At 25.0% G+C, this 144,179-nt stretch overlaps 15 protein-coding genes across 17 annotated transcripts in view; 4 read left to right on the top strand and 11 right to left on the bottom strand.

The window, feature by feature from the left end:
• Positions 1 to 2,070, bottom strand: part of Bm4938 (Uncharacterized protein) — a gene marked incomplete at both ends in the record, with an annotated part of 2,321 nt that extends 251 nt beyond the window's left edge. Inside the window, 4 exons of the mRNA XM_043082478.1 lie at positions 1 to 26; positions 388 to 542; positions 792 to 990; positions 1,718 to 2,070. The exon at positions 1 to 26 is cut by the window's left edge and continues 251 nt beyond it. Of these exons, the coding sequence (XP_042938412.1) occupies positions 1 to 26; positions 388 to 542; positions 792 to 990; positions 1,718 to 2,070 (733 nt within the window). The remainder of the gene's footprint in view (positions 27 to 387; positions 543 to 791; positions 991 to 1,717) is intronic.
• Positions 2,071 to 7,474: 5,404 nt separating this feature from the next.
• Positions 7,475 to 11,999, bottom strand: Bma-cdc-48.3 (ATPase, AAA family protein; the record flags this gene model as incomplete). Of its 2 annotated transcripts, XM_001894695.2 has the most annotated exons (12): positions 7,475 to 7,568; positions 7,729 to 7,911; positions 8,101 to 8,233; positions 8,335 to 8,449; positions 8,673 to 8,903; positions 9,116 to 9,335; positions 9,457 to 9,663; positions 9,841 to 10,062; positions 10,435 to 10,740; positions 11,019 to 11,176; positions 11,409 to 11,708; positions 11,919 to 11,999. In XM_001894695.2, the coding sequence occupies 12 exons, from the start codon at positions 11,997 to 11,999 to the stop codon at positions 7,475 to 7,477; spliced, it is 2,250 nt and encodes a 749-aa protein (XP_001894730.2). The 2 variants fall into 2 exon arrangements, with proteins under 2 accessions (XP_001894730.2, XP_042938411.1); XM_043082477.1 differs by lacking the exons at positions 10,435 to 10,740; positions 11,019 to 11,176; positions 11,409 to 11,708; positions 11,919 to 11,999 and having other exon boundaries at positions 9,841 to 9,899.
• Positions 12,000 to 13,314: 1,315 nt separating this feature from the next.
• Bm9474 (Uncharacterized protein) lies at positions 13,315 to 18,548 on the bottom strand (the record flags this gene model as incomplete). Its single annotated transcript, XM_043082476.1, has 12 exons — positions 13,315 to 13,442; positions 13,823 to 13,977; positions 14,141 to 14,649; positions 14,894 to 14,955; positions 15,076 to 15,269; positions 15,352 to 15,400; positions 15,644 to 15,804; positions 15,905 to 16,008; positions 16,298 to 16,466; positions 16,684 to 16,767; positions 17,680 to 17,749; positions 18,524 to 18,548. 12 exons carry the CDS (start codon positions 18,546 to 18,548, stop codon positions 13,315 to 13,317), a joined length of 1,710 nt encoding a protein of 569 aa, XP_042938410.1.
• A 4,642-nt stretch (positions 18,549 to 23,190) lies between these two features.
• Positions 23,191 to 28,630, bottom strand: Bma-trm-1 (N(2),N(2)-dimethylguanosine tRNA methyltransferase, putative; the record flags this gene model as incomplete). Its single annotated transcript, XM_001894693.2, has 12 exons — positions 23,191 to 23,365; positions 23,698 to 23,774; positions 24,275 to 24,469; positions 25,133 to 25,208; positions 25,293 to 25,523; positions 25,714 to 25,862; positions 26,251 to 26,363; positions 27,015 to 27,130; positions 27,685 to 27,806; positions 27,898 to 27,966; positions 28,119 to 28,242; positions 28,455 to 28,630. The coding sequence occupies 12 exons, from the start codon at positions 28,628 to 28,630 to the stop codon at positions 23,191 to 23,193; spliced, it is 1,623 nt and encodes a 540-aa protein (XP_001894728.1).
• Positions 28,631 to 30,279: 1,649 nt separating this feature from the next.
• On the bottom strand, positions 30,280 to 34,055 carry Bm9473 (Uncharacterized protein; the record flags this gene model as incomplete). The annotated part of the gene is made up of 11 exons (XM_043082475.1): positions 30,280 to 30,406; positions 30,575 to 30,715; positions 30,899 to 31,044; positions 31,261 to 31,364; positions 31,460 to 31,538; positions 31,876 to 31,961; positions 32,120 to 32,171; positions 32,290 to 32,391; positions 32,563 to 32,920; positions 33,266 to 33,517; positions 33,808 to 34,055. The coding sequence occupies 11 exons, from the start codon at positions 34,053 to 34,055 to the stop codon at positions 30,280 to 30,282; spliced, it is 1,695 nt and encodes a 564-aa protein (XP_042938409.1).
• An 832-nt stretch (positions 34,056 to 34,887) lies between these two features.
• Positions 34,888 to 38,925, bottom strand: Bm9472 (Uncharacterized protein; the record flags this gene model as incomplete). The annotated part of the gene is made up of 11 exons (XM_001894691.1): positions 34,888 to 35,011; positions 35,149 to 35,304; positions 35,812 to 35,963; positions 36,427 to 36,545; positions 36,804 to 36,888; positions 37,040 to 37,137; positions 37,308 to 37,347; positions 37,567 to 37,764; positions 37,935 to 38,008; positions 38,396 to 38,568; positions 38,828 to 38,925. 11 exons carry the CDS (start codon positions 38,923 to 38,925, stop codon positions 34,888 to 34,890), a joined length of 1,317 nt encoding a protein of 438 aa, XP_001894726.1.
• A 3,522-nt stretch (positions 38,926 to 42,447) lies between these two features.
• On the top strand, positions 42,448 to 43,252 carry Bm2570 (MSP domain protein; the record flags this gene model as incomplete). Its single annotated transcript, XM_001894690.1, has 2 exons — positions 42,448 to 42,684; positions 43,166 to 43,252. The coding sequence occupies 2 exons, from the start codon at positions 42,448 to 42,450 to the stop codon at positions 43,250 to 43,252; spliced, it is 324 nt and encodes a 107-aa protein (XP_001894725.1).
• Positions 43,253 to 44,393: 1,141 nt separating this feature from the next.
• On the bottom strand, positions 44,394 to 48,929 carry Bm6848 (G-patch domain containing protein; the record flags this gene model as incomplete). The annotated part of the gene is made up of 10 exons (XM_043082474.1): positions 44,394 to 44,564; positions 44,680 to 44,822; positions 44,924 to 45,041; positions 45,338 to 45,495; positions 46,040 to 46,217; positions 46,654 to 46,799; positions 47,173 to 47,319; positions 47,580 to 47,724; positions 48,317 to 48,451; positions 48,807 to 48,929. 10 exons carry the CDS (start codon positions 48,927 to 48,929, stop codon positions 44,394 to 44,396), a joined length of 1,464 nt encoding a protein of 487 aa, XP_042938408.1.
• Positions 48,930 to 51,417: 2,488 nt separating this feature from the next.
• On the bottom strand, positions 51,418 to 53,132 carry Bm9471 (Hsp20/alpha crystallin family protein; the record flags this gene model as incomplete). Its single annotated transcript, XM_001894687.2, has 2 exons — positions 51,418 to 52,005; positions 52,644 to 53,132. The coding sequence occupies 2 exons, from the start codon at positions 53,130 to 53,132 to the stop codon at positions 51,418 to 51,420; spliced, it is 1,077 nt and encodes a 358-aa protein (XP_001894722.2).
• A 6,679-nt stretch (positions 53,133 to 59,811) lies between these two features.
• Bm6718 (Uncharacterized protein) lies at positions 59,812 to 64,531 on the top strand (the record flags this gene model as incomplete). Its single annotated transcript, XM_043082473.1, has 11 exons — positions 59,812 to 60,055; positions 60,189 to 60,337; positions 60,702 to 60,821; positions 61,213 to 61,334; positions 61,579 to 61,758; positions 62,434 to 62,578; positions 62,991 to 63,088; positions 63,358 to 63,453; positions 63,678 to 63,808; positions 64,078 to 64,271; positions 64,355 to 64,531. 11 exons carry the CDS (start codon positions 59,812 to 59,814, stop codon positions 64,529 to 64,531), a joined length of 1,656 nt encoding a protein of 551 aa, XP_042938407.1.
• An 8,896-nt stretch (positions 64,532 to 73,427) lies between these two features.
• Positions 73,428 to 86,730, bottom strand: Bm3605 (RNA-directed RNA polymerase 1, putative; the record flags this gene model as incomplete). The annotated part of the gene is made up of 34 exons (XM_043082472.1): positions 73,428 to 73,585; positions 73,903 to 74,044; positions 74,156 to 74,260; positions 74,549 to 74,743; positions 74,894 to 75,054; positions 75,285 to 75,399; positions 75,520 to 75,668; positions 76,232 to 76,392; positions 76,586 to 76,743; positions 76,914 to 77,067; positions 77,254 to 77,459; positions 77,731 to 77,838; positions 78,003 to 78,130; positions 78,216 to 78,362; positions 78,465 to 78,635; positions 78,704 to 78,834; positions 79,037 to 79,146; positions 79,802 to 79,903; positions 80,121 to 80,267; positions 80,457 to 80,636; positions 80,828 to 81,006; positions 81,437 to 81,647; positions 81,884 to 82,054; positions 82,272 to 82,337; positions 82,885 to 83,098; positions 83,219 to 83,316; positions 83,501 to 83,594; positions 83,901 to 84,073; positions 84,266 to 84,345; positions 84,459 to 84,688; positions 85,085 to 85,224; positions 85,400 to 85,516; positions 86,132 to 86,266; positions 86,632 to 86,730. The coding sequence occupies 34 exons, from the start codon at positions 86,728 to 86,730 to the stop codon at positions 73,428 to 73,430; spliced, it is 4,935 nt and encodes a 1,644-aa protein (XP_042938406.1).
• A 5,932-nt stretch (positions 86,731 to 92,662) lies between these two features.
• On the bottom strand, positions 92,663 to 94,674 carry Bm6057 (Uncharacterized protein; the record flags this gene model as incomplete). The annotated part of the gene is made up of 4 exons (XM_043082471.1): positions 92,663 to 92,929; positions 93,650 to 93,826; positions 93,979 to 94,130; positions 94,647 to 94,674. The coding sequence occupies 4 exons, from the start codon at positions 94,672 to 94,674 to the stop codon at positions 92,663 to 92,665; spliced, it is 624 nt and encodes a 207-aa protein (XP_042938405.1).
• An 18,597-nt stretch (positions 94,675 to 113,271) lies between these two features.
• Positions 113,272 to 119,666, top strand: Bm7031 (Protein-tyrosine phosphatase containing protein; the record flags this gene model as incomplete). Its single annotated transcript, XM_043082470.1, has 10 exons — positions 113,272 to 113,289; positions 113,897 to 113,963; positions 114,747 to 114,795; positions 115,018 to 115,036; positions 115,237 to 115,348; positions 115,623 to 115,797; positions 116,360 to 116,531; positions 117,483 to 117,664; positions 117,793 to 118,021; positions 119,451 to 119,666. The coding sequence occupies 10 exons, from the start codon at positions 113,272 to 113,274 to the stop codon at positions 119,664 to 119,666; spliced, it is 1,239 nt and encodes a 412-aa protein (XP_042938404.1).
• Positions 119,667 to 125,440: 5,774 nt separating this feature from the next.
• On the top strand, positions 125,441 to 132,835 carry Bm1593 (Uncharacterized protein; the record flags this gene model as incomplete). Its single annotated transcript, XM_043082469.1, has 18 exons — positions 125,441 to 125,479; positions 125,913 to 125,968; positions 126,711 to 126,825; positions 127,221 to 127,394; positions 127,608 to 127,683; positions 127,876 to 127,940; positions 128,204 to 128,305; positions 128,519 to 128,627; positions 128,933 to 129,055; positions 129,445 to 129,601; positions 129,764 to 129,918; positions 130,135 to 130,277; positions 130,400 to 130,506; positions 130,740 to 130,858; positions 131,243 to 131,287; positions 131,461 to 131,608; positions 132,219 to 132,366; positions 132,653 to 132,835. 18 exons carry the CDS (start codon positions 125,441 to 125,443, stop codon positions 132,833 to 132,835), a joined length of 2,064 nt encoding a protein of 687 aa, XP_042938403.1.
• Positions 132,836 to 135,136: 2,301 nt separating this feature from the next.
• On the bottom strand, positions 135,137 to 137,958 carry Bm8703 (Uncharacterized protein; the record flags this gene model as incomplete). Of its 2 annotated transcripts, XM_043082467.1 has the most annotated exons (9): positions 135,137 to 135,222; positions 135,597 to 135,685; positions 135,847 to 135,930; positions 136,040 to 136,160; positions 136,491 to 136,622; positions 136,811 to 136,958; positions 137,055 to 137,209; positions 137,488 to 137,764; positions 137,947 to 137,958. In XM_043082467.1, the coding sequence occupies 9 exons, from the start codon at positions 137,956 to 137,958 to the stop codon at positions 135,137 to 135,139; spliced, it is 1,104 nt and encodes a 367-aa protein (XP_042938401.1). The 2 variants fall into 2 exon arrangements, with proteins under 2 accessions (XP_042938401.1, XP_042938402.1); XM_043082468.1 differs by lacking the exons at positions 136,491 to 136,622; positions 136,811 to 136,958; positions 137,055 to 137,209; positions 137,488 to 137,764; positions 137,947 to 137,958 and having other exon boundaries at positions 136,040 to 136,104.
• Between the last annotated feature and the right edge of the window lie 6,221 nt (positions 137,959 to 144,179).

The following is a 144,179-nucleotide window of genomic DNA, read 5'->3' as shown; positions in this document are numbered from 1 at the left end:
ACCATGCAACTGGACCAATACCAATACTAAAAAAAAAATTAAATGAAATTGAAATTTAAAAATACTAAAAAAGCATTCATCGTATGTAATTTTTTAATCATAAATAATAATTAAAAGATAAATGTATTCATTAATTTAACCGAATTTATTGATTTAAAAAAAAATAATAATAATAATAATATAATACTAGTATTTAAGATATTATTTTAAATTACAGCGAAAATGATAATAAATAATTTTGAAATTCTAGGATTGTAGTAAGTCAATGCTTTAGGTTACACATAAAAAAAAACAATAATAATAGTAATAATTTATTTTATGGTATAAGACTGGAAATCAATTAATTTGTATCATTTTTATCTTGTCTAAATGAATGAAAATAGAAACCTAAAAGAGAATAGGAATAATGCGAAGAGAAGAAGGAAGCAATAGCCAAGCCAAGAGTAATGATATTGGCCAAAGGCCCATACGAGTATCATCATTCCCATATTTATCAATATTAAACTTATTAAACTTCCAAGAAGTAAAAAACGGCGTCCAATCTAAACGAAAAATAAGGGAAAATATTTTTCTTTATTAATTATTCTAAAATATTTAAGAAAAAAAGAATGAGTAATAATTAGAAATTTTTTAATTATCAATTAATATTATTGAATAATTGAATAATAGTTATTATTTGTTAAAGGAAATGCAAAATTAATTATTGTTTACAAAATTTATACAATTAACTCATTTCATTTATTAATTAAAATTAAAATTAAAAAAAAAAAAAGAAAAATTTCGAAACTAACTTTATCAATTGTAATAGCTTGTATAACAATTCCAACGGTACCAGATAGTCCTGCAAGACAATTTGCTAATGACGCAGTAGTTGAGGTGAAACCAATAGCGCCAAGAAGAGCTGTGCCAAAAAATACCATCGCCATTATACCACAAAAACTTACCGTACAATTTAAAAGTATTGAGAGAAATAATGCTCGGCGAGTTGCTCTAAAATAAAAAAATATAAAATAATGATAATAAAAAAGTAACATTTAATCGAAATAAATATAATCTATCAATTTTAAAATTAAATTTTTTTTTTTTAAAAAGAAAAAGAACAAAAATAAAAATCGTTCAATTATGCTATATTTTAATAATATTATTACTATTATTACTTTAGCATATTAAGTATAACTGATAAGATATGATATAAAATTGCAAATGATATAAAATATCATTTGCAATATTAAGTACGACTGATAAGATATGATATAAAATATCATCTGCAATATTAAGTACGACTGATAAGATATGATATAAAATATCATTTGCAATATTAAGTACGACTGATAAGATATGATATAAAATATCATTTGCAATATTAAGTACGACTGATAAGATATGATATAAAATATCATTTGCAATATTAAGTATGACTGATAAGATATGATATAAAATATCATTTGCAATATTAAGTACGACTGATAAGATATGATATAAATGTCATTTTTAGTTTTTCATTCCATTTTTTAATTAAAAAAAAAAAATTTAAATCCATTCAAATGTTACAATATCATTCTTCTTTCTTTTTTTCTGCTTATTAGAGCAGAAGATGTTTCTATTTCAAATAAAAACACAATAATAGCATATGAATGATTAATTTATAATTTTGTCAACAATCAAATCAATTCTGATTAAAGATTAAAGATTATAATAAATTAAAAGAAATAAAAACCTATCATTGCAAAATTTCATCCAATTAATAATATTTTTGACACTTTTCTTTTCGTTATTATTTTTTTGTTGTATTTTCAATCGTTCCATTTCCTCATCTATTTGACGATCATTTTTCCAATTATTGTAAAATTGAATTGATTCTTTTGCCGCATTTTCATTCATTTGTTTCAGAAAATATAATGGACTTTCATGTAGGATAAAAATTGCATAACAAATAAGCATTAAGCACGGAATCATTTCCATAAAATAGCCATAAGGCCATAAATTTTTAGTGCCAAAAATTTGTGGCATACCAATCATTGATGCTAGCAATGCACCAATATTAGTCGATAGGCCAGTTAATGTGCCCATTAGGCCACGAAAACAAACTGTAATAATTGCAAAAACTAAAATTTAAAAATAAAAATTGATAAATTAAATGACAAAGATGATATGATATGATGAAATGAAATAAAGATTAATATTCAATGATATTAAAATAATAACAAAAATTTAATGTTTAAAAAATATTTTTAGTAATTTTGGAAATTTTGGTAAAACTTTAAGGAATATATATTGTATTAACAATGAACAAATTATCTCTTTATAATATTTGTTTGAAAATAATTTATACAATATTTAAAATTTTTAAATTTTATGATTAGGATGAAAAAGAAAGCAATATCTTTGATTGAAAGACTTTTCCTATTTTTTTTTGTTTTTTTTTTTTTGAATAAAGAAGTTTTATTTATTTCGAGATATGCAAAATTATTTTACAACAAATATAATTAGTCGGAAAATAAAATGAAATTCAACATCCGATAGTCTTTGATGATAATATTTTCAGCAATCAAAGAAATATATTTCGTCTTTTGAACTAGAAATTAAATTTTAAACCATAAATTGCTATTTAATTATTAGAGATTAAAATATGAAGAAAATAGCTAACAAATTACATAATTGAATGAAATAGTATTTAAAATATATCACATACATATTTCTATATTAAATGATGGATTTTAATAATTAAAATATGTTACAAATAATTTTAATTAAATTACCTGGACTAATTTCAGTTAAGAATACACCTTGTACAGTAGTATACATTCCAACACAAATGCCAACAAACAATCGTGAAAGAATGAATAATTCCGCAATATTTGTATATTGTGATAAGGGTGAAAAGAAAATAGCAATAATCATTAACTGAAATTAATAATTTTATAGCAATAAATTTTTATTAGTAAAAAAATTTTAATTGTTTTTTTTAAAAAAATTTTTTGTGGAATTTCATTGGTAAAAAATTTTTAATTAAATAAAACAATGCTAATTATATTAAAATTTATGTCACTACCATATCAAAAAGTTATTTTTATTAAAAACTAAAAACTAATTTTTCATGTAATTATAAAAATAAATTAATATAAAATGACTGAAATTAATGAATAATAAAAATGCAATGGTTAAAAATTTAATGTCAAAATTTCCGATCACTAATGCTATTAAATAATTGATAATTAATTATATCAGTGAGTAAATTCCGGAATATCATAAAAGTCAGGAAAATAATATATTTAGAATAATTCATATTTGATCTATAATCTATCCAAAAATTATTGTATAAATTAAAAAGAAAAGTTTCGGAATATATTACTTTCTAAGCTTCTTAAAATAGGATGTCCGTAACATATTGAATGAATATTTATGTAATCGGTCAGTTTCTTTTTTTTTTTGAATATTAATAACAAAATATTAACTTTCATTTCCGGTAGCCAATTCAGTAATTCCGGAATGTGATAAAGATCTAATAGCATATTTTGCTTAATTGCTTATTTTCAGAAATGGTAATAAAAAATGAAAAATAAACTAACAAATGCAATAATCACAAATGACCATCGTGAACCAATGCGATTAATGACCGCTGGTATTACTGTAGCACCGATAATCGCTCCAATGAAAAAAATGCCAGCGACGAATGACCAAAATAACCGGATTGATAATTCGGAAAATTTGATATCATAACGACTGCAAGTGATAATAGATATGATAAAATAATTATGAAAGTATTGAAGTGATTTTTAAATTTTAATAAATATAATTTGTGGTTTTTTTTTTAAAAAAATTTGATAAGTTTTGATGATGGAATGTATTGTAACTTTAATTTGATAAAAGTGTAATTTGAGAGTAAATTAAATTCCATAAATATTTTGATAAGAAAATTTTGATAAGTTTAATTTAAAAATTTAATTTAAAATTAATCTAATAAACATTTTGATTGGAAAATAATAAGTAAAAGCACTAACAATTTGACAAGAAAAAAATTAATAATCTCGAATCAAAAAGCTGGTTTGAATTAATTCAACAAATTACAGACAACTAATTTTAAATGGCCTTTAACCAATTTCATTTTGATAGTATCATCTTCAAGTGGTCAACATTTAGAAGCACTTATTTTGACAAGTAAATTTGACAAAATTAGAAATATTTTAATTTTCGGAAAATTGTCAAAGTTTTGAGCTTAAACAATAATTGAAAATCTTAATTTAATCATTTAATATTAATTAATATATTATCAATTTCATTTCATAGCAAAATTTTATCTTATAAAATGAGAAAAACTAATATTAAAGATCAGACAACCTTTCTAAAGATTGTGCCAGAAATTGTTGCAATGGTTTACCCATTGGATTAATGATTGATACTTGAAAACCAAAATTAAATCCACCTCCAAGTACCACAAAAATTCCAGTAATAAGAAGTTTTGCTGTTGGAAAGAGCATTTCTAGAAAATTTTTTTTTTTTTTTTTTAGCTTCTTTGTTTTATATTTTTGGCAAAAATTTAAATCATTTCGATTATAAAATAAAATATATTTGATATATATTATATTTTATGTGGTATGTGTTATTGCTACTAAAAATTAATAAAATAAAAACATTTTTAATAAACATCAAACTGCATTATTAATATTTAAACATTTATTAACTAATAAATGCTAACTTGAAATCTTTAAATAACAAGTATTTAAAATGCTAAAATTTGAATTATAACAATCATAAAATTATGAATTGGTTAAGTAAATTGAAATAAGAATACAATTTTAAGTTAATTAAACTGTAATTAGTTTCAAGGCAATGGAACATTGAAGCAGTATTAATTCAACAAATGCTAAGAAGCTATGAATTTAATTTTTTTTTTTTTATATTGAAGTAAAAGTAGCAGCTGCAAGTTAAGAAAGTTATTAGAGGTATGAAAATTTAAAAATGCTCTATTCATTATTTTTAGGAATATTATTTATTAATTTGACTGATTTAATTCTCATAATCTGTAAATTTTTTTCAAATTTAATTTCAGTGTAATAAGTTCGAATTATTGTAATTATCTTTTGTTGAAAAAAGAATAATTGATGACTGCAAAAAAGAATGAATGGAAATGAAAAACTTCATTAATTGAATTGTAGTCAGAAAAAATTAAAATAAATGGAGAGAATAAAATTGGAAGAAAACAAAAAAAAAAAAAAAAAAAGAAACAAACAAACAAACAAATAAGCATTTTTAATGTTTATTTGTTTTTGGTTTTTCACTTGATTTAAGGATTAAAATTTTGACAATCTTTAAAATTCTCTCAGCAGAAAATGCAAATAATTTATTGACTTAAAAGCTTAATATATATAAATAAGTTAATTCCACTAAGAGGGATAAATATAAAGCAAAAAATAATGAACTAATTTAAAATTTAAGATTTTCAAGTAGTTTGGGAAAAATGAGATTTTTAAGTAGTTTAAACAAAATATGCCAATTATTTCGTTAATTTCTTACTTAATTCCTACTATCTCATTTCGAATAGTTTATCCTTTGAAAGAAGAAGAAAAGATTTACAAATTATGCTGAAAAAAAAAAATGTTTTAAATTGTTAAACTCAAAAAAGAAATGTGAAAAATTATAGTAATCATCATAAACACATTAATAATTACAACTTGTTGCAATTAATTTTTTCATTTGAGGCAAACGTAAATGTTTGACATGTATTATTTTAAATTAGTTAGACTTTAAAAATTTTAAATTTCATTAAAAAAAAATATTTTTTGTTAATTTGATTACAAAACAAGAATAGTAATTGAATCATGATTAAATTTCCATTAAAATCAAAGTTTTTTTCAAAAAAATATCTGAGAAGAATAATAGTTGAAAGGATGAAATAAAAACAGAAATGATAAGAGATAAATTGATAAATGCATTAGAGGAAATGTTTGTATGTGGTTTAATATAAATGATATTTAGTTAGTGATATATGCATATTTGCATTTCATTAGAATAAATGATTACATTAAGGAGTTAAAAAGAGGAGAAAAATTATGGGAAGATGCTAACATAGATTTGAAGCACTGATAACGTAATATAATATTGATAATACCGTAATCACACACTAAATATTCATCTGAAGAGGGGAAGATTTATGATAACATATAATTTAATTTAATTATATATATATATATATATATATCAATAATTTAATTTAATAATTAATAATAATTCATAACAATAATGATAATAATAATAATAATAATGATAATGATAATGATAATAACAATAATAATAATAATAATAATAATAATAATAGTTAATTAAGTAGAAATTCGAGTCATATTATTCATACTTTTCCTTCTTTAATACAATCATTACCAGTCAAACATTAAAAATCCACTAATTACCAAACTATTACCAACATTTATCTTTTATCAAATGTAATTTTTTTTATCAAATGTAATGTAACATTTATCAAACGTTAAAAGAATCCATTAATTACTAAACTATTACCAACAAAAGAAATATTATAAATTTCCAGAACTGAAATTAAACTATTTTCATCTTATATTTAATCTATTTAAATAACAACTATCCTAGCAATATCAATCATCAATCAATTATTTATCGATAAGTTCCCCTTTACTAGCTTAATGATTGACCATATCATTTCACTAACTTTTCTTTCTCATAGTTAAAATTCAAAAAAGCATGATAAGATAAAGCTTAAAATGAAAAGTATAAAATTTCAACTTTATTTTATTCTTAAATGTCTTTTTTTTTTTTTTTTGGTTAGTATGGTTAGTACTCATTTCGCTATAAAAAAGGAAATGAGTGGAATAATCAGCCAACTATAATCATAATTTAATATTAAACTGAATATTTTCTCGGATATAAAATGAATTTGCATTGATATCTGAACTCCTTTAGTGCATATCTCAAGAAATTTATTGACAACAAATAAAAATTCAATACTGTGTCTGCGTATATTATTATATCATTGCAATAGTATTATGCTGTGTAACTTTTGACTTTAATTTTTTGGATGTTTTTTTTTTTTTTTAGTGTGTGAAAGTCCGAATTTTTATCAATCTTTTTACCGGATCACAGTAACAAAGTCACAAATTAACAACAAAAGAAACAAAAAAATTAATAAAATGGTGAGTCAAGAAAAATACCATTTTTCGATTCATTTACCATTCTCGAAATTACGGAATTTTAACTAGTTTTTATCTCAACGCATGCATAAATTGACTTTGAAATGGGTCTCCACAAATTAGAGAACATTTCCGTTTTCTATTTTTACCAAAAAAAACTGATGGACAAAAAATAGGTTTTTAAAATTTCAGTAAGAAATAAGCCGTAAATACCAATCCCGGAATATAAGCCAAACAATAACAACAGATGCATATCATCGAGTTTGCAGTAATGGAAAACAAATACATAATGATGAAACATTGCTGAGAGAGTTAGATTACATCACATCCGGTACAACACCACTTTTAAATTCTTTATAAATATTCAACAACCAATTTGGAGTTCGCGGCATAATCTCCTTCAATGCCTGACTGAAAAATTGATGGAATTTTTGAGAAACACTCATAAAATGATTTTTCTACATATTGCAAGTTGGATTAAAGATTATATCTATATAAAAATCATACGAAAGATCATAAGAAGATCATATCTAATTTTATTGAAGAATTTGAAAAGAGCAGATAAAATTACTGAAAATGTCGAAATTCAAGTCTGTTAGCATCTCTATTCTCGAGCAATGCTTCGCGTACGGCTTGATCACACAGCTCAACCACTTCGGCACCAGAGAATCCTTCCGTTCGTTTACTAATATCTTCTACATCCAAATCAATGGTAACTTGCATCTGATTCAGTCGAATACGCAAAATTTCAAGTCTAAAACTACCAAAAAATGAGACATTTCTCCAAGACAGTTTTAATGATAATTTTAACCCTTTTTAGCAAACCACTTAAATTTTATGCATTTCAAGTTTTTCTACCATAGTAAATTTTTCAAAATCAAATTCAAACTAATTCCTTCTTCTCTAATTAACCCTCATACACTTAATTAACATTAACCATTACCTAGTCTCCTCGTCTGGCAATGGAACATGAATGGTAAGATTAAATCTGCCTGGTCTGAGTAATGCACTATCCAATCTATCGGGACGATTGGTTGCTGCTAGCACCATAACATCACCTTTCTCTTCTAAGCCATCTAAATATTCACATTTCAATCTCGTCAACGATAATTTTTGGGAAGAAAAAAAAAAAAAAAAAAAAGAAAATGCGGAACAAACAGTTAGAAAAAAAGCTTACCAAGTTCGGTAAGTAATTGTGTCAGTACACGTTCACCAACATGACTCTCATTTCGATCACCTCGATTTGCACCAACTGCATCAATTTCATCGAAAAAGATAATAGCTGGAGCTACCTGAAAAAAAAAAAAAAAAGAAAACATGAATTTAGCACTTTGAATCAGTTTTATTTCTTAAAATCCGGACAAAAATAATATTTACAAATAATAGAAATGTGTCATCTAAATAAAACACTGTTGAAAGATAACACGGCTAATTTAAGGCTAGAGTAAACTAATGCAAATTTTTTGTTAAATTTATTTGATATTAAAATAAACAATTACTGATATTGTAACAAACCTGACGAGCTCGCCTAAAAAGCTCTCGTACAGCTCTTTCCGATTCTCCAACCCATTTACTGAACAATTCTGGTCCTTTTACTGCTAAAAAGTTCATACGTGATTGTGATGCAATTGCTCGTGCTATTAAAGTTTTGCTGCAACCGGGTGGTCCATATAATAATATGCCTGATGGAGGTTTCGAAGCAAAACGTTTGAAAATTTCTGGATATCGATATGGCCATAAAATTGCCTAAAAAAATGAAAATTATTAACTATCCATTGGAAATGAGTATTACTTAACATAAATATTTGAAAACTACATAAACAATCATTCCAAATCATACTTTTAATAAATTATCTCATTTTTTAGCTGTTAAAAGCATTACTGATAATTGCTAAAAAGAAACTGAAAGTAATAATAATTTGATAGTCAAATAATGATAAATAAATGAAATTATCTACCTGTTCAATTTTCATCTTTAATTCTCGATTTCCTCCAATGTCTTCCCAGTTGACATCAGGTACTTGAAGCACAAACTGTCGAATACCCGTAGGATGTACACGCTTCAATGCAATATCGAAACGTTGAAATAATTCATTCTCATCGCCAGCAAATTCAAAATTAGCAAAGACACGATGCAAAACTGCTTTCAAATCACCACCTGTATATCCATGACTTTTTCTAGAAATATCAAAATAAAAACTGACTTTACTAGTCTTTTTTTTTAAACTAATTAATTACAAATTATTATCTTTTTTTTTTCTTCAAAGAGCTGAAATAATATAATGATTAGAAGATTTACTGAGCAATATCTTGTATTAATTCTTGAGCTGAGGATAACTTCAATTGCTTCGTTTTCAACAACAAATGTAAAATTTCCATCCTTTCAGATAGTGAAGGCACCAGCAATTCCAATTCACACGGAAATCTTCCTCGTAATGGTAAGCCAATAGTTTCCACATTACGTACAGCTAACACGAATAAGAAATTCGTGTATGTATCCATAAAACTAAAATTTATAGAAAAAATAATTGAATAATAAATAAGATATACCATAATTTTCTATTTTGTTATTTACACTTTAATTTATTCGTGTTAAGCTAATAATAGGTCGTAATATATATCTCATGATTATTTGACTGATGCAAAAATAGATGAATTTAAATGAAATATTTGTTAGATTTACTTGCATAATTTTTCAGTATATTGCTTCATATCGTCGAAATTATCCACCAATAAAACCATTTTTTGATCATAATTTGCTGCTCCATTTTCGAGGAAATCTTCAAACTCTCTCTTTGATAACCAAAGAGATTTATCTTGCAAACATTCTTGTATTATATGTAGAAATAATGTTTTCCCACATCCTGTATATCCTGATAAAATCACTGAACATGCTTCTTTTCCACTAAAATCAATAAAATCCTTCTGTAATTCAGTACAGTTATCAGTAAATTATCAACACATTGTACGCATTAATTGCTTTATTTATTGTAAATGGTAGATAAAATCCAAAAATTAACTGCAGTTTTGACATAATTTAGCTTATTTCACATAATTCAATATATCAGTGACATATCAAATTGCTGCATTATTATCCATTACTTACCGTCGATTTCTTTATGATAGATTAATTCCATTTTAAATTTATCATTGTAGGTGAACAAAAAAAAAAAAAAAAAAGAAATAGTTACAAATATTCCTAAGGAAAAAATAAATAAATAAGGTTCAAAAAAAATATATATATATAATACTAACCAAAGGCATTAAAACAACTTACGCTTTCAATGGTTTTATCAAGACTTCCTCGATTTCTCTTTTAGCATTTTCCGCTCCACCAAATTGTTCAAATGTTAGAGGAAATGAACTTGTTGATGCGACTGTATTATCAACTACGTGACAGGTACAACCCGATTTAGGTTTTAGTAACATAACAGTTGATAAATCAGATGAAATTGTTAGTATTTTCAACATTTCTGCTTCTGATAACACAATATCGAAGCAGTGTTCTTGTCCATAATAATAAATACATACTGGTAGATTGATACCTAAATATCCATTGGATAGGTAAGTTGCCATATAATCACTGAAAAATATGAGAACATTTACTCAATCCTTACTCAGTTATTACTAACACAGTGTTTAAATGATGGGTACATAAAACTTTGCTTTGTCGATATTATGATCGATATATTTCAATATAACAATTACTCTATTACCTGCAGTTATGATTAAAAGTCTATGTATAAATATTATCGATTCATCTGAATGTTACTAAGGAAAGTTATCAAAGAATACTTTTAATCATAACTGCAGCTACAATGATTATAGTTAATTAAAGCAAAAAAATCAAAATTTACTTACCGGAAATGTTTCTTCGCATAAATTGGCAAAAAATGCCTGCCAGATGATGGGCGCAACTGTATAGTTGAAACTTTTTTGATATTTTCGGTATTCACAATATTAAGTCGATATTTTACACAAATTCGAGCATTTTGAAAGAAAATATGCATTTCTTTGACCTAAATTTGGTGATTATTTATTAATAAAAGTTAATTATACATCGAAATATTACTATCATCTGAATGTTACTAAAGGATATTTTCAACTAAAAAATTTCACCTACAAAATTTATGAAAACATTAGTTTGATATAACAGTAACAAAAAAAACTGTAATATCAATTAGAAATTATAATACAAAAAATTAAGCAAATAATTTATTTTAATAATAAATATATTACAAATACAAATACCTCATCACATGGCCAAACTGTCACACATTGCGCATCATTAGCATTATTATTATTACCACTAGTAGCAATAACAGTTAGCCAGCAAGGTGCACGAGGTAACATTTGAAGTTTAGCCATTGTTTCTGGATGCATTAAAATAACATTTCGCTTTTCCCAACCAATAATATCAGGTGGCAAAAAATTTGCTGCATTTGGTAAACTTTGACTGGTAACAATCGCCCCAACATTTGGCATAATGATATTTACACTAGAGGTAAGTAAAAATTCAGCATTATATTCTTTGATTGCCGAACATTCCTTCTTAAAAATAAATAAACAATTCAAAAAGAATAATGTTAATTCTAATGCTAAATAAGTAGTAAACAATCTTTCATCATTACAGACAAAATTAATATAAAAGATAACATTTATCAGCATAGTGCATCTTTATTAAGCTATAATTGATAAAATGTAACATTCAGTAAATTAAAGAAATTAATTAATTATTTGATAAATAAAATTAAGCCATACCTGGTGTAGATCTAAATTTTTTGCATGCACGTAACAAATGCAATTCGAACATTCAATAATTGTATTCTTCTTCTTCGACATTTTTAAATAATCTTACTAAAAAAAAAAAAAAAACAGAACTTGAGTTGACAAATAAAAAATAACAGAGCTGCAGTAATATGTTTGATATAAAACAAACTCATTTAATGTAGGTAGCCATTTTAATTTCAATAATTAAAGTGAAAATAGGATGAAAATTTGCTTCTTGCGTAATTCTAAATAAATGCAAATTAAAATTAACACAAAAAATTACAAGAAATTCTAAATTTATACCAAATTGACAAACATATATCCGTTGCAGAGGCAAAAACTAATTCAAATCATCGCCTTTTACTTCAGTAAATTTAAAATTTTTGAAAAATTCTTCTGGGTGTGATATGATATTAACAATTAACAAGTTAAAATACCACCAATTTAATTCTTACAAACAATAGCATTTGTATTTTCATAAAAAATTTCAAACCTGTTAACCTAAATGAGCATCTCAACTTACCATCCGTAAAATTACACATTAAGCTTAATCTCTATTGGCTAAATTTGAATTAGCATATTCTCTTTCGTTCCTCACTACCACATTCATTAATTTTAATGATAAAGTAAAGTTTCAGCAAATATAACATAAATTTCGTTAATAACGTGACACCTTAATTTATGACATTAATTAACAGTGTAGATATACATATCTTTATTGTATTTATATTAATTTTTATGAAAACAAATTAAACATATCTATTATTCGCTTTTTTTAATAAAAAATGAAAAAGTCCATATGTCCTAATCGTATACTTAAACGATTAAAAACATTTCCCTCAGAACCAAAAAAATTTTATTAAAGAGGTGAAAAAAGAATGCTACTACAGCTTAAATTTCCCGACTAATTTATTTGGATATAGAAAAATTACTTTTCCTTTTAGTATTACTGATTCACTTGGAATTCCGAAGCACAAAAAAAATACATCAATTAGATCCTTTTTTAATGCAGACAAGAAATAATCGCAACGTCAACTGTTACTTCTGCTGCGGTATTCGTAATCAAAAAAAAAAAAAAAACTCAAAAATTAGAAATTAGGCTTTAACTAAATACTATTTAATTTTTCCGCTTTAGATCTTTTCCTAAAAAATTTCTACAATGCTAACAGCATCTTCTGTTCTCCCCTCCTAAGATTTTTTAAATTTGATCGGTTATTCCAACCGAAATATTTGAATAAAGGCAGTTTGCTTTGCTATATAAATAAATGCCCAGAGATTATTATCACATGCATTGATTCACAGTGACACGGTGACATATATTATTAAAAATTTTATAACATCAAAATAAAATAAAAAGTGAACAAAGTGACATAAAAGTGACAAAATTTCAACATTGACTGATCTTATCGGTCCCTGGTTCACTGTTCTCGTCAACTAACATAACGTTTCCTTCTACGTCATTATTTGATGACACATGAGTTGCACTGATATTTGCAGCAATTGTAGTAGTAGCAACTAAAACAATAATTTCATTAACAATTGCTAAATTTTACTGAGTTCCAAAGAAAAATATAATCTTTTTTTTTTTGAAATATATATGACTGAAGAAAGACACTTATAGCTATAGTTTTTTGTCACATATTACATTCTTTCATATTAATGTAGGCTCAATTTTCTCATCTGTTAATACACCAACTCATCTTTCGTGGATAACGCCAAGAGATCTGATTCTAAAACCCAAATGAAAGAAATGCACTTTTTTGAGCTGTAATGCTAAGTCTAATATCTTTAAAGAATTCAAAACTCGAAAATAATGAATATATTAAGACAAAAAAGTGCTTGTGACTGATATCAAATTAAAAAAAAAAAAAAGAGAAAAAAATGAAAGTATCTACTAGTTTCGCAGCTACTATTTGCAATTAGTGGCTTCGAACCACCATGTGGAGAACGCGAACGGTCACGTATCTCCGCTCCTTGAATTCGACCAGCAGACGTACTAACCATGACACGTTGAATCTTTCGATCACGAAAAACTCCTGGTTGCAACAACCTATAAATGAAAAAGATCACTTATCTACCGAATGTAACAAATTCTCTAGCATTTCCTAAAATATTTTCTTTTCATCCAGTGTAGTAAATATATTTGCTAAAGACAAAATTTACAAAACTACATGTGTCCTGTAAATATAAACCAGAAAAAAAAAAAAAAAAACCTCCTCTGAGTGACTGGTGGCCGTGTACTCCACACGTGCCGAATTCGAATCGCTTCATCACCTTGTGGATGTTCATATTCATGAAATGGTAATCGACCATCATCATATAACGAAACAATCCTGCTATTCGGAAATGGCATTCCACGTTCATCCAGAAACGGTGCTCCACGAGCGTTATCCATAATTGATACACCATCACGAAATGGTGGTATACCAAAACGCTGCTGTGTTCTCATCATCCCCATCATTGGTGGTTGCGGTGGTTGCTGTGGAATTCCAGACAGCAACCCTGAATGATCCAGTTCGCGATTTATCTTTGGCCGAAATCCCAGCCTCCCAATATTTTCTGGCGCTCCGGTACTGCTAGGTGGTATATGATTGCTCGATCCACTTGCTATTTCCGCAGTCCTTTCATTTGTAGTAACTAAAGATATATTTCGCAACGGATTCTGTGTTCCTGACTCACCAATTGCACCGCATAAGGAAGGTGCGCTCATTGATGAGGTCACCTAAAAGATGAGCGTTTCAGCACTGACAGAGGTGAAAATTGGTAAAAAAATAAAAGTTAATAAAAAGACAGCATTTTTTTAAATAAAATTACAAGATAAAGATAAACATTGAGTAGGAAAAATGAACACACGAAAATTGGCTTCTGAGAGTTCACTTTAGTAGAATGTATTACAAACACCCCTCACAATCAAAAAGTATTTTTCTCACAGAACAAATTTCTAAATAAAAGATGACATCAATTACCGAGACATCTCGAGTAGTGATCGCCGATGTACCAGGGCTTTCGAATGCATGATCATTTCCTGCTTAAAAGTGGCAAAAAAATTACGATACAAATGAATTGCTTATTAAACATTCAATAGCACCACAGACCGAAAGTTTTCAGAAACAGCAACCTAAACAAAAAAATTCTCCAATGAAGCAACCTTGTAATGCATGAGCGGGAAATGGTGGAGGAACTGAGAAATCTGGTGGCGGTAAAATGAGTGGTCCAGGCATTGTTGGTGTAACTGGAGGATAACTGAAAGCACCGGAACATTCCGGGACAAAATGCGGTCGTGGTGGTAAGGAATTTTGTGCAAAGCTTTGAGTCTTCGGAAAAACACCGTACGAACCGCGGCTGCAATATAAGAAAATCCGTAGGGATAGGACAGGAATTATGTAAGAAATTTAATACTGAAGACATAAACGAACAAAAATACCATGAATCTGACGATGAATCCAGCACCTTTGTCGGCAACGATACACTTCCTGAAAACAAAAGAGGTATAAGAAAAATTTTTTGCCAAATCATTAATAATATTCATTGATATAAATCGGAAACCTCGTTCTATCCTATATGTGGTTATTCAGGCTGGATGGATTTCATCATAGAGGAGTCACATATGATATATAAATGTAAAAAAATGAAGACTTAAAAAGAAGCTTATTATACAATTGCTGAATTATTTAATGCACTTCTAATAAATCAACAATTCTAAAACAATGGTACACCTGCACTGAAAGTTTGGTCTTTTTCATGTAGGAACTCCATCACATCTTGTCCAATGTGTGTGGCTAGTAAATTCATTCCACGTTCACTCATCAACCTCTTCAACGTTTCCATACACTCCCGTAAAGATCCTATTTCTTGTTTATGCATTTGGCGCATCTGTCTGAAAAATACCAAATCAGCAAATTTTTCCGGTATGCAAGATCTCCATTAAAGCATATATATATAAAGAGATAAAAGAAGAATTTGAAACCAAAACAAACTCCAATAACTTCCGACGATTGTTGGAAAGTCGAATTTGCTCACGATCCAATTCATGCACATCGGATAACAAATGTCGCATGCCTACATCACTTAATTCTACCAGCTAAAATGGTTGCATTAAAATGTTATAAATGGAAAGTAAAATAGTAAACGATATATGGAAATCTTTTAATGAATGGAAAAATTCTTTGAAGAGATTTTAAAAGAGCAAACAATTCACATTTAATTAATCGCTTTCCGATTCTTAAACAGAGGCAAAATTTCGACCCAAAACTGAGACACAATATAGATTCAAAAAGAATAAATCATTCCCCTCTTCTAACTGCTTCGTTTCAATTTGCTTTAAAATTATAAACAGCGAAAATTCGCAAAAAACATTTTATAAAGCATACCACATCTGGTCCTGGAATTTTTCGCACGCGAAGGGAAATTTGTTCAGGTGTCAAATGTGGATGCCGATAATCATTATCAGGATCAAATTGTTGCGGCACATCATGTTCTCGATTAGAGTGGAAATCCCTTTTAAATTCTCTTCTACGATATTCAATAAAACCATTTCTCCTAAAAACTTGAAAAAATAGAAAAATAAAGCACACATTAAATCTCACATCTATTCTGAAAGTGAACTATTTATCACAGTTACAAATGATGGAGTAAGACTACGAATTGGTTTTATACAAGCAATCACGAAAACATCCAACCAGCATGTCATTCCGAATAAGAACAAAAACCTAATTTCTCTATACAAACGCATGAATTATAAAAATTAAAAGCTAACGTAGCCTCTGATTGAGCCACATGATGAACAGCATCTTCCGCTTCACCATCACTATCGTCACTGATTTCTCCGGAGCTTGAAGAGCTAAATCAATTACTTAATTAAAAATATGATAAAACTACATGATTAAACTGCAAATTGAGAATGGATAGTGTCGTTTGCAGTATGATAATTCGAAGTGGAATACACATAAAACTGAATCATTATAATAATTCACAACAAATTTAACAGTTATCAAAAATTTTCTTGAACTTCTTCTGTCCTTTCTTAATATTTAATGGAAAAAAGCTATGACATAATTCTTTACTTAACAACCATGAAAGAAAAAATATCCCTTTCATTACGGACAAAATTTGAAAGGCATATAAATGTAGAACAAGGAAGTGATTCAAAGCGCAGGTAGAAGAATAGACCTTCTCATCGGTAACATCTAGACTGACATTCACAAAGGCAATTATAAACAGAAATATGTATATATATATATATACATCACACCACACCATACCACACATACGCATTGTTTGAATAGTAGGAAATAATGATATCTGATCACAAAACAAAACGAAAAATTAGAAATATAATCTAAAAACCATACTGGATATTAAAGAGAAATAACGAACGTTGGAATATCTTCGCAGAAATTTAAAGAGTGCTGGATGTATAAACTGAGCGATGAGAGTCTAAACTAAAAAGATTTCAACCTTCTGCACCTTGTTGGCGTGTTGTGAAACCCGTGTTTGGTCATAGTCACAGTGACTCGAAAGCGGCAAGGTTTTTTTTTTTTTTTTCCAAGCTAATCGCGTTACCAATTATTTGTTTAGTTTTGGATTTTGTTTAGGCATTCTTCCTAATGACGACATTTCTCTCCTCAACTTCAATATCCTCTCTCCGGAAGCAAAAAGTAAATAAAAATAAAAAATACAAATTTCCCAGTCTTCCTAACAAAACCAACTTCGAAAATGGTTAAAATCAAAAATATTTATCTGTGGGGACTACCCGCATGGCGAAGCTGATGGCTTCTCTATCGCAGTTTTCTTCTGTTTATTTGATCCCATCACACTGGCATCTGAAACTTTTTGCAAACATTTAATAGGTTAAGAATAAGTCAAGAAAGAATACATAAATGGGTAAATTTTTGAACAAAATTTTAGAAGATTAATAATAACAAATGCGCGTCAAATCGTCACTCGATGTATGGTATTTCAATTCTAGAATTTTAAAACCACGAAAGTCTTACAGCAAAAAACAAAAAGCTGAATTCCGCATAACCGTCATTCTAACTAAACAGCTAGCTCACTACATATATCCATATCCAACATGCACATGACATGTTTTTAATCACCAAACTCAATATAAACCCGCGTTGCTTGGAAGCTTCAATTTTATCCAGAAGACACCGACATAATTGTTATGGTATGTACTATTTTAGCTTAATTACGATATTTTTCGAATAAAAATTCAAAAGGAAAATATCAAGACTCATCACCATTTAAGCAATACATTTTTTCTCCATTTAAAGGAAACCACTTCCTCATTTAAATTACAATTCATTTTCATACAAAAAAAAAAAAATGTAAAACCATTGAAGTTTACGCCTACGCGAAAAAATCTCAAACATTTACAGTAAAGCTTATCTAAAAACTGAAATACATTAAATATCTAATTTAAGTTCATCTTATTACAAAAAAGTAACAATAAATTGGATGAAATCTAAAAATGAAGTACTAATTTTTTCAAAATAAAATTTAAAATTCCGTTTCTTCTGGATAAAATCAAAAAAACACACAGAGAAAATCTCCCAATAACCATTTACTGTATACAATCAACACAAAAACTCTACCGATCGACTCTTCTGTATCGCCCATAATAATCAGCTTACAGTATATGCAGAACAGGGACGTGACACATCAAATCCGGAACTTTATACGCTACGTGAACTTTACACGTTACGCCACCTTTACGTTACGCCAACCCGAACAACACAGTGACTCCTCTTCAATGGACCTTTCCTCCCTTTTTTTTTCCAAATTGCACGAGGAAAATCACAAAAGGAAAACTTCACCAATTATACCAATAACAAATTCTCCATCTAGGAATCAATACATCCGTTACAGCTCAATTCTCTAGTGGTCCTAACCAAACTCGCAGAAGTCGCTAGTGTGGGCAAAAGATTAAAGGAAGAGAAAAGCTTTTGGATAACAAATCCGGAATTTCTGCTATTCAAAGTTCCGGAATCTATGAGACAAAGGCTTTTTTTCCCGGAATTCAAGAGCTCTTACTTGGCAATAGGAAATGATGCAAACATTATTTTCACTAAATTATTTCTTGAGACTTTGTGTAAATATTTAGTAATTTTCGGAATATCTTTTTCGTCTCTTATTTTCAGAAGCTTTTTGATGAAATTTAGTAAGTTGATTCGAATTTCATACGTTATTCAGTATTAAAAATAAAATTAATTCGATTCTTATAAATTTATACTGATTTAGGAGGTTTTTAGCATAATCAAAATTCGATAAGGGTTAGTGATAAGATTTCAATGAGAAAATATAATTTTTTTGTTCATTATGGAAAAATCCTTCACCTTCTGATGTCGAAGTAAGTTGATTCTCGCAATTATCGATACTGAAATTACACAGGAATATTACAATAATTTTATTAACAGGTATAGTAGTATAATAGAAATAGTTTGTCGCAAGAGAAATTAAGCGACGAAAAGGTAATAGAATTAAAGGTTGTTGAAGAAGTAGAATCAACTTCATGAATTGGATGATCAATTGGTGGTGTAAGATGTATGTATATATACTTGTCAAGATGGGAGTGGTTTACAATCATTTGGTATATCCGATCGGATACAAAGCTCTGTGAGTGGTAGCTACCAAAGCTAAATGAACAAAAAAACTATGTTCAGGAATATCTGATGCAATAGACATGGAAAACCAGAAATATTCGTATGTGTGTATTGGCTTTCGATATTTTAACAATTATGGACAAAGATGGGAATGTGGTTAGATTCAAGATAAACAAAGAAAACAAAGGAAGGAGATGAGAAATTGGCTAAATGAGGGATGAGGAATTAGGTAAATGATTTATCGTAATATAATTTGAACGATAGTGTTTTTACATGGAATTGTTTTTTTATTATGATTTATTTTAGATTCATGATATTCGAAATTCGCAACGCTTTCGGTTGGAGAAATCAATTTTTCGATCTCTTCCGACTTCATATTCACTGATATTAGATGTCTAAAGTGGCCATTTTGATTCTTTGTTAATTAACCATCTTTAACTTTCTTTTCGCTATGATTCAAAATTTATGAGTTAAAGGAGAGAAATAAACTTTTCCTATGGTAGTAACATTTGCTACTGTTTTCACTTGGAATATAGCGAAATGAGAATTTAGTATTTCGTATCTGTGTCCAATATAAAACGCATTTGGAATTGAACAATAAAGTGATATCTATATTTTAGAGTTCCATTTGTTTGGTAGCAAGTTAGACAAAGAGTGCATAGCTAGTAATTCAATCTTGGAATAGTCATACTTTTGATGAGAACAATTCCAGATTTGGTGAAGATCAGGAAAGTTTTCTTATCTTGAATAATGTACACTAAAATAACATATGTGACGTCGGAGGAAGCATTGAATGTGAATCTTTGATAGTTGTGATGGGCCAGCCACGACAGGTGACACCTCTTGAACATATCAGTTGTGTTTTGTTGGTCTCGACTTCTTTTTCGAAAAGCACTGAAGAAGTAATTTTATCAGCATTAGCCTTGGGATAAAAAATCCTAAGGGTTGTGAAGCTATGAATTGTAAAATCTTTATTTTAGTTGGTTCTTGATCATTCCAAGGCTTCAAAAACTGAATACTATCAGGATTTGAGTTAATACCATGAATCTTTTTATTTTGACATTCTTCTGCTCGATACTTTTCTCAGATTGTTAAATTTTCTATCATTTAAGAATTTTCTTACATTCATTGGAAGCATCGCTGAAAATAGTTTTCATTTTCCTGTATTTGCGAAAAGTCTCATTGCTATCCTTGGCTGATATTATGTCATAGGCGATTTTACTTTCATAATTTGCCAAATGATAGTTAAGAATAGCTGTTAATATTCAAATGAGACTCGTTGAAATCGATAATGTTTACCTTTATCATTTCGATAATGAGATTGCAACTGATCAGCGAATCATTTCATCGCACTTGGAAATGCTCATTGTTCTGAAGTTATTTAATCAAACATTTTAAGCGACTAAAACATAAATTAAGTTGTCGTTTACCTTGATTTCTGTTTTTTTCTATACCAAGAGACTTAGTATTTTCCATTTTTAACAATGTTTTTCTGAAATTTCATAATACTGTTCATTATCATGAAAATTAAGCTATTCTTGTATACGAATAAATTTCAATTTCCAGAATCGACCTATTTCTGACATATCAATACTAATAGTTATAATTAGTAATTTGACCCTAATTCTGAAGGTCACAACAATTAGCATGCGCTAATATTTCATTAGAATCATAGAACATATTGTTATAGCATTTCTACACTTTCAGTATCATTGAAGCCAGTTTGAGAGTTTGAATTTTATTAAATTATATAAATTTGAATAATTGACTCTAATAAGTTAGATTGTTTTCAGCATTCTGCTTTTTCCTTTAGTGAAAATTGATTTGAAATATATAATTACATCGCATTGATTTATGATAATTACTTTTACTGCCAATTACTTTTTTTTGATTTATATAATTACTTTAGCTTCGACAACACTAACTTCGATAGAGATATATCCAATTTGCATCTTTATTACAATCAATATTTGAGGTTTTCTAAAATTTCATTTTCTCGTTGTCATTTTTTGCAGGTTTAATCGATTTGCTAGTTTTGCAGGTTTAATCGTTTCTTGGATATTCAAATTAATTGTAACCTACGAATGAAACTACAACTTCCTTTGTTATTCTTGGCATATCTAAATTTTTTTAACACTTTTTGTTTAGCTCATATACAGTAGAGAGTAAAACTTTCTTATCTTTCCGATCACATTGGTTTATTATTGGGCTGGTTATCTTTGTAAAAATTAGAGAATTAATCAAAGTTAGCATATTATATCAACTTTTCATTCGAATTACAGATTTTTTTAGTTGTTAGTCAACTAAATTCGAACCGAACAAATTTGTTATTCTAATTTTATCTATTCATTTTATTCTACTTTTCAGATTTTTACCACACAAATTGATGCATATTATGCCATTCGGCTTATATGCAATTGCATTGGGGAAAAGATCAGTATGAAAGCATGATGTGAAATTGAAATTTAACTTTCAGAATTTATGACGCTGTAATTGTATTTCATATTTGCTAAAATATATCACCGGAAGTTTTCTTTTTTTTTTTTCGTTTTTTCAAATATTGATGAAAAAGTCAAACAATTTTTTAGCAAAAAAAAGACAACCAGGCGGGATGTTACCGAAATGTTGCTGCATAATCGTTTTTTGGATTTAAAAATGGAGATTTGTGGAATGGAAGAAAGGAATATAAACATTTCAACAAAAATACTTTGTAATTATCATTTCTACCAATGTAGGGGAATAATGGAAGTTTTTGCTGAAGATAATGAGTTTTGTTATGACATTAGCAAGAAAAAAAATTTATAGTGCCACATGTCTAATAATTAATTTTTGATTAGCAGTTTAAAAGAAAAAAGTTTCAGTGGTATATTTTGCTTTGGTTTTCAAAAACTTTACAGGTTTGTAATTTTTAACCTTACCAAACTCTGGAAAACATTTACTACATACCCTTCTATTTTTGGATAGATTTGCTAAGTTTTTATCAAGTTGTATTTTTCCATCAGTAAATTTTTAATTTAAAAAAGCTGTTTATTTTTTATTTTTTTTCGATTAAACGAAAATGAACCTTAACGGTATGTTGATATATATTTCACGTGCATGAAATATTAATATGGATTCGGTTTAACTTCAACACTCATCATTTTTAGCTATAATAATGTAAACAGGTCGAGAATATAATTTTATCAACATTTGAAATTAACAACAATATATGGAATAAGGCAACAACAAATGGTAACATTACCAGAAAATAGTGGCATTCTACTCGAAGCATTTTGAGAATTGATAATAGAAAAAGATTTCCAGCTTTCTTTGATGAAAATGCCTTCAAGCAAGTAGAAGCGTTGCTTCAGATATGTTACTCATGAATACCGGTAATAATAAGCAAATAACATTGGTCATAAAAATTTTTTCGTCCATAAGTATCAAAGTGCTTGTGAAAAAGATGATTTCTTGAAGAGAAATTATAACTTCAGAAACATCAATTTGTTTGCTAAAGAATTTTCTAAGCAAGAAGAACTGTATCATAACTTCTTTTAATACATATGTTACCACACATGTTTTCTTGCTTAGAAAATCAAAATATTTATTGAAAATATTTGTGACGGAAAATAATAAATTAAAAAAAATAGAAATTTTTTCAAAATAAGATCACCAATTATTCATTTCTTTTCGCTTTGCAGCGGTAACTGAAAACCAGCTCGGATTGAGGAAACTGAACCTTTCGTCTTTGCTTTTGGCCCCATATTTTTACCTTTACTTTGTTGAAAACGCAGCAACGAATCCATTTTACTTTTCTCTAATGCTTCCGGATGTAGCCGAAAAGTGATTTCATGCCTGGAAATTATGAGGAAAATTTATTTGGCTCATGAAGATTTCCACTAACCACTTTAGTGAAATATCAACAATTTTAGTGTAGCATTCGAATAATAAATACTTTACAGATATGGAACAACCAAAAGTTGTGAAGAAATTTAGAAAAAAAGAAATTCCAAATCCTTTATAGTGTGCACAATGAGACACTACTCTATTTAATCTAATTATAAGGAACCAGCAGCTCATTATAAAGGCAATAAATTAAATTAGAAAAGTAATTATGGAAACTTCATTATTAACTACATATTTAAAAAAGCTATCGTATAAAAATTGTTTAAAGAAATTCTGCTTACTTTATTTCCTGCTCCAAAATGATTTTACCAGCACATTCCTCCGTAAAGCGATCGCTTGTAACATTATTATTTTTTGCCTGTAAATTTAAATTATGTGCGAGACAATATAATAAACAAAACAATACCTAAGAAAACAGAGGAACTCTTTCGAGAAATTTTTTTACAAAAGAATCACTGTTCTATTTCAATAAAAGACAAACCTATGTTCCATTCTTCCTTACTATATTCTAAAAAAGTATTACATTCTGCAACTAAAAGAATTTGATCCCTTGTTACTACTACCCTCATAGTATTAAACTCATTTTTAGCCAATGATCAGCAAAATAACTGCTATCAATGATAAATATATTTTGAAACAGAGATAAACGTGTTAAAAAAAGTTTTTTCTTTTGAAGCAGTACACAAGGAATTAGTTATCAATTTATGGTTTATATTAACAATTCATAGAAAATCTTACTTAAACAGAAAGAATTTATGATAAAAACCACATTTCCTGTATATTTTGTTAGCTATATTCAAAAGACTAATATGAAATCGAATTTAGAAGGAACAAATATAAATCATATGCTAAATTTACCACAGTTCGGGCAATATCCCATAAAAATGATGTTGGAGCATCGGTTTTGATTGCTTTTGGATTGCAATGTGAAATGGAACAGCGATAGCCAGCATTCATGAGTGCTGAACGAAAGTCAACTGCTTTTGGCACTGCTGATTTCACAACATGCATCAATTGATCATATTCGTAATATAGAGGAATATCTGGTAGTTCCTGTAAAATCGAAATAAAAAGTACTGCAAATCAAATTAATTTAGTTACTTATTAATATTCCAATCTATTTTTACTTTTTATTGAATTAATACAATTATGCGATCTTAAAGAAACAGACAGAACAATTATGAACTGTAAGAAATGAACAAAAAAAAAGCTCCATTTTCAGACAATTCCATAGCCACACTGTAATCATCAACAAAAATTAAGACTAGAAACTTTCAAATAATCAATATTCTTCGATTATTCGAAGCAGTGCGTTTTTAGGTAATGAATACAACTTTATGTCTGACTCAATCGTGCACTGATGTCTTAAAAGGAAAGGCACATGATACTTTTTGTCTTTACCGTATTATAATTAAAATCGTATTATTTTATATTAATTGTGCTTAGTCAATGAAAATTTATTTTGTTGCTTAGTGAATTATTAAATTGCTTAATAAATGAAAAATTAAAAAAGAAACTTTTAATTAACTTATACTTATTTGAGATATTTAGTCTGAAACTTTTAAAAATAACAAAGCAAACTGCAATTTAGCGACTATTATATTTCTAAACACCACTATTCGACATGGTAAAATTAGCGATATAATACTGATATCGCTTAAAAGAAGTTTTTTGGGCATTCGATAGCATAAACAAATCAAAGAAAAAAAATTCAACCTCAGCAATAACACTTAAAACTCCAACTGTACGCAAAAATGTTTCGGATCGTTTTTCTTCCGGAAGTGCTTTTAACCTACAATTTTAAAAATAAACAATTTTTTACAAAGTTCGAAAGTAAAAAAAAAAAAAAAATTTTCCTAAAAAAAAAACACTTCACCTTTGCAATAGTCTATTTACAAAGTGTTGATTATGTATTGGTGCACTATAGATTGGACCAGCCATATGTACGGATTGTTTGCAATGCACGCATTTTCCATCCTTATTCAATAACGACACATCAAATGTTTTCGGAGTGTATTTTATACTATTTCCGTTTTTTATTTTTTTCACAAGTGGTTGCAAGTACAGTGAATGGCATCCAGTACATGCAAATACATGTGATACTTTCCTGAATTAGTTGTTATTTTAAAACATTTACAAAAATATTCGAAAATAAACTGATAACTGAAAGGAAAAGACAATATACATTATTGATATTATCTATTTCTGGACTTCTCTTCCTATCAATATAATTTTAATAAGTTCAATGAGATCTTTCAAAATCAAAGCATATATCTGTACAAAGAAGTATTACTTACATTACACTATCCTTGGCAATAAATGCGCTTGTATGTAATCTAACAAAAACTCGTAAATAATAATCGATACTTAATGAAAGTAACGGCTCGATATACCTTCCATAACAATTTGCATGTGTATCAATAGCTCTCAATAAAACACGAATAGCCTAGAAATCAATCGCTGAAATTCTGGTCATTTTTTTTGGATATTACATCGAAGCAAAGAAAAAAGTTAAGCAATAAATGACTAGAGTTTCATACAAATTATATATTCAAAAGCAAACTTTTTGTGCTTGTATTTCAGCAACTAGCAATAAAGCACCAAGAAAAAAAAAAAAGACAATGGAAAAAGGGTAAAAACAGTTCCGGAATCTTCATACTTTTCCATAAAAAAATGGCGTTTAAAATTAAATTCATTCGAATTTGTATTTCTAGTCAATTTGACCTAATTTCATTACCATTTTTTTAAAATTCGAAAGTGCCATAACATACATTTATGAAAAAAAAAAGAAAAAAAACTGAGAAAAGAGAAAAGTCAAAGTAATATGAACTTACGAATTCGTGACAACTTTTATGTCGCAGGCCAACAGAACCATATTTATTATAACATGACTCAGGCGTGTTACCACATAGTACAGCCATATCTGTACACGTAACCATTAAAATACCTGTAAATAAACGTTCAGTAAAGAACAACGAATACTATAATAGTTGAAGATTGCGACAAAAGTTAGAACAAAAGTAGTACTAATGAAGCTTCCTTAATGATACTTAATTATATAACTTAACTTTTCATCACATGCTATGCAATTCACTACCCTTTAGGTATTATGTAATTAATCTTTTTTCATATTCTGTTAATAGAAGAACCCAAAATAATCCTTACTGTTCATAGAACAAAATTAAGGAATTATCGACTGTGAAACCAAAGATAACGGCATAAGTGTCGTATGTGATATAGTGCAAAGATGGAATGATCAACTTTAAGTATATATATATATACTATGCCTACAAATTAAGAACCATGATGCCTATGTTCAAAACTTTCAATACGGGAAAACTATCTGCGAATCATTTAATTTTTTACGATCTTGATCTCAGCTAAATATACTAAGCGAAATCACTTTGATCACTAATAAGATGTAAAAAAAAGAAAATTATCTTGATAGTTTATATTAGATTTGAAAAAACATCGTCAAAAAGTGATATTCCTGGAAAGTAATTTTTCAGTCCACTAATATTTGATCTGTCTAATTAACTAATAAACATATCTTCTATTATATTTAGCCTATTAACAACATGAATGATATCAAGAAAACCTTTGTCCGTAACAGCTTGCACTGCAGAATTGAGAAATATTGATGCTGAACCATATGGATCAATGTCGATTGCATGAAATCGCTTATCAAATGAACGGTTAGACATCATTGCATCGCTAAAAGAAATGAATTACTAAACAAATGCGACAAATTAAAATTAAAGAAGTATATATCATAATCCCAAATATTTCCTGTAATATTCATTAAGTATTAATTATCAAAAGAAAAAAAACACAAATCCATAATATTTACTGGTAAAAGCTGGAAATTTCAGATTAATAGCATCCCATATGTGCTTATGCAGAATAAAAAAAAAAAAAAAAAAAAAGAAACGAAGATTTTTCGAACTGAATTCCTTATCTCGTCTTACTCACAATACATAGATGTCATGCTTTGCAAATGATAATAAGGCTATTTGTAATACCACCTGAGAAATGCCAATCTTATAGATTGTGTTTTATAGCATACGTTTAAAGACATAATGGGTTATCACACCATCCATGCATTTCATTATTTATTATATTGTAGAAAAAGGTTGAGATTAGCTTTATCTTCATCCCTTAGAGTCTCAGTGACCGAGAATAAGTCTACTAGAACTAGCAGATCTTGATTGTTTATATTAGACTTGAAAAAAGCAAATCGCTTAAATGGTATTAGTCATAAAACTTACACCGCATCACCGCACCTTGATTCTACAAGATTCTGAACACCATTCATTTCGATATTTTTATTCATCGAACTTACAGCTTGTTCCGAAAAATCATTTGCAATTATTTTAGCTACATATGGGACCTGTAAAGTAAGGTTTTTCAATGATATATTATCGCTTTATTATTAAAATGAATATATTTTTCGCATAATCGAAACAATTATAGTTCTTCACCTCTTTGGCAAAACGAATAGCTCTTAAACCACTTGCGGATAACGCATCCAAAATACGTATTTCAGAATCCTGCAATAGCAATTATATCATCATTACTACTTTTGAAGAAAAAAAAAACTTTTAAAGTAAAATATGAATCTGAGATTATCTAAATTAATACAGATTTAATGTGTAATTCCATTCAATCACAACTTTCCATTAAATTCGAAATTTAAGCCTACATCACGGACTCCGAGTTTTCGTGATCGTTTTGCTTGTGGCTCTACATCACCATTTTGCTCATTGCATTTCTTTTCTTCCAATTCTTTTTTCCGATCTTCTACGAATTGTTGCAGTACCAAAATTCTAAAAACACATTTATAAAATTAATTAAAAATTATGCGTAAAAAGCAATTAACTACTTTGCGGATTAAGCCATCTTCACAGTCCCTATTCTTACTTTAATTTCCTATTATAATTTTTTTTCTATTATAAATTTCTAAATTTTTTAAAATTTGTTAATCACTGGCGTCTTCTTACTTACAACAGAATATTAAAAATGAATTACAATAACTTACGTTAAATCACGATTAAACTGTTGTGCAGGATTATAAAATGCTACAGTTGGGCTAGAACTATCTAGCTTTGCCGAACCTTCGATAATAAAATTAGAATTATTTGTATCATTATCATTAATTGAAGTTGTTATTTGTTCTATAGCCAGTTGATTTTCTTGCCTTACTTCCATATCCATTACTGATTAACTTACTGGTGTTCGCAATTCCTGCAATTACACTTTCTTCTTTTTTACCAATTAAACAACATTACTCGAAACATTAAAATAAAACAAACATGACAAAATACTTACTTAAATTACAAGGTAGTAAAAAAAAAGCCTGCAACAAAAGTAACATAACTCTGGCCAAGACCTTTTCTTATCCCTAGCTCAATTTATACTCGAAGTCCATCACTGGCTTAGTATTACTTTGCAATAGGAAATCCATTTGAAAATGACCCCAGGTATTAATAACACAACTATATTCTGCACTTATAAATTACCCTAAAATTTTTAAACTTAGAAAAACAAAGCAAACAAACTCCAAAATCAAAAAAAAAAAGCAAAGATGCAAAAACAACCTAACTCCAAGCACAAGTTAATTTTGATGATTTTTCCTGCTCGCTAAAAACACTTATATATTTCCCAATAACAGTAGTATGAAAAATTCACAATATCATCTGCATAAGTGCTTAAGTTGCATCATTTTTATATAATCAAATTACTAGACAAAACAAATCATTAAAAAAAAAATCTTACCAAATAAATAAATGTAAGTACAACTATAAAAACTATTTAATCTCATTGTGAATATTCATTTCAAGGAAATATTGACACTTTACTGATGAATTTATTTAATCGATAAATAACTCAGCAAATGTTACATAAGAATCACTTTTTTAAAAGAAAAACCTAAATTTCGAAATATTTAATGAGTTTTATCAAGAGAAAGGTATGTCCTTAATGTAATACAGTCATGATGTGACCACCTTAATTGTTCAAATATCTATCTCAATATTCAGAAAAGTTTAGGGTTGTGTATATTTTGAGATAATACTTTCGCAATATTTATTATAACAAACCTATGAAATTAAAGTGAACAAGATATTCTTTAAAAAAAAAAAAGCACGAGGACAAAGATTAATTACATTCGTATTAATTACTGTTAGATTTATAACTAGTTTGAAATTGCATTTTGAAAAAAACAGTACTTCTCAGTAAATTTATCGTAAAGCAAAAAAAAAAAAAAAAAAAAAAAAAACTACAAACATTTACAAATATAACAATATGCAGCGTTTTATATAAATTAGTATATATGCAAAAAAATTAAAAAGTATATATGTAAAAAAAGTAAGGGAGAAAGCATACAAAACATACTGGCGGTAAAAATTGGATAATTTAATTACGAGTTTGAAAAAAAGATTTACAATTCTTTCATAGCATCAAAGATTTACATTGTTTTCTTTTTATATAAATTCAATTTTACATGCTTCAATCAAATTAAAGCTCATTTATATACATCGGTTTAACGCACATATTGTGAGGCGCTACCAGAAGAATAACTATTAAGATTTACAGCATGAAATTAACAGTAGTAATCATCAATCATTATGAACATAATTTCTTGAATTAATAAAAATAGCAAAGATGACAGTTGAAGAGATAATTTATATGAACTTCTAAACTGTTGTTCTGAGAAGTCACCACACCAAAAAAAAAAAAAAAAAAGAAAAATTAAATAACTATGATGAAAATAAAATTGTAAAAGAAAAAATTTCCTATCATTTTTCAAAGATATATTAAATCTATAACTATCTGCACAAACACTCTAAATAATATCTAATTATTTATTTGGATTCATAACCGAACCATACTTTTTCCTCGCAACTACCCTCACATTTATAGGTTATCATCGGTACTGCTTTTCGAGATGAAAGTGATAAACTCTTTAGCTGCTCACCACAATCTGGACATCTAAAAATAAAAATAAATGAAATGAAACTGAATAAATGTATACTCGTATGTAGTATGTAATCTGCCATAAAAATTCCAGGAACTACAATATTTGCCAATTCAACCTCATGACGTGTAGAAATGAAAAAGAAATGCTTGTATATAAAATGAAAAGAAAAGAAACTCAACCGTCGGAACAATTTCAATAAGTGCTCATCATCGACCACGAATAATTTTCGACTAGTTCCCCTGATTGTATCGCGTTCAGCACCAGCTTTTAATATACGGACATGATTCGAAAGATCATTTTTTGCACATACCTTCGATGTTCTGAAGGTGACAAAATCACTGCTGGAAAATCGCATCGACAAAAAAAAAAAATATTAAGTACGATTTGTTGCGCATCATACACATGAAAAAATAATTAATCGCAAAGAAATATACAATAAACTCCACTGAATACCAATTCATAATTTCGAAACAAAATAACTTCAACAAATATTTCAAATATACCCTCTGGAGATTGTAGAAGCAGCAGGATTTATCCCAGTTTCACTAGTTAATGTTTGACCACTGAACACTGTTTGATTTATACCATCAAAATCATTAACTGGTTCGCCTGAATCTCTTGAAGCAAACGAGACTTTTCCAGTTTTATTCTTGAAAAAATAAAAAATAAAATACTTTCAGGCAAAGTTAATCAATAATTCCAATAAACGATTATCAATTAGATTTGGTTAAGCTGTCCGTCCAATTAAAAAGATTTTTAAAAGCTAAAAGCAATTAACCTTAAGACAAAATCATGTATTTAATAACTTTTCAAATGTAGGGCGTTAAGTAATACAGGATCCATGAAAATGAAATAAAAGATTTACCAATTCTGATGTACCTTCCATTACAACCCTTGATTGCTGAATTTGTGCTCTCTCTTCCGACATTAACCCATCTGCATCCGGTACTTTCGCAACATCCGATATAACTAAAAAAACTACTAGTTCTATCATAAAATGAATAACTGTACCGTAAAAATCCTCATATTTATAGTGGAAAAAAGAGAATAATTTCAAAACGTACGAGTCTGTGATTCATCTGTTATGAAAGTAGAGCTATCTCGCCTTCGTCGTGCAAATGAACATTCGTCATCTGTTGGTGTCTAGAGATAAGAACTAATTTCGGTTACCAAAAAAAGAAAAAAAAAAATGAAAGTTTCATTTAAGGCTAAAACCATCTTATTGGCTCAATAATTCATGTGTTTTAGATAAGAAAATGTTCCAAGTTTTTGAGAGAATTAACATTCTTAAACTTGTTCAATTTCCAGCAGTAATGAATACAACAGAAATGAAATGTATTGTAATCAGAAATGAAGAAAAAATAAGATGCTAATCTTCGTAATAAAATATCAATCATATTTTTGGTCTAAGTGATATTTAACAAGAAATTTCAGGAATATTCAGGATGAATTAAGTGGATTAAAAATGAAAACAACACACTTGAGCACCATATCGTTCTGAAACGACTGAACTAGTACGAGAACTTGGACGTTTTAACTGCCCATGTATCCTTTGTTGTATTTTCTCTAAAATTAAGCGATAGCTTGATTCAAATACACAGATATTTTCAGGCTAATTTTCTAATAAACCTGAAAATTTAACATTGAAAACTAAAAATAGGAAAAAAAAAAACTGAGTGGAAATCTGCCTCTGAAGAAATGAAGCGATGTAAACCGTTACTAACTTTCGTAATTCGTTAATGTTTCTCCAGATGACCTTACATATGGATTCCTGTCCTGAAATGACCTTAAATCAAATGTTTATGTGAAATATGTGGTTACCGAAAGTAAAACGGAAGCGAAACGAAATCCAAAAAAAAAAAAAATCCAAAAAAAAAAAAAAAATAGAACTTACATCATCATTTCGTGACTTACACTTGACTTTTTTCCATTGTGGATGCTGTCTAGAAAGTTGCGAAGCCTTTCTTGCCTCCTCTAACAGAGCTCTTAGGTGTCCCTCAAAAGAATTACTTTAATTCACTGCAAAGAAAGACGAAACTCTTCTGTATTAAATTAGGTATATTGTAATATAAGTAGTGAAAACAATTTTATAAATTACACTTTCAGGAATCTAGCAAACATCGATTCGAAATTTACCAATTGATGTTAAAAGATAAACTGGTTTTACCCTTGACCAAGCTTCAAAGGGAGTTAACATTTCGTCGATCACTTCTTGACGACTTTCCCGTTGCATTTGCATAGCTCTGAGCTGTGAAAGAGGTACTGGTTTGCATTCAGGATGATGTGATGGAAATGGTTCGCCAACGATATTGTCATGGACCATTTTGATGATCGGTGATGGATGACCACCTTGAACCTCACGTCGTGATAGGTGGTCACACGTTGAACAACGATAATAACTGTAGTAATTACGTGTCGTTGATCTACGATAAATTCGTACACAGTTACTTTGTTGCTCTTTGATCGCTATATTGCTCAAATTTCCGCGTAAATTTCGTATCACTTCATAAAGTCCTGGTCCAAACCTGTATCTTAGTTTGTCACGTGAATAAAAATTTGAGGATATCCAATATCTTAAAAATCGTAAATATGAGAAAAAATCCTAAGAATGAATCTTAAGAAATTATACAAAGCTCTTTGAAAAAATACATTTGAAAATGGCATCCTTAATTAGCAAAATGTTTATAAACTGAACAGTAACAGAGACAAAATTTTAAGATTAAAATATATATTATTTCAATAACATAGAAACATAACAGTTAAATCTTACACTACCACGTCTTAAAATAGAATTTTAAATGAACAAAAAATTGCAAAGAATGATTTGCAAAATTTTAAATTTAAAAATTAGTATGAAGAAAAATACCAACTCTTTCGCAATACGCGGATCTTTTTCCACAGTATTCTCTCCATTTTCCCTGTCGTCTTTAACTTCATTTTGATTATTTGTCTGCCTTGATTGTGACAATTCAGAACAGTGTAAGGTACGACTCCGTACTGATGCTGTCGTTACCTCGTGTCCAAGAATAACCGATATACGATCGGCTGCTTCCGCGAATGACAACTCATTTTTGAGTAATTTTGTCATAATTGCGTTCACATCAGGCCTTTTCCATTCCTCACTAAAACATTCCCTATGATATGCTGATCTAAAACATTAAAAAAAAAAAACTGCCAAAAGTATCATGTATTATCTGATTAATTGACATTAAATGATTTAACTTTCAACTGAATCCTGTATTTCCCGCTTACGATAAAAGATGAAAAAAAAATAAAAATTAACATTTTCATTTCAAATACGCTTATTAACCCATCAATAGTTATTAAACTCGCCACAATTTTGGAAGCAACTTTTACTTCACTGTTTTGAAATTTAATTTTCACAACTTTAAGAAAAGAAAAAACATGATACTTGAGTAATTTCATCTGTGTCTCATATTCATGTTCATCATCTTGCCATGCAGTTCCCGGTTCTTGGAAATCCTTAAAGTTTGAAACTTCATCATCTGTTCGATTTCGTCCACTCGTTTCTGTTGACATTGAAGAAACCGTCTGACTATCAGCAACAGAATTAGCAGCAGTAGCAATTTTTGTACCTAATCCTGTATCCTGTGCTGTTGTGCATACTGGTGTTCGTTGTACCGTTTGTGAATTTTTCATTTCCATTTCTAGATTTGAAAAATCAAAAATTAATAAAAACTATGACGTTACAGCACTATAACAGTATATAGTATCACAAGTCACAAGCAATATTTTTTCAGGAAAATGGCAGGTACCACAGGAAAATTTCGGCTGCTTAAAGTATTTAAGAATGTTACAGAAATTAAGCTATAGATGAATGATACCATGTTGATATACCGTGAGAAAGCAACGGAACGTATGGGAACACCATACCAAATTTTTCAGTTTGCAAGAAAGTTTACTTGCTCCAATACTACTTTTAAATCCTTGCTACACATCCTTCACTTCTTTTTTATGTTTTTAAAAAGTCACCTTTTGTTCTGTCTTTTAAATGAACTCCATGAAGTTTCATCCAAAAATAGGTTTAATTTAAACCCAAATTTAAGAAGCATTTCACTAGGCAAAGGAATAATTTTATTTGTAGTATGTCTATACAAGCAATGAAAATATAAAAATTTTAGAATCACAAGCAACACCACGAAAAATTCCGTACAAAGTAAAACAATTCTGCACAAAGTAATAATACTACAAAATATATTAAAAATGTTGCCCACGTTTACACTTTAATAAAGTAAAAAAGAAATATTGAGAATATATAACAGCATACAAATTTTCAGAATTAGATTTTTCTTGACTTCTTTGAAATAATTCCATTCGCACACTATCCACCATTGTAAGGTGTATTTGCGCAATTAGCTTTTATACTTCAAGCTTACCTGCTCCCATTTTCGTTTTCATTCCAATTACTTTAGGCAAGCGAAACATATTGAAATTACACTTTATAATTCTTTTTTAAAGAAATATTAGCAAACTAATCCATTTTCTGTCCAAACCATACAGTTTGCTCACATTTATTACACTGATAAGCAACTGTTGGCATTGGTGAGTCAGCATATAATGTCACTTGCTTCAGCTTTTCACCACATCCTGCGCATCTACAATCAACATGTCCAGAAAAATTAGAAAAAAAAAAATTATAAAACAAAACCAAGGAAGGCAGATGTGTACAAGAGAAAATGGGTCCAATACACAAAGTTTTCAAATAACACACTGAAGATTTAAAAGAAAAAACCTTTTGAATAGTTGCAAAAGTTGCTCTGCTTCAACCATAAAATATTTTCTGTCTGTTTCAATGATATACTCTTGACCGTCTTCTACATACCGTCGCTTAACTGATGCACTTTCGACAAGTTTTTCTTTGTATGCAGTAGCTTTTGTAGAACTTGGCCTCAAAAAAGAAAAAGAATTAGTTATTTCAATCAATATTAAGACACGAGCACTTAAAATTTTCTCATTAAAAAGTAATGAAGAAAATAACAGTGAAAAAATGACTGAAACGCACAAAAAACATTACTACGCACATGCTCGAGCGATGTAATCCAGCATTAATTCGCTGATAATTTAGCTATATGGAATGAAACGACAAAGATGTATCTATTCATGCACTTGACATTCTCATGTAAATGAAAAATGCAAAGTTCACACATTTCATATCCACCCTGTTGTTTCATTTTTGAAACCATCAGTCAAAAAATGACTCGAGATTGTTTGGAAATGATAATTTTGCGATATATGCTGATGTCGCTATATAAAGTTCTTTTTCACTCTGGATACAATACTTTCTTGGAAGTTTTATTCAGATTAGAAACAGAAAAATCAAATACTATTTTGTACGCTTACCATTTACTACAGAATACAAAAAATGCAATACTGCAGAAAAATAAAGAAAAAGCACCTGTCAATGCCACCATCCAAGTTATCGTCTGAAACCAATCTCTCATCAGCAGTTGCTGGTGGTGCAATGTTTGCCATCCCTTCACCAACAACAAAATCATCTTCATAATATGCTTCTTCTGGATTACCATAAGAGTCATCATAATCTAATGTCTAAAATATTCTTACAATCAGCAAAAGATCTTGCACGAACGAAAAATTCTAAAAGACTAGAATAGAAATATTATTAGGACAGAAATACAAAAGTGATCGCTGGTAGAATGTAATAAAATGGATTTAGAATAAAATCAATTCAGCAGGAAATAAAATGAATCTTAAGTGAATTCAGAAAGAAGCAGAACTTCAAAAAAGCTGAAGAAAATAAAACATAAAAATTAAGTGAAAATTAAAGAATGGAATTTCGCACATTCCTTTTTGATCACATGGCGAATTCTCGTATAGTAATCAGAACTGTTAGCAACTACCACTGTTTTATATATTCTGAATCCTAACATTGTAAGATAACACCCAAGTTTATATAACACCGACAGATAAAGGCCAAATGAAATGCTCGATTCTGAGAATAAGGCAATAATTCAAGGATAATGTAATGAATTCATTTATAAAACGAGCTTACTTGTTCTCTTTCAACCCATTCTGTAAGATGTGATCTACTAAAGCTGGGTGGCTGAGTGGGCCTTACACGAAAGTATTGAGGAAGTAACATCTGTGTGTCTATCCTTCCTTCAGTAGTACCTGAAATATCTTGAAAGATGTCTAACAATCACCTCTTTTACGTTCTTCATTAATAAAACAATTTCATATATACATAACTTAAAGAGATTAAAGAGATAGCATTAGTAATTTCTATTGCATATCAAAGCAATTATATTTATTGAGAAAATCTACGACAAGAATGGCTGCTATATTCTACGGATTGATCAATTCATAGATTAAACTAAGATTCGATACGTTTTAAATCATCAGTTGCAGATAATCTTCAAATCTTTTTACCCAGTTCATCCGTATCATTTTCGATATCGATGTCTTCATTTGTCATTTCATCCGCGATTATAACATCATTTGCAGGCCTATCACGCTGTAAAACATTGCTCATGTAAAACTTGATAAAACTCCAATTTTGAATGAAAACATCAAACAACTGATTACAGGTCTTACCTACCGGTTATTTTCTCGCACCTATGAATTTACAAAAATTTAAAGACTAGTATTGCAAATATGTAATTAACCTTCCAAGGCTGAAGAACTACACCGTTATCCGGTGAGTATGTGTATTCGCCTCCATTCAGACTTCGAGTAAATTTCCAAGTTCGATTGCAGGAACGATCTGAAAAAATTTTTGCAATGACTTTTAATCATATATATCATTAAATATGCGAGAAATACAAGTGTATCATTATATGTTAGAAATTGGAGGTTTCAATTGAAAATAGAAAACTTTAAATCTTGTTCCGTCCTAACAAACAGAAAAATAGCAAGCAGAGAAACGGCTCCTACCAGGCAGTGCATAATCATCTTCGCTTCCTTCCCAGTTGCCCTGGAAATTTGTGTAAATGACATATCAGGTAATATTTCGTAGTAAATAATATATCTTATCTATAATGTATAAAAACAGGTGTTTCAACATTAGTACATATATAATGTAAATCCTCCAGGTATCTTTAATGAGTAGCAATACTACTCACTAAAGAAAATCCGAAAAAAGATCAAATTAATTAAAAATGAAAAATTTTAAAGAAACGGAGTCGAAACCTACTGTGTAAATATCTCCATATCGCCCACCTTTACGCCAAGGAACATTATTGGATGCAACGTATCGCATACGTGTAATACGACAACGTGGACACTGCTTGATGAATTGCTCAACATCGCTTGTAATCGAGTTCCAATAAAATTTTGTAGAAACCATTTTACGTGTGGCATTCAGGCCACCGTGATTTGATTCCAAATGAGCCTAAGATGAAAGAATGTCAGCTGGAAAGAAAAGATCTCGAGCAGATTTTCTCAAATCAAAATTCATTTTCACTTTTCCAAAAATTATCTACCTTTTTGTTGTGAACTAACTTTTAAATTTAATTTAGCATTTTATAGATTCTAAAACTCTTAATAAGCAATAATACAAACCTGAGTGAGGATTTTTTCAACCTCATTCTTCTTCACAACAAATTGTCCCACTGTTGAGTGATCTGGCTTGAATCCTAAATTCTTAAAAAAACTTAAACACAGAACTCTTAAAAAAAATATTCTGTTATGTTAAATGGATTTTCCTCCGTATTATCTACAAAAGATAAAGGGGGATATATCGATAATCTACAGTAAATATTACATGTTTGAATGAATTTTAACCTTCAGAAATATAAAAGAGCTATTCAGCTTAATGCTGAAATAGAGCTGACTATTGAAAACCTTGTAATTTAACATAAAAAGCGGTAATGCAGAAAAGCTGATAAGTCTTCCCAAGCAAACCTCGAATGAACATATGAGATTTCCGGCATATCCTAAATGAATCCTACACCAACAAAAAATCTCAGAATGACTCTCTTCTTCCCCTCATAAAATAACCTAGTAAAAATATCAACACTAACCAATATAAATCAGTTGGTCAGTTCCCTCAATTAGTTGAAATCTTTTAGCTTTTCTTTTGAAACAATCAATACGATGCTTTAAATGGCCCTGAAGTCGTTTAGGAATTTCTTTGTTACGGTGATATCGTACCAGCTCCTCATAAGCTTCAGTAGTAAATCCACCATATGCACATCTATAAACTGATGCATTTAATCTAACAAAATTGAAAATGTTGCATTTTTTTTTAACGATCAACAGCTGAAATACATACTGTGGAGTTTCACAGCTGAAACTGCATAATATTGTGGCAGTACTTCGAAACAGAACATTCAATATTTCGGCAATAACATTTCACCACTCATTTATCTCATATCGTTGCACTGTTACGTCAGCTATCAAACTTCAAAAACAATTTTATAAGTTTGTTTAACCAAAAGCTTATAAATTCAGACTTCTTCTCATCCGAATTTGAATCGGTCATCAATGCCACTTCCAAATCTTCTGTTTCTTTTTCATACTTCGTGCTCATTCTGCCACCATCATCACTCATTATTTACCGGACACCTGTAAACAAGCAGTATCTCACCGCGCCTATATAATTTGCAATTACATAAATCAACTTTACGCAGTATTTCGCTTCATTTCATCCACTAATTATTTTATTTTGACACATACATGCTATCTCATTTTTCATGTGTAAAGATTCACAGAGAAACAATATGGCTGTCAGGAAGAAACTTTCGAAAACATCAAGTTTAGTAATAGAGCCTATTTTCAATGACACTATTTTTATCTTATTAAGTTACAAATATACCTGAATAGTAATGTCATAAGCAGTTATAGCAACATCAAAAAACATCTGCTTCAAGTAATATTTCAGTTGTATCCAAATATTATGATGGTTCAAGTTATACAAACTTACTTATAAGCAAGTATAATGTTAATATCTCTGTGTTTATATATTTCTACAATTATAAAAATATGGTAACGTGTGATAATAACTGCATCAAATCAACAGCAATGAGAAATGGTTACCTTCGTGGTATTTATCCGGATTTCCCGCATGTAATGCCACTTGATACATCTTTACCATACGTTAAGTTACATTATCCCCGACATAATCGCAAGCATTTGACATGATTAATTCTCGAAACGTATAATTTACAGCAAAATGCCCACCACTCTTGAGAACGTATCTACGGGAAGGGAGAACTTTTAACGGGTTAAATCCCACGATGGCATCATTAAATAAGGCTTCTGGCCCGCGGGAAATCCAGCTGCTTCAATACCATTTGTTTGTTTATCTATGCTTCGGGTGGCGCTTTGTCACTATTTGCTGACGTAAACTGCGCAAAACACGTAAAAGTCACGTTCAAAACAAAAAAACCCTTCCAGCGCAGATGAATTGAACACGAGAATCGACCATTTCATCACGTGCTAGTTGCTGAGCGAGTGAAAGAGACGCATTGAAAAATGTATGTCCCAATTATTTGCCCAACTCACAAGGAAGTTATTCCATCTTAATTCATGTATTTGGAGCATGTTTGATAAGAACGATATGATGTAGCGGAAAATATAGGCCATTCCGGTTCATTCTTCCGGTTTTCTATTTCGTTCACTTTTTTCTTTTTGTTTTTCTTTTTTATTTAATCTTTTCCAATCGATTCTTTGAATTGTTGACATTTTTTAATTTATGTATTAAGTAAATCATTCATTCATTCAGTTTTATCTCTATTATTAAGCAATTTTTAGTTAAGTTTCCCTTTTTTTTTTTCGAATCAGTTCATCGTATTAATTTTTTGATCAATTGTTAAGATCAATTTTTTTGATTAGAATTTCAATTCGTTTTTTTCCATCACTCCTATTAATCTATCCTTTTAACCGATTTTTCTTTTCCCATTTTCCATAACTTTTTTTTTTTTTTTAGTACTAAAATATTATGTCACAATTTTAGTATTATAAACATTCGGTGGTTGCAATATGATTGCTACTTTTATAGCAATGAAGCAAATTTTTCAAATGTTAGAATATCATTTACGCAGGAAAAGGGATCACATTTCCTGCATTAAAGGATATTGGATTAATTTTGGATTATTTCATGAAAAATTTTACAATCTTTTCTGATATACTTTTTGAAATTTAGTCGTTTTTATGATTTCCTTTGGATAATTGTGCTGCTGAACATTATTTTTTTCTTCTTTTATTCTTTATTGAATATGTTATTCTCTTTATAATTTCCCAAATTATACTATTGATCTTTGTTCCTTTTTTTTTTCTCAAATGAAACGAAAATAAATTAAAAGGGTTTTTATTTAGAATAAAAATACTGCATTTAATGATCTCTTCAGCTATGGGCAAAGCTTTGCATATTGGCCTTTTTTTTCAAAAAAAAAAAAAATGAACCAAACGAATGAACATTAAGTTTTTAAATTTCATTTTCGATAGATTAATTTGTAGCTCTTTGGATTGTTATTTCTTCTCTACTTTGAAATATAATTTTTGTTAAGAATACTGAGAAATGTATCATAGATGGATCTCATCTTTTGCAAATAAATAACTTAAATTCAAGAAAATTATGTAATTTTTTAAATTCTTTTCCCTCCTCCTACCTCTCTCTCCCTCTCTCTCTCTTTCTTTCTTTTTATTCTCGCATACACATACATTGAAGAAAATAGAAATCCGGGATGAGGTATGTCTAATTTTTTTCAGGAAGATGACCGAGTTCGGAAAGATAAACGGAAAGACATAGTTCATTCTTGAAAAGTTGAAAAATAATTAAAATTGGAAAAATATAACTACAATAAAGTTAAACTCACCGAAAATTGACAGTAACAGTAAACGGAAAAGCTGATTTAAAAAAGGAAAATGTAAATAAAATTGATTATGCAATTAAATAAGTACAGTTAAGATCATAAACAATTGTTTATTATGCGATATTCTAACAATCAAATGAAATTTAACATATTGAAATTTTGAAATTATTCAACTTTTCATTTCTTTGAAGAATTACAGTACATATATTAAAAGTTTTTAAATGATGCTATACATAGCTAGAAGCTTACTTGAAATAAGATGATGTGATGAACATATGACCATTATTAATTAATTAGCCTGAACAAATTTAAACAAATAGACAAAAAAGTTTGGAAAAAAAGTATCTTTTGAAATTTTGTTTTTTTTTTTTTTTTTTTCCTTAAATTTTAAATTTTGATATTGAAAAAATATTTGGCATTACTGTCTGAGAAATTATTGATGAAATAGATGTGTATAGTAGGAGATATTGAATTTTTAAATGAAAAATAGGTACATATTATTACGATTAACTCATATTTTATGATAGCGAAATAGTGAACCACGGGGAAATTCTGGTTATAAAATAGTTCTCGGGTAATGAATGGGGAAAAGAGAGGAATGGGAAGGAAGAGAATGAAATTGGTTCATCTGCAATAATCAGTGCAAAAGATAGGGACTAGCAGTTTTCCATTTTAAAAAATATGGTGAAATTTAATAAACAAAATTTAATGCAAACTTTATTTAATATTAAATTTTCAGTAGCTTTATTAGCATTTATGCTTTCAAAATTTCTTATCATAATACTATGAAAGACTTATTGAGAAAAAATGAAATGAATCAGAATTATCTTCATTAATTATATGAGAAGAAAAAAAAAAAATCAAATTTAGTCAGTCATATCAAATCAATTAATCATATATATATAAATCAATCATTCTTTTCATATATGAGACAAAAAAAAAACACTTTCATCTAAAAAGTTAATTTGGAAGTGAAATAAAAAAAAAAAAAATATTTATGAAAAGATAAGAGCGTATCCTAGTGTGATAAGCTGATAAGGAAACACTGTATTATTATAATAAAATTATTAAAATAACACAAACATTAAGCAATAAAATTTTAGGAATTGAAAATGATTCAAATCTTATAATGCATTTTATTTATGCAAAATTTTTGCAACAAGAAAAAAAAAAAGAAAACATTTTTCTTTTTTTGGCTAATAATAAAATGAAATTAGAAATTTATTTAATTTGAAAAAAAAAAAAAAAAAAAAGTAAAAATGTTAACGGTTCAACCACGTGCTGTACAAATTCGTGCATCCGGTGGTAGTTGTGTACATAAACTTATTAATACAAGTATGGCACGTTTAGCATTTAAAATTAAATCTACTAATAATGATGAATATCGTTTTAAGCCTATTTATGGTTTCATTGAACCACAAAGTATATATCCTATTGTAATACGAAAATTACCTGGTCAAATAAGAGAGGATACTTTTATTATACAATATGCTGAGGTTATTATTGTTATTTATTCTTTTAACTTTTTTTTTTTTTGATAATAGTAATACATTTATTGTTTGTTCATTTTTTTCTTTTTTAATTAATTAAGAATATACGTCTGATATTACATAAGCATATTATTTCATTCTATCTTTGTTTATTAATGTTTTCAAAAAATTCTCTTTTCTATAATTTATGTTTATTCATGTAATAACAATAAGTTTTATAAATATTTTATGAAATTATTAGCTTTTGAATACTTCATATTCATTGCGTTGAAATTTGTTTAAATTTTTGCTTTTTTTAATGAAACTTTTTTCCAACGATGTTTTGGAATGTTGAAACAATTCATAAGTACAAAATCTCGAGAAATGATTGTTTTAAGAAAATTTGAATTTTTTAAGTAACCAAAGAAAGTCCAATAAATGACTTTATTACACCTAACAATAGATACAGTTTTAATTGTATAGGTAATTTATAAAATCTATGATTTAGGTAACAGCTGATTGTACCGATGCAAAGGCACCATTTAAAGTTGATGCATTACAAGGTGAAATAATTGTATATGCGCATTCGGTGTGAAAAAAGATTTTTTTTTTTTTATAAATCTGGTCTATTTTAAATGATAAACCATGCGTATGTATCTCATGACATCTTTGATACATTTTATTAATATTATAAACAATAACATTTTCATATTGGTAAAAAAAAAAAGGAAATTTGACAATTTACTGATCTCAGATGTCAAATTTCACAAGCAATCACAACAGATACAGTCTATGGAATGTATTCCAATTCATTGCAATTTGAAATGCAAAAAATAATTTGAGGAATTCTCAATCAATTTGAAAATTTTTTTTTTTTTAAAGACATAACATGAATAACTATTGTTGATGGTAGAATATGAAGATGATTGCTCTAATAACTCAATTTTTAAAACTTAATCATTGTTCAATTAAATAATTAAATGATAATAACTTATCTCAAAACGTTTGTCACGTTTTTTCCACTGATTACTGATATAGCTAGTTATTACGAAAGATAAGCAATACTTAATAACTGTTAAATATTGAACACTTTTTGTGACGGAGATGGAGAAATGGAAAAAAAATTAAGGGAATTATTGCCCAAATAAAAAAAAAAAAAAACTTACATTTCCAATGATTATTCTGTTTAGACTGCTTTCGATAATTTTAAACGCCCATATGAATATAGTCGAAGAGAAAGTCCAGCTTCTGAATTTCAATAGTTAATAACTTTTATACCATTTTTTTTTAAAAAAATACCCTTATCATTTTTGCATATAATATAAAATGAGCAAATAGATAAGATGAAAGAAATATGCTTCTGATCAGCGATGCGAAGACGAACAGCTGCCTATCCTAAAATGCAAGATGGTATAACGGAGAAAAGATAAATTATTTAAATTTGAGAGATAAAATATATTTTGTCCAGTTAACTTGAAGCATATGCGCGATATCACCGACGTAAATCAAACATTATGTTACATGTCAAGAAAGTGTTTGAATTTTCTTCATTCAAATTTGATACAACAACTATTTCCTTCATTAGATCTAAGAATCAAAAATATATTCACAAATATACAAAACACCTCATTTACCTACCCCCAAAGATACTTAGAACTTTGCATTCAGATGTATTATAAATTCACGAATTACCCAATTTGAAAACATATAAATAACCAATCAAATTTGAATAAACTTTAATTTGTATCACTTTCGTCGTTATCCACAACAAAAATTTCAGCTTTTTGAAAACGCTGCCTTGTAATTTCCAGCAAATGTTGTTTTTTATCCTGCTTTTTCGATAATTCAAATTTGATTTCATTTTTGAGTCCAAATCCAGCACGGTTAGGACGAACTTCACTAATCACCTGGAAAGTGATGAATGGCATATATCGCTAATATATACCACAAAAATTGTTCGTTTGCTAGAAGTTGAATGAAAATCAAATATTTTAAATTAAACAAAAATAAAAAAGAATTCACCGGCTCTGTAATGCCATCTTCTTTTCGCCCCAAACCAGTGCCTTGTTTCCAACCCATTCGTTGAAGCATATTAAATCCTCGATTGCTTTCGTTTAACACTTTTGTTGATGACGGAGGTATATTTGTCGATGCAGCAATCATTCCTAAAATTTCCACTGAAATCTTTATCACAATAAATGCTATGAGAATGGTTTGAAATATAATTTTATTAAAGTCTGTCCTGTAACTATTAAATGAGAGCTACCTGGCAAAGGTTTTGCCGAACAATTTGCATAAATTGATTTATCTTTGTCTTCAGTAGTTCTATCCAACAAATTTCGTTCCTTCTTTTGATACTTGCATCGGTAATGCTCTTCTCCATCCTGATAAAAAAATAACAAAATGTCCAATTTAATTCATAGATTTTTAAAAAAGTGAAATAAAAAGGTAAAAAAAAAATGCTTAAAAGGAAAAGTATTATAAAATACAAAGTAAAAAAAAAATTGCATTGGTTGTGTTAATTTAAAAAAATGGTTTTCTCACAAATTAACTCCTAGATGAAGTTAAAACTGAAAACTTCAGGAAAAAGTGATACTTTAAAAACATATAAATAAAAAAGAACAAAAAGACATGAAACTATGAAGAAAAGAAAATTGAAATCGAACTAAATAGAACTTACATCAAAAATGCCATATTGTTTCTTCATATTCCGCAAATTTCTTCGTCTTAATGTCTCTTTTGATATCTTCCCAGCTAAAGAATTATTATCAGATTCCGGCAATATGATGTGATCATGCTTTATCAAACCAGGTTCACATGAGCCACATGTATTCGTTCCTATAATGATTGAAAACCCTAGACGATAAAACTAAATATTGATTACTACCAAAGAATTCAGGCAAAATTTTATAAGTTCCTTTCTATGAATCGTCATGGTCTTTCATTCTATTAATAAAGAATATGATAAAATTTGGTATAATTGTCGATGATGAAAATATAATACAATTAGGAATTTCACACTATAAATGAAAACTTAAGAACAAGCCATCTCTTGTTCGTATTATAAAAATTTTACAAAAAGATGTATAATTCTATTCGTTTAGTCAATTACTCGAATTCATCATTGTAACATTCAGTAAAGTGAAACAAGAAAAACATATTATCTACTTCTCTATTTCTAGCTAACACAATAAAAGTAATCCATTTTTTAAAATAATAATAAACTTTTTGTAGCTACTAATGTAGTACTATTATATTATTCCTTCATTACAATAATCCAATTTTGTTCTTGGCGTTTTATTTTGTTTTTTCTTTTTTTTTTTTTTTTGTCATAAGTAAGTATATGGAAAAAATTCTAATAATAGAAGACCAAATTTCATACCGTAATGGATATGAGCCAAGAATTCTTGTTCTCCAAATTTCCATTCATCGCCATGATCTATTACTATTACTTCATCCATATCAACTTTTAGTTTATTACGAAAAACTTCTGAATCATTCCCGTTGACTGTCATGAAATACTTTTGCTCCGTTTCGTTGTAATTAATAACAGCACTGCACTAAAAAAAAGATAAGAATAGCTCGAGACTATTCAAATTAAAAAAGAAATGTGAATCAATACATATTTTCCAATATTATGCAAATAAACAAGTAAAAACATTATGCGAATAAAAACCTTATGTAAATTGAAGTTACTACTCAACAAAATATTGCTAGAAGGTGAGGTAACTATGTTAGTAGTCTTAATATCGCACATTACTTTAACTCTTATTCGAATTCAGTTCATTATTTCAATGTAGAGAATCATTAAAAGAAAAAAAAGTGATAAAGAAATTCATGATTACTAAAGGAACTGACCTATCTAGGCTACTAGCAAAGACGATACTGTGTAATAAAAAAAATATCTTTTTTCTTTTAACACTATGATTAACGGATTTATTGGAAAAGGTGTTAAAATCAATAAAAATTAAATTGATTAAAAAAAAAAAAAATCACTTCACTCGTTGAAAATTGCTCTGAAGATAACCGGATTTCACAGTCCAGAGTGGTCCCAATTTTAGCACCAGTAATTGTAACTACATGCAACACACCACTGGCTTTTTCAATAATACGCACACATGGAGCATAATCCATTCTTTCTCCTGCAAAAAATAAAAGTAAATCAACAAATAAAAATCAATAAACAAAAAAAAAAAAAGTGGACGAACTAAGGGAAATCTCAATCATTTTGAATGCAAAAATATGATGTTATACTCAATACATTTAAAACTTTTAAAAGATAAATCACCTATGTAGCAGTGCTCATTTTTTATTTTAGAATTTTATTTTGAGTATTATATTATTAGCTTAATAAAACTGAATTATCATGCCAAATGTTTGTTATAAGACGTTTACAAACTTAAATGTGGACATAAATTTCGAGGAGGGATTCTAGAAGCAACCAGAAAAACATTAATTTATCAATTTAACCATATGTTCCTACTAAAATACCATATGTTACGAAAAAAAATCCACCTTGGATATGAGTACTTATCTCATCATCCAATATGTCACAATCAACGCTGTTCCTATCAAATATCTGCAAAACAACCTTCAGCAACGAATTCAAGCACTCAAAGACATCTACTTCATCCTGCGTCATGCCTGCAGCGAATGATTCTCCTGCAAATTATCCGAACTGAAAGATGGTTGATTAGTTGATCAGAAGTTGAATTGATCAGAAGGCATCAGAATGAAATTATACGTCTTCCAGAATCTATACTACTCGACAACAGTAACAAAATCGCATTATAATTACAACCGGATGAAATCATACTTAGAAATTCGAAAAGTCTGGAAGGAACTAAGAATGGGAAGTAGTGTTCTTGAGTGATAAGAAGTCAAATAAGCATGAGGTATAGTAATATTTAATGAAAATATACCTAACATCGCCACCGCTTTTCGCTCAGCCAATTTATCTGTCCAAATATGCTCACAGGGAATTCTTGTATAATAAACGTAACTGTCTGTTTGATTATTATAATAATAATAACAGTTTGTTGACGGATGATAAAATAAAGCAGTATTCTGAAATCATAATTATATATTTAAAAATTTAGATTCATAAAGATCAAAGTAATCGTGATCATAATCATAATCATAATAATGGAAATGATATGTTATCACAATCATAAAAATGATCATAATTATGAGAACAAGAAAATCACTGTTAATACAATTCCAATTCACAATCATAATCATGATGATGAGAATAGCATAAACCATAATTATAATGGAATAATCATCTAAGACTGCTACTGAAAAAGTAAGCTTTGGAAATCAACACTGTAATTGTTGTTATGATATTGCACTATAATTATAACTGACTGTTGTGATTGCTAAAACAGAACGACAATATAAACATTGTGATTGTAACTATGAATGTAATTGTAAGAATGACAAATTGATGTAAATGTGATACTAAATATATATTGATCAAGACAATAGTGATTGATGCATGGTGTGAAATTTTAAAATCTAATCTTATAACTCTAATAAATCGTTTCAGTAGAGATATGTTTCACACATTTTATGAGAAATTCTAAACTGTTAAATTTCCTAGAATTAAGAAATAAAGCAAAAAAGAAAAGAAAAAGAATGGATGAGATGATACTCTTACCTGATCATAATAATAGCCTGATACAGGATTATAATATAGTTGATAGTCTTCATGAAATTCAAAGCCTTGAAGATATTTATCACGCAAAAATGCATTCGCAGTTTGTCGAAGTATATCTGCGATTGACATATTATCCTAAAAAAAAAACAAACACAGTTAATAATTAAGCACTGAAATACATCGAAACACCAAAAGTTATTTCAGTAAGCAAACAAAAAAATCTCGAAATTCTGCTAAAATCATTATTGAGAGGTTGAGATAAACAATTTGTAATTGTAAAATTTCTCATTTATCAAATCTATTATTGTATAATAATACTGAAATTTGCTACTACAAGTGATAGTGATAAAATTTAGCAATTCTGGAATTCAGTACTAAACAATTAATTTCGAAACCCAGAAATTTTGTACTGTGATAGCAGTCATGAAATCTGATAAATTAGACCTATCAGGCAGCTCTTTAGGAATGTAAAAATAAAAATAATGATAACCTGTTGGGCATCAGCTTCAATGCCATCTCCGGAAGTATTTGATTGTATTACTTCATTGAAATCTTCAAATGTTTCCATCTTTGTAACATTCGTTCCATCCATTTTTCTACAAAAACTTTCCATCATAAAAACCTAATCCTCTAAAACTGAAAAAAAAAAAGGAAAAATGAATCTTTGAATAGCAATTAAATCTTAAATGGAAATATAAGTAAAAAACATGCGATATAAATTAAACATAACTTCATCACTGGTTTGATTCTTAATAAAATCAAATTGAAAATTTGTAAATTAAACATAGCTTCTTAATTAATTCAATTTTAAGTGAAAACACATAAAAGAATACTTCACAGGAAGAAAGGAAACTTACCTTCTAAAAAAAAAAAAAAAAATAGAAAGGTTTCGGTTAAATTTATGTGATGAAAAATTCGAAAATTCGTTAAATCCCGTTGCTATGTTTCATTTAGTTTTAATTTATATAAACATTAGAACTAATTATCATTCATTATAAATATCTTTTACATAAATCATTGATGCATATAATTCTTACTAAATTTATTCCACTGCAACATAAACAAATAATTGATGCTCTCTCAGAGAGTACTAGGATTTTTCACAAAAGTCAGCGTAGCCCGATGCGGGGCTCGAACCCGCGACAGCCAGATTAAGAGTCTGGTGCTCTACCGACTGAGCTAACCGGGCCTCCAGATGTCTGTAAAGGTACAAAGCTATGTGAGCTTTAATAATTTGTAGAGCAAAAAGAAATATTATTTTATTTAACAATTAAATTTTTATTTTTAATTTTAATATTTTTTTTAGTGATTAAATTGTAATTTAAATTTTAGCAAAATTTATTACAAAATCTGAAAGACTTAATCGTATAAAAAAATTTCCTTTTATAACTGATTTGTGAAATTATTTATTTACCAAATAATTAATATGAAAAAATAATTATTTGTGTAATTATTGATAAAAAAAAATTGTTTCCCTAAAAATATTAGCTATTCTGCCAAAGCAAATAATTTGCTATTTTATTTTAAAAATTAATTTGCATTTTTACAATAATATCTGATTGTTTAACAATTTTATTTGGCACATTAATTCAATGTGATAATTTAAATGATAATTTAACTAAAAATTATCAAATATTCCATTTATATTTCATTAATATTTCTCAGCATGCTCAAAAGGTTTGATGTAATATTAGTTTAGTTGTATATCAATTTAAATAAGTATATTTTATCATAATTCTGATTTTTTTCGAAAGTAAAACAGAATTCTGGATATGGAAAATTATCCGGAAAATTATTATTGTTATGAAAATCCATTATTTTTGCATAAAATTAAACTGGTGGTCAAACATTAATGCTAATTCTGTACTAATATTATAATTATAATTAGCAAATAATTTTCCACATTTTCTGATATTGATAGCTTATCATATCTACCATCAATTTTTTGGATAACCTATTTATTTTGATTATATTATAACTTATTTTAAAAATTAATAACTGTAGGAAGCTTCTATCACTTTCACTCTCGTACCTGATATGATATTCTTGATAACATGAAAATGCAAATCTTGGTTGAGGAATCCGGAAAATCTGCGACAATATTGTTTTGATGTACTTAAATCTTATGAGAATTTAAATTTTTATCATAAATCATTGATATTTTAGTAACTTTTCTTATCATTACCAAATGGTTAAATTTTTGGTTCTGAAAAATATATGATAGACGATAAAGTATCGAATCATTTTTTATTCTTATCATATATTAATGGTTTTAAATAATTTCCATTACAAAATTTTATAACAAATTCATTTTTTTTATTTAATAATAAATTTATGTAATTACAGCAATTTCATTTTCAAATCATTGTAATGATAATAAATTGAAATATTGAATCATTGCATATTTATAAACAAAATTTAGATTACAATTTACAAACTAAAGAAAAAAATATTAATAATTCATAAAAAACTGACATATATCAAAAAATGTATTAAAGCAAAACATATGACTTTGTTATACAATTAAAAATATTTGGAAAAAAAGAAAGAAAAAATGATTCAAAAAATTATTAAAGAATAAATTTGTTTGAAAAATAAATTTTTACGATTTACACATAAAATAAATAAAAATTAGTGCAATAAACAATCTAAAATCTTTCATTTAAAACCTATGAAATAAATCATTTCTAAGACAATGTAATGACCTAATTGCAATATGCTAATTCATATATTAGAAAAATTTTACAAAATCATTCGAGAATTTCACATATACAATAAATATAAAAAATGGGCATATCAGATGACATAAGAATTTAATAATATTTGCGCCATCTGTAATACATGATGCAAAAAAATTTTTGCAATAAAAATTGCAAAAAGAAAAATAAATATATTAAATTTCTCAAAATTATTTTTACATGATATATCTAAATAATAAAAAAAAATAATAATAATAAAATAGAATAGAAGTTTTCTACGTTTAGTTATATGTAATATACATAAGTTTTAATGCATTATAATATTATAATAAAAATAATAATAATAATAAAATTTAATTATAAGATAAGGAAGAAAGAACAATGCATCAAGTTTATTTCAAATTAGCAAAAAATATTTAAATATTCTCGTTTCATATCTGAATCTGTGTTAAGTTTTCCCATCTCATTAAAATTCAACTGTTTCTCTCTATCTTGTTGAAATTTTTGAATTGTTGGAATTTGTTCTGTTACTTTAGACATTTTTTCAGGTGTACGAAATTTTAGTTCTGAAGCATTCGTTGATTTTGGTGGCGCTGATGGATTGCTATTTGTTTTGTTTGTTGTATTTTTCATATTTTCAAATGTTGGAAGTTTGGCTGCATTTTGATCAGTTGAATTTGGAACATTAATTATTTCCTGAATTGGTATTCGTCTTGTAGGCTGCTTATTGTCTTTTTTAAATGCCTGAATAGTTAGTAAACCGGATGGAATCAGGAAAGCAGCCAAAGATCCATCATGAACATCAATGGGAATATCGAATTTTCGTTTAAAATTACGCTCAATGGAACCAAAACGACCATTTCGTTCTTTTCGATGTCCTTCCACTAAAAGTTCACGTTCCTCTTCATTGTAAATTATCAATAATTCGCCGGCAAGAAAATCGGATAAATCAATTTCGATGCTGAATTTCTCATCGTTATCAATTATTTTCTGCAAAAAAAAGAAAACATAAGTATATTTTATATAAATATATTTTGTAAAAAATTTTATTCATTTAGAATTGAAGCAATCCTACAACAAAAAATTTAATTCAGTTTATTTATGCCTTTTTTACTAAAAAAAAAAAAAAAAAAAAAAAAAAAAAAAAAGTTGATCTATTTCTTATAATTTAACATTAGGAAAAGAAAAACTAAAATTTTATCTGAGTCGTTAATAAAATAAAAGTCATTTTTTTTTAAAAAAATAGAAATAAAAGGTTAGCATTAATAAATATAATTGCATCTTCATTAATCATTTCCCATTTTTCATTATTTACTGGATAATAAAGTATTGCATCAGTTCAACCAATAATTAATTAAGTAAATAAATTTGTATATAGTTATAAGCCATATACATTGCATAATGATATAAAATATTTATTTCACACTATATAACTGCGATGATTTCCGATAATTTCAGCGTAAAGTTATTCTGATGATATAAAGTATCCCACATAATTTCTAATAATCAAATAGTTAGACTGATAAGTAAAACAAATTAATGATTAAAAAGCTTAATTGACAATTGTAATCATTTAATAATCATTAATTCATAAATTTCATTAAAGGATAGGTATGAAAATAGTATACCTCATTGATTGATGAATTTTTTGTCGGTGATTCTCCGCTCCAAATAATATCATGCATTGGATAATTAAAATATTGCATAGCTTCATCAAAGAAATGAGTGAAAAAACGTCCAGCAGGTGTCATCGAAAATGGTAAATCATTGTTTAAAGTACTATAACCGGATGTGTTGTTATCAGTTTTATGAGAGTATGATCGTGATGATGATGATGGTGATGATGAACGTGGTGTGGGTCGATGAAATCGTGGAGGTGGACGAGGTGATGATGACGGTCGTTCATTAGATGACGATTTGTTATTGTTTGAAAGGTGAGTATGATTAGTTGTAGAAGATAAATTTGGTGTTATTGTTGTTGTTGATGTTGATCGTGGTAATGACGATAATGTTGATGATGGTGGTAATAATGATGATGATGATGATTTTGTTGTTGTTGTTGTTAAATTATTGTCACACTTTTTATTTTTGGGACAGATAAAAGTTCTCCAAACCATTATTTATCCTTTAAACCCTGAAAATTAATTATAAAAATTACAATAATAGTAATTTATATAAGTAAGTACGTAAATAAACGGTTATGTAGACAATTTAAATAATTGATGAATTAATGCAAATTAAAAAAATAAAATTAAAATAAAAGTTTGAAGGTGTGAAATCATACATTGTATTCGCAAAAAAATGCGAATTTTTATAAAAATAAGAAAATAAAATAAATTAACGAAAAGGAAACATATAATAAAAACAGCATTTTTTAAATGTTTTATATCATTATTATTGTTTACATTCAAGAAGTTACCTCAAATAGGTTGAAATCAAATTATATTTAGGAAGAATGAAAAATAAATTTCGGAAAATATCCAGCATAACTGTTTTCAAAGATATTGAAAAATATCTGCTTATAATAAAGACAAAAGCTATAATTATAGAAGTAGGATTAAGATTTAGAAAAAACAGGGATGATTAAATGATGTACAACAATAAATTCATGATAATCAAAAAGAATCGGAATATAAAGATTTTAAAAGACTAATAACTTCAGTATTTCCAAAAATACTACAAATATTGAAAAGAATATAATCTATAAAATTAACAATATCACTATCTCTAGCATGAAGTTTAACATGACTTATTGTTAGTGCAACAATAAAACAATAACATATAAAGATTTGTGCAAATTGCCAGCTAACAGGACGGCGGTACATTATTTATTCCAGTGATAAAAAATTCTCGAATTTATTATTGAAAATTGGAAATATTCTAAGGAAACAAGTATTATTTAGAACTATTTGAGATAATACTGAAAAAAAAATGATTTTATTAAGTCAAAGAAGAAGGTTCACTGATAAGAAAGTTTAGAAAAAAAATTGATTAAATGATACACAGAAATATGCCATAATTATATGAAATTTCAGAAAATTTTCCAATTGCAATGGCTTATTTCACTAATATTTATATATTTATTGCTCAAAAAAAATTCGTATCAAAATTTTTTTGTGTAAATCAATTCGGAATGAAAAGAAAATGCAATGAAACAGAGAGTATCGCACAAAAATTTTTGTTTCTTTATAAATCAATTTCGAATTAAAAAAAAAAAAAAAATGCAATGGAAGGTGGAATCATCCTAAGTAAACATTTTCAGCAAATGCATTCTCGAAATTGAACACATTTTTATAAAATTTTACTTCGTTTTTTATTTCCTTTTTTTTTTTGCCTCTTTCTAAACAGAACACAAGAAAAATCAAATTCTTTTGAAGACTAATGTGAATTCATTCCAATAATTTTTTCGTTAATTTAAAAATATTATGAAATTATTTGAGCTATTTTTAACCACAAATAACATTAAATTTCAAATATAAAGACACATCTGAAAGAAGCATAAAAATGACAAACAAATTATTATCAATTTTCCAGTAAATTTAATAAATTTCTAAAATAATAACAATCTCTTAGAATTGAAGAAAGAGTGGAATATTACAAATTACAGATAACAAAAATTATTCAGCTCATAATAGATAGATGTAAGCCAAGTCTTTCATCTGCGAAAAAATGGCATGTTTTCACTTTTTTTTATTTTTAAATCTTTCTTTATCTGTTGCACTTCTTCCATTGAAGCATTCATATAAACAAATGAATAAAAAAGTTAGTCTCCAGATTCATCCAATATTGTGTATGAATTGATTGTTGGCTTAAATTTAAGCTAATAGAAGATTAGTAAATGAAATGAACTTCAAAAATCCAAATTCATAAATTATTAAATGAATCAAACAATATTTAGAATAGTTCCGAAAAAACAATTTTCGAATATAATAGAAATCCTGTTTTTTCGTTAAAAAATGAGAAAAAAGGAGGAAAGAAAATTTTGAAAGCAAATTTAAAGTTTTAACAAAAGAAAAAAAAAAAAAAATCAAATAAGAAGAATGAAGGAAAAAAGGAATGAAATAGGAAAGATTTTTTGGAAAAAAAATGTTTTGAAGCAAAATGAATTCTATAATAAAAGGTATGGAAAACAAATGCTCTTCCACCATTCTTTTTCAAAGCAATAATCAATTAAACCTTATATTATGGCTTTTTCAAAATGCACTAACAATTATCACTGATTCTTCTGATTCTCATTATTCATAAAGAATCTCTACTTTTTGAAAGCAAATCTAAAGTTTCAACAAAAAAGAACTAATAGGAAGGTTTGTTATTAATTGATAAACGAATTGTACTTCATTATTTAAATTTTAATTAATAATAAATTCGTTAGCTTAGACATCGATGAAGCATATAAGCTTTATATAAGAAATATCAGAGGAAACCTCAATCTGTCATTTCTGATCATTGATCCTAGCAGTTGCATGCATTTGCGTAACTATTTCCTCCCTTCCTCTCACTTTTTTCTTAAATTAATACAACAATGTAATGAATTCAAGAATAAATTCTCAAAAAATATTGAAGATTGCTGATTCGGGCAGTTTTCTTAACAGTTTAGGAATTCTAGAATGGTAGTAATAAGTCTCTAAAAAGATTTAAAAAGGATTAAAACTGGAGAGAGAAATAGAGAGGGAGAGAGAGAGGGAGAGAGGGGATGAGAGAAGAGGTGGAATGCTAATTGGTGCTTAACGGTAGCAAACAAACGTGCAAGCCCAGTGAGCGTTGACAAGGTGTTCAAACAAAAGTGTCAACTGTGTATAGCTAGTATGACTGATTTGGATGTTTCTGTCAAGTGGTTTGCAGTATGATCGAATTGAGATATAAAATTTGAGAACTTTGAAATTAGCTACATTTTAATGTTGCTAATAATAGAAGTCGATAAATCTCATATTACAATCAATAAATGTCATAAAAAAGTAACTAATACTATAAATTACATCTAACTAAAGCATTGCACAATCGGATAAGGACAGAAATAATACAGGAATGTAAAAAATAATAACTGAAAATAAAATAAACAATGAAATGACTAACAAATAAACAAATATCCCAAGTCTAGTTTTGTTGTTAAATCATTTCTATTTTTTTTTATCCAAACTATTTGTTTATTCAATTACGGTATTATCAATGATTTTAACCTTTTATCTTCAAAAAAGAAAAACACATCAACGTAATAAAATGCTGTCAAATTGTAATAATATCACTAATTCTTTGCATATATTTTGAAAAGAAGTACTGTGAACAGTATTAGATTGAATGTCAGTAACTATCTAATAGATTTGTTCCTCAGAATTTGGTTAATTAGTATTACTGCGAATCATGTAAATACATTACCTAAACTATTACATCATTAAGTTATTATATAGTATACAAATACACGGGTAAATGCATTGTTAGTATGCAAAAATAATTGAACTAAAATTAAAAAAAGAGTGGGGTAATGCATATATAAGTAGTGGTGTGAAGTATAATAATAAGTAGATTGAACGAACAATGGAATAAATCACATTGGTAGTTTTTTTAAAAAAAATTATTTCTATTTACTTCAAATAATTTTTTATTTGTTGCTTTTAAAATGCCATAAGCACCAAATACATAATAAATCCAACTTCAACGTTACTTAATTTTACAACGCAACAGAACATTGGAATGTAATCCTATGACGAACTTTTCAAACAATCAATGAGAACGATTACCGATAAATAAAATCCCAATTAAATATTATTCAAATTTCAATACAATGTAAAGTTGAACTCAATAAAGATCAAAATTGCTAAATCTAAATGCAAAATCATTATATTTGAGGTAATGCCATATTGCACTATCCTTTTCTATAAGATAACGATATTTAGAAGTAATATTTTACTTTTTTATTTCCCTCTTGAATTTAAAAAGAATTAAGAAATGTCAATTTTCTTTTTGAAAAATTTCCAAACGAATGGACTAAAAATCTTCATATTATTCGAGAAATAAGAAAATTTTGTAAAAGAAAATTTTTATTTCAGCATCATTTTAACAAAAAATGACTAAAAGGACGATTAACTACTGTGAGCTTAATCAATTACCTGAAGATTTCTATTTGTATAAAATTAGATTATGTTTATAGTAAATAACTGTACTAAACGTAATCATACGCAATGATACAATTTGATTGTATCATTTTTTGAAATTAGAATAAAAATTTGAAATTTGAAAAAAAAAAAATCAGAAATTTGAGTAGAACGCAACATTTACAGGCAGTGATTACATTTGATAAGTAAAATCAGATATCTGTCAAACTATCTCATTTTGATCACTAGGAATGTGTCACCTACTTTCTTAACATTTCTAGGAAATAATTGCACTAATAAGCAAGGCACGACATTCACATATCTGTCAGATTTTGACCACTAAGTCAAATACTTGCTCAATTTCTGAACAACGAATCATCACAGAAATGATTTTATCGATGACTATGGGAAATTCAAAGGCATTTTGATAGGAAAAAAGGAAAGTATTTGGGAAGGAAATGTAGGAAAGTATTTCGCCATGAAAGAAACCTAATTTCTTCACACACACACATACACACAGATATAATTCAAAAACGTTGCGATTTTCTGCGTGTAGTCTGACTCATCGAAAATTTGTACTTTAAATACGCATTTGGCAGAGAAATTTGCAATTGCAGAAAGAATAAGTTCAGTGGAAGGAAGAAAAGACAAAGAAAAAAAAATTAAAAGAAAATACAAATAGTTTGTAGCAAATAACTTTTAGTTTTGACAAGTTCATCATTAATTTTCACTTCTGAAAAGTTTATCATAATGACATGTTCTCAACTCATAAATCTCTCTCTCTCTCTCTCAAAAAAAGGAACAATTTCTCATGAGAGAGTGTTATCGTAATGATATGTTCGTATAACGGTGCAAGATTGAAATAATTTTAAGTTTATGTTCAATGAACCAACGACCAATACAGAAAATGCAGTTGACACATACAAGCACATTTAATTTGTAATAAAAATAATATAATTAGAGTGAAACAGAAACAATGTCTTTTGTTTGCGCAACTGTTGCATCGTTATGTGATCTTTCCGATTGGAAATTACAGAATTCATTGTGATTCATTTCTTTGATTAGTATTTTTTGTAAGTAACACTAATTGGCTTAAGCAAAGTCTAACACTGACTTGGCTTGGACAGCTTTTTTTCAACAGGAATGCTGATTTAGTACATTCTTGCAATTTTGAATTATTTGATGACATGAACGCCACTCAAGATTTTTACACAGTAACAATTTGGTATTATTTTGACAACAATGTCACATTTCTTGAAGAACTATGCAAGTCCACCAAATCCACTAAAGTTAACTTTCACAGATTTATCAAAAGCTTTGAGTAAGGAGCAGTGAAAGAGTATTCAATGCTTTTTAGAGCATTCGGTTGCATTCGTGTCAAATAAGGAGCATTGTGGTCCGAAACGAAAAATTAATTGCAAAAGTCTAAGAGGGGAATGAGTTTTGCGTGCTGAATAGTGGCACACTTTTTTCTTTGCTGTGACAAAAATTAAGAAAATTTCATCCCTCTGTTTTGGATATTAATCAATCAAAACCATTTGCGCTTACTGTGCAAAATGTTAACCAATGAGCGCAACGAGCAATTAATGTTGACATTATGTCTGACAAAAATTAAGTGAAAAACTTTTGAATGAAATTATGCGGAACGCTTCAGAAGTTTATTTCATAATGCACAAAAAGCAATGAATGCACGAAAAGCAATGAAAGTCAACCAGCAAAGCAGAGCAAATATTACAATGTGCTTCTAATGTTGTCACTGTCATTTGAGAGATTGACAATATACATTTCCCCGAATCGTATGACTTTTGATCTGATTAATCCTGTTAATATTTTTCCACTTTAATATCGTCTCCTTTACCATTGTTGTAGCTAAATCTATTTGATTATGCAAATTCCAAACTAAATTTATTCTGCAATTATGTGTTACTTTCACAATTTTTAAAACATGTAATGTTGTATAATGTTTCACAATTTTATTAAGTATACAATTCGTTTATTAAAATTATTTGTTTGAGTTTTGATCAAATCTTTCGCTAACTTATTTCGGTTTGAATTTTCTTCTTTTAAATGTAAGTTCATAACCGCAATGTCAAGAATTTGTCAGTTGTTCTGTTGAAAATTGTAAATGCATAAGTATTGGCGGCAATTAAGAAGAGGTTCAGGAAGTGGTTAATTCGTTATTTCTGAAATAAAAAAAATTAGATAGATTAGCAAGTCGGACAATGCAAACAGAATTAATGTTATGAAAGGCGCAGGTGTCTAAAAGTCAACCTGCAAAATCGCTAGCATTTTAATCTTTCATTCTTTCATTACTTGTGTTTATTGTTTACTTATTCTTACAGATTGATTTAAACTGGTGGAAAAACCAGTTTCATTGTTATTTTTAGATTATTTTTGAATTTTATGTTATTATTATTTGGTAAAAAATAAAAATTCCGACGTGTAATTAATATTTGCAAAAATTCTTTCTTCTCAATCAATAAGCTTAATTTATTTTAAATATAAAATAAATGTAAATTTTGGATTATTGTTTATTTAGAAAAAGCCTGATCCTTCATTATGATAATAACTAACAAGTTTTACACTTATCATATCATATCACATGTGATATGCATTTTGTTTTGAGTTTATTGTAATGTTAATAAGTTAAAATATTAATCTAATAAGATGTCAAAATGTTAATAAGTTAAAATATTAATCTAATAAGATGTCAAATTTTTCTAACAAAAAATTGCAGCTAGCAAATTTACGAATGTTAATTGTTAAATTTAAAAAATTAAAAATTTATACAGCAATTATATCATATCAAATGGCTGAACAGGCATCATCCGATAAAATATTTACCATTGATGGATTAATACGACTTGGGCATTATACCATTTTTTTATGTATTACAACGGAATTTTTAGTTCTTTCACAACTTGGTAATATGTTTTATATGGTTTATGCAGGTATGAAATAATTTTTGTAAAATAATTTTAAAATAAACTTAGTAATTATTTATTTTTTAAATTTTTAAAATTTATCATTTCATTGTTTTTTTAATAATATATTGCGAAAATATTGTAAATTTTCTTTTTTTAGGTGCAGCACCAACTATCAAAAGTTGTGGCGCGTATAAATTCAATTCATCAATGAGTTCATCTGATATTTGCAAACAAATTTATACTTTAGATGGAAATGAAACATGTCAGCCTGAATTGGAATATGATTTTAAATCAATGAATGTTGAGGTATGACATTTTTCAAAAGTAATAATAAATTTTGTCGTTTTCTTTTGAAGTTTTTTATTTTGTAAACAAAAATTGTATTAAGGAAAAAAAAAAGGAGAAGAAAAAGAAGAAAAAAAAATTAATTGTATGACAGTAAACATTTGCTTTCATTTCGGAGTTTATTGTCTTTTCCTTTTCTCTTTTTGAAATTTAGCTTTTCTCAAATTTAAATTTCGTCCTTCTACTTTAATACTCATTACAAAAAAGAAAAAAAAATTGCACAACTTGCGCCATAAAGAAGAAAAAAAAAGAAAAATTGATAACTGATAAAAACCGTTGATGTTAAGTAATTTTATTTATAATTAATTAATTTATTAATTTATAGTTCGAATATGTATGCCATAATTCAAAATATGTAAAGCATAGTATATCAATTCAAATGATTGGCGCTGTTATTGGTTCACTTATTTTTGGACAGCTCAGCGATTTATATGGAAGAAAACCGGTAAAAGTGTTTTTTTTTTAAAAAAAAAATAAAATTATTCTTTTAATTATTGTTAAACTAATTTTTATGCTTTTCTCAACGATATTTAAAATTGAATGATAAAATTAAATGAAATCATTTTGATAATTGTTATCAATTCAAGTGATTTGGCGCTATTATTACTCCTGATATTTGTGAAATTTTTTTTAAATATATTTTCAAGTGATTTGTTTTTTAAACACACATGCTAAAATGATTACAAGTATTATTGTCACATTAACATAAGTATGTCATATTTTATGGCTGTAGCATAAAATTTAGAACTATTTATTACTATTGTTTTGAATTTAACAATTTTTTTGAAATTAAAACATTTATTAATTTTGACAAAAATTATTTTTTTTTTTTTTAGGTACTATTATTTTGTGTTTCGGGTTGTATTATATTTGGATTTATTTCGTCTTTTTCTAAAGATTTACTTACAGCTACCATTTATCGCACTATTATCGGACTTTTTAATGGTGGACAAATAGCGTAATGTTTCATTTATTAGATTATGTAAAATAAATAATTCAAAAATGAAATTACTGCTAAATTTAACGGAGAAAATAATTTTAAAACTTTACATATTAATAAATTTTTAATTAAAAAATAAAAAAAAAATAATGAGGAAAATGAAAATATTGTATACTTGTTTTTGAAAGAAATTATAAAATGAAATTGTTCTAATAAAATAAGTGTTTTAGTTTCAAAAATAAATTAAAAATTTGTTTTCTAGTGCTATGTTTGTATATGTGGTAGAAATGTTACCAAAAAAGGATCGTATTTGGGTTACAACGCTCATTTCATTTTCACCAAATGTAATTTTATTAGCTATTATGGCATATTACAGTCAAAATTGGCGACAATTAGCAATTGTCGTCAGTTTTTTAACATCACCAGCTATTCTTCTTTGCATGTTTGTCATCAATTTATTTCCTAGTTTTCTTCTTATTTTCATTTTTATTTATAAATATTTTTACATTTTAGAATAATATTTACAAATAAAAGTAAAATAATTTACAACATTATTGACATTTTATATAACTTTATGATAAATTATTACAAATGTTCGGTGAAAGATTAAATATATCGCATTATGAGATATTAGTAATCTGTTTAATCTTTGATTATTATTCGAATTATCTATCGTTAAAGTAATTTAATTGATAAGAACAGTTTTGTGTTGTAAATTTTAAAGAATAATACTAATTTTCATTAAACTAAATACTTCTGATAAAACAAAAGAAAAAATGATAATAGAGAAATGATAAGAAAGGGAAGTTAATAGATAACAATTTTAAATGTTAATGAACAATAACGACGGAATTGGATAGAATGATTCATTATTGATTATCAGTTTTTCTCTTACACAACATAGAATAATTAAATAAGTAATAATAATGAGTAATTATAGAAAGTTCCTAGAATATTGTTATATAAAACAGAGAGAGAGAGAGAGAGAGAGGGAGAGAAAGCGAGAGAAAGAAGTAGAGAGGTATGAATGAATTATAGAACATTAAAATTTGTATCAAATATATGAACTGTTAAAATATTTCAAGAATTTATTATGCAAAACTTGAATCATATTTAGTTTATCGTATGAATCACCACGTTGGTTAATTCAAAAGGGACGTATCAATGAAGCACATCACGTGCTAAAACAAATTACACGTTGGAACGGTAGAAATGATGTTACGAATGATATGATCGAGGAGGTTATCGATGCAGAGAGAGAGGTCAATTCATATATATATATTTTCTTTTTTTTTATATTTGATTTTGTGACTTAAAAAAGATTTTAAAATATGAGAAATTTAGCATTTTTAAATGAAATTTTACAAAATATTAAAAAATTTTTTCTATATTTATAATTTCTGAACCATTCTTTCATTACAAATATTGTCATTGCAGTTCATTTTCTCAAATTAAGCGTTTGAAAATTTGACATAGTACATTAATACGTACGTGATTAGCAGTACGTACGTAATTAGCGTTACATAAGTAATTTATATATTGGTGTATAATAGCCAAAGGACGTCATCTTATCTCCGTTGAATCAAATGGACACTTCACAATAATTATCTATTCAAATGGGATTGTAAACAATTTGAAGCTATTTATTATTTTATGCACAAAATAAAATTTTAGATATTACGTGAAAAGAGAAATAGAAGAAATTACTATATTTATCATTTATTTCATACACGTCAATTGACCACGTATATTTTGGTTTTATCTTATAGTTTGTAAGTTAATCTTTAATAATTAATTACTATTTATTACGTTGAATTGCTTCTTTTTTTAACTGTGACAGTTTATGCCATTTATATAAAAAATAAGAGGATTTATTTATCCTAAAATTGAAAATATCTATTTTCAGTTTGCAATTTTGCGTAATATTTGCTGAAAATTAAATTGTCCATTTGATATTTTCTTTTTCGCAAAAAAACATTCGCTTTAAAATTTTTACAATAATTTCAGCTATTAGAAGATTTAAAAAAAAGTTTTTTTCAAGTTTGGCAGCAAGTATGATAAATTATGGTATGCTATTCAGTATGGAAAAATTGCCTGGTTCAATTTACACAAATAATATTATGCTTGGCTTAATAAGGTAATCAATAATTTTACTACATACCTATAAAAAGAGTAATTTCCAGCATCATACTTATATCTTTTAAATTATAAATTGCTTAGTGTATTTGTGATAAAAAAAAAAAAATAAATGGCTGATAAATTTTTTGAAAAAATGAATCAAGCAATGATATGATATGATAATGATAATGATAAGAATTGATGAATGCTTAAGCTTAGTATAATCATGATAATATGTTACAGATATGCGGTAAATGTTGCTTCAGTACTTACCGATTATACACAAGGATGGTTTGGTCGACGAGTTGCGCATACAATACCATTAGCATTGACATCAACTGGATTTATTATTCATTTTATTATTATTTGTTCAGGTAAATTTTACCTTTAACATTTAAATTAAACTTTGGAAGAAATGATATTGTTTAAGTTAAATTTTATTTTACTATTCAAATTAAAAAGTAGAACAAAAAAAAAAAAAAAAAAAAGAAAGATAGAAAAAAGAGAAACGTAAATGAAATTCGCATAAATTATACGAAATATTAAATATTTTGCCTATTTCGATTCAATATTTGAATTTGTTTCATTTATTCTTTGTCAACAAATGCTTTTATCATTTTTAATCTCTAATCTTTGATTAAAGGACTTAGTACTGAGCTGGAAATTGTTTCACGAATTGCAACACTGATGGCATTTGCAATGATGAGTCAAATTTATATAATAACTGGAATGTCCGGAAATGAACTGTTTCCGACACCATTGCGCAGCATGTGCTTCTCGTTTTTGCAAGTTGTCGGTCGCATTGGTGTGGTTTTCGCTCCTCAGTTGTTTTTCCTGGTAAGTAAACTTCAATGAAAAAGCCTATTCTTCAGCTAATGAAGAATGTAGATTGTTTAGTCATATTTATACCTTTTTTACAGGCTGACTTTTGGACACCTGCGCCTTTCGTTGCACTAATTATGTTTGCTTTATCTGACTTAGTACTTTATCTTATCTTTATTCCGGAAACAAAAGATCAACCACTTCCCGAACGTTTGTCAACTACTGCTAATACAATATCTTCACAACTTCAAACCAAACAACTGATGAATTCATGACAATTAAGGTTATGAATTGATGCTTATAAGCAAAAAATTTGAATGTTTTATTGTATTCAAAATCATTTCGCAATGTTTGTAAATTCCAATCGATCAAAAACTAAATAGACAACATAAAAGTAACAAACTGCAGAATGAATTTAGTTTCAAATCGGATGTGATACACACAAGTACAGTGCTGAATTTCCATAATCAAATAGATTTAGCTATAACAATGGTAAAGGAGACGATATTAAAGTGGAAAAATATTAACAGGATTAATCAGATCAAAAGTCATACGATTCGGGGAAATGTATATTGTCAATCTCTCAAATGACAGTGACAACATTAGAAGCACATTGTAATATTTGCTCTGCTTTGCTGGTTGACTTTCATTGCTTTTCGTGCATTCATTGCTTTTTGTGCATTATGAAATAAACTTCTGAAGCGTTCCGCATAATTTCATTCAAAAGTTTTTCACTTAATTTTTGTCAGACATAATGTCAACATTAATTGCTCGTTGCGCTCATTGGTTAACATTTTGCACAGTAAGCGCAAATGGTTTTGATTGATTAATATCCAAAACAGAGGGATGAAATTTTCTTAATTTTTGTCACAGCAAAGAAAAAAGTGTGCCACTATTCAGCACGCAAAACTCATTCCCCTCTTAGACTTTTGCAATTAATTTTTCGTTTCGGACCACAATGCTCCTTATTTGACACGAATGCAACCGAATGCTCTAAAAAGCATTGAATACTCTTTCACTGCTCCTTACTCAAAGCTTTTGATAAATCTGTGAAAGTTAACTTTAGTGGATTTGGTGGACTTGCATAGTTCTTCAAGAAATGTGACATTGTTGTCAAAATAATACCAAATTGTTACTGTGTAAAAATCTTGAGTGGCGTTCATGTCATCAAATAATTCAAAATTGCAAGAATGTACTAAATCAGCATTCCTGTTGAAAAAAAGCTGTCCAAGCCAAGTCAGTGTTAGACTTTGCTTAAGCCAATTAGTGTTACTTACAAAAAATACTAATCAAAGAAATGAATCACAATGAATTCTGTAATTTCCAATCGGAAAGATCACATAACGATGCAACAGTTGCGCAAACAAAAGACATTGTTTCTGTTTCACTCTAATTATATTATTTTTATTACAAATTAAATGTGCTTGTATCTGTCAACTGCATTTTCTGTATTGGTCGTTGGTTCATTGAACATAAACTTAAAATTATTTCAATCTTGCACCGTTATACGAACATATCATTACGATAACACTCTCTCATGAGAAATTGTTCCTTTTTTTGAGAGAGAGAGAGAGAGAGAGAGAGATTTATGAGTTGAGAACATGTCATTATGATAAACTTTTCAGAAGTGAAAATTAATGATGAACTTGTCAAAACTAAAAGTTATTTGCTACAAACTATTTGTATTTTCTTTTAATTTTTTTTTCTTTGTCTTTTCTTCCTTCCACTTAACTTATTCTTTCTGCAATTGCAAATTTCTCTGCCTAATGCGTATTTAAAGTACAAATTTTCGATGAGTCAGACTACACGCAGAAAATCGCAACGTTTTTGAATTATATCTGTGTGTATGTGTGTGTGTGAAGAAATTAGGTTTCTTTCATGGCGAAATACTTTCCTACATTTCCTTCCCAAATACTTTCCTTTTTTCCTATCAAAATGCCTTTGAGTTTCCCATAGTCATCGATAAAATCATTTTTGTGATGATTCGTTGTTCAGAAATTGAGCAAGTATTTGACTTAGTGGTCAAAATCTGACAGATATGTGAATGTCGTGCCTTGCTTATTAGTGCAATTATTTCCTAGAAATGTTAAGAAAGTAGGTGACACATTCCTAGTGATCAAAATGAGATAGTTTGACAGATATCTGATTTTACTTATCAAATGTAATCACTGCCTGTAAATGTTGCGTTTTACTCAAATTTCTGATTTTTTTTTTTTTTGATTGATTGTATCATTGCGTATGATTAGTACAGTTATTTACGAATATAAGATAGTCATAAAAATTTTATACAAAATAGAAATCTTCAGGTAATTGATTAAGCTCACAGTAGTTAATCGTCCTTTTGGTCATTTATTGTTAAAATGATGCTAAAATAAGAATTTTCTTATTTCTCGAATAATATGAAGATTTTTAGTCCATTCGTTTGGAAATTTTTCAAAAAGAAAATTGACATTTCTTAATTCTTTTTAAATTCAAGAGGGAAATAAAAAAGTAAAATATTACTTCTAAATATCGTTATCTTATAGAAAAGGATAGTGCAATATGGCATTACCTCAAATATAATGATTTTGCATTTAGATTTAGCAATTTTGATCTTTATTGAGTTCAACTTTACATTGTATTGAAATTTGAATAATATTTAATTGGGATTTTATTTATCGGTAATCGTTCTCATTGATTGTTTGAAAAGTTCGTCATAGGATTACATTCCAATGTTCTGTTGCGTTGTAAAATTAAGTGACGTTGAAGTTGGATTTATTATGTATTTGGTGCTTATGGCATTTTAAAAGCAACAAATAAAAAATTATTTGAAGTAAATAGAAATAATTTTTTTTAAAAAAACTACCAATGTGATTTATTCCATTGTTCGTTCAATCTACTTATTATTATACTTCACACCACTACTTATATATGCATTACCCCACTCTTTTTTAAATTTTAGTTCAATTATTTTTGCATACTAACAATGCATTTACCCGTGTATTTGTATACTATATAATAACTTAATGATGTAATAGTTTAGGTAATGTATTTACATGATTCGCAGTAATACTAATTAACCAAATTCTGAGGAACAAATCTATTAGATAGTTACTGACATTCAATCTAATACTGTTCACAGTACTTCTTTTCAAAATATATGCAAAGAATTAGTGATATTATTACAATTTGACAGCATTTTATTACGTTGATGTGTTTTTCTTTTTTGAAGATAAAAGGTTAAAATCATTGATAATACCGTAATTGAATAAACAAATAGTTTGGATAAAAAAAAATAGAAATGATTTAACAACAAAACTAGACTTGGGATATTTGTTTATTTGTTAGTCATTTCATTGTTTATTTTATTTTCAGTTATTATTTTTTACATTCCTGTATTATTTCTGTCCTTATCCGATTGTGCAATGCTTTAGTTAGATGTAATTTATAGTATTAGTTACTTTTTTATGACATTTATTGATTGTAATATGAGATTTATCGACTTCTATTATTAGCAACATTAAAATGTAGCTAATTTCAAAGTTCTCAAATTTTATATCTCAATTCGATCATACTGCAAACCACTTGACAGAAACATCCAAATCAGTCATACTAGCTATACACAGTTGACACTTTTGTTTGAACACCTTGTCAACGCTCACTGGGCTTGCACGTTTGTTTGCTACCGTTAAGCACCAATTAGCATTCCACCTCTTCTCTCATCCCCTCTCTCCCTCTCTCTCTCCCTCTCTATTTCTCTCTCCAGTTTTAATCCTTTTTAAATCTTTTTAGAGACTTATTACTACCATTCTAGAATTCCTAAACTGTTAAGAAAACTGCCCGAATCAGCAATCTTCAATATTTTTTGAGAATTTATTCTTGAATTCATTACATTGTTGTATTAATTTAAGAAAAAAGTAAGAGGAAGGGAGGAAATAGTTACGCAAATGCATGCAACTGCTAGGATCAATGATCAGAAATGACAGATTGAGGTTTCCTCTGATATTTCTTATATAAAGCTTATATGCTTCATCGATGTCTAAGCTAACGAATTTATTATTAATTAAAATTTAAATAATGAAGTACAATTCGTTTATCAATTAATAACAAACCTTCCTATTAGTTCTTTTTTGTTGAAACTTTAGATTTGCTTTCAAAAAGTAGAGATTCTTTATGAATAATGAGAATCAGAAGAATCAGTGATAATTGTTAGTGCATTTTGAAAAAGCCATAATATAAGGTTTAATTGATTATTGCTTTGAAAAAGAATGGTGGAAGAGCATTTGTTTTCCATACCTTTTATTATAGAATTCATTTTGCTTCAAAACATTTTTTTTTCCAAAAAATCTTTCCTATTTCATTCCTTTTTTCCTTCATTCTTCTTATTTGTTTTTTTTTTTTTTTTTTTTCTTTTGTTAAAACTTTAAATTTGCTTTCAAAATTTTCTTTCCTCCTTTTTTCTCATTTTTTAACGAAAAAACAGGATTTCTATTATATTCGAAAATTGTTTTTTCGGAACTATTCTAAATATTGTTTGATTCATTTAATAATTTATGAATTTGGATTTTTGAAGTTCATTTCATTTACTAATCTTCTATTAGCTTAAATTTAAGCCAACAATCAATTCATACACAATATTGGATGAATCTGGAGACTAACTTTTTTATTCATTTGTTTATATGAATGCTTCAATGGAAGAAGTGCAACAGATAAAGAAAGATTTAAAAATAAAAAAAAGTGAAAACATGCCATTTTTTCGCAGATGAAAGACTTGGCTTACATCTATCTATTATGGGCTGAATAATTTTTGTTATCTGTAATTTGTAATATTCCACTCTTTCTTCAATTCTAAGAGATTGTTATTATTATTATTTTAGAAATTTATTAAATTTACTGGAAAGTTGATAATAATTTGTTTGTCATTTTTATGCTTCTTTCAGATGTGTCTTTATATTTGAAATTTAATGTTATTTGTGGTTAAAAATAGCTCAAATAATTTCATAATATTTTTAAATTAACGAAAAAATTATTGGAATGAATTCACATTAGTCTTCAAAAGAATTTGATTTTTCTTGTGTTCTGTTTAGAAAGAGGCAAAAAAAAAAAAAGAAATAAAAAACGAAGTAAAATTTTATAAAAATGTGTTCAATTTCGAGAATGCATTTGCTGAAAATGTTTACTTAGGATGATTCCACCTTCCATTGCATTTTTTTTTTTTTTTTTAATTCGAAATTGATTTATAAAGAAACAAAAATTTTTGTGCGATACTCTCTGTTTCATTGCATTTTCTTTTCATTCCGAATTGATTTACACAAAAAAATTTTGATACGAATTTTTTTTGAGCAATAAATATATAAATATTAGTGAAATAAGCCATTGCAATTGGAAAATTTTCTGAAATTTCATATAATTATGGCATATTTCTGTGTATCATTTAATCAATTTTTTTTCTAAACTTTCTTATCAGTGAACCTTCTTCTTTGACTTAATAAATTATTTTTTCGATATTATCTCAAATAGTTCTAAATAATACTTGTTTCAAAATTTTTAGTAATAGCAAATTTCTTCTAGTTTGTTAATATTTATATTTAAAATTGATTTTTACGATAAATTAATTTAGTTCTCTAGACATCATTGCATGTTTAGTATTAACAATGTTCCATTTTTATTTTTAGTGATATTTTTTTACGTTAACTACTTTCTTATATTTTATTGTTTTATTGTCAAGTTTTTTTTTTTTTTTTTTTTTAAAGATTTTTTATCTTAAAGTTACTAATTGTAAGTCATATTGCAAACTTTATACTAGATTGTTAGACAAAATATTATAATAATATTATTACATTTTTCAAATTTTTGAACTGTTATTTTTGCTGAGAAAGATTCGAGTATGTGTTTTTTCTCAATCAATTTTGAAATGTGTTTAAATTTCCATAAATTCAAGATGGCATGAAAATAAAATGTGTCAATGTCAATAATGATGAAATCTTTAAGACAACAGCGCCTGTAAAGTTGTATTGAACTGAGAATTATAAAAAGCCATTTTATATGGATAACTTTGCATATACTAATTTTGCTTCTTTATTAGTGGTATTTATGATCTTTTAAAATTACTTACTACTTATAAAATTAAATATGAAATGGTATATTTGCTGTTCCTAATTAATTTTCAAATTTCTTAAATTAATGAATCATTTTCTTTAGTAAGAAACAAAATTTTGCTTATGAAGAAATAAACATTCATTAAACACGAGTTATGCTACCACAGTTTTTTTAAATTAGCGATTTCTTATTTTATCAAAATTTTCACAAATGATAATGTTTTAGCACAAATTTATAGCCATTTGAAAATAAATTATCAAAATTTATTTTTAATAAATTTTATCAAGATTCATTTTATACATTGACAAAATGAGGCTATTTCAATTATAACACTGAATCATTAATATCAATATCGCTGAATTAATGTTATATCAAAATTTCATGTATTAACAAAATGTTCAGAAAAGAAAATTTCAAAATTCAAAATATTGAAATAATTTGCTAATCGTTTAAGTCAAACAACTCGCAAATTTTTATGACTTTCAAATCTCATTTTAACAATTTAAACTATTGCCTAATTTTTCACATTTCAATAATATAAAAAAACAAAACTCAAATATTAAAATAATAATAATTTGTGCTTTATCTCATAACTGTTTTGATTTTTCAATTTGGGTTCTTATAATGCATTTGACGCTAATTTACAATGACAGTTTTAGTGAAAGGAAATAAATTTTGTTGTAATAATTATTCGTAAGTTGTATTTTTTTTTTTTTGGCACATTTTTTCAATTCTTTTTTTCTTTTTGATTATATTTTATTTATTTTTTTGTTTAATGTAATTCATAAAAACTGAGGCTTAGGTTGTTTTTTCCTAAAGTTTTAGTTATTTCATACTTAATTTAGTGATTGTATTATGTCCACATCAAATTTTTTATCAGTGATGGAAAAGTCCTCCTGATTATTTAAAAGACTATCTTTGATGTAAAGAATGAAAATGCTCTGATAAATATGAGTCTCGAATAATTTAACTGCTAAATATAGCAGACTAAAATTTAATTAGAAGGATGATTGGTAAATTTTGATAAGATAATTAGTAATGTTAAAATTTTCAATCTACATCAATCATTACCATTTTATGCTATATAAAAGTGAAAAAAATTTTTGAAAATTAAATTATAAATAGCGAATATTCTTAACTTATGTTCATGAGTAAGATGTTTTAAGATAATATAAGAAATAGGAAAAGAGAAAAGGAAATAAATTACGTATCAAATATGAAATAATTTTTTTGATAAAAAGGATAAAATTAAAAATTATATCAAATGAAATATGAATCAATTGTGTGAAATATTTTATTACTAATAGGAAAGACAAGGAAAAAAAGAAAAGTAAAACAATTGGAAAAATTTATGGGTATGTGTCAGTTTATCAACTCGTACACTAAATTTTTTATTTTTTATATTTTAAAAATAAAAATTGATAATAAAGGAGCAGAGTTTATGTGATAAACTGAGTTTAAGGTTCGGAAAAGATAAATAAGGGAACTATGATGGAAGAGAAAATTTCAAACAAAGATATCAATTTTTTAATTTAAAATGTTCACATAGCTATGATTGTAATAATTAGCCAAAAACTGAGAAAAAAATAAAATTTCAAATGAATTTCATTATCTATCAAAAAATTCTAATATTTAATTTTTCTTTTTCTTTTGAGAAAAACTACACTAAAATGATTGTTTGATATAATGTGTAAAATTAATTGTCTGAAACAAAAAAGAAAAAAAAAAAGAAACACAAATAAATTAACAAAAAATTTATTTGAAAATTTTTATCAAATTAATCAAAAAATAAGCTAATGCAAAAAATTTTAACCGAAATTAAATTTACAAAAATCACTCAACAAATTGCATACCGAAATGGAAAGACTTAATGACAAAGATTTTGCACTATTAATCATTTAAAATGCAATAGCAATTAAAAAATCAAAGAATTTAAATTACAAATGCTACTAAAAGAAAAAAAAAACAAAAACAAAGCTTTACTAAAAAAAATTTTTTTAAAAATTTGGAAGAAAAAATTATTGTGTAAAAATTAACAATTATATAATGCATCTATCATAATTACAATTAATCAAAAGTGTTATCAGTTTGACAAAAAGTTCGTTAAGATCTTTTCTCTCTTTCTGACGCTCATTTACTCATTTAGATAAAGAGATACATAAGAGAGAATTCAATTATATAATTCTATGAAATTACTCATCAATACAAAACAGACGTTTCGTAAAAAAAAAAAAAAAAATGGAATCATTTAAATTGTTGATTTCATCAAATTAGATTTATTATAATTTCTTTTAAAACATAAATTCAAATTTATGATCTCAGAATAGGAATGATTAAATATTTAAGCTTAAAAAAATTTATACTCAAAAGAAAAGATCATAATAAATCTATGAAAACAATAATTCGAATGATTTCACTTTTTTCTCTTTTTTTAATTTAACCAGATTTTTATGAAAAAAAAACCTTTAGTTTTCATTCATTCGCTTAGAAATTATATTGACAAATATTTTTAAGTAATCATAGCATAAAGTTATACAAAATGCACTTTAGTTTTCATAATTTAGATAATAAAATAGGGGGTAAAGTTGTTTTTTCTCTCTCAAAATCTTTTTATTCAAAAAAGAAAAAGAACCCGATTGGTGATAACACTGTTTGGTTTAAAAAAAAAAAAAAAAAAAAAAAAAAAAATTATTGCCTAGAAAAAAACAAAAGAAAAAGAATAATAAATAACAAATGAAGTAATATGTTTATTTTGACTAATTGAAACGAAAATATAAGGCATAATTCTATCACCTTTTCATCGACAACTAATATGTATCTAAATTAACATATCCTAATTTCTACCTTTCAGTACTAAGTCTAATTAAAGCAATAAATTTAAGAATTATTCGAAGTGGAAATATCAATGATCTTCAATTATTACAATAAATTTAATTAAAATCTATAACTTGTATGAAAGACTTAAATTAAATTATGTCAATGTCACATATATTTCTATAACAAACTAGAACATTTATTAATTAATCTTAAAAATTCATAATTGAAAATTATTAATATTTGCTAAATGAAAGAGAAAGCTATGTCATGAAGATGCTAATTTAATTTTTCGAGACGTTCAACAATAAGGCGACTAATGATATCATTATTCTCTTTGTAATTTGCATATGAATTTACAGATGGTCGTATTGATAGCAAATCACGCAAACGATGCAATGATTCCAATGTACCAACTGCCGAAACAATAACACGGTCTGGAAATTTACATATAAAATCATATATGTACTGAGTCTAAGCACATAAACTAAATTGAATAAAATGGATGAAAAAAAAAAAAAGAGCACAAAACTAAAAAATGATCTTAAAAAATCTAACATGATATATATTGACTGATGAAATATTTTGAATTAAATTCAGTTTAACTAAATTGACTTAAAACTAACTTAGTATATGCATGCAAACAAAGAAAAAATACCACTCAAAAGTAATTAGCAAAACCAATGAGCAAAGAGAGACATTAATCAGTTTATTAAATATGAAAGATTAATTACAAATGCTAAATTAATCTGACCTTTTTTTCGATGCGCAATTCGTCGCATTTGCAAATATTTTACGCCACAATGTTTCCGTATTTTTTCACGAAATTTAGCCAAATGTATTGGTGATTCAACAGGTAATTCAATCATAAATGGTTCAATTTCGATTGTTCCAAACTGAAGCAAAGAAATTATAAATTTACTGAAAGATAAAAAAAAAACCGGATAACAATCCTTACCAAAAAAAAAATAAAATAATGTTGAAAAAATAACCAAATGTTAACTTACAATTTTACGGTTAAATGATTTATCGTTCATGTTTTCAAAGCCAGTCAGTGTTACATGATCAAATCTTCCTGTCAAAGAAATACTAAAAAAAGTTTTCAAAGCAGCCTGAAAATATGAAAAAAGTTGCATAATATGAAGTAGAATGATAATTTTCTGCTTTATACAATATGATATTTGAAAATTTTTAAGATGAAAAAGTATTATTCATAGGAAAAAGAAAAAAGAAAATGAATAAATTACGGCGAAAAATTTTAGCTAAAAAATATTTCGAATGAGAATATTTTATAAAAGATAAAAATGCTATAATAAATTGTATACTTTAATCATGACAATAACAAAAGAAAGCAAGAAAATCAGAAATGGACATATTTTTAATGATAATATAAATTATACTTCATTCAATTTTATCCATTGTCCTCGCATTAATAACGAACGATATCCAACACTTCGAAAATTTAGCATTTTTAATGTTTGAATAGTACGTGAACTAAGAAATTTGAAAAATTTTAACAAGCATACACCAATACCACCAACAAGACTATGCAAATTGCATACCAAATGTGAATTTTTATCAATAACTTCTTTTGTCTAAAAATTGTTGATAATTATTAAAGTGTGGAGAAGATTCATTTAATAATTCATGAAATTTTGGACAAAATTCACTTTTAATATTTTTTCCAAAAATATCAAAAATTTGCAGAATTTTAAATTTTGTTTAAATGTTAAAATTCATCTCACTTCTTCTAGAAATTGTACTTGCATTATATTTTTGTCATTAGCGTAATATCCGAGGCCAAATTGTATGAGCAAAAGGCAAATATGAACAGCTTTTAGTGGTTCTTTCAATAATTCATGAAGAGTAGCCCATTTCATAAGAATATAAAGTAAATCTTCAAGACCTGCAAAAGTATTTAAATTACTGATATGTATTAATATAGTCACAGAAAGGAAATAAGAAATTTTATCATTTGTAAAATTTTGAAACATTTCCTTTCATCCTTAAATTAGTTGAAAATTAATTTCTTAGAACATTTTAATTTTTATTTTGTAAATTTTAGGAGAATTAAATTTTTTCCAATATAAAATTAATCCCTGACAATATCATTATATAAATTTATGTAAAATATACCTTTGTAACGGCTACAATATGGTTCAAGAATACGAGCAACCTGTTTTGTCTTCATTACATACGACAAAGTCCATTTCATGTCTTCGGCATTTGCTTCACAATAATTCTTGATAAACTGCAAATTTTTTTCAGTTAAGAAAAAATCATTATTCTAGTGCAGAAACAATAAATTTTTGAGTTTCTTTTTTTAAGAAGATATAAATTTAAAAATTGTAAAAAATAAAATTAAGATAACCTCAGATGCGCTTTCACTCAATGGATCCAATGATTGCACAATTGATCTGCCATGTATCATTCTTACTTCTTGCTTGATGTGACATAATATATCCCAAATAAGCCAACCAAATGATAAAGTCCGATGTGATTTATCCACTGATGCATTTCCTATTGTATTAGCAAAAAGTAATAACTATGATAATGTTAGCAAACATTGATAATAACTGCTACAAGAACAATGATCATATCATTACTCCAATATAATTACTATGATAGATAAAAGTAATTATTATTGTTGTCACGATAGTTAGTATTACAAAATGTTAATATAATTGAATGATAAATGCTATGATGCTATAATAAAATGACTAAGTCTTGTTAAGAGAATGGAAATGTTAATTGTTAAAATATTTCAGACTCACTTGATAATTATACTATAAGATTATAGTTTGAAGTAACCTAGTAAACTACAAGATTTTAAAATTTCATCACATAATTTATATGTTTCGTTATAAATTTATTACAAACAATCTCATTGTAAGACATTAAAGAGGAATTTTCGAAAAGTATAGCAATATTATTTAATAAATTCAAATCATTAATATAATCGAGAACTATCTTCATTTAATAAAAATCTAAACATTGAAATTCAAAAATTGATGATAATTTAAATAAATGAACTAGAAAGAGAAGATATAAGTAAAAAATAGAAAATATAAATAAATACTTACGATAACAAATAATGTAATATGCTGACGCTTTTTGCTTCATATCCGAAGATGAATAAACACAAATACGTCGTTCCTGTATATTAGCATTTTGTTTATCATCATGATCGGGTAATGTGTTTTCCAAAAATCCACCAAATTCATCAAAGAAGCGATGACGATATCTAAATTTAGAATGTTAAAAAGTTAAAATTCTTAAATTAATTAAAATTTACTGACCAAATTTTTTTTTCCGAGTAATAATGTTTACCGTAATAGCTCCTTGCAGGTTTTTCTTTTTTTTTTTTGTTAAAGAATTGCAGATTTTGAAAACAAAAATAAAATCAAGTAAAAGAAAAGAAATTATAGAAAAATTACGCTTTAAAAACAGCTGAAACTTTCTTCTCGATTATATGATTTGTATTATAGAACGACATGTCATCTGTATCACGATCATTAATTCGATTTCGAATAGCGCTAATAAAACCGGAAAATAATTGTCCTTCATCTTCAATGCCATAATTTTCCATTATTGACTGTAAAAAATATTTGCATAAAAATTAGACTGATAATGATGTATAAAAAAATTGATAGGTTAGAGATAGTTATCCATAAAATGAAATCAAGAAAATTACAGAAAAAAAAAAAATGTTTTAAAAACAGCTGAAACTTTCTTCTTGATTGATATGCATCATTAAAACCTAACTCTTATGTATGCATGATAAGAATCAAATTGAGTTTTAGCAATATTTTGGTATCGTTCCCAACCAGGATACTCTAAATCTGGATCCAACATTATTGGTACATTTTCTTCCATAACAATTGTAAGATTTAAAGCATCGTCTAGAAGTCTGATACGCCTTCAAAAAAATCATTTATTATAAAAGTTTACCATATCTTAGAAGTGAAAATTTTTACAATTTATGATAAATGATAACATAAATTAGAAAGTAAACTTTTGAACTTTTTGTTTTAAATAGCTAAACATAAATGTGGTAAAGATAAACAGATCAATTTTTGTCAAAACTAATAATTGTTAAACAAACCTATATAATTGTCCAACTAAACGTGATGAAATATAACTTGGTTCATGATTTTTGCACATAAAATCCGGCCAACGTTCAGCCCTTTCCGGTGGAAGCATATTACCATTTTTATCATGTGTCCATTGTCTTGTTAATGGAGCAGGTGCATCACCTGTTTTCGGGAAATCCACAGCTTTTGAATGCTTCTTTGCTATATTAATGCAAACCTGCAAATAAAATCAAAATCATTTTCTTTTCTGTATTTTTTTTTTTTGTCAAAACTTAATTTTTAAATCCAAAATAGCTGTAACTTAAAAAAAAAAAAAGTTATAATGAGAATTTGCTGAAAATTACTACGAAATGTTAGTGGCAGAAATGAAATTAAGTAGATAATTAAAGTGTTCGCATTATGATTAGTATAGTATTAAAAAGTATTTCATATTATGAATATAACTCCCGAAATTTCCTCATTGATTTATATGAAAAAGAAATTCATACCTCACTTGTTATACCATACAGATCAGCATTGACTAAGAAAGCATTTGAAATTGAGCCAATTGAATCCTGCTTGATATAATTAACAAAGAATTTTCGCATTTCTAAATCCTTAAAAGAAATATTTATAACTAATTTCTTTAGAGTCAAAAATTCATTTAATAGATGGCTTAACAAAGATTAGTTTTTGATGATAATTGTAAATGTTAATTAATAAAAGAAGAATTATTTAATGATTACTGAGGTATTAATAATAATAACAATAATACACAGACCACTTGTGCTTCATCAATAATTTTATTGCCTGATGTACTTTTTGTAAAGTCTAACGGTGGTTCATTATGTTCAAATATTAATTCCTGGTCCCAAATTACTGAATATTCATCACCATCCAGATCTGAACCTGAATTATGATAATTATTATAATAAAATAGCATATTACAAATGGCCAAGTAATTTTTTGAAATTAAATTGAAAAAACAACAAACCAGCCATCTCATCCGGATGTGGTCTTGGTCCATGTTGCGGAAAAACTACAACGTCTACTAAATGATGCAATTCAGGAATATCAACTGCTTCAAATACCCGTACATCACCAGCAACAATACAAGGATTTTTTGTTAACATCACTTTACCTGACGAAAAATTGATAATGGAAGAAATAAACTAAGAAGCCATACAAAAATTAAATCGCCGAATATAACAATAATAATGCTTTGATAAATGTTCCTACTTACCTTTTAAAATAAATTTTGCGGCAGATGGAGATGGTGTTTTAAGCCAAATATTCCTGGTACATTGTACAAAAATTTGACCCCATTGTAATTGACCTGTTTCATCCATTACACCAAACATTGAACGGCCAAGATGTGATGGTATTTGAATTTGTATTTTAGCAATTAATTTTTCTAAATAATGTTAAAATTTTCAAATTTATCAAATGAATTGAAAAATTTGATTAATTTAATTAACATACTTAAAGTGCATTTGATATGTGCTCTCAGTAAACTTCGAAAAAATGGCTCTTGAGTTAAAGCAAAACCACGTGCAAGTGTTAGACGTGAAACATTAACACGCAATGGCAATTCATTGAGTCTTTCACGGCATCTAAAATAAAAGAAAAAAAAAAACAATCTCTTTTCGTAATACATTTTAATATTAAAAGTTTCACACTGAAATTGCTTTTAAATCCAATTTTTGATTTGATAAATTGACAAAATTAAAATTAGTTTACTCTTTGCTAACATTAACTACTTGAACAATTTTTGCTTTTGAAAGTTATTATCAAAATGAATAATAAACAGCAAACTTTTCTTCGTCCATCAACATATTAGCTAATTGTGTCAAATGAACATCCAGCAAGTCATGTATACGTTTTTTAATCCTTTCATGTACGGAAAAATTTTGCATTCCACTAACCTAAAAAAAAAATATTTTCAAATATCTTTTGTATTAATATAATATCTATTATCAGAAAAAAAAGCAAAAAAAAACATTAATTTTAAATGAAAAAAGAAACTTCGTTAACTCTCATTGAAATCTAAAATGATATTTAAAAGTTATTTTGCATTTTTGTTTTCGTAATAAATGATCTTTTTTATCAAATAATACGCCTTTTCTTAACATACTCAAAGTAAGTATTATAATCCATAAGTTTACATTACTATTAATGAACCAAATTATGCTGATTTTAAAAATATGATAAATTAGTGATTGCTTCATTGTACTTTTAAATAAATTACGTAACTGCTACTAGTGAATGCATTGCAAAGGTTGACTAGTGTAATATATACCATTTACAATACTAATTTTAATTTGAATCACGTAATTTGAAATATTTAATGAGTTCTTCTGTCTAATTAATGTGCAAATATTAATTGGTTGGGTTTGGTACAGAAAATTTGTTGATGTGTTAAAAATTTTGACTAAAAATTATCTGAAAATTGTCAGTATTTTGTTAAAAGTGAAAAATTTTATGCTTTGGTTAGTTTTGTAAAGTTTTAAAACAATATAATATAACATTAGTCAGCAGAAAGATCTGATAATTATAATTCAATAATCATTTCATAATTACCTGATCCAAAATAGATATCATTGGGCGATTAAGACAAACTGGTGTTGGTGATGAATATTTCACAATTTCAATGTACTCATCTCTTGGTGCTTTGAATTTATCCTATATTATCATTATTTTTTGTTTCATTCACCGTAGCTATTACAATTGAACTTATTCATACAACACTATAATTCTTAATAATTCCTTTTATATAAAAAAAAAAAAAAAAAATTGTAATTCTTAGAAATAAGTCAAAAGTTATTAGAGGGAGGGAGAAGAAAGAAGAGAGAGAAAAAAAGGAAATTATAAAACAAATAAAAAATATATAACAGACTACCTGAGAAGGACGGAATACAACAGCTAAATCATTTTGCTTGTTTGTCATTCTGTTATTATCAACTATATTATTAGCAAGTGTCCATTGTTTACGCTGATCCAAACTAGGATCTATCGATAAAACACCTTTAATACCACGATGCCGAATCTGAAATATTGAAAAAATTTAAAAACTAGAATTGGGAGTAAAGGGATAAATACACTTCGATTTGTTAAATTAGAAAATTAGCAGTAATTAATGACTGATACTAGATCATTCATTTTACTGGGAATATTTTAGGCAAAAAAAATTAAGTGAAATGTAAACAACTATTATAGCAATTTTATAAAAGCAAACCTGATAACAACTAGGAACCGATGTACCTAATCCTATATCAAAAGCTATTTTTTCAGCAAATTCTTTTGATACTTTACCGACACCATCCGAAAATATATAAGAAGCTTGATTCGTATCTCGTCCACCAATGATATCATACGTCTTATTATATTTTTGACGCTTTAATATCACCTTACATCGCTGAATGACCATTTAGATAATTCCATGAAAACATTAGTTTGCTAAATTTATGATGGTTGTCTATTTTTATTTTTATCAAACTGAATTATTACACGACTAATCTTTTAACTCAAATAAGATACATAATTCATGCTCTATTAATAATTAACCTAAAATTAAGCAATTAGTTATTTAAAAAAAATAAATCCTACTTTTGCTTGAGTAAAACATTGTCCCATTCGTGACATCATTTTTGGTATGTTACAAGAATCAAACTTTCCTAATTGTTCACGGATTTTATGCGCTTGTCCACCTTTTCCATCATCATAAAAGTAACAACCATTGTCTCGCATTTGTGAATTCGATGAGCCGAGATAAACAAAGTGTCGATCTGCAACATAGAAATAACCTTGTAAAGTTATTCGTTGTTCCTAAAAGAATATATCTGTCATAATCGATCTTTCAAATTCAATATCAAAACATTTACATATTTAACATCGTTTATAATTTTAGAAGGAAAGAGAACAATGCTAACTGTAAACTAGAAATTATTACTGAAAAGGTTAATTTATTCTTAGAATACAACTTTCAAGATTATATAACTTAATATAAGTTATATTTGTGAATAATATTGTAAAATTTAAATACACTGTTGACAAAATATTTGAATACTTTACAAAATAACTACATTTTTTAAACAGTTTTATATAATAAAGTTTTGTCTAGTAAAAAAAGTTTTTAGTTTAATGTATCAAATAAAAAAAAATACTTCAATCAATCAAAAAAATTTCTTTATTGGAAAAAATAAAAAAAAAAAAAACCTCCAATATAAATTCCACGTGAAAGTGTATTAAAAGTTGTTGTTTGTATTAAGAAGAGACCAACAGTATTCACTCGTAATGGTGTACCATCATCATCACGAAATTGTATTCGTAATGCACCATTTCCATCTTTGTCAAATGTTCGAAGCACTCGATTTCCCATTAGTAATTCAGGTACTACAAGTATTATACGAGTTGGCGTTATGATTACCTAAAATTTTTCAATTAAAAAAGATTTTAAAAAAATAAAAATGTTATATTTATTTGAAAAAAATGGATAATGGAATATATATAAAGAAATGTATGTTGGATATTATGATATAATAATTCGAAATAAATATAAAATTTCTTCGGATTAGATTTCTTTAGAAATGAGTAAGTTATATATAAAATCCCTACTACGAAGATATCTGCTACCAATAATATAACAAATTTTTAAAAGCCAACCTTTCGCACACGTTGATAGCCTTCCCGCTTATTGTCATGGTAAATTTCTTCTAAAATATCTTTCTGTCCTTCGAGACTATTTCGAATCTTTTGAAATAATGTAAATAAACATGGCACTTGTTTGGTTTCATCAATCATATTTATCAATCGTTCCAATGCTTCTAATGTTAGCTAAAACAAATGCGAATAATTAAACAGGTAATTAACCTAAATAAATCTTCTTTTCTTTCCTTCATTTATTTATTAAAACTTTACTAACATTTGTGGTAACTTAGCAAATACTTTATGCCAAATTTAACTTCAAAAAAATTTTAATGATCTTTAGCTTATTGTAAAACTCCTCAAATTAACAAATTATAGTAATATTTCAAATATTATTTCCAAATACCTCTTCATTATCTCTAAATCTTTGCAAAATCATATCAACAAAAGCGTCACGCGCCCTTTCATCTATCTGAAAATACTAATTACAAATAAAAGTTCAGACAATTCAATATGATCAAAGAAACTGCAATAAAAAATGATTAAGAAAAACATAATAATCCTATAAATGTTATTTAGCTATCAATTAGTAATCATTTCCTAGAATTATTACAAGCTAACTTATTATAGTTTTATAATATGCTAATTGAAGCTTTTCATTACACAATCAACGAAGCTAAATTAACTGCATAATACTGAAATCATTTAGATATAAGACGAGCTGCAATCATTATACATGTATGTGTTATATTATGCATTCATATATAATAGTTTATAATTCAAAAAAAAAATAATAGTTGAAGCAATTTTTTTTTAATAATAACAAATTAGCAATAATACAAACAGTTGTAAATCAAAGAAAAAAAAAAGCTTTTTAAACAAGTATTTTAGAATTGGGAAAAAAAAAGCAAAAAACTTTCCAGTTACTAGCAAGTTAGCATTATTCTTGTTAATTCGAATTTTAATTTGAGCTAATAATTTTGCTAAATCAAACTGATTATACAGTAAGAATAATTTACCAGAATTTGATCCTTTACAACAGCACCGCGTGAAAGCAATGCAGCAATTAAGTATTCCAAACCAAACACATCACAATCTCTAATTTTTCGTTCACAAGTAGGATCAACACGTGAAAATGGTGGTTCATAATTTCGTTCCTTATCAATAATTACTTCATCGTATGCATATGGACGATAATCGCATCCTATGAAACGTACAGGTGCATCCACATAACTGTAATAAATAATTTATCTGTATTTTATACTAATTAAAATAGTTAACAGAAAAAAATAAGAAAAGGTGTTGAAAAAAAGAAGAAATTTGCACAATTTTAGAAAAGAAAAAAAGACATACTCAAATACACTTAAATATCGAGATTTTAAATTTGCAAATTCGATTGATAATACTGCTCGTACACGAAGACGACTAAGTAATTGATACAAAGTATGATCCTTAAAAAATAATTCATCAATATAAGTAAATTAAGCTCAATGTTTGATATTAGAGCAATGTAGTATTGTTGCTACGTGGAATTAATACTATGTAATTATGAAATATTCTTGAATTTCAAAAAAAAAATAATAATAATGTTTAATCTGTATTTACGACAAAGATATATGAAGTTTGAAAATTTACAGAAACATGTTGTCGTAATTGCAAGCAAAAATATGGGCTTTCATTGATAGCTGCACAATTGTCCCTTTTATCATCATCAGTTTCTGGAATACTTCTAAAAAAAAGGGAAAGTGGATATAAGACAAAATGGGCAAAGGAATAAAATAGGGGATATCATAATAATACAGTAATCAGTTCCTTAATATTGACTGATTTAATTATTCTCTTGACTACATTAGATTAAGTATTAATATAAATATAATTAATATAACTATTAATATAATCATAATTAAATGGCTAATATAATGCTAAAAATATTTTGGAGAAATCATGAAATGATTGATTACACTAAATGCCTAAATATTTCTTGATAAAATAATACTTAACAATAAGAAAAAATAAAATTTTTAAATACATTTACCTCCATCGATTTCCATCACTACCTACTTTATCCTCATCATCCTCTGTTTTTCTCTGATACTTTCGTATTTCAGGTGGATAATTTAAATGAAAGTATATCCGCCGACCGCATGCACCATTTGGTAATTTAACTCGTAAATCAACCAAAACACGACGGATTGAATTATATCGTACCTAGTAATCAATAAGTTTTACAAAAGTGCTTTTTTATTTTTCTAACTAAATTTCCATGAAGAGAGAGGAGAAAAAATTATTTCTGTTAAAAAACAATTCCTAAAAAAAAAAAAAAAAAAAAAAAAAAGAAAATTTATAAAATTTGAAGAAAAAAGCAACAAATTTTCGTTTTCCATATAAATAGATTATTACCTTTAGAGCTACTGCTGAACCAGGAATAGGAGAAGTATTTGAAATTTTACTATTTTCATTATTTTTTGATCGAAATCCACCTAAAGTTAATTAATTGAATGCATTAATTAAATGTTAACAATCGAAGCATCCAAAATTATTAAAAATTAAAAAAAAATTAATTCTATTTGCCTGAGAATGAGTGTAACCTTACCATCTAAAATAGCAAATCGAACGATAAATATATCACGATCATGCTCAAAATCAACAAACATTGGATCAACAATTTCTGGGCAATTGCGTAGAGCACGCAAAACGTTTAAACTACGCAATTGTTCTAACGCTGTTCCCGTACACGCTACACGTGAAAAATGTGATAAAAATTGTCCTTTCAGTAGGCTACCAAAATGAAATGCTTCCAACGGTAAAAACATATGTGCTGCTCTAAAAAATTTAATTTTAATTAGAGTTATAAAAATGAATCAATTCATACAATACTCACTCTGTAATTTACAAGCACTCTTCCTTCTTTTCTTGTTACTAATATTTTTTCCCTCTATCTTATTATCAATTTCTTATCAATTCAAGAAATTTCAAAAGCAAGTCTTTGTCTTTCTTTCGAATCTGAATGGCTAAATTATGCAAGGATGATGACGAAACTTATCATTTTTATCACTTTTTCAGAATCAATTTTAATCTTCTCTATCCATACCATCTGGTTACTATTTTATATTTTGTCTATCTCATTTATGGCTATGCTTTTCATATAATAGCTTTTATGCTAAAATAATCAATTTCAGTTTTACTTATCAATTAGCTTTTAAAGTAGTTCAAACTTACATGCAATTCTCCAAGAACATTTGTTTATTTGTAGCTTGCAGTACAGCACTACATGAACCAACAAAATGAAGACTATCTGTAATTATCTGAAATCGCATCGCAAGTGGAAGTAAATCAACATGCCAATGCTTTGATATCACCTAAAAATTAAAAGTTAAATTTTACTAAATTTAACAAAATATGATAAATTTTAAATAAACCAGTTAATAATACTTTCTTCTACTTCTTCAAAATAAATGGACAAATGAAAAAAAAAAAAACTCTGAAAAGATGAAAACTTTGTGAATCGTTTCAAAAAAAAACAAAGAATTAAACCTCTAAAGTAAGCTCAATCCATGATTCACCATAATCATTCTCAACCATTTGTCGTTTTGTTATTGCCCTACATACTTTAACTCGTCTTCCAAACAAATCTTCCCAGCCTAATTGTTGCTTAAAATATATCATTCCCTGACACATTCATTTATCATTAAATTGGTCAAATGATATGGTAACACATCCGTTATGATAATGTCGCAGTAATAGTAGCTAATCGAGTAATGATATATAAAATAAACATACGGAAATAGATGATTTAATTAAACGATGAATCAAACAAGATAATTTAATTAGCAAGTGAATCAACTTTTCTACTGTCTGATTAGCTATCAGTATTTCCGGAAAACGAATAAAAAAAGACAAATATTAGTGAAATAAAATTAATTATAAATACTTCAGAAATTAATAAATTAAAAAAAAAAAGTTTTCTGCCTTTTTTTTGGAGATTGAAAATGGAGTTTATATATTATCTGCCTTCATCATTAAATAATCATTCTGATAAAATTTTAGATTCATTGTCCTGCATATCTTATGATAATATTACATGTGCTATCTTATCACATAAACAATGTACAAAAAAATAGTAAATGCCTGATTATCTTAAATAGTTTTAATGCAATAAATAAAATGGACATTCTATTAAATAATCAGGTAACAAATGATAAGTAATTAATGGTAGGCACTAGTAATGAAATGATAAACAGTAATAATAAATAAATAATTAATTACCGACAATAATTTCATCAGTACGTTCACAACTTTCATATTACAATCGCTCAAAACGACTTTCAAATGAGTCGGTTGAATAATAGCTTTTGTTCTCAGTTCCATTATCCTTTTCCTGCTTGACCAAGATGATTTTTCCTAAAAAAATTCAAAATTATTTTAAACAAAACTACCGAATTATAATTTTGTTAATTAAAAATTTTGCCAGCAAATAACGAATAAAATTGATTTCCATTAATTATTTTTGAATAAACCTATTACTAATTATTTGATCAAATATTGATAACCCTTTATTTTTTTCTCTCTTTTCCTCTCTTTCTCTCCGTCTCATATCAATAGAATCGTATTAATAATTAAAATTTTGCATATAATCAAACATGACAAAACTAATATGAAAACATTTTTTCTTGATTACAATAACAATTAAAGTAAGATTTAAATATTACTAATGTGATATTACCAAATATTTACAACCTTTCCTACCAAATACAGACATTACTTACTTGACAAGACCGCCCCGACGATACACTACCGCAAGGAATGATGCAAAAACGAAACAGTAAGCTAAACAAAACAATGAAAAAGGAAAAAGACTGAAGCATTTCTGATACTTCTGAACGCGTATAAGGACAACGCGTTTTTATGAGAGAATGAAAGTATGCAAATATCTTTGAGTAACTAAATGAAAAGTTAATTTAGACAGTGAAAGGGGCATTATAGAGTGATACACGTATAATCTGGAGATAATTTAGAGTGGTGCACGTATAATCTGGAGATAATTTAGAGTGATACACGTATAATCTGGAGATAATTTAGAGTGATACACGTATAATCTGGAGAATAATTTAGAGTGATGCATGTATAATCTGGAGAATAATTTAGAGTGATACACGTATAATCTGGAGATAATTTAGAGTGATGCATGTATAATCTGGAGATAATTTAGAGTGATGCATGTATAATCTGGAGAATAATTTAGAGTGATACACGTATAATCTGGAGATAATTTAGAGTGATACACGTATAATCTGGAGAATAATCTAGAGTGATGCACGTATAATCTGGAGAATAATCTAGAGTGATGCACGTATAATCTGGAGAATAATTTAGAGTGATACACGTATAATCTGGAGAATAATTTAGAGTGATACACGATTAATCTGGAGAATAATCTAGAGTGATGCACGTATAATCTGGAGAATAATCTAGAGTGATGCACGTATAATCTGGAGATAATTTAGAGTGATGCACGTATAATCTGGAGATAATTTAGAGTGATGCACGTATAATCTGGAGAATAATTTAGAGTGATGCACGTATAATCTGGAGAATAATCTAGAGTGATGCATGTATAATCTGGAGAATAATTTAGAGTGATACACGTATAATCTGGAGAATAATTTAGAGTGATACACGTATAATCTGGAGAATAATTTAGAGTGATACACGTATAATCTGGAGAATAATTTAGAGTGATGCACGTATAATCTGGAGAATAATCTAGAGTGATGCATGTATAATCTGGAGAATAATTTAGAGTGATACACGTATAATCTGGAGAATAATTTAGAGTGATACACGTATAATCTGGAGAATAATTTAGAGTGATACACGTATAATCTGGAGAATAATTTAGAGTGATGCATGTATAATCTGGAGAATAATTTAGAGTGATACACGTATAATCTGGAGAATAATTTAGAGTGATACACGTATAATCTGGAGATAATTTAGAGTGGTGCACGTATAATCTGGAGAATAATTTAGAGTGATGCATGTATAATCTGGAGAATAATTTAGAGTGATACACGTATAATCTGGAGAATAATTTAGAGTGATACACGTATAATCTGGAGAATAATTTAGAGTGATACACGTATAATCTGGAGAATAATTTAGAGTGATACACGTATAATCTGGAGATAATTTAGAGTGATACACGTATAATCTGGAGATAAATTAGAGTGATGCACGTATAATCAGGAGAATAATTTAGAGTGATACACGTATAATCTGGAGAATAATTTAGAGTGATACACGTATAATCTGGAGAATAATCTAGAGTGATGCACGTATAATCTGGAGATAATTTAGAGTGATACACGTATAATCTGGAGAATAATTTAGAGTGATACACGTATAATCTGGAGAATAATTTAGAGTGATACACGTATAATCTGGAGAATAATTTAGAGTGATGCATGTATAATCTGGAGAATAATTTAGAGTGATACACGTATAATCTGGAGAATAATTTAGAGTGATACACGTATAATCTGGAGAATAATTTAGAGTGATACACGTATAATCTGGAGATAATTTAGAGTGATGCACGTATAATCTGGAGAATAATTTAGAGTGATACACGTATAATCTGGAGAATAATTTAGAGTGATACACGTATAATCTGGAGAATAATCTAGAGTGATGCACGTATAATCTGGAGAATAATCTAGAGTGATACACGTATAATCTGGAGAATAATTTAGAGTGATACACGTATAATCTGGAGAATAATTTAGAGTGATACACGTATAATCTGGAGAATAATTTAGAGTGATGCACGTATAATCTGGAGAATAATTTAGAGTGATACACGTATAATCTGGAGAATAATTTAGAGTGATGCATGTATAATCTGGAGATAATTTAGAGTGATGCATGTATAATCTGGAGAATAATTTAGAGTGATACACGTATAATCTGGAGAATAATTTAGAGTGATACACGTATAATCTGGAGATAATTAGAGTGATACACGTATAATCTGAGATAATTTAGAGTGATGCATGTATAATCTGGAGAATAATTTAGAGTGATACACGTATAATCTGGAGAATAATTTAGAGTGATACACGTATAATCTGGAGAATAATTTAGAGTGATACACGTATAATCTGGAGAATAATTTAGAGTGATACACGTATAATCTGGAGAATAATTTAGAGTGATACACGTATAATCTGGAGAATAATTTAGAGTGATACACGTATAATCTGGAGATAATTTAGAGTGGTGCACGTATAATCTGGAGATAATTTAGAGTGATGCATGTATAATCTGGAGAATAATTTAGAGTGATACACGTATAATCTGGAGAATAATTTAGAGTGATGCATGTATAATCTGGAGAATAATTTAGAGTGATACACGTATAATCTGGAGATAATTTAGAGTGATACACGTATAATCTGGAGAATAATTTAGAGTGATACACGTATAATCTGGAGAATAATTTAGAGTGATACACGTATAATCTGGAGATAATTTAGAGTGGTGCACGTATAATCTGGAGATAATTTAGAGTGATACACGTATAATCTGGAGATGATACACGTATAATCTGGAGATAATTTAGAGTGGTGCACGTATAATCTGGAGAATAATTTAGAGTGATACACGTATAATCTGGAGATAATTTAGAGTGGTGCACGTATAATCTGGAGAATAATTTAGAGTGATACACGTATAATCTGGAGAATAATTTAGAGTGATACACGTATAATCTGGAGAATAATTTAGAGTGATACACGTGATACACGTATAATCTGGAGATAATTTAGAGTAGATTGATTACAAAATTGTAGGCGCTAATATATTTATGCTTTCTTATTATTATGTTACGAAATCATTCCTAACATCATAATTTTTGTAAGCGGATTTGTCATAAATCTATCAATAACGCCGAGATTAAAAGAAAATTTGGGTTAAGATCGATTACGATACATTTTTATCAGGTAGATTTTTTCTTCAATACCTTTACTTTCATGTTCCTTTTTATTTAGTAACTGTTTATGATTAAAATGTTGAAATAGAAAGAAACTAATCTCAAGTCATTTATCCCTTTCTTCGATTTCATCTGATTTTGCTTAATTTTTCAATTAAATTTAATAAAATTTGTGTTATACATTATACATAAAAAGAAATAATGCAACGAAAATCAAACTTTCTTCGATAGTTTCAGCTAACTAAAATATTATTTCTGAGATTTTATTATATTTTATTTGGAGAAGTAGCAAAATTACATCGGATTATTATTTTCCAGCGATTAGTGTTTCGCTTCTATTATTATCATTAAGTTTTAATTTATTGTAATGAAAATATTCGAAATTCAGTTTACCTTCTAAAGATCAAATACCAGAAAAGCTTCAATAGTCAAATTAACGAATTTGTAAAAGTTTTTTTTTTTTGTGCTATTTCAGTTGTAATGCTTCCACTCTTGTGATTATTATACTTTTAGTCCATCTTTTAGAATTTTTAATGTTTCAGAATTTTTTTAAAAGATTTATTCCTCATTTGATTCTTTTTTATTTTCTTGTTTTCAAATTAATTTTTTTACTTTGACTGCATTTTGAATTTCTATGATTTGCACTGTTATTATTGTAAATAACTCGATAAATAATTTGAGCCATGTTTGTGTTTTGTTCAACTGAATTCTTTTTGTTGTCAGCAATATTAAATTTTTAATTTTATTTCAATTTTTCTTTTTATTCAAACTTTATAATCCCATTTCACACAAAAGATGTTGAATACTAAGCGCCGATTTTTGGTGCAAGCAAAAAAGCAAAATGACAATTACTTAATGATAGAAATATAAAAATTTTTTAGCGATCAAATTTAAATTCACAAAATTCGTTCAATATTTTTGCAGATATGAAATAATGAGTTTTAAAAGTATTACAATTTATTGGTGCCTAAGAAATGTCAGTGTCAAATACGCAAGTTGAATTGATACTAATTAGATTTTAGAAAAAATTGATTGCACAATTGTTAGTTTTCATTTAGGGAATTTTGATTTTTTAATTTTACTAGTAAAGCGCATACAGAATCTGCAACATACTTTTTACTTTTTTTTTTTTTTACAGAGTTTTGATGTTTAAAATAGCAATATTTGATAAAATTTTATTTCAATCTAAAAAAAAATTTATAAAATCACTCATATTTACTTACAAATGCTGGTTTATTTACCTTATAATTTCTGCTTACGCATAAATCAATGATTCAATGAAAACTTTTGCTTCTTATTTTTTTACAAAATTACATTAATGTTAATTGAAATTATCAGCCATAATGATTTTGTTATCATTTTTAATTGACAGTTTTAATTAATTTTAATTTTTTTCCTCTTTTTGTAGAAGCTATAATATTGCAGAGGAAATTTTCATTAAAATTTGTTCGCTTCTTATTGTGCTACCAAAGAGAATATGTATATATTGCATGCATATGAATTAAAGTGGATAATTGGTCTTAATAAATGAGTAATTAATGAGATAATGAAACTCAAACATCTATGATTTGCTTAAGTTAGTAAATAAAACATTAGAAAATACAACAAAAAAAAAATGGAAGGTTATTTTAATTTTATGCTCATAATAAAGCATTTTTTCTGACAAAGTTATTTAATTTTATTTTTAAGAAAAAACAAAAAAAACTAAACAATTCATTCAATTTTATGTATTTTTAGTTTGCGACTGAATCATTTTGTTTCTTTAAATCTTTTTACGCATAATTATTTACTAATTTACAAAACTTATATACTTTTTTTTTCATATTTCAACTTTATTTGTTTCAAAATTAGGCCAATTCTCCTTATTAATAATAAAAAATACTCGTAAAAAAAGTGAGTAATATTTAAATTAAAAAAATAGTAAAAAATGTTTTGAGGCTCTTTGTTGTCTTTTCTTCAGTAAAAGTTGTAATAATTATTTGTTCGAGTATTATTGCATTCACTTTTTTCTTTCTTTATCACAAAATTGTTCGAAAATATTTTTTTATCAAAAGACTTACTCAAAAATATGAGATGGAAAATAAAAAATAATCAATTATAATAATCGAAATTAAATTTAAACAAAAAAGAAAAATCCATTAACAATTATTGGAAATTGTACAGAATTAACAACAGATAGTTTAATTTAAAAATATCAATAATATTGAAAATATACATTCATTTGATTATTACATCCATATAGCAGTAATTTTAAATATATTTATAATTGAAAAGTTAATGTGAAATTTTTTTTTTTTAAATCTGCTATAAATCCATTTACATTATTTTAAATTGAAATTTCAGGACTGCTTTTTCAAGCAAAAAAATTTATAATTCGTTTAAAAAAGAAAAAAAAAATCAAGAAATTATTACATCAAAAAATGAAAATTTCACATTAGAAATGACATTTATATCAAAGTAAATTACAATTTATAGAAAATAATTTCATTTAAATTAACACATAAAATGGTGTAATCTAAATTTTTAATGAAAATTTCAAAATAAAAAGATAAAAAGTAAATAAATTGCTGTAAGTTATTAATTAATAAAGATATAAAAAATGATAAAAGATAAGGAAATAATTTTTTTTCCTTTTTTAAATTCCTTTTTTTTTTTTGAAAAAAAAAGGTATATTGATGAGTAATTATGAGTACTGTTGATAATTTTATGAGTAATTATGAGTACTATTGATAATTTTATGAGTAATTATGAGTACTATTGATAATTTTACGAGTAATTATGAGTGCTATTAATAATTTTATGAGTAATTATGAGTACTGTTGACAGTATCGTTCACCTAAATTAGTCGTTCCAATCCATTTTTTGAAATTTTGCAAATGTTTCGATGTTCGCTTCCTGGAAAAACGTTCTTCTTGCGTAAAACACGAACCACGTAATTGTGTTTCAGTGGTAGAAATGAAATGTACACGAAAAAGCTCAATTTTATCAAGCGAAAAAAGTGTTTGAGCATCAACCGAATAATCCATCAAACGTGTTAATGCCGAATAGTCACGCTCACCAATTTGAACCGTAAACTGAAAATGTTTTTCTTTTTTTTTCTTTTTCTTTTTTTATTTACTAAAAAAATTTTGTTATGAAAGAAAAAAGATGTAAAATTAATCAAAAAAATAAAATTAATTGGTTAACATTGCAGTATTAATTGATTAATTGCTTTCATTTTATAATTAAAAAACTATTTTCAATTATTACAAAATTAATTAATATGACATTTGTTTTTTATTTTGAAAAAAAACGAAAAAAAAATGATTTTTTTTTTGGTTTAAGAATTAATTTAATCAAAATATTTTCAACATTTAATACGGATAATTTTTTAAGTGAAAAAGAGTTCAATTTTTCAGTTAAAAAAAAAAATTTTTTTTTTCGAATATAAACAAGATTTTAAATACACATATCACCAATTTAATAAAAATAATGAAAAATAAAAAAAAGAAAACCAGATTTTATTTCCATGTAAGCTTATATTATTAATATATTATTATTGTAGTGATAATAACTTTTTAAAAATATTGCGATTATAATAATAATAATGATGATAATAATAATAGTAATAATAAGAGTAATCGTAATTATAACAGTAATAATAAGCATTAACAGTAATAATAAGCAATAACAGTAATAATAAGCAATAACATAATAATAATAATAATAAGGAAATATTGAAATCAAAATCGAATATAATTATATTCGATAATAAATAAATGAATTAATTACTAAATTAATTAATAAATAATAACCTCAGTAACATTTGGAAAAAATGTCTTTTGACAGGTAGATGGTATACACTGTACATGTACAGAATCTTCAGCAGCTTGTCCCTCTAACGTTTTCAAATAACATTGAAAAGTGTGCCATCGATTAAAATCCATGCTTGATAAGCCAGCCGTGATCAATTCAACAATTCCCATATCAAGCTGATTAATAATAATCAATAATAATGATGATAATAAATGATAACAATAAAGTAATAATAATAATAATGATAATAATAGCAATAACAATAATAAATATTAGTTATAAACAATAATTTCTTTATAAAATAATAAAATTAATTTGATATATTTACCGAAACATTTCGTATTGATGGTGCTAATAGTTGAATTGCTTGAAATAATTTACTGATATCTTTTGGTGTCCATCTTTCATGAACAATAAACATAGCACTATGAGTGTCTAAGCTTAGCAATATTTGCGCACTATGATGTCGATAAAAATTACCTAAATAAGTTTTTAATTTATTTAAAAATTAGCAAAATAAAAAAGTTTAATAAAAATACTTAAATAAGTTTATTGTTTATTTATATATTTTGAAATTCAATTAATTTATTTGATGACAGAAATTAATTTAAGAAAGGATAAAAAGTAATCAATTCTTCTATTGTTTTTGAATAATTATTAAAAATGCAACAAATAAGTAGAATAAAAGAAAAAAATACAATTAAGAAAATTTGATAAAACTAAAATTTATAATCAAAAATCCTAAATGAGTTTAATTTTTATTTGTTTGATTATTTTATTTTGTTTTATTTGTTGTTTATTCCAGTAAACATTGTAATTGTTTTGTTTTACTCTGTAAACATTGTAATTCTGATATACAACAGTTATGATAGAAAAATTGATATATTCTTTTTATGATTTCTAAAATTCTTATAAATAATTTAATTGATAATAAGTTAAAATTTAATTAAATTAAAGTTTGTTAAATTAAAATTTGCAAATACAACAAATACCAACCATCATTAATACTTTCTTGGCCTAGCATTGAAGCAATATTCCTTCGATCAGCGTATAAATAAAGGATATTATTAAAACGACTATCAATTAAACGTTTAAAATTTTTGTTTACACGACGCCACAAATATAAATCAAATGGTGAACACTGAGCAAATATAGTATTCCTTTAAAAAAAGAAGAAAAAATAATTTACTTTTATGAAGAAAACAAAAAAAAAAAAAATTAACATTTTACATTTTTTAAATTATTAACAGTAATACCAATAATGATAATATTAATTAAATTATAATTATAAATAAACCATTGTTAATACTAATAATAATTAATAAAAATTGGTATAATGATTAATAATAATAATAATTGGTCTAATGATAATAATAATTAATGGCAATAATTAGTATAATAATTATTATAATGGCAATGATGATTATGATAATGGTAATGATTACAATTATGATAACGATAATGGGAATGTTGGTTTTAATATAATAATATTAATTAAATAATAAACAACGATTATTTTTATGCAAAAAAAAAAGAAAAGAGAGAAAGCAAACTGTTAATTTAATCAATCAATGAATAAATTATATTTCACAGTACATTATTGTACTGATAAAAAGAAATATACCATATTTCATCAGTAAATTGATAAGATTTTCCGGAATAAATTGTTGATGATTTTTTCTTTTTTAATGATAAAATTAATGTTTCACCACCAATTCGTCGTTGCAATCGATGCACATTGTTCTCAAAAAATTCTTTCAATGATGGCATCTGAAAAAAAAAGAAAAAAACATTTCAAATAAATTCAAATAAAGCATATTTCTTACCTTTTTTTTTTCTTTTAAATCCACAATTTAATATATAAAAAAATTTTGTTTAAAATAAGCAAAATTGTTAGAGAAATCATTTTTAAAGTAAGAAACAAAGAGAAAAAAAAAAGAGAGAAATGGGAGAGAGAGAAGAAAGAAAAAAGGAAGAGAGGGAAAGAGATAAATGAGGCAAAAGTTGTTTTAAAGTTTATTTAAAAAAAAAAGAAGAGAGAGAGAGAAAGATAAAAATAAAAATTGAAACTTAATTTTTCTCTCCTCCTTATTAATTAATTATTAAAATGATTTGTAATATATACAAGAAAAACAAACAAATCATAAAATGAATTCCAAGGAAATGAAAAAAAAAGAAAAAGAAAAATAAACAAATATTTGATTTGTTTTCAAAAATATGACCAATAATTGCTGCAAATTATTTTAATTTATAATAATAATTGAACATTTAATTAAAAATTGCTATTATCAATTTTAAATATATAAAAATTTTTTTAATCTTTTTTTTTAAAAAATGTTTTTATTTATTCAAAAAAAATTTAAAATTGAAAGTGCTTATTTATATGCATAAAACGATATACTTCTATGAACCATGCACTTAACAAAATTAAAATGAAATAATTTTAAAATCAAAAAAAGAAAGATTGGATACAAAAAAAAAAAAAAAAGGAACATTATTAAAATTGATGAAATTAAATGCATTTTTCTAATTTTGTTGCAATCATTATGTCTGCTAATACATTTGTCATTTAAAGGAATAAAACTATAATAATTTTAAATTTCAGAAAAAAAAAAGAGCGAAATAAAATGAAAGCAAAAAAGAAGCAAAAAGAAAGAGAATAGTTGTATAAATTTAGCAGAATTAAATGCATTTGAAAATTTAGTTCAAATCGACATATCTAATGAATCATTTAATTAATAACATATAAAAATCTTCAACTCTGAATGTTACAATTATTTACATTCAAATTTAAAATTAATCATTAAATTAATAAAATTGAAAAATTGAAAAAAATGATTTTTTTTTTTAACTAAAATAAAATGTAAAAATAAAAAACAAATTTTAACTTTAACATAACAAATGCTTGTTGACAAAAAAAAAAAAGATGGATTGTTTAATTTGTGGGAAAATTGAGGCAAAGAAAAAAAAAAGAGAAAAACGAAGGGAATTAAAGGATGAAGAGGAAATGAAATGTTATTTTTAGTGATAAAAACAAGATGATAAGAGATGATAATGCATCATATATCTGTTGATCAGTTATAAAAAGAAAAAAGAAATTTTCTATTAATACTCAAATTTTTATTTAAATTTTAAATTTGAAATTCATTTTCCTTTTCTGTTTGTTTCCAATTATTGTTGCTAATATTTCGGATAATTTTGTGATTATTTTTGAAAATTTTAGCATCAACTAATGACATCACTCAAGCAATTTCATTTTCTTTTTCTTTTTTCGTATTTTAGTGAAATTGTTATACTAATAATAATAATTATTTTTATAATAATTATAGTATAATTAGCAGTAATAACATATAAAATGATAATTTTGTCAATTAATCTTATCATTATAAATAAAAATGTATGAATAATCTAGGAAGAAATTAGTTCAAAGAAATGTAAAACTTAAAATTTTTGTTTCTTTTTTTTTGTTTTAAAATTTTTCTTTTTATTTTAGCAAAAGAAAAAAAAGGAGAAAAAAGTTTCACTTTTTCTTATCATTCCTAGTTTACATTGAAATTTGATGGAATTTAAACGTTTATTTTATTTTTTTTTTTTTTTTTGTTTTTCAAATCAATAAAAAATCATATCGGAAATATCAAAATAAATAATAATTTTAAAAAAAAAAATTAGCACTTTTTTTTGGTAGAATATAATAGCTATAATATAAAAGAATTCATTTTTATGATATCAAATGAAAATATTTTAGTTTGAAATATCAAAGATTATTTTTTAGATAAAATTATATGATGCGAATATGTATGAAAAATTCTCAATCCTTCTCAGTTATTTAATTAAACATTACTTATCTAAATTTATTATACTTAATTAATTTACTCGTTCATATACGTCAATTAATTATATGTTTTATTCAAATTTAATTATCTATTTATTTCCACCTACATATTACGTATTTCAATTATTTATTTTATAAATTAATATAGTAATTTGCATATTACGTTTTAGATTTATTTGTTTTAAATTAATATAATATTTTCTAATATTTTTCCATTTTTACATTTATAAATTATCACATTAATATTTTATTCTTATTTTATTAGTATTTTCTTTTTTTTTTTGTTAGCATCCTTTTTTCTTATTTACCTTAATAATATCAATCAATCATTTCCTATTTAATAATCAAAATTTTATACCTAATATAAGTTTGAATATTTATTATTTCAATAATGATTCATCATTGATGATTAAATCATCAATAAAAAAATAAAACAAATTTATAAAAAATTTTTCGCATGAATCAATCATATTACATTTTATTGTTATTTCTGTTTTTCTTTTTTCCTTTTTCCTTTTTTTTTTTTTTTTTCTTTTTTCTAATAGAAATAAATAATTTTTGTTCAGCAAATTTTTGAAGAAAAAGAATAAAAATAAAATGCATATATTTTCATTTTTTTTTTCCACCTTTTTTTCTTATAAAATTCAACTAATTCTTTTCCTTTTTTTTTTTTTTTTAAATGAAACATTCAATTCAATTTAGTAAAATATTCAAAATAAATAAAAAGTAAAAATGAAAAAAAAAAAAAAAACAAACGAGAATGAAGAGTGTAATTTTAATAAATTATTTTATTTTTTAACAAATAAACATTTAAAATGAATAAATTGCGTTTTTTTTTTCTTTTAAATTAAAATGAAAATGTTTAGTAAATTTATTTGTTTGAATATTAATTCAATAAATTTACTAAACAAACAAAAAGCAATAAATTTCCTTAGCAAAGCTGTCACATTGGTTGCGACTTTAATTTCCTTAGCAAAGCTGTCACATTGGTTGCGACTTTAATTTCCTTAGCAAAGCTGTCACATTGGTTGCGACTTTAATTTCCTTAGCAAAGCTGTCACATTGGTTGCGACTTTAATTTCCTTAGCAAAGCTGTCACATTGGTTGCGACTTTAATTTCCTTAGCAAAGCTGTCACATTGGTTGTGACAATTTGATATAACATTTTTTTTACGAGAAAATTTCAATATACGAAATGAGCAAATACACATACACATTACACATACACGTATACACACACATACACATTACACATACACGTATACACACACATGCACATTACACATACACGTACACACACACATACACACACGTACAGACAAGCACATACAACGTATGAAAAAAATAATTGCTACATTTTCTATGAAATAGTAGCAATTAAGAAAGTAAAAATGATGGATGAATTGATGTTAGCTCTTCCGGTTAACTTTTTTTTTTGCTTAATAAAATATGAATGCGAAAAAAAAAAAGGCGGAAAAAGTAAAAAGGTCATTCTATGTAATGCACTTTTACTTTTACTTTTCCTTTTCTTTTCTTTTCTTTTTAGACTTCAAATAAATATAAAATAATTACTTTATTGCTAGTTTCAACAATAAAAAAAAAAAAAATTTTTGCATTATGTAAAATATTCAAATAAAAATTTTAAGAATTTTAAGATATCTTTTGCACTTTTTTTTTCTTTCATTTTCAAAAAAAAAAAAAAAAAATAAAATAAAAAATAATGAAACAAATTTATCAAAAAAAAAAAAAAATGTGAGGAAATGTAATTAAATACTTATTTTAAGATTCAATTAATTTTGATGCTAATATTAAAATATATGACAAATAAGTCATTGAAATAGGACAAAAATAAAAAACAAAGTATTATTATTAATGGCTTTTGTTAATGCTTTCAGAAAGAAAAGATTGCATTAAGCTAAGGAACTTTTAGGCTAAGAATTTAAGCTAAGAATTTAGCTATGCATTTGGAAGTAATGTTAAATGCAATTTAACATCCTCGTTGAATTATTCTAATTTTTTTTTTTTTTTTTTTTTTTTCACATCTATATTTCTTCTATCAATGTCTTTCTCAAACAATTTTATTTCATTTTAAAACAAATGAAATCTAATAATGAAATATAAAATTTGATAAATTTTAAAAATAATTTATAAGTTAAAAATTTATATGATTATTTGAATAATTTACGAATGTCATATAACACATTTTATTATCAAAAATTACTAATAGCAGCGTCATTACAGTAATAATAATAATGATAATAATAAAAAAACGAACAATGTTAATTAATAATAATTAATGATTAAATAATATTGATGATAGTGATAGCACGAATTATTACTAAAATTGTTATCACAAAATTAGTGATAAAAAAGCTACAAAAATTTTATTCAAAAAATTTTGATAATGAAAATGTAAAATTAAAGCAATTATTGGTGATTTGTAATATTAGTGATAACAGCAGGTAATGAATGATAAATAGATTGAAGAATATAAATTCTTGCGATGACAATCAAAAGAAATTGTTGCAATGACAATTAGAAGAAATTCTTGAAATGACAATCAAATGATCAATCATTGATAACTATTTATATCACTGAAATCTTTCTTATCTATCGATTGATTTATCAATAAAATTTTTCTAAACTTCAATGTATTCTGCATGTAAACTTTTCTGATAAAAATTATTTTGAAAGAAAAAAAAGAATTTGAAGTGAAATTTTTTTTTTTTTTTTAAAACAATCGTTACGCACTAACAAATTTTTAAAAAGAAATAAAATGTCAAAGTAAAAAATTTTTATAACATTTTTCAAAATTTCTTAAAATTAATCATGCTATTTAATAATTACTTTTTTTTTCATTCTTTCTTGCTATCTCTATAAACTAATTTTAATTTAGAAATTAAAATTAATTTGTAATTAAGTTCCAATCATTAATACTAAATGGGATTTGCAAAATTGATAATCATTGCTTGCTTGTAAGATTTATCATTTATTGCTAATCAATAAAATTTTTGATATATTTTCTTTTTAATCTAAAAATTAATTAATTAATTAGTTAATTAATTAATTAACCAGTTGTAAGCACATGATAGTAATGACAAGAATGATCTTTAAAAAAATAATTTTTTCATTAAAATGCATGAAGAGAAAAAAGAAAAAATGTTTGTCACTAAAATTAAATCATTCAGTTGTAATTAATTACTTAATCAACAAATGTGGTATAATTGTTGCAATTTTAGATGAAAGCTTCTAAAATTTTAAAAAAAAAAAGATGAAAAGTTTTAGAATTATTAAGATTGTCGCAATTTCAGGACGACAAATTCAAATTTAAAGAAAATTAGAAATTAAAAAAGTTCGACTAATCAATTGATTGATTGGTTTGCCAGCAGTTTCAAAATAAAATTTGTGAAATTTTTAAGCAAAAATTTCAAAAATAATTAAAAACAGGAAAAATTCCCACATTAAATAATGTATTTATTATTTCAGCTAAAACATTGAAAAATAATCGAAAAACTGGAAAAAATTGCAGTGTAAATGCTTTATTTACTATTTAATAGTTATAATAAAAAAATAATTTTTACAATTTTTGGGCATAATTTTTCAAAAATAACCCAAAATAAGAGAAAAATTTTTCAATTTAGAATCATTAGAGTTATTAATTAATTAATTAATTATCATCATATGATATAATTGCTGAAAATTTTCAGCTAAAATCTAAAAATGAAAAAAAAAAAGAACAATGCATTCATCAATCATTAATTAATCTAAAATTATTGCTACATTTTTTCTTTTTTTGAAAAATAAAAGAAGGAAAAAAATTATGATGTAAAATTATTAGTTAATTAATTAATTAATTATTTTGTTGTATAATAATAATTAATGTAAATTTTTTTTTTTTAAAGCAAAAAGTTTAAAAATAATTTAGAAATATGAAAAAGTTTTGATTTTAATTTATTTAACTAATAGTATTTAATATGAAATATAAATAAATTGTTGTAATTTTTATTTTTGAAAAAAAAAAAAAAGAAAAATTGAAATAAGAAAATTAATAGAGAGGAAGAGATAGCATAGGGAAATATCATTTAGATATATAAGCTAGCTGCTATAAGGGAATGAATTGATTTTGCATATGCTGAAGAAGTGGAAAACGAGTTTTTGGATTGTTAGTATAATTTAGGATTGAAATTTTGCAGCAAGAAGAAGAGCAGAAAACAAGAAAGAAGAGAGAGAGAGAGAGAGGGAGAAGGAGACAGAGAAAAAGGGAGAGAGAAAGATGAAAGAGAGAGAGAGAGAGGAAAGAGAGAAATGTTGTTTAAATTTTGATAAATTTCAAATTATATAAAACTTTTTATTATTATTATTATTATTAAGTATTGTTGTATAAGTAATAATTAAGAAATTACTAAAAACTATTGAAAATAAAACAAAAAAAAAAAAAAAATAATAAATTGAAATTTGTAATTTGAAAAGCATTTTGTTGTTACTGTCGTTGTTGTTGTTGTTAATTGTTGTCGTTGTTGTTGTTATTGTCGTTCGTGTTATTGTTGTTGTTGTTAAAATTGCTCTTAAAATTTTGTATATTTAATTTTATTATTAATTTTTTTTCCCTTTAAAAAAATGCGATACAATTTTAATTAGTGAAAATTAAACAAAAAGAAAAGCTTAATGAAAATGAAAAAAAAAAGAGTGAATTTCAATTATTTAGCTAATCATTTTGAATATAACATTTTAAGATTCATATAATTTTTTTCAAATTAATTAATTAATTAATTAGTGAGAAAAATAAAAATGAAATTTGAATGAAAAAAATGAATTAATTTTTTTTTTGATGAATTCTTTTTTCTATTATTAAATAAATTATTTATACAATTTTTTTTTTTTTTTTGAACAAAATAGGACAAAAAAAGAGGAAAGAGTAAATTAAAGTTTATTGATGAAGAAAAACAAAACCAAAAAAAAAAAAATTCACAAATTCAATAATCCAAAAAATAAAACAAAAAAAGAAATTATTCTAATCAAAAATTTATTATAAACAACTCTTTACAATATGATAAAAGTACTTCTTCAAAAACAAAAAAAGAATTTCCTTTTTTTTTTTTTTTTTTTAAAAAAAAAGACGCACATTTAACACTGCGATAAAAGATAAATGAATAAAATGTAAACATACTTTTTTTTTTTTCAAAAAAAATTTTTAAAAGAAATCATGCATAATAAAATAAATAATAAAATAAAATTTAAATGAATTTTTTCAAAAGAAAAAACAAAAACTTTCCGAAATTGTACTTAACACTGTGATAATAATAATAATAATAATAATAGGATAAAGTGTATAATTGATTTTTTTTTAAAAAAAAAATTTCTTTTTTTAAATTATGCTTAATTAGCACAAGAAAATGACGAGATGTAATTGATATTTTATTTTTCTTGAAAAAAAAAAAAAAGAAAATCTCCAAAAGTTGAAAAAAAAAATTTAATTTAATATTTTAGTAAATTTATATTTTAGTTATAAATTTATATTTTACATATATAATATTTTAGTATAAGAAAATAATAATATGATAAAAGGTACATTTTTAAGAGTAAAAACAAACTTTTATTTTTTTTTAAAAAAAAAAAAATACATATTTAAAAAAATGTTTGTAGCAACAATAAGAAATAATAATTTTTAATAAAATATAAGAAATAATAAAATGAAAATTTTTTGCATTTTTTTAAAACAAAAAAAAAAAAAATTGCAAAAAAAAATTTTTGGAGAAAGAAAAGATTAGAATTTTAATGGAACTATGATAAAGACAATAGATTAAAGTGTAACACATTCATCATCTAAAATTTAAATGACAACAATTGCTGGATTAATTTCAATTAATTTTGAAATGAAATAAAATTTTTCGTTTTTTTATTTTTTCTTTTTCTGCCATTTCATTTATTACTTTGAGCTAATTTTGAAGCAAATTTTTAGTAACACTTTCTTCCTTTTTTTTATTTTTTTTTATTTATTTGTTTTTTTTTTTTTTTTTTAAAAAAATTCTTTTACATTTCATTTCATTTTGCATGTTTTATTTATCTGAAATTATTCATTCCAATTCTTTTTTTTTTTTTGATGAAAATAAAAAAAAAATGTGAATAAGAAATTCATTTTTAGCAAAAAATTTTCAAATTTTGATTGATTTATAAATTTTTTTTTAAATTAAATTTTTGTATTAAAATTCATTTATTTTCACATCGAATATTATCAGAAAAAAAAAAAAGGGCAAATATTAAATTAATTTTCAATCATAAAATAGTTTTTTTTTTTTTTTTCTTTTTAAAGAAAATAAAAAGAAATGCAATGCAAATTATTATTTTATGATTTTAAATTGATAAATTGATAAAAATTATTTTTTGATGAGAACTATTAATAATATTTGAGTTATCAGAGCATAGTGCTGATAACTCTAACATTAATCATTGATATTGAAAAATTTTTAAATTTAAAAAAAAAAAAGGAACTAAGAAGTTTTAAATTTTTTTTTTCTTTCAAAGAAATAAAGTGAAAAATAAAATAGCGCATATTAATAAATTAATTTAAAAAATCTTTTTTTTTTTATTTTGCATTAACAAAATTATCATTTATGATATTTTAGTATAATTTAAGTTTATTAAAAATTTATTTTGTATTCTAATTTTGCAAATTGAATATATAAAAATAAATTCTATTAATTAAAGAATAAATTAAGTAATTATTCCATTAATCGATGGATTGATTAATTGAAATATAAACTAAAATTATTAAAAGTATGCAGCATTTATAATATAAAACAATTAATTTAGAAGTAATTTTTTTTTCTTTTGATAAAAGTGTATATTTTAATTTTTGTATTAAATATATTAAAATTATAATGTAGGCATTATTTTTAGTTTTATGTCAAAGAAAAAGAAATAATTAAGTAATACCACTAATTTCATAAAATAATATCCTTTTTTAAACTGAGTTAATATTTAAAATAAATAAATTATAATTAAAAATGATTTTAATTAAATCTATAAGAAAGCAAAAAATAAATAAATAAACAACAAAAGAGCAAAAATGAAGCAAACAGAATGACAATTGCTAAAACATTAAAATAGAAATTTTTTTTATTCTGTTGTCTGTGTTGTAATCAATATTTGAATTGTAATAATGAAAAGCTTAATTAAAAAAAAAAAATCTTTTATTGATCTTTGCTTCTTCTTTCTTCATTATTTTCTTTTTGGAATGCTAAATGTTAGCATAAATTTTGGAATAAATATATTATAATTAATTAATGAAATTCAATTGGTTTCCTTTTTAATTATTTTTCAGCACAATGAGAATATATCATCAATTTTTCTTCTTTTTTTTTTTTTTTGTTCTTTTCATTTTTAATTTTCAGTAATGCAAAATGAAACTTTTTAAATTAAAAAAGTAAATTAACAAAAAATTACTTACGAAAATCTAAATATTATTTTTTGAATCTAAATGTTATTATTTTGAATAAAAATGTATTTTTTGGAAAACAAAAAGATGAAAGTTATTTTAATTTGATTATATTAATTTTTATTAAAAATAAAAAGTAAAAAATATTTTTACAAAAATATTTGCTACATTATTTGATTGTAAATTATTTGTTAAAAAAAAAAAAAAATGTTTAAATATGTAGCAATATGATAATATATTATTCCATTAACAATCATTCTTTCGTTATCAGTGTATATTTCAAAAAATAAAAGTTAATGATTAGAATTAAGAATGATTCAATCAAAAATGAAATTATCATTTATCACATGTTGATAAATATGAAACTAATAATATACTATGATTAAAATTTATTTTTCGTACAATAATTTGAAATACATTTTTCAAAAAATGTATGGTTTCTAAAGTACCAAAATTATCAAAAACTTAAATCAATAATTTTTCAGTTTATTTAAATTATTATTTTAATTAGATTCATTAATAAAAGAAAGATAAACATAAATAAAATGAATGTAATATGCATAAAATTGTAATTTTTTTTAATAAAAAGTGGAAATTGGCGCAAATTGACAAAAAATCTATTTTGTTATTAAAATTTTCATTGTATAAATTTAAAATCATATGAAATTGTTTATAAAATTTGTTAAACTAATTTGTGAGTTAGAAAGAAAATTATTAAATTGCATAATTTTTTTTTTACTTATTTTTAAAACATTTCCATTTAATTCTAAACAAAATTCTTGTTTATGTAAATTACAACAACACAATAGCAAATAAACGGAAAAATTAACTTTGAATGTTTCAGTTTTGTGCTTTCATATTCCGGAATTATTGGATGAATTAAATGAATGCATTTAATTTCAATAAACGATAAAAATGTTTCCGGAAACTTTATTATAACAATAAATATATTTCCATTAATTTTATCTTACTTTACGTTTCACAACATTATATTGTTAAAAATTTTGGAAAAATACCGCTATTAATTTTTATTTTGCAAAAAAAAAAAAAAAAAAATTGCAACAATTATGTTTTTGTAATATTTTCTTGAAATTTTAAATGTATTAAATTTAAATTTAAAGTTAAGTATTTCTAATTTTAATACATTCCAATAATAATTAATTGTTATCAGGCAGTATAAAATTGAATTTTATATTTATAATCAATAAAAATCATTAAATTTACTTACTTATTATTTATATTTAAAGTATATTTCAGTACAATGACAGGTGGTTAAAAAAGTGAAAAAAAAAAGTGAATAATACGATAATTGGTGACAAATGTCACGGCAATATTACTTATTGTCAATAAGATTGCATTACTTTTTATTATTACCTAAAGGTTAACTTAATGGCAAATTCAATTAAAATGTAATTTAAAGCTTAAAATTTTCCATTTCCCTTACATCGTATTAATTTTTATTTTACTTTTTAACTACTTCCGTCTTTTTTTTTTTTTTCCTTTTGTTTCAGCTATATTTGAATGGCGCAAATTGTACAATATTATATAACAATAAAAAATATTTTATATAAAATATAAAAAATAAGTTATATACTTTTTAATATTAACCATATTGAAATGTGTACTAAAATATATACTAAAATTAAAATGTTTATTAAATATATACTAAAAAAATTAAAATGTGTACTAAAATGTATACTGAAATTAAAATGTGTACCAAAATATACACCAAAAAAATATATTATATCAGAATAGATAACATCAAGTACTGATATACTGGAATATATCAGTATATTAAAATTAATTAAATTATTTATTCTTCTTTCTTTGGTTTTTTTTTTTTTGTGTTTTCTACAACAATAAATAAAGAATATAAATAATTTAAAATAGGTAAAATAAAAGATCGATGTTATATTAATATTATTTTCATTTTTATAATTTTTTTTTATAATATTCCATTATTTATCAGTTTTTTTCTTTCTTTTATATATTTCTTGAATAATTATTGAATTTAATTAGTAATAAATGCATTTAATTTAAATTAATGAGAGAGAAAGAAAAAGTTAGAGAAAAAAAAATGATATTTCTTTTAAAGAAATAATTAATTTTAATCAATTTTCTTTCTTTTCCACTTTTTTTTTCTTTAAAATATTTGTCACATTTCAAAAAAAAAAAGTGAAGTGAAATGAAATAAAATTTAAAAAAAAGAAAAAACCAAAAAAAGTGAATCAATTTTAGTTTGTAGCATTTTTTTTTTAAAAAAGAAGAATTTATGACTTAGCTTTGAAATAATCAATGTAATTATATCTGAGAATAAGAGAGAGAGAGAGAGAGAGAGAGAGGGAGAGAAAGAAAGAGAGAGAGAGAGAGGTATAAGAAGAATGGAATAAAATGAGAAAAGAAGAAACATAAGAAATGGAAGCTTACAAAGTTTTTTTTTATTTAATTTTTAAATTAAGCTTATTTGAATTGTTAATTTGCTGTATATATTAAAATTCTGAGAGAGAAAATTTTCACATTTATATTTTATCAAAATATTTTATTTACATTAAAAAATATTTTATTATATTAAAACTGAAAGTAATTTTATGTTAATTATTATTGATGAGAATATAAATAATGAAAAAAGAAATTTTTTTTTTTTTTTTTTATGTTACATTAAATTTATAAATTAATTTTGGTTTGTATTAATTGCATAAATAATTTCAACAATCAATACTAAATTTTAAAATGCATTAAAAAATAATAATTACATAAATAAATTCAACAATCAATTAAATTTTTTTAAAATGCATTAAAATACTAAATTTTAAAATGCATTAAAATACTAAATTTTAAAATGCATTAAAAATAATAATTGCATAAATAAATTCAACAATCAATTAAATTTTTTTAAAATGCATTAAAATACTAAATTTAAAAATGCATTAAAAATAATAATTGCATAAATAAATTCAACAATCAATACTAAATTTAAAAATGCATTTATTATTAGATTCCTATTTTTGTAATTTTATATTTTACTTAATAACTTTATATTTTTTACTTAATAAGTATTAAGTATATTTTACTTAATACCAAGGTAACAACAAATTAGATTATTCTAAACGATTAAAATGAAAAAGTTATTATGATGACAGCAAAGAAATGACAAAATCATAAATAATTCCTTTTTTTTTTGTAATCAATTATTATATTTCAGTAATAGAATTAAATTATCTCAAAATTTATTTACTTAATATCTGATAATTTTTATAATCAATAAAATAAATTCTTATTATATATTATTAGCACAATAAAGTAATAATTTTTTTGCAATAATAAAAAATTAAAAAAGAAAAAGAATAAAAATTCAATAAGCGATGTTTATTTAATACAATAAAATGTAAAATCAAATTTTTAAACCATAAAACAAAATAAAATTGTATCATTCATTTCCAACATTTATTATTTATTAATTTTGCTATTTAACTATTTATTTAAATTAAATAATTACCCATAAAAAAAGCATAAATTTTCCAAAAAAAAAAAAAAATATATAAAATGAAATAATCAGAAAAAAATTCATAAATTGATTGATGATGGCAAAATAATGATCAAAATAAAATATTATCAAATGTTAAGTACATTCAATTCATTTCCTTTTTTTTTTTTATTTCATTTTTATAATGGATATATAATCATTGAAAAGTTTGCATCTGTGCAAATAAATAGGAAATTAATAGAAATTAAATTAATAAAATACGATTTAAAATTTAATGCAATTTGAACAAATAAAAAAAAAAAAAATTAGTGAATGCATTGATTGTTTGCTTACAGTTGAAGCAAAACTGCATTGAACTTTAAATAAAAAAAAAAAAAAAAGCAAAATTTATAAAAATATAAATGACGAAAAAAAAAGATAGAAAATGAAAATTATTATTTATGTTATTTTAATTTAAATTTAAAAAAAAAACATTAATTAATTATTGATTTTATTAAACAGATAATAATAACTTTTGTTATTTACTGCATACGAAATTTTTTTTTTTTTTTTGCAATTTAATTATTAATTGTCTTTTCACAAAAAAAAAAAAAAAAAAAAAAAAGAATGAAATGATTAATTCTGTTAATTGATAAGAATATGATAAAATTTTTTGCAAATTTCATTAAATAATTCTTCGTTATTGATTGATCATTTGAACAACTAAAGATACATACTGCTTAACACTTATCAGTAACTAAAGACACATACTGCTTAACACTTATCAGTAACTAAAAGCACATACTGCTTAACACTTATCAGTAACTAAAGGTACATACTGCTTAACACTTATCAGTAACTAAAGGTACATACTGCTTAACACTTATCAGTAACTAAAAGCACATACTGCTTAACACTTATCAGTAACTAAAGATGCAATACTGCTTGACGCTTATCAGTAACTAAAGACACATACTGCTTAACACTTATCAGTAACTAAAGATGCAATACTGCTTGACGCTTATCAGTTAAGACATAAAAGCTATCTTTCAGCTTTTAGTAATATCATATGCTAATTGTTTCAAACAGAAAGCTAATTCTAACTAACATTTATCATTTTTTGGACAATTAAGGACTAAATTTGCATATATTATCAAAGATTTTAATCAAAATTTATGCAATTACTCAACAATTGACTAATAAAATGAATTTAATTGCTGAAAAAAAAAATTAGCTAATTATATTTTTTGATAAAATTGAGGATTTTTTAACACTTATCAGTAACTAAAGATAAGACATGAAAGCTATCTTAATCTTAATTAATTTATTTACTGAAAAGAAACAATTAGTAATTTATTTACTTTTTCATTATTATTCATTCCTTCATTTACAATAATTTATCAACCACTATATGCTTTTAAGTTTTTCTTTTTAGCTTACTGCAAGCAATTAAAATGTTATTTTTTTTTTTTTTTCATTGCAAAAATTCTTCAAAAAATTTAAATTTTGCAAAAGTACAAATAATTTTTTCGTCAATGCTTTCTTCCTTCTTCAAAATACTTTCTTTCATGTTTTAAGTTTCATTTTTCTTTGAAATATTTTCATTTTTATTTTGTAACAAAAAAAAAAAAAAAAAAAAAAAAATAAAGTAAGCATTTTGCAAGTTTAAACATATTTTGCAAGCTGGCAAAAAAAGTAAGTTTAAAAATATCAATGAAACAAATAATAATAATATAATTGAAAGATAAACAAAAAAAATAAAAAATTATCAATAAAGTAATAAAATGTACTTTAAAATTTAGAAAGTAATTATGAAATATATGAATTAGCGCTTACTTTCTTATTTATTTTATTTTTTTGAATTTTTATGAAAATTATTAGCATAAAAGGAAAGAAAGAAACAATAAAATTAACATTTGTAGCATTTATACTTGAAGAAAAATAAATTATAAATGATCAAAATTTATCAATGATTAATGATATTTTTAAATTTTGAAAAGAAATCAATAATAATAATATTAGTTATAAATATTTTAAACAAATAAGATGGCATTTTACCCGATTAAATCTTTTTTTCTAATTGTAATTAGTTTAGTACTAAAATTAGCAAAAGCAATTTTGTTAATAATGACAATTTCGAATTAGCAATGTATAACAAAGATTTTAAAATTCTCAAAAACTTGTAAAATTTCGACAATTTTATATATTCTTTAAATTTAATATACAAATTTCAAAAAAATTTTAATTTGAATAAAATAATTAAAAACAGAGGAAAATGTCAAAGTATAATTTTTGTAGGAAGAAGTGAAAAAATTTTATTGTTGAAATTAGCATTTGAAGCAAAAAAAAAAAGAAAACAGTAATATTTAATTAAATTTATATCTGAAATTTTTTAAAGAAATTAATTAAACTGAGCAGAAATTAAATTAAATTAAAAAAACAACAATTTAAAACAAAATTTGAAAGTAATTTATCATAAAATTATTTACGAATATTAAACATTCATTATAATATTGTTTACATGAAAATTATACGATTAAAATTTGAATTGAAAATGTATTACTAATAATTCAATGTGACAAATTTGTGACAAATAAATTACATTTTTAATTTTATACTTATTTTAATAAAAATTTTCAATAAAAAAAAAAAATTACCTTTTTTAATTTTTTCAATTCATCAAAATTTGAAAGTTTAACTTTTTTTGAAACAAAAAACAGAAAAAATTTGAATCAAAAACTATTCATTTAAACTAAATTAAAGTTGCATACAATTATCTAAATAATAAGAAATTGAAAATAATAAATTTCATTTCAAATTATTTATTACAAATTATTAAATCCATTTTATCATAAATTACTTTTTATTCTTGTAGTAAAAAAGTTGAAAAAGAAAAAAGCCTAAATTCATTCTTTTAAAGCCTAATTAAATTTAGTAATTATAATATTTTTATAAATCTATTTGAACAATTTTTTTTTATTCTTTCTTTTTTTTTTTGTTTTTTTTTTTTAAATTAAACTTTTAACATTTTTCATTTCCATTGATTAAATAAATAGGAAAGGAAAGCGAATTCTCAAAAGAAAAAAAAGCTAATTTTTTTTTAATTTACAAAAATTTTTTGATTAAATAAAATAAGAAAAAGAGAAAGAAAATAACAAACGTAAATGCTTGATGATATTTCTTTCACTAAAACATTCTTTTTTAAAAAATTAAAAAAAAAATTGAAAAGAAAAGAAAGAAAATTTATGATTGCATAAATATAAAATAAAAAAAAAAAATATGACTAAATCATAAAATTATAATAAACGACAAATAATTGTCATTTTTTATCATTTAAAATTTCACAGACATTTTTTTTTTTTTCAATTTTTTCCTTAAAGATCAAAAAAAAAAAAATTAAATGTGTTTAGATGATAAATATTTTATTTTATAAATCTTTCTTGAAAAAAAAAAAAAAAAAAAAAAAAACAAAAACTTTTTATAAAAAAAAATTAGCAAAAAAATTAAACTAAAAAAAACTTTTTTTTTTTGATTCATTAATAATATTTAACATTTAACATAGCTAAACTGTGACCTTTCAATGAAATATAAATTATTTTCCTTTTTCATTTCTTTGCATTTTTCTTTTTTCGTTCCTTCCATTTTATCAATAATTTTTATTCAATCATTTACTGCCATACTTTTTTAAAATTATTATTTATCAATTTCATATTTTAAATTAATTTTATCAATTTGCTGTAAATGTTTAAAATTTTATAATTTGAAAGAAACGATTGTAATAAATAGTAAATTATGCTAATTTTGAAAGGAGAAAATTTAGAAAATTTAAATAAACATTCTCATTTTTTCTCATTCTACTTTTTTTCGTTTACTAAATTAATAAATATTTATATAAAATTGCAAGGATTATTTGTAAATATTTAAATTTATTTTTAGTGATAAAAAATTATTATTTTTTTTTTTGATTTTTTTTTTGATTTTTCTTTTGATAATTAATAATAATATTTCCATTCTTAATTTTTCCATATTTTAATCTACCACACTTTAATAATATTTTCATAATTTAAATAATATTTTGAAGGAGAGGGAGAGAGAGGGAAAGAAAAGAAAGTGGAAGAGTAAAAAAAAAAAGAGTTGGAAAATTTAATTAGATTATTATGTCAGTAATTTTTTAATGAAATAATAAAATGATAATTTAAAATATATCAAAAGAAATTATTGAATTAATTCAATAATAGATTACTAATATTGATAATAATTAAAAAGAATTAAGAAATAAAAGAGTAAGACAAGAAGAAAAAAATTGAATTAATAAATTGAAATAAATTTAAAATAAATAATTAAATGAATTCAAAAGAAAAAAAAAAAAAGGAATAATTCATATTAAAAAAAGAAAATATGCATAGAATTTTGCATAATTTTATATATTATAAAAAAATATTTCATTTTGCATTGTATATTATTTTCAATTTAACAAACGGTCTGTCCTTGTCATCGCTAATTCGTTGTTTTGTTTTAATTTAATTTAATTTAATTTTTTTTTTTTAAATAACTATGAATTCATAAATAATAAGAAAACACACATTTTCTTTGTCTAAATTTCATTTTTTTAAATTTAAATGAAATAATTAAAATAAAAAATGGAAGAATTTTTTGATTAATTAAACAAATATTAAATGTTGTTTTTAGAAAAAAGAAAAATTACCAAATAAACTGATTGTGATAAAATTTTTTTTTTGAAAATAATAATATTTATTGCTTAAACTTGGGCGGAAAAAAGGAAATAAATAAAGAATTAATTTCAAATTAAATTGTAAATATTATTATTTTCAAATGAAAAATAAAAAAAAAAATTTTTGCAATTTTCAGGCCGCCATTATTATTAAGCAAAAATGCATAAAAAGCGTAAAGTAAAATTTTTCAAATTTTTAACAAAAATTACTTTCAAATTTTTGCAAGTCAAACAATGAAATAATTCATGTAATAACTAGATAGTAATACTTCAAAAATTAATCACAAATTGAAATTTAATTTTGCTTTCTCTTCCATTTTTCGTTTTATTTTTTTATATAAATAAAAATTTGTTGTTTATTCGAAACAAAAAATTAAATTTTGCCTTTCTCAATTTGCTATAATCCGAAAAATTCATTCGATTTTTCCTTAGTTATTCTGAACAAAAAAAAAAAAAAAAAAAAAAAAAATTCTAAATTAGTTTAAGTTTTTTTTTTTTTTTCAATGGAAATTTACCATTTACATAATTTATTCTCTTAACATATCTAATTTTTATTTATCTATCCATAAAAATAAATAATATTATTTGATTCAGTACTCAGTGATATACTGATTAATTATTGTCGTTTAATAGTTTCCGGAAACGGAAAAAAAAAATTGGGCACAGTGATTCCTGCCTCATTATTAATCATTCATGCAGTTTAACTAATTGTCAATTCTTATCTAAAAAAAAAAATTTTTAAACTATGAAAATTAATTTGACTTTATTTTTTTTTTATAAAAAAGACTAAAACGCGACATCTGAAGCAATTGAAAGATGACGGAAGTGAATTGGTTACATGCGAAGAAGATGGTATATTAATTAAAATTAATTCTATTATTCATTAATTCTATACTTATTTGAATTCCAAATTTATTTAAAATTATTTAGTGCAACAAAAAATATTAATGAAATAACTAAAAAATAAAAGATAAATTTAACTGAAATATTCAATAACAATGCAATGAATTTGAAATTTTATAATCTTTTTATTTAATTATTTATGCAAATATATACGTTTACTTATTTTCATCGAATATTTTATCATCAAAACCAATAACAATTGTTTATTTTAATCGCAAATTTTAATAGATATATTTATGCTAATAGCAATTTGCATAAAATAAATTAGGCACAGAATAATAATAATTTTTTTTCGGTTGTATATTCTTTTATCATTTCATTATCATTTACACCTTTTTTTTCTTATCATAGTAATAAAATCCAGATTATGATTTTGATAATAATAGTGATAGTGATCAGTAATAATAGTGATAACTGATAAACAGATATTAATATAGCAATGATAGTATTAATAACAATAAGTGAATAAATAAATATTAGTAGTAATAAAAACAGACAATAACAATAGTAATTAATAATAATAAATATAAAAAAATAATGAAAAAAAACAGACAATAACAAAAGTAATTAGTAATAACAAATAATAAATATTTGATAATATATTGATAATAACAAAAATATTTTTAGAAAAAATATAAAAATTTGACAAAAAAAAAAATTGAGAAAAAATGAAAATGTTAATAATATTAAAAATACTTTTAGAACAAATATAAACATTTAAATAATTTATAGTAAATGAACGTCCAAGTTACGAACGTCCAAGCCGAAAAATTCGTGTATTGTAAGTATTTTACAGTAAACATTGATAAATTTATAAACGTTTTAATTTTTTCTCTCATTTTTGTGCATAATTTTCAAATTGAAATTGAACAAATTTTTTTTTTGAAAAAAAAAGAGTTTGAATTTAATTTTAAGTATTATTATCAAAAATTTTTTTTAATTACCTTCTATAATTAGTTGAATAAAAATTGAAAAAAAGTATTAAAGTCAAATATTTTTTCAGAACACGAAAAGGGAAAGGTGTAAGTTTTTTGTTTTTTTGTTTTTAGAGAAGTAATGTTTATTAGTAATAACTAATTATTAATGCTTCTTATACCATTATTTAATTAATTGGCTGAAATTAATATTATCGTTAATACTGTAACAATTTATAAGCATTAAAATATTATTGCATTATTTATTAGAATCAAATTAAATTTTAAATTAATTAATTTAAATTCAGAGATCAAGAGAAAGATTTAAAGTAATACGTGGTATAAAAGGGGAAGAAAAAAGACGAAAAACATATATTAAAGATGAAGCGGTAAAAGAAGTTGATTTTGAGCTTGATTCAGGTAATCAATTAATTTTTCCCTTTCTTAAAATTATTTTAATTAATTAGAATAAATTTTAATTTAGTATTTTATTAATATCTAAAACATATATTTAATTACCAGAAATTCTAAGAATGACATTTTAATTTTATTACAATTTTTAATTCGTTTAATCATATGAATTGTATTAAATTATAAAAAGGTTTACAAAATTTACAAACTTTATAAATAAGTTTTATATAATAAAATATAAGCTTTTTTTTTTGATTAAAATGATAAAAATTTTATTTTTAAGCATACAAAGATGCTATAGCAGTTACTGATAAAATTGGTGATAATGCTTTTGAATGTGTTAGAACCATTTGTCGTAGAGGTTTACGACCGATATTGAAAGATTTTGCAACTATTCGAAAATTTTTACCACCTGAGATTACAACGATTATGTTTGATCGACATCCTGCTAAAAATCGGTTAATTGTTATCATTAAAATGATTATAAATTATTATCATTATTATCACAATTTTTGTATTCCTTTAATCAAATAAATCTTATTAAGTTATAAAAAGATTTGCAGAATAAAACTTTACAAATATTATGTGATAAAATCACTCTCAATAGTTATTTAAATTATTCTGTAAAATAAAGTTATCTAAATTACTTTTTATAAAATAAAAATAATTGTTTCTTTTCGTAATTATTTTATTAGATAGTTCCTAAGCTAAATTTGTGCAATTTTATCAATAAAATAACTGACAAAATTTTAATTATAACATTTAATCTGAAAAAAAAAAAGTCACTTTATGAACTAAATACTATTAAATAAATAAATGCATTTTAAGTACAATTAATTATACTAATTTATATTATTTTTAAAATAAGTAATTAGAATACTATATTCGAAAAGAGTAAAAATTTAAAATATTTATTGATTTCAATTTATTCTTGCAAAAAATCACAGTTTTAATAAATTAGAATTAATTTAACTTAAAATAAAGTAATCCCTGAATTAGTAATAATATTTCTAATTTAAGTTACACCGATGTGATGTGTCTCGATAAGACGAGAGTAGTGCTGAAGGATCGTCCAAGAAACAACGATTACATTCATGCTAATTGGGTTCAACTCTCGGCTAGTAGACGATACATTTGTACGCAAGGACCACTCGAAGAAACTATCGAAGATTTCTGGTGGATGATTTTTAAGGTATTTGTCAAATTAATTCACTCTAACATTTTTCTCAATATTGATGGATTAATACCCATTGAATGTAAGCATACAGCATTTGTATGTGTGTATGTGTGTGTGTCTGTGTATGCGTGTATGTGTGTGTAAATATCTCAATAAGCGCTTGGATGCCCGAGAAAGTATATTCTGTGGGTAAGTATGTGCGTGTGTGGCTACTGCCTGAGTAGGTGTACAGGTGGGTACTTCAGTAGGTATGGTATATCTGTGAACTTTGGTGCCAGACGTATGACTGCCTGAATGGGTGCAGTATGCGTGAGTATCTAAGTAGATGTATCTGTAGGTTCTGGTAGGTTAGGTAAGTGTAACTGCGTGTATACGTGGATATTTGCTAGGTATATCTTTGGCTTTTGGCAGGTAGGTATTTGGTTACCTAAGTCGGTGCATATGTCGACACTTGGGTAAGCACACAGATACGTGTGCTTTTGTGGGTATTCTTAAGTAGGATTATCCGTTACGCGTATATTTTCATAATTATCTAAGTGTAAACATATATTTTCTGAATGGGTACGTGTTACGTGTGTGGGTAAAAGTATGCAGCAATTTGTTAAAAAGCAAATTAATAGGGTAAAGTCACTAAATAAATGAAATGAGCTATAAAATGTAATCGATATATTGAATCATTCATTTAAACACACAATTTTTTTTTTTTTTTTTTTTTAGTACATTTGGTATTTTTTTAAAACTAACTTTATAAATTACTTTACTTAGTAATGACAAATTATCATTTCATTTGTTTACTTTTTACATAATTCTTTTTTAAAATAAGTTTACAATTATAAAAATATTAATAAAGAAGAAATATTTCTTGAAAACATTTTTGGTATAACAATAATTTCTTCACATTTTATCCTTTTTTTTTTTTTCTTCTTTTCTACATTTTTACCTTTAAAAAAAAAAATTTTTTTTAAGGAAGAAGTAAAAGCAATTGTAATGTTATGCGATTTTATCGAAGATGGCGAATCAAAATGCGCCGAATATTATCCTTTAACAACTGGTGAAAAAGTTCGATATGGTGGAATTACTGTGAAAAATGAAAGAGATGGCCAACATTTAGATTCAATTACCTGTCAAATAATGAGCGTACGATTAGAGTACGATTAATAATTTCATCAATTTCTTAATTAATCTTTTTTTTTTTTTTTTAATTTGAATTATATTTTAAAAAAGAAAAAAAAAATGTTTTACTTTAATTTTAATTATTATTATGAAGGTATTACAGAGGTGATACACATCAGGTATATCACTATAGATTGCTAAATTGGCCGGATCGTTCATCACCACGTTCCGGTGCACCAATAGTTGCATTAATTACAAAACTAAAAATACTAAATGAAAAAGGACCAATTGTCGTACATTGTTCGGCTGGTATCGGTCGAACAGGTACACTTTGCGCCGTTGATTATGCCATTGATCGACTTAATGAAGAAGGCACTGTTTCTCCGCCTGATGTTAGTTATTTTAATGTTAAACTAATCTTTGTATATTATTTATAAAATAATCTTTCAAACAAACAAACAAAAAAAGCTCCATTTTCCAAAAAAAAAAATGTTTTTTAATTATTTAATGCAAATAAAATAATTTTTTCTTTCTTTTTTAAGAGCAATTATTTAATAAAATACGATTAATTACTAATTTTACATTTATTATATATTAATTTATATATATATATATATATATATATATAAATGATTAAATTGATATAAAAACAATAAATCAAAGGAAATTCAAATAGAACATTTATCTCATATCACTAATTTAGATTGTTTGTGTTACAAATAAATATTAATTTTTGATTAATTATCATTTCATTTTTTATAATTTTTATTTCTTCAAATTATTTTTCATTTAATTTAGCAATAAAATGAAGTCTTTTTTTTTTTTTTTTTTTTGTAAATACAAATGAAACAAAAGAAAAAAAAAAGAACGACAAATATAATCTAAATTAGTGATAAACATTTATCAAATCAGAGTATTAATAATATGATAAAATCGAGTGATCTGATTATATACATATAAAAAAACATTTTAAATTTATTTCCACACCCAACTGTTTGTTTCAAAAATTATTGTCACCATGGCAATTTAAATAATAATAATAATAATAATTGTTCATTAAGAATACTACTATTAATAATAATAATGATAATAATAACAATTAACAGTGATATAATAATAATACACAGTAATAGTGATATAATAATAATAATAACAAATAATGACAATAATAACGATAGTAATGAATCGTAATTAATAGTAATATAATAATATACAATAGTAATAATAATGATTATAATAATAATAACAAATAACAACAATAATAACAATAGTAATAAATAATAATTAATAGTGACATAATAATAATATACAATAATAGTGATATAATAATAATAACAATACTAATAATAATAACAATTATACAATGACAATAATATACAATAATAGTGATATAATGATAATAACAATACTAATAATAATAACAATTATACAATGACAATAATATACAATAATAGTGATATAATAATAATAACAATACTAATAATAATAACAATTATACAATGACAACAATATACAATAATAGTGATATAATGATAATAACAATACTACTAATAATAATAACAATTGTACAATGATAATAATATACAATAATAGTGATATAATAATAATAACAATACTAATAATAATAACAATTATACAATGACAACAATATACAATAATAGTGATATAATGATAATAACAATTGTACAATGATAATAATAAATATTGATATAATAATAATGACAATAATAGCAATTATACAATGATAATCAATAGCGATATAATTACAATGATAATTAGTAGCTAATTAACTAATTAATTAATTAATAATTATCGCTATAGATTGTCAAAGAGATTCGTCACCAACGACTACATTCGGTGCAGTCAGTATTACAGTACATATTCATACACATTTGTCTGATTGAGTATATGCATACCTTCAAATCATTGCCACACGATACACTGACACGACGGTTTCGACGTGACTACGAAAGATATTTGAAAAAATTTAATGAACGTTTAACAAAAGATAAGCAACAAGCAAGTAATTCTACGTAATCAAATAATGATAAGTGTTATCAGTATCAGTAATACATGTGATCTCATTACTAAAGAATTGTTCGTATATCTATTTGAAAAAAGAAGAAAAAGAATCTTTTTAATAAATTTAAATTATACTAAAAAAAAATTTAATCGTTTTTTTTCTTTGTAAATTTACATAATACAGAAAATTTTTTTAAAAAAAAAATAATAATTAATTATTCAATTTTGCTACTAATAGAAATTACTAATTGTTATTATTAAATTTTATTAATGTTAAAAATTACTAATTGCTACAAAAATTATTAATTGCTAATTTGGATGTTAAAATGCAACATTAATCATTTAAATTATTAATACTTAAATTTGGTGAAAAGAAAAAGTTTTTCTTTAGAAAAAATAAAGAAATTTTAATATTAAAAAAAAATATTTTAAATTAATTAGTAGTAATTTTTGATGAATTTAATTTCAATCAATGATAAATTTTTGAATGAATGATAGCAAATAAAATCAAAACAAGAAAATGTTTAATAAGAAATGATTGAGGAAGAGTGACAATGATAATTTAAAATTAACGATGTATTTTGATTAGAATATTTATTATATATTAATTAATTATATGTGAAATATGCCTAAGACTATTAAATATTTTTATATATTTTTAAATTATTTAGGTCTAAAAAAAATTTTTAATTATGTATAATATTATATTATAATTTGGTCGATTTAAACGAAATAATTACTTATAGTAATAATAAATCAATTAAGTTGTTCAACGGAAATAAACTTTAATAAAAGAAATAAGATAAAATTTTTGGATGGCAGAACCACAATTATCAAAGTGATAACATTTTTAAATTCGTTCAAATCTGAAATTAAAAATTCATTATCAAAAATTTTTTTGATGATTATAACAATGATAAATTTAAACTGATAAAAATATTTTTAACTGAATTATAAAAGCATAACAAGCATTATTATATACAAAGGCATTACAAAAAATTTGTTAATCAAAACAATTATTGTTTTCTTGAAATCGCATTTTTAATTTTAACTATTATGCAAAAGCATAATAAAATTTCCATTCATTTATATTTCTTTTTTTTGTTTTCAACTGTTTATTTAATTTTATAATAATTAAAACTCAAATTGAAATCATTGAATTAGATAATTTATCCTTTCAAATTATTCAAATATATTAGCCGTATTAATAATACAAAAATATTAGTAATTCATATTAGTAATAATATCTCATAAATTATTAATTTTTTCAGAAGAAATAAAATTGTACAAAAAAATATAAATTTAAACAGGTGGTTTAACTTTCATTCCAAATGTTTATTAAATAGTTGCGCTGATATACAATATAATGATTGTTTATGGATAAACAATTATTGTTTATACCAAATTGTTTACTAATTAAATTACATTGAATTTAGAATTGTTTTTATAATAGTTTTTTTTTTTTTTAAAAAAAAAGGACGATATAATGATTTCTAATTGTTGAATTTAGTGAATAAGTTAGATTAAGTTTAATTAAGTAATGCATGGCATTCATCTTACCTCTCTCATAACAAATATTTGATATAAACTTTACTTTTGTAATTCGTGTTTGCATTACATTTTCATTTGTTTTCATTTCATCTTTTACAGGTAGAAAAAAAAAAAAAAAAAAAAAAAAAAAAAAGAAAAACGAAAACCAAAATATTTTCATTTCAATTATTTTTGTTAGTTCGTCGCACTTGCTGAAAGTTATTGAATTCTTTTCTCATTTAACTTTATTCAATCATTTTTTTTTTCTCTCTCTCTCTCTCTATGTATTTTAATTCATTTTGATTAACAAAATATTAATTAGTGAATCTCAGCAACAAATTAATTCTAATAAAACAATAGTGCTAAAAAAATTTAATAAAATTTATTAATAATTCTTCCTTCTTTTCCTTGAATTTTAGCTAATTGATTTGTTATTTGAAATTCTTGTAGTCTTTTAAAATTTTCTATTTTTTCTTATTTTTCAAATTAAAAAATTTTATTTCAAATTAATAATTCACCTTAATATGATTAAATACTGTATATTTTGTCATCTGTTCATAAAAATGAGTTAAATGACAATCAAAAAATTTGGCTAACATTGTTACTTTTTGGAATACTTATTACTTGTTGACAAAATGTATTGACAAAAAATCTAAAATGGATTTTTTGACCAAAAATAATTTCAAAGTTTTTTTCAAAAAAAAATAAAATTGTAAAAGCAAATTGAACATTATAGGCAAATGTTTTTATATCTTAGGAAGACTATGTATATTTAAGACAAATCATCTAACCGGATTTCTAATTTGTTTTCAATTTGTTTTCAAAACAAACCGGAATAACTGTTCGGTTCTTTTTTTTTCTTCAAATTTTCAAATTACCTCTAATTTCTTTCTCATTTTTCATTTAAAAAATTCGATTAATTTGTTAGATCAATTGTATTTTAGAATATTAAGCAATATTTAAAATTATTTTCAATTTAGAATAATAATAATTGAAATCATAATAATGGGAAAACCTAGGAGAAGAAATTTAATATTGTTAGCGAAAGGCAAATTAAAAATTGAAATTATTTTAAAAAATGAGCAGGATTAAATAAATTTTTTATCGGATAAGAAATTATTATAATAATGTGAATAAATTTTTTCTCTAATAAATTAAAAAATAAAAATTTTTCGTTTTTTTCTCAATCAATTTAAAGTTAAAAGTTATAAACTTCTGCTATTCATTTGATTTACTGTTAAATGATTGTTTAAATTATACAAATAATCAATGCTATATTACTTTTTATCTCATTTTGAAATTATATATGTAATTTCTATATGAAATTAACAATTATTGTTCAAAATTTTGATGAAATTTTAAAATTTTTTTTAATTAATGAAGTATAAATATTCGTTTAAGTAATTTATGCATATGGAATCCATCATTCAACGATATCTATAAATCAAATTACTCGTATTTACTTGCAACATAATTAAAATGAATAGTTAATTAAGTTTTTTAAGTAATTAAAGAGTAATAATTTGTACTGTAATCTAATTGAAACTATTTGAAACATTTAAAATGTTTAATTTTTTTTCTCCAAAACAACAATAACATACAATTTTTACATTTGTAATGACTTTTATAATGTTTCAATTAAATTACTACCTTCTCTCTCTCTCTCCCTTTCTCTCTCCCTCTCATTTCTAAAATTTTATTATGAAAGTGATTAATACAGTTAATATTGTAACAGAATGACAAGTTTTAACACACATTGCTTTCTTAAATGTTTAATTTTATTTTTCTAAAAATGTTAAAATAATTTTTTTCTTTTTTTTCCACATTTTCTTTTCTGTTTTAAATTAGAAAACTTGTTTGAAATTGTCGATTAACTTACATTTTTGTCCTTATTACTGTTTCTGCAACATATATTGAGGACAGGTTTAAAGGGTAAAACTGAAAAAAAAAAAAAAAAAAAAAAAAGGGGCGCAACAAATAGAAAAGCTAAAGAGAAGAAACGAGAAAAACTAACAATTTTTTCATTTTGTTTTTTTTTTAGATTAAAAATTTATTATCACATTTTATTTGAAAATGGAATTGGTTAGTTGAGAAATGGAAAATTTTTGTGTAAAATTGTTAAAAATGTAATTTAGGAAGGAAATTTGTTGTATCAATCAATACTTGATCAGTTACTGAAACGAAGTAAAAGCAAGAAGTGATACGAAGAATTGGAAGGAATTATTATTATCGAGAATTATTGAGAAGAAAAAATATAGCTGAAAAGAATTCATCAAGGAATAATCTAAAACAAATAATTCTGTATTTGGTTGTTTTCTTTTCTGATATTATTATCAATCAATTATTGTTATTATTATTATTTCCTGATCATATCATATCATAATTCTTATCATATAATTCACTATGCGGCAACATTGTATATTAATAATGGATATCGATGAAGATCTAATGAATGAGATGGGAAGAGATTTTTCAAAATCGGACAAAAGCAAAGGTTTTTCAAAAATAATCATTACTAGTGGAAATATATAATGAATTAATGAGTTATTGATTAGATACAATGATTATATAATGGATCAATGTGTTATTGATTAGATACAATGATCATATGATGGATCAGTGAGTTATTGATTAGATACAATGATTATATAATGGATCAATGTGTTATTGATTAGATACAATGATTATATGATGGATCAATGAGTTATTGATTAGATACAATGATTATATGATGGATCAATGAGTTATTGATTAGATACAATGATTATATGATGGATCAATGAGTTATTGATTAGATACAATGATTATATGATGGATCAATGAGTTATTGATTAGATACAATGATTATATGATGGATCAATGTAGATCAGTGAGTTATTGATTAGGTACGATGATTACATAATGGATCAGTGAGTCATTGATTAGATACAATGATTATATGATGGATCAATGTAGATCAGTGAGTTATTGATTAGGTACGATGATTACATAATGGATCAGTGAGTCATTGATTAGATACAATGATTATATGATGGATCAATGTAGATCAGTGAGTTATTGATTAGGTACGATGATTACATAATGGATCAGTGAGTCATTGATTAGATACAATGATTATATGATGGATCAATGTAGATCAGTGAGTTATTGATTAGGTACGATGATTACATAATGGATCAGTGAGTCATTGATTAGATACAATGATTATATGATGGATCAATGTAGATCAGTGAGTTATTGATTAGGTACGATGATTACATAATGGATCAGTGAGTCATTGATTAGATACAATGATTATATGATGGATCAATGTAGATCAGTGAGTTATTGATTAGGTACGATGATTACATAATGGATCAGTGAGTCATTGATTAGATACAATGATCGTATGATGGATCAATGAGTTATTGATTAGATACGATGATAATATGATGGATGAATGATGACTAAGAGAGAGTAAAGCTTTTAGAGGAGAGAAATTTTGAAATGTTTTTCGATATTCTTTGATCATATCTCTTCCTCTCTATGTAATCTATTTTCCTTTCCTCTCTCTCTCTCTCCCTCTCTCTTGATTTAATGGTAATTAATAAATTTTACATAGTAAAACTGAAAAAACGTAATTTGTTCACAATTATTGCACTTTTTTCTTTTTTTAAAATAAATTTTGATAGAAATGAAGAAATTGTGATTCTTTATTATTACTTTTTTCTTTCTTTTTTTGTTATTATTACAAAGAAATTACGATTGTGTCACAATTATTTGCAAATTTCTGTTTTTTGTTGTTTTAGTAGAGAATATAAAATTGCTATAAAAAAAAATAATTTAAACAAATTCATTGACTAATATTTTCTTTTATTTTATTTTTGATTTTTGATCTTTTTTTTTTCTTCGAAGAAATTCTTTTCTTTCTTTAAAAGAAAAAAAAATTCATTTCATTGTTTTGATCTGTTTATTATATCCAAATTTAATTTCAGAATGTTAAATATTAAAATACTGCATTATAGTTTAGTCTTTCAGTTTATTTTTATAAAAAAAAAAAAAAAAAAAAAAAAAAAAACACAAAAAAATGTTTTTTATTTTGTTGCTCAAACAATTAATCAATCGTCCGAATTTATAATTTGGAAATTAGTTAACTTTTAATAATTTTAACTGATATTATAGGTATGGATGTACAAGTTCGGAGAATTTTAAAAAATAAAAAAACAAACTTTCCGCTATTTGGTATTATTTTACTAATAATAATAATTGGTTTCAGTCTGATGTTTATTTTTCTTTTTCCGCGATGGGATAATTTTAAGGTATACTTTCGTTTTTTTTTTTTTTTTTTCAAAAAAATTTCAATAATAATTCAGGAATTATTTTTAGTTAAACAAAGTTAATTACTTTTATAATTTTTTAATTACACATAAATATCAAAGAAAAAAAAAAAAAAAATTATTCAGTTTTTTTTCAAAATTTAAAGGAAAAAATTTTTCTCAAGAAAAAAAAAAATTTGTTATAATATGACATTTCTTTAATGAATCGATGAATAATTTTTAGCACTGATTCAATTAGCTGATCATTTTTTAATAAAATAATGCTATGTAAAATCTTAATAATTATGATATTAATAGCTTTTTAAATCAAATTAAGCCTAAAATATTGCATATAAAATTTTCAATCATTAATTAATTAGCATTTTAATTCAAATATCGTTTTAATTTCATATTTTAATGCGAGAATTAATTTTAGAAACAACAAGAATTATGGTTCAATGAAGATTGTTCAATAAAATGTCATAAAGCTGAGTATGCTTTTCTTGCTTTCTTTTTTTCGATTTTTTAAATTTATATAAAATTCTCATTTTTATTTCTGAGCAAAACTATAATTTAATGTATGTTAGATATGATTTTAATGCAGCAAAGCTGTGCTAAAGTAAAATAGTCTGTAAAATAGTCTCTCAAATATTTTTGTTCATAGTTTTTAGTCAATTCTTATTGATTTATTAGAAAATTAAATCTTTGGCCAGTTCTAATTTAAAAGCAAAATGAATCATTAAGGCTCGTTTATCATATGATACTCTTTTATTTTACTATAATTTCACTACTTTAAAATTATATCTAATTCGCATTAAGCTAATTCTAATTTGTATTAAATTCATACTAATTCATATTTAAAATTATATCTAATTCGTATACATTTACTCAAATGAATTAATTCGAGTAAATTAATTCGTCCTACTTTTTTGCATACTTTTTTAGGTTTGAATAAATTTTAGATGCAAGAAATATAGTATTATTTTATTTAGGATATATTAATGAACAAAAATTTGATAAGGCAGTTTTGATAAAATTAAAATATGTCTGTTTTAATAAAATCTATAATAAACATCCAATAAAATTATTATTATTATCGTTGTTTTATCGTTATTATTCTCATTATTGTTATTATAATTATTATTCTTATTGTTACTATTATTATTATCATTAATAATAATAATAATAATTAATTTAGGCTATATTTTAATTGCTAATAAGTAAATGTTTTTAGTTTTATCCGAAAGCCATTATTAGTGATTAGTCTCGATGGTTTTAAGCGCTCTTATATTGATAATCATATTGTGAAAACGCTAGAACATATGGCAAAATGTGGTACAACTGCTGAGGTTTTCTTTTTTTTTTTTTTTTAATTTGAAAAAGGAAAAAAAAAAGTATTATGATTTAGATGAACAGATTATTTATGAAAAATTTATTAAATAAATTATTAAATTGGAAGCAATCAATTTTCTACTATAAAGTATGATATTAATACCAACATTTTCTTCTATAAAAAAAAAAAAAAAAAAACTATAAATTAAAAATGAATATTTGAAATTTTAAAAATTAATTTTCTTCTTACATGTTATTATGATATCATTTCTTTTCTTTTTTTTCTTCTCTCTCTCTCCCACTATTTCTAGAAAGTGTTTTTTATCAAATAAAAATAATAATAATAATAAATGGATAAATTTAATTAAACAGAAGGAGAAGAGAAAAGAAATAGGAAATGAATTATTTTCAGTATATGTATGGAACATATCCAACAAAAACATTTCCAAATCATTATTCAATTGCAACCGGTTTATATCCGGAAAGTCACGGTATTGTTGATAATATTATTTATGATAAACGATTAAAAACTGAATTTATTGATATACGACAGACTAATGATGCGCAATATTTTAATGGTATACCGGTTAGTAGTAAAATGCATTTAACATAATGTTTAATATAAAATTAATTTTGGTATTTAATAAAATATCAAAATTACTTTAATACTTATAAGAAAACATTAATTTTCGATTATTTTTATCAATTCTTTTTCTTTTTTTTTGTTTTCCACTCATACAAATGCATAGTTGCAAAAATATTTTTAATTTATTTCATCGAAAATTAAAATTAATTTTAGATTTGGAATGTACTTGAAAGACAGAACATCACAACAGCTTGCTTATTTTGGCCTGCATGTGATTCACCAATAAATGGTTTTTTGTTTGTTTCTTTTTTCCTTTCCAACAAACCGGATAAAAAAAAAATTGTGATAAGTTATCATTTTATCAGTAAATTCTTTTGATCATGAGAGAGAGAGAGGGAGAGAGAGGAGAGGGAGAAAAGTGGTAGGAAAGAAATAAAGAAAGTGGGAAAAATATAGTGATAATGTTGAAATATATTTACAGGTATACAACCAACATATAATTTAAAATATAATAGGTCAATGTCATATCGCGATAGAGTCGATCAGGTTTCCTTATTTGCTTTCTTTTTTTTTTTAATTTATTTAATAAAATTTTTGTTAAACTAAAATTATAAAATTCAACTGATCAATTAGTAATATTGGATGAATTAAGCAAATTTGGATTATTTTAGCTAATTAGTTTTCAAAAAAAAAAATCAAAAATTTAAATTTAAAAAAAAAAGTAACAGAATGAAAATTTTACAATATTGAAAATTATAGTTAATTTAAAAGAAAAAAATATTCTTTTTTAAATCTTAATTTTACTTTAGATAATAAATTGGCTTAAAATGCCTGCTGATGTACGACCATCATTGATAATGGCATATTTTAGTCAACCTGATGTCGTAGGACATTACAAGGATGACATGAATGTTCGTCTCAATTTTTTTTTGTATTTTTAAATAATTTTAAACTAATGTAACTTTTAATTTTAATTTTAAATGTTTGGTTTAATTATGTCAAATAATATAATAATTTATTAAATAATTTTATTTAATATTTATTAAAATATACTTAGCACTCGAAATAATAAATTATTATTGCTATTATTTTTTTTTAATTACAACTAATTACATCATGTTAAGATTTCTAAAGAGTTAGAAAATCTTGAATTGATATTGGATTATCTTTTTAAAACATTGCATAATATGGAATCACTAAATTGCATCAATATCATCATACTTTCTGATCATGGTATGTCTTTATCATCATATTTAAATTAAATTTAAAAATCAATTAGCAGTTCTGGAGTATATCATAATTTATTGCTGTTACAATTACTATCATTGTTTGAAATGAAATGGAGTTGAAATTTGATTTTGTCAAAATATTGCTGCATTAGATAGAATTTAGATGATTAAATAATACTAATGTAAACTTATCGATATGATAAATTGATAGAATGGAAGTATAATCAATTTAAATTTCAAATATTCTCATGCTATTTAAATTTTAAACATTTTCCTCTTTCTAATTTGATATAGCATAAAAATGTTGAGGTATGCAAAAAATTAATCATCGATACTATTTGAATGAAATGATTGGCAATGAGAATATTTTATTTGCTGATGGTGTGATTGGACAGTTGTATTTTCCAAACGATACTAATTCAACACTTCAAGGTTTGCATATTAAAAAAAAAAAAAAATTTGTTTTTATTGATTTAAAAAAAGAAACGACTAAATGATTAGTTTTAATTAAAATCTTACAAACAATATGCAAACAATTTGTTGTTGTTATTTAAAAACATAAAGAAAAATGTTCATTCGTTTTTTATTTTTTTGCTAAAACATAAAATTTAATCAATTAACAATCATACTTTTATATATGTTAATTTGTCATAATTTATTGTTAGCAATTAAAATTTCAATTTCAGAAGCTTCAGATGGGCATAAAACAAAAAGAAATGACAAATTATTTGATATAAATTTTAGATATATAATTTACTTTTATTTAATTACTTATTTTCTTTTTACTTTTATTTTTAATTTTCACTTTTTTTTTTTGTTAGATAAAATAAAAGAAACAATGGAAGAACTTAAATGTTATAACAATGAATACTATCGAGTGTATGATAAGCGACGACTTCCAAAACGATATCATTTTAGCAAATCAGATCGAATTGGTGATATAATCCTAGATGGACAATTGGGTACAATCTTTTATGGGTATGTATTTGTTAATCATAATTGATAATTCTTTATTTATTTATTTTTAAATTTGATTTCAGACAATTTTAACTTAAAATTTATTCAGAAAAAATAGATAATTAATTTAACTAAAGATTAAAATTCACAAAAGTTATTGGTAATTTGTGAAATAATTTGCAGAAATTTAACTATGGATTATAATAAAACGGGTGATCATGGCTATGATTTTATATTGGAACCAATGCATACAATCTTTTATGCATATGGTCCTAATATTGCCCGAGGCTTAGTTTTGAAGCCATTTCAAAATATCGAATTGTTCAATTTAATGATTGGTTAATTGTAAATTATTTGTATTAATGAAATTATTTGCTTGAAACGATCAAATTTATTCAGTAACAGTATTTTTCATCTTTATAACTTGTTAAAATAAATTCCATAATTATTCTAATATGAATCAGACATTAAAGTTATATATCACAATCACAATTATTTGTTAATATTGTTGTTTTGCTGAATAATTTTTTTTTTTTTTTTTTTTTTTATTTCAGCATTACTAAATGTTAAATCAAATTTTTCATCATCAAACAATGGTACCGAAGGAAGATTGAATAGCGTTTTAGATGACATAGCAATAAATAAACCAAATAGATTAAAACCAATGAAGGAGTGCAGAATTAATGATAATATTCAAGTATTACTTTTTCTTTTTTCATTAAACATTTATAATTATTAAAATTTTCAAAATTTCAAAAATTATCTGAATCTTTGATTATGATTAATAGCAAATATTTCTTCATGAAAATAATTATTTAGAATGATAAAACTTGCTTATTTGGTTTATCACTTTTGATTTCTGGCAACGAAGAATTGTGCTACTTATCAAATTGTTCCACTATTTTACAATCAGCTTTAATCCAAAGGTTTTTCCTTTTTTTTTTTTTTTTTTTTTCTTTACAATATTTATTTTTTAATTAAAAATATGAAAAGTTTTCACTTGATTTTAAATTGCAACACTTTATTCAGTTTTCATTGTTGATAAATTCATGTTTCTTTTGCTTTGATTAAATTAAATTATAAAATATCTGAAATGTGTTTGTTAGAATTTTCTTTTACTTCAGGTCAGATCAAATTCAAATTGCACTATTTATTTCAGATCAGATTCAGATTATGCTATTGCATTAATTGAACGTATCAATTCGGATTCATTACTTTCACAACCAAAATATAAAAATGACTCTAACGAATGGATTACAACTAGCTTAAGTGCAAAAGGTTGTTAGTATTTTCATTTCATTACAAAGCTAACCATTTGATAAGCAAATCTCTTATCAAAATCAAATTTTTGATAAGATTATTATTGCAATTTGCATTAAAATAATTACGAATTTGTATTAATATTGCTAAAAAGTGAAATATGAATGATTAATGTTTAACTTTAAGCCCAAATTAATTTCTCGTCGAATAGATTTATTGATTAGATAGTATTATCATATTATATCACATATCACATTGATTGCTTACGCCGAGAAATTTGAAATGTCAAGTAGCAATAAATAAATGAAGCTTAGTTGTCCGAATTATTTTTGAGTAAAATAAATTATTGTTTGTTGTTTGTCTTTTTTAAACATGTATTATTAAATAATTTTGATTTTTCAGGTACAAATGATTTGCAAGTTAATCTTCACAGGGATTTTGTAAAAGGTTAGTAAACCAATGAATGCAATAGTATTACGTCTAAAATGTACGTCAAATAGTTATTTGAAGATTGATAAACTTGATATAATAGTTATCGTTTATTACATTTTCAAAACCAGTAGCATAGGTATGAAATTATTCTCTATACGTATTATTTTATGAGAAAAATTTAATTTAAGGGCATTTTAATAATTTGGAGAAGATAACATCTGATTATGTGGAATTGTATAATGAAATAATTGTCATTAGTGGACCAATTTATGATTTTGATGATAAAAACTTCTTTGCCGATTCATCGGAAGTGTCATCTGAATTACGATTAGAACGGTTATTACATTTATAATAATATTAAATTTCTCTTTGATCTTGAAAAGTAATATTGGATAACTAACTTTGTTTACATTTACCTTTGATTTCTCAGGAATTTAATGTAATGTAAATAATATTAAAGTTGATTTTATTTATCATTAAAAAAAAAAAAAAAAATGAAAATAATTATTTCTCATAGAATGAATGAAAAAATGTAATATCTTTCTTTGATGATACTTTTTGATGTTATAAAATATTTCTTTCATTCTTTACTTTAATTGTAAATTTATTCAAATTTATCAAAATTAATTCATTCTATAAGATGCAATTATTTTATCACAAATTCTTTCAATGTTTGAAAAAAAAAAAGTTACTCATCAGTAGGTTAAAATTAAAAAAAAAAAAATTTTCCAACAAATTATTACACATATACTATTAATAAAGTAAAGTAAATATTTGAACGATTATTTTAAGACATAATAATTAGCTCTTTTTTTTTAAAAAAAAATGTTTATGTCAATTAACAAAATTTGTTTTCAAAATATTTGAAACTTTATGGAACTAATTATTCATTAAAATTTATTAAAATATTTTGAAAAAAGTTTTTTTTTTAAATTTTCTTTTTAAGTAACACAACTCCAAGCCATATTTTTCGTGTAATATTTCGATGTAAACATTCACGATGGTTGGATGAGGAATTTCAATGTGAAAATGCTAAATCATTAGATGTGTTATCATTCATTCTACCAAATGTACCTAATGATTATAATTGCTTAGTAAGTTCTTTTCAATTTCTTTTAAAATAAATCAAATGGAAGAGATTTTTATAATTTAAAATGTCACAAATTGTTGATTTCTAACTAATAATTGCATTTAGAGAAATATTTTAAGTAATAATAAATAAAAAAAAGTATCTTTGACTTTATTTATTGCTAGGAAAAATTTCTACCATTTATTTATTTATTTATTTATTTTTTTTTTTACTATTTCTCGATGTTTCAAAAAAAAGTTTTGATTTTGTTTATGTTATGTTTTTTTCTCTCTTTCTTATTGTTATTGCAGGATTCATTGTCCTATTTAGCAGCAAATAAGGCTAGATTACGTGATATTGAATTACTAACAGGCCTTGAATTCTTACCAACTTCATGGTTTTCACAAGCAGAACTTTATGATGACGATTTCTCGATAACGTTACGAACAATGATGCCAGAAGATTTATGGCTGAAAAACGAATTAAAACGGTAGAAAAAGAAAAAAAAAAAAAGTGTCAGGAATTTTTATTCATACATACTTAAATGTTAATATTCAAATATCCGTGACATCCTCAAAATTTTATTCCGTTTATTTATTTTATAACTATTTGAGATTATTTATTTGAAATAATAATAAAAACCAATTTTTGTCATAATTTAATATATTATCATCAATCATTTATTAATTTTGAAGGACTAAATCGAGTTTGAAATATGCAAATGATGATAATAATATGCATTATTAAATAAAATTTCGTGGTAAAAAAAAATGAGTACACAATGAAATATGAAAATTTGACGACAAAGAGTTCAAGATGGTCTAGAATTTCAGAAATTGTACAAAACTCTATATTGTATAGGGTGAATTCAGAATTATAAAAATGATCTAGAATTCTACTTCAAAAGGAGATAGTCGAGAATTCTGGAGATGATATAGAATCACAGTTAAATGGAGATAGTCGAGAACTTTGGAGATGGCATAGAATCACAGTTAAAAGGAGATATTCGAGAACTTTAGGTTAAACTGCAGAAGGATAAAAGTTTTGAATTTGCTAAATCAAATTATTAGCTCTACGCATCTGTCAAATTCATCGGATTATATCAGCAAACTATTATTTGCAAATAATTCAAGAATTTTCCTTTACTATTTTTTTTTTTCACATGAAAGAATGTGACAGTGTCTCAATTTGTTGAAAAAAAAGTGTCACAATTTCTGCAATTTGTACATGTGATAGCTATTCAATGATATTAAAGTAATGGTTAAAAAATGATAAATGAATGATCTATTCGATTCATAATAATTTGTTTTAATTGAAATATTAGTTATATTTAATGATGTGATAATTTCAGAATCATTTATAGATGAGAAAAAAAAAAATAAACAAAAATATGATAAATGTTTATTAATTTGATCTTTGCAGTGGAAATATTTGTTGTTAGGTTGTTTAATTACATCAACAACAGATAGAGCAAACAATTTATTTATCTTTTGTGCTTATTTAAGCATTTTTCGAGATATTGTGCCATACGCATAATTAAATAATTTTATGAGTATAAAAGTATTTCATAAATATCTGACTTACATTTAATAATTATTAAAGTTCCATCTCTTTAGTTTAGTTATATAAAAAATTGTTAAAGATATGATAAAAAAAAAGTTAAAAATAAGCAAATCATTCATCATTATGATTTGTTCAAGCATTTCTCGAGATCATAGAGTAGGAAAAGCATCAAATATGTTTTATATCTGAATGTTTACAGTCATCGTTCTAGAAAAATAGTCTCTATCAAGTATTTTACATAAATGTTAAATTTATATTTTGCTACACATATTTTATTACATTACAATGATTTTGCTATAGTAAATATCAAATTGATCAAAAACATTTTGATTATTTTATCGATATTATTATTAGACGAAATATTACTATATTAATGTGCAATTACGTTTATATTATTATTATTAAATATTTTTCCAAAACATTTTTTAAAAACAAGGTATTATTATTATTGTTACTATTATTATTATTATTATTATTATTGTTACTATTATTATTATTGTTATTGTTATTATTGTTATTATAATTATTATTATTATTATCATTAGATATGAAATTGCAATTGTTTTCTAAAATGTCAAATAACATGCAAAAATTTTATTCCAAATATATTTGTTAAACAATATTTGCAATCATTTAATTTCACAACAATAATAAAGCTTTGCTAACAAAACAATATGCTAACCTATGTTTGCTTTTTTTTTTCTTCTTTTTCCCACAGTATAAGGTAATAAATAATATTAGTTTAAAAAAAAGCGAAGAGGATAACAACTTTGCACAAAACAAAAATATAATTCCTAATATTATATTATCTAAAAATATTCTCCTATAAATCAATAATACAAATTCAAATTCTCTTACAAAATAATAATACAAATTGAAATTCTTCTACAAAATAATAATATTCAAATTCTTCCACAAACAAATTCTTTCACAAAATTATGAAACAAATTCATATAATTCTCTGATAAATTAGTAATAGAAATTCAATTTTTTGATTTTTACAATCAAAATTTCTGGCAAATTATTGCAATATATAAAATATTAAAATATTGTTCATTATGTTCAGAAATCAGTGATTAAATATGACATGATATCTTATCATCAACATACACTGATAAATTTACTTCCTATCCTAATCTTCTTGCTTGCTTTTTTGTTTTTGTCAATGCTATGATAATATAATCATACTGTAAAATCATTTTATCACTTCAAAAATTTCAATTTTTTGATGTTTATTGTTGTAACCATTGATGTGCTAGAATTTCATCAATTGTTGCTCTTTCATTTACATCGTTTTGCAGCATTTTCATCAGAAATTCTATTGTACAAAAAAAAAAAAAAGATGGAATGAAAATTTATTAGCAGTAATTAATTAATTATGCATATTAAAAAGAATAAATTAAATAATTTTTTTTTTAAATAAATGCTTCATTTTTCTCATGTTTTTCTTGTTAAATAAGTTGCAATTAATTTGAAAAAAAAAAAAAAAGAAAACAATGCACTATTTACCAAAAAAATTTATTGATATATTTGTTTATTTCATGCTGAATTTGTTGTTTTGTTTTTGTTTTTTTTTTGATAAAACTATTAAAATTTAAATTGTAAAATTATAACTAAAGTTTAAGAAATATGATTGAATTTATCAAGAAATTTGTTTAATTTTATCATTTTAATAATTATTTATGAGCTTACCTGCAACAGTTTCACATGATTTTTGAAACCGGAAAAAGTTTGCTTTATGTTCCGTTTGACACCATGTAAAATAATCATTATCACGCTTCCTTCAAATATTATTTAAAAAATCTTGTGCACAAGTTATACATATTCTAATTTAATTTAATTTATTATATATATTCTTTAATTAAAATTTAATTTATTGTATATTTTCTAATTAAATTTACTATAATCAATTCTAAAAATAATGAAATTTAGTAATTTAAACCTGTCTGCTATTTCCCACGGTACATCACTTTTTAGTAGAAAATATAAAAAGATACCACAGGCCCATATATCTGCATAATCTGGTCTGCAATATTTAAATTTTAAAAGAATTAAAATTTTAGTTAAAAAAATTTTTTAAAGAATTGAATTATAGAAATTTACATATTTCAGTAAATATTGAACATTGATTATACCTGTATTCCTTTTCAAATGTTTCCGGTGCAGCATATGCTTCGGTTGCATAAACCGAACCGGGCATCAATTTTCCAGGTTGAAAAATTTTCGCATGATCAAAATCAGTGAGTTTTAGAATTCCTAAATAGACAAATATCTTATTATTATAGTTTTTCTGAAAGAATATCTTCTTATTATTAGAACAAAAATTTAATTTAGAAAAAAAAATTCATTAAAATAATCAAAATTTTGCAAAAAAAAAAAAACGTATATACAATTTAATATTAAAATCATAATTTAATATATTATTAAATAAAAAATCTTCAAGGATACATAATTTAATATATAATCAACTAAATACAGTTTAATATACATATATTAGCTTAATACTAAATTCAACGAACGTATATAAACTTAAAATGCTATTTAATACGAAATGAACTAAAATTGAATTTAATATTAAAATCATACTATTCCGGGTTAGAAGACAATTCTCAACTTTTATATCCATATGAGCTACATGCAAATCATGGATATGTTTGACTGCCTTTAACAGATCACGAAAAAGTGATCGCACTTTTGCTATTCCTATTCGTCGCTTTTCTGCAATAAAAAAAAAAAAAAAAAGAAGAATGAAGCAAATAATTGAAGTTAAATAAACAAAAATCACAACAAAGGAATTAAATTTTTAATCAAAAGTTATAAATCAAATTAATACAATGAGTGAATCAAATCTGAAATTAAATATTTTTGTTATATTTTTTTGAATTTTTAAATGATTTCATTCATACTTCGAATATAATTTCTTTCAATGAAATCATAGAGATCACCACCATCAACATACTCCATAATTTGTTGTGTAAATAAGTTAACTTTACGGAAGCCAATCAGTTTTACAATATTAGGATGATGACCAATAAGCTCTTTTATCCGGATAGCCTAAATAATTATTATGATGTATATGTTTTTACTTAAAGATAAAGATAAAAAAAACAAAAATAAATATTTAAACTAATTTTAAAAATATGAAATTACATTTTCGGTGTGTAATTTCATACGTGAAACAGTTCTAATCTGACGTTCATTATCATTTTCAAAAGCATCCGTACTACAGTCTTGTCTACGACTCCATCGCATTGCAAAGTGTAGTCCATCGTCATTTGTTACAAGATATACTTTAAAATTACCACCTATAAATAAGAATATTTTTAAATTGTAAAATTAAAATTTATTTATACAAAAAAAAAAAAAAAATTTTATGATCATATCATTTATCTAGTGTAATTATCTTCATTGATTAAGTAAGATTATGCATAATTATCTTAACTAATTAAGATTATACACGATTATCTTAATTAATTAAGCTTTCTTTCTTACCTTAATGAATAAAAGAAGAGAGAGAGAGAGAGAGGGAGAAAATAAAAGTGATACACTTATAAGACAAAGTAATTTATTTTGATCAACCAACCTTCGCCAAGAATTTTATTAGTTTTCCATATTTTTCCTCGTAATTCTATTGGCATATAATCTTCATCAATGGTAGCATCTTTCGGATCATCGCAATAACCAAGATTACCTAATGAGAATGTACCATTGCAAGTACTAGCAACTGGTCTGCTAGAGGTTGAATCCGAAGCAGAAGTTGTAGTAGTATTTGAATTACCAGAAGAAAAATAATCATCACTTTCGGATGTGGTCGTTTCCAAACAATTTTCTACTTCCGTGTTTGAAGTATGTGCCATAAACTAGTAATTAATTACAAATAATTCATTAATTCTATATTTCAGTACTATAATATCAAAAAAAAATTACCTTCACATTCCTAAACATCTATAAAAATGCATCAAAATTTTCAAACAGAAACAAAAAAAAGAAAAAAAAAAAAAAAAAAAAGGAATGCGAAAAAAGAAAAAAGAAAAAGAATTACCAAGACATCCATGATGCTTAAATATGTCTATAAACACATATAACTTTGTATAAACCTTACTGCAAATCTAAAGAAAAAGTGAAATATTTAAAGTGGAGATGGAAATGAGTTACTTTACGAGTTACTTTACCTTAAAATGACTTACTTTATTTTACGCATACAATTTTCTAATTTCATATACAATCATACATATACCATCAGAAATTACAATATTTTTAGTAATGAAAATAATTTTTTTTTTCTTTTCCTTCATTTTCAATGAGTAAACATTGCATTTCCCATTTTTTTATAACTTAAATTTTCTAAACAGAATGTATCTGCAATAATAATTATATGACAATATTAATAATTAACAATAAACAATAAATTAATCTTATGAAACCAATATTTTGACATCTCCGAATGATATGAAAAGCGACAATAACAATAACAACAACCAAAACACACGCACACATATACGCGCACCGCAAATAACTTTTGTCTATTACTTTTTCTTTGGTGACCTCTTCGTCCTACCTGTCTGCTAGCATAGTTACATTACTTATATGGATGCTGAGACATCCTGTGATATTTATAGCTAACTTTTGCTTCAGGGAAAGGTCAAATTGAAACAGTAGTAAAGCCATCCAAATGACTTAAACAAAATGTAAATTTGACATTATTATTATCTCTGGAAGATATTACTTCTGCAACAAAAATCTCACCACTTCATTGACCGCTGAAAATTTCAAAAATTTGAAGCAAAATTCGATGCCATAAATACTTTCACTTTCATTTCTCAAAAGTTCAACAACTAATTGCATACAAATAATTTATGAGAAATCATAGAAAATTGAATTCACTGAACGCCTATTTCACTTATTTCGATTGGGTTACGGTAGTGGCATTGTTTGCTTTACATTGCCATAATGGTTCTCCTTCATCGCTTTGCAGAACAAATAACAACTAAGCTTTTTACTTACCCGTGAATTACTGTAAATTACTGTCACTTTCTTTGTTACCCTTAGTACTTTATACAGTGTCACTTTTGCAGTCAGTACTGCATGAATAAATTTTAAGTCAAAGTTTCAAAGGAATTTCAACTAGATAGTGAAATCTTTATTCAACTGATCAATGGTTTTTGTATTTTATCTCAATCGAACAGACATACCTATCATTACTAACTTACTTTGAGAAAATGAAGAGCAAATGAAATAAAAATAATAAATATTTATTGATTGCTGATAAGTGAAATTAACTGATAATCAATTAATCACTAATCAATTGATATGCCCCGAGAGTAATAAAGTAATATGTTTCGAAAGTTTGTAGAAAAATGAAGCAAATTACTCAACAAAGAAGCAATGACAACAATGAGCGCCCATATTATCCATTCGAATGATCTCAAAAATTTACTCATCGCTCACATTTCTTTCTACCTTACTGCAGGTCATAGTTCTTCTCGTCTGTTACTTTAATTTCTATTACTATTACTTTTCAGCTTTGACAGTATATCAATTCTTCTTCATTCTATGAGGTCAAATTGAGAGAAAGCAATATTCATTCAGTTCTATCGATTAACAGTTCGTTGTCATTTTAAATCATCCATAACGACATTCTTTCCCATTTTTGTGGGTTAAATTGAATGAAGCAGAGTCACCAAAAATATTTTTAATCAACTAAGAAAGTGGACTGATAGGAAATGGATGTTGACCTTTGAATATCCATTTTATAAGCACCCTCTCTCTCTCTCTCTCTCTCTCCCTTTACTATCATCCATCTTTCTCTTTCATCAGTCCTTTTTCTAAACATTTAAAATTTCAATCATTCCCTCCAAAAATTTTAAGGAGGGAAATACTTTGGCTTTTTCTTTCTTTTTCTGCTCACTCTCACTTACATTGATCATTGTTAAAGTTAGTTACTTATCAAGAATTACTATTTTGCTATGGCATACGGTAAAAGACATTCGCATCCTATCAATAAATGTCACTTGTGATGTATTGTTGACATATATTAAGATAAATAAGTGAAATCCATCTCCCAATCAAATATCTTCCACTGGAACTCATTTTTCATTTCTTCTGGTATTTGTAATTGATCAAATTTTATTTTTATATGCATTCATCTGAAAATAGTTGCACTAATCGATTTATAAATGATCCATAAGCAAAATTATTGAAATAAAAGCAGCAAAATGGAGTAATTTCAATTAAAGATGTTAAGTGTTTGTTAAATTCGTAATTTTAACTTTTTAAATTAATAGAATGGTTAACAATTTTTTTAATAATAAAAATTGCAATCAATCAATACTGTTATATTATTTATTGTAAATATTACTTTTTTTTATCACAATTATCATTTTATCATGATAATCACTATTGAACAATTTTTTTCAGCAAAGAAGATTTTTCTTTTTTTATCGAGCGATTATATCAAATAATATGCTAATTCTTATAAAATTTTCACCTGAATCGAAAGATTGGAAATTTAAAAAAAAGGACTTTTACATATATTTCAATATGTTTCAACAAATAGTAAAATGAAATAAAAGAATTGCGGAAAGTTTGTTTTTTTTTTTTTAGATATCTAATAAAAATTTCAATGTGATATATTCCAAAATATTATCAAAAACTCTTCAGACAATTAAAATAACTTAAATATAATTATATTAAAGTTTCTGTAATATAATTGACAGATACAATTAATTATTAAATAGATTTCACTGCAATAAAATATTTGATAGTATGATATAGAAATTAAGCTTTCATAAAATTAAAATTCTTAAAATTATCATTTCTTATAGAAAAATTTAAACATAATATTTTAGTATTACAAGCGATAGATTTTTTAAGTCATCAATAAGATTTCGAAAAGATTAAAAATTATTTATGGCGTATCATAGCATATCAAATATATTTAATTATTGCCTAATTATTTCTGAGACAAATAATGATTTTTTTAAAATAATATGAGCTTAATTTTTGATGAAAGTTACACAATATGGACAAACTTAAGCTATCAATTAATTCCACTTCAAATGATTAAATAAAAAAAATTTAATATGAAACAATTAAAAGAACTAAATAAATTAATTAATAAATGGTATAGGTATTGATTGTTTCAATAATTAATTTGTTATTAAACAATCTTAGCACTGCTTGAACAATTCTTTTTAAAAATAATTGAAAAGTGAAAATTTTTGACTGATAGACAGGACTATTGAATCAAAATTACCAATGCTATCAAACTATCAAATCCTGATCCGGTAAGGAAGCACTTATTTTCCGTATCCTAAATTCTACTCTTATACTCATGCATACATAGTTGTAAACTTCATGATCAATGCTTGTTAACCACAATTTGATTATTATAGTTTCAAATACATCTGATAAAGGCACAAGATCAATGCTGTAAGTGATAAGTAACTGATAAGTATGTGACAAGTAATTGATAAGCATGGATCAATGCAAAATCAAGGCCGTGAGCAAAAGAGAAAAGAAGTTTTCAAAATCCGTTAAAAAAATTAAATTTGATTCTAATGCCGTAAAAAATTAGAAAAATTTTTGCAATCGACTGAAAGCACTTCATTAATTATGAAATTCAAAAAAAAAGTTTTAAGAAATATTGAAAATTTATAAAACACTGCAAAAAAGAAAATAAAAGAGAATGACGAAAAAAGTTATACTTTAATTTGAGTTATTCAATGCATAAAACTTCTTATTTCATATACGGCGATGCATATACCATTAGCAATTACAATATTTTTGAAAGTGAAAAATTTTTTCCTTATCTTTGGTGACCTCTTCGTCCTACCTGTCTGCTAGCATAGTTACATTACTTATATGGATGCTGAGACATCCTGTGATACTTATAGCTAACTTTTGCTTCAGGGAAAGGTCAAATTGAAACAGTAGTAAAGCCATCCAAATGACTTAAACAAAATGTAAATTTGACATTATTATTATCTCTGGAAGATATTACTTCTGCAACAAAAATCTCACCACTTCATTGACCGCTGAAAATTTCAAAAATTTGAAGCAAAATTCGATGCCATAAATACTTTCACTTTCATTTCTCAAAAGTTCAACAACTAATTGCATATAAATAATTTATGAGAAATCATAGAAAATTGAATTCACTGAACGCCTATTTCACTTATTTCGATTGGGTTACGGTAGTGGCATTGTTTGCTTTACATTGCCATAATGGTTCTCCTTCATCGCTTTGCAGAACAAATAACAACTAAGCTTTTTACTTACCCGTGAATTACTGTAAATTACTGTCACTTTCTTTGTTACCCTTAGTACTTTATGCAGTGTCACTTTTGCAGTCAGTACTGCATGAATAAATTTTAAGTCAAAGTTTCAAAGGAATTTCAACTAGATAGTGAAATCTTTATTTTTCAACCGATCAATGGTTTTTGTATTTTATCTCAATCGAACAGACATACCTATCATTACTAACTTACTTTGAGAAAATGAAGAGCAAATGAAATAAAAATAATAAATATTTATTGATTGCTGATAAGTGAAATTAACTGATAATCAATTAATCACTAATCAATTGATATGCCCCGAGAGTAATAAAGTAATATGTTTCGAAAGTTTGTAGAAAAATGAAGCAAATTACTCAACAAAGAAGCAATGACAACAATGAGCGCCCATATTATCCATTCGAATGATCTCAAAAATTTACTCATCGCTCACATTTCTTTCTACCTTACTGCAGGTCATAGTTCTTCTCGTCTGTTACTTTAATTTCTATTACTATTACTTTTCAGCTTTGACAGTATATCAATTCTTCTTCATTCTATGAGGTCAAATTGAGAGAAAGCAATATTCATTCAGTTCTATCGATTAACAGTTCGTTGTCATTTTAAATCATCCATAACGACATTCTTTCCCATTTTTGTGGGTTAAATTGAATGAAGCAGAGTCACCAAAAATATTTTTAATCAACTAAGAAAGTGGACTGATAGGAAATGGATGTTGACCTTTGAATATCCATTTTATAAGCGCTCTCTCTCCCTCTCTCTCTCTCTCTCTCTTTACTATCATCCATCTTTCTCTTTCATCAGTCCTTTTTCTAAACATTTAAAATTTCAATCATTCCCTCCAAAAATTTTAAGGAGGGAAATACTTTGGCTTTTTCTTTCTTTTTCTGCTCACTCTCACTTACATTGATCATTGTTAAAGTTAGTTACTTATCAAGAATTATTATATTATATTTTAAAAGTAAACATTTGCTATAGCATACGGTAAGAGATGACATTAAAACTCCAGTTGTCATGTGACACTCCCAAATGTGTTGCTAACCACTAGAAAATGATGCGGGAATATATATATATATCTGTTATCCATATGACATTGTTTGTTTGTTTTTTTTTTAGAAGAAAACCAATTAATTCGTACTAGTTAAATCAAAAAGTTCAATTTCAATATCTTGAACTTACAGCAATTAGATTGAGAGTAATTTGCAAAATCATTTGTCCCAAAATCATGTTTCTTTTTATTTTTCAAAGTTCCATTAAAATATATTGTTTAATAAAGAATTTAAATATATATATTGTTTAATAAAATATATTGTTTAACAATGTCACGAAATTTATAATTCTATGACCAACGAAATCTGATTAACAAATGCAAATGATCACAAGAAAGACTTTTATTCTACCTAAATTCTTCTTACATTTAAGTAATTATGCATTTATTTAAGTAATTATCCAATTTACATATATATTTATCATCGATATTTTATATTGTCAACAGACGTCATAAGAGGAAATGAAAGTATCGCTTATGTATTATGCTTTTATTGTGAAGTTGAACATTTTACGTAAATGAAAGAATATAAAATTTAGGACTAAATTTAAATGATTTTAATCAAAAATTCAAAATCGAATTTAAATGATAGCAAGCAACAATGATTTATGTTTCGCGAACTAATGTTTATTATTCAGCATATCAGAAATGAATGAATTATTATGCAGCATTATTCTGATTATTTTAACAAATAATCAGAAAAAAAGTAGTAAGCAATCTTTTTGTACAAGAAATAACATACAAAACTTTGAAATACAATCATTCAGTATATTTTAGATATAAAAGGCAAAGTCTATTTCTGTACCATTTCTGTAATAGGCAAAGATGAAAAAGTCTCTATCGTTAACCGTAAAAATAAACAAATCCGAAACCATTTATACATATCTCTTTCATTAAAATAACATTTCTGAAAGTAAATACTTGATAATCACT

Source organism: Brugia malayi, assembly GCF_000002995.4.
Source record: "Brugia malayi strain FR3 genome assembly, contig: Bm_v4_Chr4_scaffold_001, whole genome shotgun sequence".
Lineage (NCBI taxonomy): Eukaryota > Metazoa > Nematoda > Chromadorea > Rhabditida > Onchocercidae > Brugia > Brugia malayi.
This window is presented reverse-complemented; position numbering and strand designations above follow the sequence as displayed.